General features: G+C 44.1%; 5 protein-coding genes across 9 annotated transcripts in view; 1 reads left to right on the top strand and 4 right to left on the bottom strand.

Annotated features, from left to right (window-relative positions):
* LOC311131601 (sodium/bile acid cotransporter 4-like) overlaps positions 1-2,022 on the bottom strand; it is a gene marked incomplete at both ends in the record, with an annotated part of 2,554 nt that extends 532 nt beyond the window's left edge. The window contains 2 exons of the mRNA XM_084164670.1: positions 738-948; positions 1,475-2,022. Of these exons, the coding sequence (XP_084020796.1) occupies positions 738-948; positions 1,475-2,022 (759 nt within the window). The remainder of the gene's footprint in view (positions 1-737; positions 949-1,474) is intronic.
* A 14,925-nt stretch (positions 2,023-16,947) lies between these two features.
* Positions 16,948-33,172, bottom strand: LOC311130283 (SLAIN motif-containing protein 2-like). Of its 3 annotated transcripts, none has more exons than XM_084163012.1 (10): positions 32,475-33,172; positions 28,685-28,827; positions 23,163-23,336; positions 22,791-22,976; positions 22,314-22,664; positions 21,922-22,071; positions 20,497-20,631; positions 19,765-19,803; positions 19,062-19,278; positions 16,948-18,925 (listed from the first exon to the last, which is right to left on the bottom strand). In XM_084163012.1, exons 1-10 carry the CDS (start codon positions 32,945-32,947, stop codon positions 18,856-18,858), a joined length of 1,938 nt encoding a protein of 645 aa, XP_084019138.1. In that variant the 5' UTR covers positions 32,948-33,172; the 3' UTR covers positions 16,948-18,855. The 3 variants fall into 3 exon arrangements, with proteins under 3 accessions (XP_084019138.1, XP_084019139.1, XP_084019140.1); XM_084163013.1 differs by having other exon boundaries at positions 20,497-20,628; XM_084163014.1 differs by lacking the exon at positions 19,765-19,803.
* Positions 33,173-36,772: 3,600 nt separating this feature from the next.
* Positions 36,773-53,360, bottom strand: anapc4 (anaphase promoting complex subunit 4). Of its 2 annotated transcripts, none has more exons than XM_084163489.1 (29): positions 53,203-53,360; positions 52,535-52,651; positions 50,708-50,813; positions 50,281-50,413; positions 50,119-50,193; positions 49,918-49,944; positions 49,767-49,811; positions 49,581-49,665; positions 49,385-49,492; positions 49,183-49,266; positions 48,941-49,027; positions 46,728-46,792; positions 45,533-45,575; positions 45,359-45,435; positions 45,116-45,216; positions 44,949-45,000; positions 44,765-44,820; positions 44,590-44,636; positions 44,421-44,477; positions 44,274-44,330; positions 44,091-44,184; positions 41,269-41,366; positions 38,831-38,892; positions 38,683-38,721; positions 38,446-38,547; positions 38,231-38,311; positions 37,872-38,021; positions 37,454-37,577; positions 36,773-37,296 (listed from the first exon to the last, which is right to left on the bottom strand). In XM_084163489.1, exons 2-29 carry the CDS (start codon positions 52,640-52,642, stop codon positions 37,081-37,083), a joined length of 2,379 nt encoding a protein of 792 aa, XP_084019615.1. In that variant the 5' UTR covers positions 52,643-52,651; positions 53,203-53,360; the 3' UTR covers positions 36,773-37,080. The 2 variants fall into 2 exon arrangements, with proteins under 2 accessions (XP_084019615.1, XP_084019614.1); XM_084163488.1 differs by having other exon boundaries at positions 37,872-38,039; positions 53,203-53,354.
* A 4,322-nt stretch (positions 53,361-57,682) lies between these two features.
* Positions 57,683-140,883, top strand: LOC311130588 (palladin-like; the record flags this gene model as incomplete). Of its 2 annotated transcripts, XM_084163361.1 has the most annotated exons (23): positions 57,683-58,591; positions 59,453-59,619; positions 99,605-99,780; positions 99,895-99,961; positions 100,759-100,870; positions 101,057-101,125; positions 102,506-102,647; positions 103,298-103,321; positions 105,681-105,821; positions 106,696-107,083; positions 109,920-109,955; positions 128,785-129,468; positions 131,073-131,214; positions 131,568-131,669; positions 132,349-132,387; positions 134,000-134,221; positions 134,649-134,798; positions 135,376-135,464; positions 136,417-136,549; positions 137,824-138,031; positions 138,259-138,424; positions 138,618-138,751; positions 138,878-140,883. In XM_084163361.1, 23 exons carry the CDS (start codon positions 57,683-57,685, stop codon positions 139,036-139,038), a joined length of 4,461 nt encoding a protein of 1,486 aa, XP_084019487.1. In that variant the 3' UTR covers positions 139,039-140,883. The 2 variants fall into 2 exon arrangements, with proteins under 2 accessions (XP_084019487.1, XP_084019488.1); XM_084163362.1 differs by lacking the exons at positions 57,683-58,591; positions 59,453-59,619; positions 99,605-99,780; ... (7 more) ...; positions 109,920-109,955; positions 132,349-132,387 and adding an exon at positions 117,043-117,142.
* Positions 140,884-143,739: 2,856 nt separating this feature from the next.
* cbr4 (carbonyl reductase 4) overlaps positions 143,740-144,179 on the bottom strand; it is a gene marked incomplete at both ends in the record, with an annotated part of 3,528 nt that continues 3,088 nt past the window's right edge. Inside the window, 2 exons of the mRNA XM_084163874.1 lie at positions 143,740-143,780; positions 144,027-144,161. Coding sequence (XP_084020000.1) covers positions 143,740-143,780; positions 144,027-144,161 — 176 coding nt within the window. The remainder of the gene's footprint in view (positions 143,781-144,026; positions 144,162-144,179) is intronic.

Below are 144,179 nucleotides of genomic sequence, written 5' to 3'. Positions count from 1 at the left end.
GGAAACATACAGCACAGGGTCAACAGGTTTTATGACAGGCCTTCTCTATACCCAGATTGTATTAGGTGGGTGGAAAGGGAAGGAACAATGGACTAATTTTCAGGATATTCAAACAGAACCAATATTATAAAGGACCAAGGGAAAGCCACAAGTGAGCATGGGCCACTTAAATCTATCTGATTTCATGTTTCCCTTCCCCTCTGTGGATTTCTCATCCAGTTCTATGATTCTGTCACACATTTCGTGCCTCTCCCTCTCCTGGCTGAGCTGCCTTTAGATACGTTCAACTGAAGGGGAAGGGCTGTCCCTGACAGTACAGTGCATCTCTGCCTCTGATGTCACCTTGCCCTATGGGGCTTGTCTCAACAGAAAGCTAGACATAAAAAAGTATGCAATATGCACAATGTCACAGTCAAAAGGTCCACAACTGACTATTATAAAAATGTTAATTTATTTTACTAGCAGAACTACCCTGTTATTGTTTTTTTTAAACTATTTGTATCTTGTATTTCATTCTTAAAGTGAGAATTAGAATCAGCTCTGTAATCCTAAATTGCCCTTTCCCTTTTTAGAGTTTAGTTTTGAAATATGACATTACACAGTTCATCAATAAAACGTACTAAAGGAATGTAATTTTTTTTTAATAATAATACTTCAATGACACATTGAACCAGTCAACCCGTCTCCAAACATCCTTCTATACCCTACCATTATTTGAGAAGGCCCTCTGTAGTTACCTTTAAAACGATGTCGGCCGCCCGGTTGTAGCGGTACCGGAGCACGACCCCCAGGCCGATGGGTATGAGGGTGCTACAGAGGGTGAGGATGATCGCGCCGAACGGCATCAGGTTGACCACGGGGGTGTTGATCCAGGCGCGGCTGTATATCCACAGACACAGCGGCATCAGCACCAGTGCTAGGACCGTGGAGGAGATGGTCATGATAATGCTGAAGAGAGGAAGATGAAAGACAACATCACATTAACTTAATTAGAGTCCCAAAAATAAAAAGCAGAGTGACCAGTAGCACACACGAATATTCTTTTAGAATGGTTGACGTTTAACGAATAGGCTAGTATAGGCCTAAGTGATGGATCCTAATTTCCCCAAACAATGACACTATTTTCTGTATAATAAAGAGGTGTTTATGTCAAATCAAGATGTGCTGCTAAAGCAATTTGGACCATGAGTCCCAACAGTATGCTGGAGATTGTGGAGATATGACCATGCGTAAAATTACATTCTAATTCTCTTGTGTAAAATTCAACCAAAAGGCCTATGCAGAAGATCCAAGTAATAGCGTGCTTATTGTACCTAAACTTCGAGTTATAGGTATCTTGAATAAATTATTTTAGATTTAGTTTTCCATCTAAAAGTAGTTATAAATTGTGATCGTTTTAGTTGAAGTTAATTTTATAGTCCACATGAAAAGGTGTGATACATTAGTTTTGTTAGGTTGTGATTTCTTGAGTTACCTCAGATTCATCTCCCCGTTCACTAATAAGGACATGATGTTGGATAGGTTTCCTCCTGGACAGCAGCCACACAGTAGAACGGCCATAGCCGCCACATCGTCGAGCGAGAATGCCAAAGCTAGCAGGAAGGCGACCAGGGGCATGATGACGAACTGACACACCAGCGCCAGCAGCACCCCGATGGGTCTGCGGATATGCTCCCCAAGCTGGCTAACGTCTACCGTACACCCTAGCCCCAGCATGGTGAAGCACAGGACAATCCCCACAAACACATTGATTCCGTGACTTAGTGGGGAATCCCAAAAGGCAATCACCAGGTGAGCGGGTTCCGTCGGCGGCAGTTTAGCCCGAAGCCCAGCAGCAAAGGCAGTCCTGAGAGTGTTGGCTTTCAGAGATACCTGGTCGTTCGTTACGCGTAATCCTGCCATGGCGAGTTCCTCCGAGAAGCTTTCTGAGAGTCGGGAGATGGTGTCATTTATGGTGAAGTTGAGGAATTCTGTTTGGCCAGCAGTCGGAACAACCGTGACCACCACGCTTGAGTTATCCATCGCGTTACCAGGGGACATAAGCTCTCCACAGTCGGTGTCCCCCTGAAGGTGCCAGTGCGTAAACTGTGGTCCCCTACCGGTGCATTGTCATCGCGCGCTGTCACCAATGACAGCGGAATAAACTCGAGACTCAAGTGGTTAGAGAATGCGTTGGCATCAGGGCATTGCGTTGTGTTTTAAACACAGACCCACCTAGTGATGGTCAGGGGCCACGGATTGGCTCCCATCAGCTGACAGGCACGCCAGGATTCCAGAAAGACGCACGTTGTTCGAGGGGAGTCTGCTCATCGTCTGTGGGGAATTCATATCAGGGTTGAGGGGCTCGATCACTCGTGCAGGCTTTTATCTTGAGCTCGTGCAACGGAGAAACCACATATATTTATATTATGGGCAACTATAGCCGGCACAGGCTATTTGTATTACTCAAAAATATTTTATTTCAAATATTTAAATAAAAATGTATTATCGGGTTGAAAGACCTTATTTGGGTAATTTTACTTTGAACAATAAATCCATTATTTGAATAAGTGAGACTTGTAGTTTGCTGTGACAAGCGCATAGCAGAGTAACTGTTAAAATGTTGAGGTTGAGTAGGACAACAAAGTGAAACTGTGATGCTCTTTATATTCGTTTGCTGACTGTAAGAATGCGCGGGCACGTTTATTTTCTTCTCTGTGGGTGCTATTTCTATCTTTCATGAGTTGGGTTGCCAGCTTTGAAGTAATCACCATGAATCTCTGGACATGTGCATGGCGTGTGCACGTATCACTATTTCTATGGCGTTATTTCACAGATCATTCTTAATCTGACCTGTATTCATAATGGCCACATCCACGCAGGGCAGCCGGAAAACGTGTGCCAACGCGGCATTTGCCACAGCACTTTTCATTCAAGTGTGGCAGCACCACAACACTTTTTCGTATTAATGTCAGAGATCCTTTGAACGCGTTGGGGGAGATGAAACAACGGAGCATCATTCATTTTCAATGGAGGGAAACGAAGTGGCGGGGAGCATTGGGCGATGTGAGGATGGACAGGGCAGGACCAAAATTGGGGAAAGCTGAACTTTTGCAATAGTGTGCAACTGCAGCCCGCAATTCGGGCCGTTCCTGCGGGAAGACAGTGTCCGACAGGCAGGGGCGAAAGCCACTATCAGTGTATAGCTATAGCTAGCTACTGTTGTCGTCTCGCCTCTTCTTTTGCGAGGTTTATCGGTGGTTGGCATCCAATGTTATGGTGCATTACCGCCATCTACTGTAGTGGAGCGCCCCTGTCTCCCGCCTATGTACTGGAGTCATAGTTTAAGAATTGGCCAATAGAATTATAAAGAGGGGTTCCTGCAGATGCAGGAATGGCAACATTCAGGAACGCCGTGAATTGTGGGCTGCAGTTGCACCCTTCTCAACTTTTGATGCGCACTCCGCCACATTGCGTTGCTATTGAACAATCGAAACGCTATAGTTTCCAGCCCCTACTGGATTGACAGTTGATACTTGGGAGGGAATGTTATTTACACTGAACAAAAATATAAATGCAACATGTAAAGTGTTGGTCCCATGTTTTATGAGCTGAAATAAAAGATCCCAGAAAATGTACATATGCACAGAAAGCTTATTTCTCTCAAGTTTTGTGCAGAAATATGTTTACATCCCTGTTAGTGAGCATTTCTCCTTTGCCAAGATAATCCATCCACCTGACAGGTGTGGCATATCAATAAGCCGATTAAACAGCATGATCATTACACAGGTGCACCTTGTGCTTGGGACAATAAAAGGCCACTCTAAAATGTGCAGTTTTGTCACACAACACAGATGTCAAATATTTTGAGGGAGCATGCAATTGGCATGCTGGCTGCAGCTGGCTGCAGGAATGTCCACCGGAGCTGTTGCCAGATAATTGAATGTTCATTTCTCTACCATAAGCTGCCTCCAACCTCATTTTAGATAATTTGCCAGTATATCTAACCCTCCTCACAATTGCAGATCACATGTAACCACACCAGCCCAGGACCTTCACATCTGGCTTCTTCACCTGTCGGATCGTCTGAGACCAGCCACCCGGACAGCCGATTAAACTGTGGGTTTGCACAGCCAAAGGTTTTCTGCACAAACTGTCAGAAACCGTCTCAGGGAAGCTAATCTGCGTGCTCGTTGACCTCGCCAGGGTCTTGACCTGACTGCAGTTCGGCGTCGTAACAGACTTCAGTGGGAAAATGCTCACCTTCGATGGCCACCGGCACGATGGAGAAGTGTCCTCTTCATGGATGAATCCCGTTTTCAACTATCCGGTCAAATGGCAGACAGTGTGTATGGTGTCATGTGGGCGAGTGGTTTGCTGATGTCAATGTTGTGAACAGAGTGCCCCATGATGGCTGTGGGGTTTATGGTATGGGCACACCAAACATTTCGCTTTCTGCTTTTACATGACCATCCATTCTGGTCTGGATTGTATTACCGTTCTAGTTAACGATTGTATCACCGGCCACCGTCATGGTTTTGTTTTCGCCCGACGATTATTTTATCATCTATTGTTGCCCTGGATGTCTGCCTAGTTGAGGGCCTCTCTTCGGCCTCCTCCTGTTACCTGCTGCCCTGCTCCCTGCCTGCCCTGGTCTGTCTCGCCCAGTCTGGTACAGGTGCCCCCGCCACTCTCTCTCTCCCCCCGGAGCCATAGTCGCCTACGTCATACGCACTTTTTACTGATCTGCTGTTGGATTATTTGATTAGTGATTCTTGCTATGTTTGTGTTATTATTTAGGAACGCTTTTATTTTAAGTCGTAGCTCATTTAATATTAGTGTTTAGCGTTGTGTTGGCTACATATCTTAGATTGTTCTGTTAACTTTGTTTGTGCTTAGCGCTGTTTTCTCTCATGTTAATTGATAGGGCAATAAACGAACATGCTGCTGTTGCTCATTTTGCTGTTGTCCACCCTTGGCATTTACAATGTTGGCTATACTTTTAGAGCCCGTTGCTCTGTGAATTAGGAAATATATGACTGTTTCTCCACCGAGTCTTGGGAGAAACCACACGCTTGCTCTGTAAATGCATGCAAGAACTCTGCACATTTCTCCCAAACAACATGGGAGACATCGGACGCTTGTGCTTACATGTCAGGACTGTTCTCTTGGTACTTAACCATGTCTCTGGACTTTACACATCTCCTGAAATATATGTGGCGTTAAAGACTCAGGTGACTGTGGATGGTTGTTCAAGTGCTGTCTGTAAAGCCAAATGTTGCAACCCTCGATCTAGACTTACCATTATCTTGCTGCTTCTACTGTCTGGAAATGTGCAATCTAACCCAGGTCCTGACATTTTTACCACTGCCGTATTAAATAGTCAGAGTGGCCTGAAGTTTCTGCGTATGAATGTAAGAAGTCTTCTGCCGAAGCTTGATTTTGTCTATACAGTGGGGAAAAAAAGTATTTAGTCAGCCACCAATTGTGCAAGTTCTCCCACTTAAAAAGATGAGAGAGGCCTGTAATTTTCAAAATAGGTACAAGTCAACTATGACAGACATATTGAGAGAAAAAATCCAGAAAATCACATTGTAGGATTTTTAATTTATTTATTTGCAAATTATGGTGGAAAATAAGTATTTGGTCACCTACAAACAAGCAAGATTTCTGCCTCTCACAGACCTGTAACAACTTCTTTAAGAGGCTCCTCTGTCCTCCACTCGTTACCTGTATTAATGGCACCTGTTTGAACTTGTTATCAGTATAAAAGACACCTGTCCACAACCTCAAACAGTCACACTCCAAACTCCACTATGGCCAAGACCAAAGAGCTGTCAAAGGACACCAGAAACAAAATTGTAGACCTGCACCAGGCTGGGAAGACTGAATCTGCAATAGGTAAGCAGCTTGGTTTGAAGAAATCAACTGTGGGAGCAATTATTAGGAAATGGAAGACATACAAGACCACTGATAATCTCCCTCGATCTGGGGCTCCATGCAAGATCTCACCCCGTGGGGTCAAAATGATCACAAGAACGGTGAGCAAAAATCCCAGAACCACACAGGGGGACCTAGTGAATGACCTGCAGAGAGCTGGGACCAAAGTATCAAAGCCTACCATCAGTAACAAACTACGTCGCCAGGGACTCAAATCCTGCAGTGCCAGACGTGCCCCCTGCTTAAGCCAGTACATGTCCAGGCCCGTCTGAAGTTTGCTAGAGTGCATTTGGATGATCCAGAAGAGGATTGGGAGAATGTCATATGGTCAGATGAAACCAAAATAGAACTTTTTGGTAAAAACTCAACTCGTCGTGTTTGGAGGACAAAGAATGCTGAGTTGCATCCAAAGAACACCATACCTACTGTGAAGCATGGGGGTGGAAACATCATGCTTTGGGGCTGTTTTTCTGCAAAGGGACCAGGACGACTGATCCGTGTAAAGGAAAGAATGAATGGGGCCATGTATCGTGAGATTTTGAGTGAAAACCTCCTTCCATCAGCAAGGGCATTGAAGATGAAACGTGGCTGGGTCTTTCAGCATGACAATGATCCCAAACACACCGCCCGGGCAACGAAGGAGTGGCTTCGTAAGAAGCATTTCAAGGTCCTGGAGTGGCCTAGCCAGTCTCCAGATCTCAACCCCATAGAAAATCTTTGGAGGGAGTTGAAAGTCCGTGTTGCCCAGCGACAGCCCCAAAACATCACTGCTCTAGAGGAGATCTGCATGGAGGAATGGGCCAAAATACCAGCAACAGTGTGTGAACCTTGTGAAGACTTACAGAAAACGTTTGACCTGTGTCATTGCCAACAAAGGGTATATAACAAAGTATTGAGAAACTTTTGTTATTGACCAAATACTTATTTTCCACCATAATTTGCAAATAAATTCATTAAAAATACTACAATGTGATTTTCTGGAGGAAAAAAATCTCATTTTGTCTGTCATAGTTGACGTGTACCTATGATGAAAATTACAGGCCTCTCTCATATTTTTAAGTGGGAGAACTTGCACAATTGGTGGCTGACTAAATACTTTTTTTCCCCACTGTATATGGATAAAAACTGCCGACCCTGATGTATTTATTATTTCTGAAACCTGGCTCAAAAAATCTATTACAGACAAAAATATTGGCATAAATGGTTAAATGTTTTTCGTGCAGATCGTTTATCTAAGGGTGGTGGTGTTGCTGTATATGTAAAAGACAAGTTCTCGGCTGTCGTTCTGACTTATGATACTAAACCTAACAATTTGAATATCTGTCTTTGAACCTAAACCTCGTCTCATCTTTAAATATTGTTGTATCTTGTTGTTATACAGTGGGGGGAAAAAGTATTTAGTCAGCCACCAATTGTGCAAGTTCTCCCACTTAAAAAGATGAGAGAGGCCTGTAATTTTCATCATAGGTACACGTCAACTATGACAGACAAAATGAGAAAAGAAAATCCAGAAAATCACATTGTAGGATTTTTAATGAATTTATTTGCAAATTATGGTGGAAAATAAGTATTTGGTCAATAACAAAAGTTTCTCAATACTTTGTTATATACCCTTTGTTGGCAATGACACAGGTCAAACGTTTTCTGTAAGTCTTCACAAGGTTTTCACACACTGTTGCTGGTATTTTGGCCCATTCCTCCATGCAGATCTCCTCTAGAGCAGTGATGTTTTGGGGCTGTCGCTGGGCAACATGGACTTTCAACTCCCTCCAAAGATTTTCTATGGGGTTGAGATCTGGAGACTGGCTAGGCCACTCCAGGACCTTGAAATGCTTCTTACGAAGCAACTCCTTCGTTGCCCGGGCGTTGTGTTTGGGATCATTGTCATGCTGAAAGACCCAGCCACGTTTCATCTTCAATGCCCTTGCTGATGGAAGGAGGTTTTCACTCAAAATCTCACGATACATGGCCCCATTCATTCTTTCCTTTACACGGATCAGTCGTCCTGGTCCCTTTGCAGAAAAACAGCCCCAAAACATGATGTTTCCACCCCCATGCTTCACAGTAGGTATGGTGTTCTTTGGATGCAACTCAGCATTCTTTATCCTCCAAACACGACGAGTTGAGTTTTTACCAAAAAGTTCTATTTTGGTTTCATCTGACCATATGACATTCTCCCAATCCTCTTCTGGATCATCCAAATGCACTCTAGCAAACTTCAGACGGGCCTGGACATGTACTGGCTTAAGCAGGGGGACACGTCTGGCACTGCAGGATTTGAGTCCCTGGCGGCGTAGTGTGTTACTGATGGTAGGCTTTGTTACTTTGGTCCCAGCTCTCTGCAGGTCATTCACTAGGTCCCCCCGTGTGGTTCTGGGATTTTTGCTCACCGTTCTTGTGATCATTTTGACCCCACAGGGTGAGATCTTGCGTGAAGCCCCAGATCGAGGGAGATTATCAGTGGTCTTGTATGTCTTCCATTTCCTAATAATTGCTCCCACAGTTGATTTCTTCAAACCAAGCTGCTTACCTATTGCAGATTCAGTCTTCCCAGCCTGGTGCAGGTCTACAATTTTGTTTCTGGTGTCCTTTGACAGCTCTTTGGTCTTGGCCATAGTGGAGTTTGGAGTGTGACTGTTTGAGGTTGTGGACAGGTGTCTTTTATACTGATAACAAGTACAAACAGGTGCCATTAATACAGGTAACGAGTGGAGGACAGAGGAGCCTCTTAAAGAAGAAGTTACAGGTCTGTGAGAGCCAGAAATCTTGCTTGTTTGTAGGTGACCAAATATTTATTTTCCACCATAATTTGCAAATAAATTCATAAAAAATCCTAAAATGTGATTTTCTGGATTTTTTTTCTCAATTTGTCTGTCATAGTTGACGTGTACCTATGATGAAAATTACAGGCCTCTCTCATCTTTTTAAGTGGGAGAACTTGCACAATTGGTGGCTGACTAAATACTTATTTTCCCCACTGTATACCTCCATCTGCTACTGCTGGCTCTCTGGATTGTATTTTCGAATTGTTGTCACAGCATGTCAACTCTGAGTTTGTCTTGATGGGTGATCTGAATCAGCTCTAATATCTAGCTCTGATTAACTCAAAATTCAATGCAATACCTATAATCTCACTCAGATTGTCAACAGTGTAACTAGGTTGAATATAAATTATCCTCTGAAATCCTCTTTGATTGATATGATCTTAACCAATACTCCACATCGTTTTAATGCTTCTGGTATTTTTGCAAATAACATAAGTGATCACTGTGCTATTGCCTGTGTGAGAGATGGTGAAATTCCTAAGCGATCTCCACGTGTCATTACGAAAAGAAACTAGAAGCAGTTTGATATTCAAGGTTTGTTACATGATGTATTTAACATTGAATGGAATGGAATGGAATATAATTAATCCCTGATGTTGAATTAGCCTTTTCTTATTTCCACAACGCATTCCAGGATGTAGCAATAGATTAAGGGCAGAGAGAACGAAATGCTATGTGGGCTAAAGCAAGAGGGTCTGGTTCGGCGGATGATTGGATGGCTTTTAAACATCTTCGAAATCTGTCTATGACCCGAAAACTGAAAGCTGACCACTACATTAAATCTACTTAGGATAATTTAAATAATCCCTCCAAATTTTGGCAAGTAGTGAAAGGTTTGGAGTGCAAAAAAGATACACATCTTCCCAAACAATTGTTGGTAGACACACAGATTGTAACTGAGAGAACCTCTATTCTGAAAGCCTTTAATTAGCATTTTCTAGATGCAGGCAGTTTATTTGAGATGGTTAAAGGTCTAAATGAGCCACCTGTGAATTTACCTGACATGCCTGTGCACTCCTTTCTCGCCAGGTTCTGCTTCTCATCCTTCTATGTTTCAGAAGTGCGTAAAGCCCTGAAATAAATTGATAGAAAGAAATCCCCTGGCTCTGATGATGTAGACCCCCGCCTCCTACACCTAGCTGCAGACATCATTGCTCCCCCTTAACATGTATGTTTAACCTCACACTTGACGTTAAGGAAATCCAGAAGTTATGGAAATCTGCTTTTGTACTGCCTCTCCTGAAAGGTGGAGATCCTTCCCTACTTGACAACTATCGACCCATATCAAAATTGTCTGTACTGTCTAAGGTACTGGAGTCCTTAGTTAGTAGGCAGCTGAAGGCCTACCTCCTAGAAAACAACATCTTAAATGGAATGAAATCAAGTCTTAGGTCTGGCCACAGCACTGTTTCTGCAACATTGAAGGTTTTAAATGACATCCACTGTGCTCTTGACAAGAAGTTACATTGTGTGTCTATTGATTTGTTGAAGGCATTTGACACTGGACAATGCTGTGTTGGTGCAAAGGTTAAAATGTTGTGTAATTACTGGTCATGCTCTAGATTGGTTTATAAGTTACATCATCACATCATACACAATGTGAAATGCTGGATGGTTGTAAATCAGAAAGGTTCTATTTTGGGCTCACTGTTGTTCATTTTGAAGCTCAACAACATTGGGGATCATATTGAAACAGCGGATGTTCATTTTTATGCAGATGATACTGTTCTTTATTCAAGTGGTAGTAGTTTATCTTTAGTTTTTGAAAACGCCCAAAGAGCATTTAACACCTGGTTCTGAATTCAGGTAAATCAAAATTCATGGTATTTTCAAATGCCAGGCATGTTACTAATCATGTCATTGCTACATTGGATGGACATTCTATAGAGCAAGTCAAAGTGGACAAATATTTGGGAGTGTGGGTGGATGACAAGCTGTGCTTCACTGTTCATGTGGAGAACTTGATAAGGAAGCTCAAACTGAAAATAGGTTTTTATTACCGGCATAAGGCTTATTTTTCTCTGGAGGCCAGGAAGGAGCTGGTACGATGTACATTATTGGCGGCTTTAGATTTGAGTGATGTTTTATATATATATATATATATATATATGCAGGCCTCAACCACTACCCTGAGAGCACTTGATTCAGTATATCATGCGCCCCTCAGGTTCATTAACAATCAAAAACGTCTAACACATCATTGTGATCTCTACAGCGCTGTTGGCTGGTCGTCATTCACCTTGCGTAGGCTTAAACACTGGTATACACTGGTTTATAAGGCCATATTGGGTAAAATGCCACTATCTGTTCTTTTTTAATCAGGTCAGTAAATAAATATAAATTACGGTCCCATTCTCATTTGCTTTTAACAGTACCAAGAATTAGAACAGGTCATGGTAGAAATAGTTTTAGCTACTCAGCTCCTTGGTCCTGGAATTCTCTCCTGAACATTTTAAAATTTGATGATCTAGTCACATTGGTGTAGTTTAAACACTTGGTCGATGTAAATATCATAGAAGAGTGTAATTGTCTTTAGGACAGCTGTTTTTTAGTTATGACATTTGTGTTTCTTTATGTAATTGTTGTATTGTATGTGTGTCTATAGTTTTGTTCAATGTTGTGTTAGTGTATGTTTAAATAAAAAAATAAGCTAAGGACAATGAACACAATTGCATTTTATCAATGGCAATTTGAATGCACTGAGATACCATGACGAGATCCTGAGGCCCATTGTCGGACCATTCATCCCCCGCCATCACCTCATGTTTCAGCATGATAATGCACGGTCCCATGTTGCAAGGATCTGTACACAATTCCTGGAAGCTGAAAATGTCCCAGTTCTTCCATCGCCTGCATACTCACCAGACATGTCAGCCATTGAGCCTGTTTGGGATGCTCTGGATCGACATGTATGACAGCGTGTTCCAGTTCCCGCCAATATCCAGCAACTTCGCACAGCCATTGAAGAGGAGTGGGAGAACATTCCACTGCATGAGGCAAATGGTGGTCACACCAAATACTGACAGGTTTTCTGATCCACGCCCATACAAAAAAATAAAAATAAGGTATCTGTTACCAACCGATGCATATCTCTATTCCCAGTAATGCGAAATCCATAAATGTGGCCTAAGGAATTTATTTCAATTGACTGATTTCCTTATATGAACTGTAACTCAGTAAAATCTTTGAAAAATGTTGCGTGTTGCGTTTATATTTTTGTTCAGTGTATATTGAGGGATACCTGGAGGTAGTCGGACCTCTTTGAAATGAAAATGGATGGCCTTCCCCCCGAGGAAAATATATTTTTACCTGGCCCTCCCTGAGCATATGAAATCCCTTTTTAGTAGGCTATCGTGATTTCTATCTAATCGATAACAAGATAGATTAATTATACATAAATATAATACGTTGGTGAGCATCCACACTAGAGGAAAATGCATCGTTCTACAGTAGCCTACACTGTCAATCAACTGATCAAAGCATCCTATTGCACGCTATATTCCTATTAATAAGGTGGTAACACAGACCAGTCAGTGCTTCAGGGTGTGTTCATTGTCATAGTGACAACTGCAAATAATACTTCAATGTAGCCTAATGAAAACAATTATATAGAAACTCATATATTTAAATTAAAAGTAGAAATTCAACAACAAACAGTTTAGCCTGCACATATTTTACATCATGTCATTGCTTGCCTTATTGCTCAAGTGGTTTGCAAGTGATTTGCATTTTTCAAATGGATGTCAATTCATTTGGATCTTCTTTTTCACTGTTCTTTTCTGTCTATCCTGTGTAACCATTTTAATATATCTGTGCAACAATGTTATCATCACTGGCCAGTGATTCACTCTCTCTCTGCAACTTTCCCTGACAGTTCATTTGGCCTAGGCCTATTTTACATTCAGCTATTAGCAAGAGCAAGCCTGCTTCTCTCCACGAAAAGCCAATTAGGCCTAGTATAAAAAATACATCTCCTATAGCTTTTGTAGCCTATAACTTTTGGGAATTCACAAGAAGAGGAATAGTGGAGAGGCTTACGTCCGTAGCCTAGGCCTATTGCGCACGGGAACAGCTGGAAGAGAGGTGTTAGAGTTGAATAGCCGAAGAAGCTAAATATTAGCTAGATATTAGAACACTCATTAGCTAAATATTAGGACTATAAATATTTACCTGTCAAAGTGCAAAAAAATAAAAGTTATGGATTATGAAATGGCAGATCTGTGCGTTCCTCCAGGCTGCGCTCTGCAGTCCCCTGGCAGTCGGGCACGCAAAGCTCCACTATTGATTAGGCATACATTTTTAGACAACATGATTCTACCTATAGCCTACAACACCACCACACGCTCTCTTTCTCTCCTTTAAAACTCACAGCCAGTTATTTCGGTGTCTGTACTTTACATTCAGCAAGCAAGCGCAAGCTGAATTCTCTCCTCGATAGGTTAGTTGTAGAAAATACAATGCTTGAAATGTGTAGCCTACAAGCTATTCTAGGCCTAGTCTTGCTTTACCTGGGACCCCAAGAGCTAAAGAGGAATTATTAGGAAAAATAATGCAGTGAATAGCCTATAGGCCTACCCCAATGAATTTACACAGTGAAATATTTTTTACAAATGTGATTATGAAATTACAGGCAGCCTAGGATAAACATATCGCTAGAAAAAGCAGAACAACTCGTAGACATACAGACAGTCCAGCTATCCACATGGACTGTTGTCCTCCCCATTCGATAGTAGCAACCCTTACAACACCCGATTTAATCCATTAAAAATGTCCTGCATTGAGGAACCATTTCCTTTTGACAAAAAAATAGTGGACAGAGACTGCAAAGAAACCCTTAAATTATTGTGAATAACTTTTTTCCAAGCTGTGGTTCTTGCATAATTGTGCAATGCCACGTTTGTTGTTGTTTACTGGTGCTTTCACGACAACTGGGAACTCTGGAAAAAAACAAGGTCAAATCATGATGTCAGTGATCGTCAGGTCGGAAAGTCGGAGCTCTAGAAAGTTGCCAGAGTTTCCGGCTTGGAATTCCAAGTTGTATGACTGTTCAAAACTATTTTTGCCAGTCGGTGCTCGTGTTCCCAGTTGTCTTGAACGCACTGAAGTCGGAAGTCTGCGAGTTCAGAGTTCCCAGTTGTTTTGAACGCAGCAATAAACCACAGATTTCTACCACTGTTCTTGTCACTCGCTAACGCCCTATGTCATCACTACAAGCGCTATTTGATTAGCTAGATACTCTACACGCCCATGTTCTGGATACGCAAAGCACAAAGAGGGACTGATCAAACAGCCAATGGAAAGGTGAAAGCAAATGCCTATCCAGCAGGGCTCAGTGAGGACAAGGAGAGCAAGAGAGATGGTTAGTACACCAAAGTTACACAGTCGAATTCCAAAATGCTGACAAATACTGACATTTAATCGATTACAAATTACACGACCCTCCCCTGGACTAAATAAAAAAAAATACTAAACCCTCCCCTTGACTGAAATTGAAAAAGTATGACCCTCCCCAATTCCCCTCTGGGTAACAACTATGTACATTTCGAACACTCCCCTTGCACTACCTAGCCTGCTTGCTAGCACCAACATGAGGGCAATATACTATTTTTAATAATTATGGAACGCAGACCATACATAGCAGTTTAAACCTGGGCCTGGTTTCCCGATAGCGATGGAAAGTCATAATTATGGCTAAACTCCACCTATTTCTACAATTTCTCTTCTTAAAATCTTGATTTTAAACCTAACCGTAACCACACTGCTAACATTATGCCTAAGCTTAAATTAAGACCAAAAAGCACATTTTTGTTTTCAATAATTTTTATGATATAGCCAATTTTGACTTTGTGGCTGTAACTGGTGACAACCAACTGACATCTTGCCCAGTGGGGGATAAACCATGTGATTCTATGTTTAGCAGAGATCTTCGGTGTATAAAGTGATACGGCAGGTCAAAAAAGCATCCAGCGACGCACTTAGCTGTTCTACGAGTGTTCTGATGCTGCATTCACATGCTACTACAAAACTCTGACATTTCCGACTTGCTGATTCGTTGAACGCGTATAACTACAACCAGTTAGCAAGTCGGAAATGTCAGAGTTTCCTAGTTCCGACTAGTACGTGAACGCGGCATGAGGCAAGCGTTATGCCCCGTTCACATTGTGACGTATTTGTTTACGCCGTACCTCATCCTCATTTTCATTCATTTTTTTTTCAGGTGATAATAAAACGTGTTGTTTAGTTACCCTTTCCTCAACTTGTTTCTCTAACTTTATTGCAAGTCAAGCTAGCTTGCGCTGCAGAGCAGCTATCTAGCTAAAAGCTAGGCTAGGTTGAATATACCTTTGTAGCTAGCTTCCTCCACCTAACAATTATCATCAAAAACAAATATAATTACCATCACAATAAACTTAAACGGGAGGCAACAGTCATATAATATAATTGTCTTAACAGCCAATGTGAATTATTGAACATTACTATTAAAGTAGTACTAAATTATAGGAATGGGTAATTGTTTACAAGTTGCTAGCTATCCCATTAAGCCATCACCCGAAAATTTTCATCAATGAGAAAATGTGCAGAATGTTGGCCTAGTTCCATCATCTTCCTCTACCCACGACTGGACTTCCTCTCACTACCATATTTGGTGGTGAGAAAACGTTCTAAATGGATGCTTCAGCTTTATAGCCCATGTGACATGACTGGGGTTATCCCTTCTGTCTGTGATGGCCCTCTCAAATCAAATCAAATCAAATTTTATTGGTCACATGCGCCGAATACAACAGGTGTAGACATTGCAGTGAAATGCTTACTTACAGCCCTTAACCAACAGTGCATTTATTTTAAACAAAAAAAGTAAGAATAAAACAACAACAAAAAAGTGTTGAGAAAAAAAGAGCAGAAGTAAAATAAAGTGACAGTAGGGAGGCTATATATACAGTAAAATAAAGTGACAGTAGGGAGGCTATATATACAGGGGGGTACCGTTGCAGAGTCAATGTGCGGGGGCACCGGCTAGTTGAGGTAGTTGAGGTAATATGTACATGTGGGTAGAGTTAAAGTGACTATGCATAAATACTTAACAGAGTAGCAGCAGCGTAAAAAGGAGGATGGGGTGGGGGGGCAGTGCAAATAGTCCGGGTAGCCATGATTAGCTGTTCAGGAGTCTTATGGCTTGGGGGTAGAAGCTGTTGAGAAGTCTTTTGGACCTAGACTTGGCACTCCGGTACCGCTTGCCGTGCGGTAGCAGAGAGAACAGTCTATGACTAGGGTGGCTGGAGTCTTTGACAATTTTGAGGGCCTTCCTCTGACACCGCCTGGTATAGAGGTCCTGGATGGCAGGGAGCTTTGCCCCAGTGATGTACTGGGCCGTACGCACTACCCTCTGTAGTGCCTTGCGGTCAGAGGCCAAGCAGTTGCCATACCAGGCGGTGATGCAACCAGTCAGGATGCTCTCGATGGTGCAGCTGTAGAATTTTTTGAGGATCTGAGGACCCATGCCAAATCTTTTTAGTCTCCTGAGGGGGAATAGGCTTTGTCGTGCCCTCTTCACGACTGTCTTGGTGTGTTTGGACCATGATAGTTCGTTGGTGATGTGGACACCCGGGAAAGCTGTAATTTAGGGCCCGATTCAGACTTCACCACTCTACTCAGAGTGCAAGGGAACCATACCTGCAAAGCCTGTTACGCACATGCATAAGGTAAGTCTAAATACCAACTACTGAGACATGCTTAAGAAAGGCGTACATTTCCTAAATCTGAATCGGGCCCTAAATGACAGCTTTCCAGGTTGGAGAGGACCATCTTTCCTGGCCAAATCAATCCCTAAAACCCATCAAAAGCTGTCAAGCTGTCAGACAGGAGCACTTTCTCCCCAAGCCTAATTGATTGGTATAGCAACAAGATGCCTTATGAGGGGGGGGACAATGGATTATTTGGCGCCACAACAGCTGATAAATCACACATCATTGAGAGAAGCAGCATCTTTTACGCATTTATTTATATGGTGCTGGTGCATCAATGCAGGACCCGTCTTGAGCAGGAAATGAACTGAAACACTATGGAAGACTTGGAACGTTGCCAGTAAAGCTCCAGTCTTTCTATTTATGGATTGCATTTCAAGGAATGCCCTGAATTGACAAGAGTTTGAATGAAATTTGCCCCAACCATAATAAAATGGCCCCATTCATGACAGTAGACAAGAACAGTTTCTCAACTTCTTTACTTGAAATGTGAGTTTACACAGGGAAACTGAATGTCATTTAGGTGGATATATAAAAAAAAATCATTAAGAAAAACTAATCACACAAAATGGTGTGGCATGTCTTCGCAACAATAGCCCAAGCTTTCCACTAAATCCAAACCTTGACATACAGAGGCACCTCTCTCTTAAATAAATAGTTTCATTTAAAGAATGAGAGTAATTAGTTATATCAAGGGGCATATACTTTTTCCAAAATCAATTATAAATGTATTGTTGATACAATTACAAAATTAACAAAAGTATATTAGCCCAAACAAAATCAAGCAGAAATGCAAAGACAACTTATATTAGCAAACCATGACATTGGCACATAATGATAAATGAACAAATAAAAAGCACATTCAAAATAAAGTGAAACTTGAAATTAATAGGCACTAGTTCATTAATTTATGGCACACTAATACCATCCCTATGAATCTCGGCACTCCTCTTTGATTTATTTTAAAGCACAAGTGGCAATGGCCACTGACCTATTGAACTTTTCCATTATAATCTTATTTGTCAGGATCATTTATTCCCTGTCTTGACATAACATACACTGACAATATTGTTGCAGGTTTTAAATTAACTACATCAAGCCTTTGCTGCATGCTCGTATCTCATGGCTACAAGGGCTGGATTTTACATATGTTTTAGAGGGATTACATGTCTCTGACTATACTGTCTGGATGTTGCAACTGCATATTAATCTAATGGTGGAAAGCAGATGGAACTAACTAACCAAACCAGAAGTAGATCTGGATTGAGATTGTGACGACTGCGCAGCTCAACATGAATAGCCAGCACAACATGACTAGCCAGCCCAACATGAATAGCCAGCCCAACATGACTAGCCAGCCAAACATGACTAGCCAGCCCAACATGAATAGCCAGCCCAACATGAATAGCCAGCCCAACATGACTAGCCAGCCCAACATGACTAGCCAGCCCAACATGAATAGCCAGCCCAACGTGAATAGCCAGCCCAACATGAATAGCCAGCCCTGGAACAGATGTGATAGTCGATACAGGTTAAACCATAGTTATGGTTAGGTCTGGGGTGGGGCTTTAGCCTGTTTCTACCAGTTACATGTGTGTTCTCAACATAAAAACATCAACACTCAAATGTCCTGTTATGAAACCATCTAAAAATACTTTGGAGAATTAGCTTTGCAGTAGAGGTTCAAAATAAAATAAACATTTTTTTTATGATTCAAATCAATAGAAAACAAATACTGAATATGGATATTTGGAAAATGAACTCTTTAAATAATGATTTGAATAAATAATGTCACAAACCTTTCAATACATTCTAGTTGATTCACAAGAGGAAAAAACTATGATTTTTGACAACACTTCGTAAAACGTTCACAATTCTTTAACATTAAGGGAACATTTTACCTGCACAGCATCATCATAGAGATCTCTGACAAAGGCATCTGTTGAGAACAGACTGCAAAAAGAGAAATGTGTACAAACACTTCAACCTGAGGGAGGTGAAAAAATAGAGGGAGACGAGGGAAGGAGAGGAGAAGGAGAGAAGCATTGTGTGAAGATTTATTGACTGATTGCTGAACAGACACACTGAGGCAGATAAAAGTGCCCTCTGGTGGCGCCGGGATGCTGGAGCTTGGCTGGTTTCTTTGGCATTCTCTATAGGCTTCTGCCTGGCCACTTCAGATCCTCTCCGCACAGACACACACCATGTTCAGATCATGTTCCTCATGATAGTAAGACGAATTTGACTTTGTGTCTTTTGATATAGTTTCTTCCTTGATTCATGGTAAAAGTAATCTTGGTTGATAAAGTGCCGCATTGTAATGTTTGTCTGCCTCTTTGTGCTGATCCCCCCTGCTGACCAGGCCAGCCTCAGTAGCAGCCCTCTCTCCAGTTCTCCCCTTCCCTTCCACCATTGTAGGTCCGAGGGGCAGGTAGAGACCTGAGGAAGAGAAGAGCCAGAGAAACAGATTAGTTCTGTGAGGCATTAGGCAAGACTAAAAAGGTCTGATACACCTGTAATCAACTGACATGACAACTAAACTTGCTTTGAAGCTGTGTGTAATGTGCGTACCTACCTGCGTACTGGCTGGGCCAGTTTGCTGCGAGGCACGGGGATGCTGCCTCCTCCTCCACCCCCTCCTGCACTGGGCCGGGGAAGGCCGCTGCGTGCTGGGCCCAGGGAGCGTGTGGGGGTAGAGGCTCCAGAGCCAGGGGTAGATGTGGCCTTCACAGGCTGCCTCAGGGCCAGGGGAGACGGAGTGGCCGGGGTTCGCAGCTTACTGGGAGAAGGGACTGGACGGGTAGAAGACGGGTCAGTAAAGTACACTATATAATGAACAGATGGAATAGAGAATGACACTTCACTATACCCACAACAGAGATCTACATCATTCTCAGTGTTTCACCACTGAGCAATTAACAACAACAATGATCTGAGGCACATATGATACAAAAACAATATGTATGAGAAATAACATGTGTATAGACCATTATCTAATATGCATTCAGAAGAAGTCTTTAAATAATCTGATATAATGGAATTTTGCATGAAATCACAAGACCCATGAAACCAAGGAAACAATGAATGAAGATAAGAGGCCTTGTATTAAGTCTTTACACAAACGACAAAGTCCCACTATAATAGTTCATGTGTAGGATGGATGAGGCACACATGCCCTCTAGTGATGGGGAGGGCACAGATAATGCCACAACATTAACACATCATGAAACCACAATCACAATATATAAAAGTTGGGAGCATGAGCAGTGAATACTCACTGAAATCACCTTCTTCTCCAAAGCAACAGGAAAGATGGACTAAACAAAGACAGGAGAGATTTGACTTCATTCAGAACAGCAGGAGAAAGTGCAATAGATGACATGGATGGAAAAAGAACTCTAGACTAAGAAGTCTTCTAGAGCCTATAGGTTCCCATAACAGTAAATAGCATACTAACTAGCTACTAATACAAACCAATCCGCAACCATTACCAAGAAGAGGTCAGGAGTAGTGAGTGCAGTGTGGTCAACCACATCAGCAGTGCTATCAGAAACTGATATTATCTGAAACAGCCTTGAGGTCTGTGAGCCCAAAGGCATTCCAGAACCACAGGGTTTCTCAGCAGGTTCTCCCCATCACCACTAGGGGAGATAAATGACTTCTCTGTTCCAGACAAAACCCAGCAGGTGCACCCAACAGGAACCCATGGAGACACTTCAACTTTCAGTTCCAGACTGCCAACCATCCCAGAAGATGCCTACCTTGACCATCCCAGAAAACCATTACTTGGCTTGTAAATCTGGAGACCAAATTTTCTGGCACTTTATAATTGGTGGAGTGCATGCAGGTACGTCACACAGGCAGGCACACAGCCAACCAATCACAGTAAAACACAAAACGCTTTAGGTTTGGTAAAGAATGTGGTCATGTGTGTATGACTGAGGATGTGTGTGTATGTAGGGACCCTTAACTCGTAAGGTGGATGATCCCAGGCACCGGCAGGCTGTTACCTCGGAGGGAAGAAGGGCTTTGGAGGTGCTGTTTGGGTTTCGGGGACTGTAAGGATCGAGGGGGAATTCCTGTTTGGGAGGAGCGAGGGGGAGTCGAGTACCGAGAGTGGAGTGGAGTGGAGGAGTGCTGGGCTACTGGGAGAAATGGAGATGACAGTTGGGGAGAGACAGAGTCAGCCCTTACTCGGACCTGCTGTACTGTTACGGTTACTAGACCAGGGAGAGGAGATGATAGGGCTGAGCCAGGCAGCCGAAGGGGAAGGATGGGTGTGCCAGTGAGGCAGTTCAGCCACTGTAAAATCACTGAGTGTCATTCTCAGGCAAAGGTAAAAGAGCAGCCTGAAACACTAGGGGGTGCTGCAGTGCAGCCAGACATTCATAGTCCAGAGAAAGAAAGAGAGAGAGAGACTGCCAGGGGTAAAGTACTGCCAGAGTCAAGCTAGGCCAACACTAGGCCAAACCCCAGCCAGTGCCTTAGCAGAAAGAGAGGGTTGGGTGAAAGGCAGCACATGCTCTGCAGTCAGATAGAGAGAGGCAGGGATAGTGATGTCATACATGCTCTGCAGTCAGATAAAGAGAGGCAGGGATAGTGATGTCATAATGCACACCACAGCCAGAAGAAGCCCTGAGAAGTAAAGGAGACGACCCCTATTATCAGCCAGTGTCAAGAGCGAAACAATACAACAGTGATTATAGTACAGGATAGTACAGAACATATGTATATTGCACATACACACAACAACAAAAAAGTGTTCCTATTCAAGCTCATTCATGCCCGCTTCACTTATACACACTCGATTATCAGTGTATAAAGCTGTTTAACTAACAGATTAACTGATACAGATTACACGTTCTTTGATCAGCAGCCTTGTCTCCTTCAGGTGTCTGAGTGGGGATTAGTTGTATGGATTAAAACTAGTATCACTGATTCACTGTGGGTTTCTCTCTTATTCTAGGGTTATAGTAAACGGCCACTCTGTGATTAGACAGGGGTTTTAACTATGAGAATGTAGTGTTTTATTCAGTTCTCTCTGCATTCTAAATCCTCACAATAAACTACTTTTAAATCTGGATTCTAATTGATTTGGATAATAAGGAGAAGAGTGCACGGAAGGAGAAATGATTCAAATAGTGAAATAAATCAAACAGAATCCCAAACCATCAAAGCCAAGACATACAAAGCAATAGAGGTTTAATAAGGAGGAGCCTGAGATGGATGCATGGTATACCCACTACACTGACTAGCTAGAACATCACTAAACTAGAACATTACTCCTTTCAGAACATTACTGATGTTGAATATGTTTGAGAAACAAAAATGGTTTTTGTCAATATACAAGAGAGAATAATCTGAAAATGACAGAGTGTCTCGGATTGCTATTACTGAGTGAACACGCGATATGATGAACATTGTGTAGTACTCACTGGCAGACTGACTGACTGCCTGGTGTCTGGGTGAGCCTCCGTTTGGCACTTGCAGGTTGGACTCAAAGCTCCTGCTGTTCTTGACGGGCTCTGGGCCCTGCTGGGCTATGTTGGAGCGGGTCAGGTTAGGAAGACTACGCCTCAGCTTCTCTACAAACACCACAACAAAGGAAAACAACTGAAAACAGGACTGAACAACAACACAATGGCCCAGAATTACACATGACCTTTGACCAGCAGTGGTCCTAATTTGAATCAGAATAAATCATTTAATCATACAATTCGTCCTTCAGATAACTATGAACTAACCCCAACCCAAAACCATTTCCCCTCTAGTCTCTCAATCGTCAGGAGGTAGTCCTGAGGTGTAGTGAGCCAGTATATCTGCTTACCTTCGTTCTTCACCACGTTGGTCTGCAGGTCTTGGGGGGCGTGGTTTTGCAGGGAGTGACGTGGTGCCTGCAGCCGGCTGATGATTGGCTGCGGGGAGCCTCGGCTGTACTCCAGGGAGCGTGCGGGGGATCGGGAGCGGGGAGAGTTTCTGGGGGAGGCGTGAGGGGAGTGTCTGGGGGAGGGGGAGAAGCGGTTTGAGGGGAGGTGAAAGGCATGGTGTACAGCCTCTTCATCGTCCTCTAGACTGTGGGCGTCCAGCTCCTGGTCACTGAAGGTGCTGCGTCTCAGAGAGTGGCAGGACGAACCAGAGCTACGTCTGGACGCTGTGGCTGCATAGTCCTGCCGAAGACCTGGAAACAAACACACAGACGGTCAGAACATACACCGCTTGTACAGTATAAACACTCAGCATCTCTGACAGGTGGGTAAATGGTTTCTGTGGACAAACAGACAACGAGTTAGAAGATGGTACGTACTCTCCTCCTGCATGCGAGCCAGGATTTGTACATCAGTGACATCGTTGAGTTTGTATGTGGTGGAGGATCCTACAGAGTCCTCGTCCATCTCTGAGGTGCTCAGCTCACTGTCTATTGAAGACTGAGGGCTGACCGCCGGCGGGTTCCTTTCTCTCTCTACTGAGCCACCACGCTGCTGCGGGTGAGCTGCTGGGACACACACATAGTCTTCATACTGGTCCAACACACACACACACACACATATATAGAAAACAAACAAGCACAACCCTGTATATCTAAACCAAATTGAAGTTTATGTTTTAACATAAAGAGAAAGAGAGAGGGCCCCGGAAGGAGAGTTAAAGACAGGCTTTATATGCCAGTGTACAGTACCTTGGTTGACGGGGGGCATCAGCTGCTGTCTGACGAGGGGAACCCTGCTGGGGGTGGAGGAGGGGGAGTTGAAGCCACTACTGTAGGGGCTGTTAGCTGTGTTTGTGCAGTATGGGCTTCCGTAGTTCACCTGGGGACTGTAGGGACTTCCATACAGGCTCCTACGCTTGTTTGCTGTGGAGAGAAGAGAATTCAAATCAAAGTTTATTGGTCGCGTACACAGATTTGCAGGTGTTATGGCTGGTGCAGCAAAATGCTTATGTTACTAGCTCCAACAGTGCAGTAGAATGTCTCGCAAATACAATACAAATAATACATAAATAAGAATAGCCATAAACATACTGTGATAAAGCCTATATCTACATCACTTAAGGGATTGTTGTACAGCCAGCAAGCTACATCGTAATAACCAATCATTCACTGAGATAATGTCTTACATGGGAAGTCATTGCAGGCATTACCGGTTGCCCCCTCACAAGCTGCATTATACCAACCACTGACACAAACACTAATGTGCACAGTACACAGTCACACACATGTTCTCTCTGAGTCCTCTTCTCTGTAGTGTGTTGGCAGTGGTCCACATTCTAGAGTCACTTAAAGCATATGGCAGGCGTGGGTGTCTTTATCATGGACTGGAGAAAGAGTTAACAATACGGCCTATTCACTCACTAGTACACAGTGAGAGCAGCACAATGCAGCACTGTGATATCCATCCAGCTCTCCACAGAGACTCAGTCAGCCAGCCAGCCAGTCAGTCCCAGGGAGGCAGACTCACCATGGACCCTCCCTTAGCTGAGTCATTAGACCAGGCCTGGCTGGCTGCTCTGACAGGTATATAACGCATTAGCCAGTAGCCATTACTGTTGAACTGCAGCCCCGTTCGGCTCAGCTCAGCCTGCAGTGCTGCATACACTCCGATCTCCAGGGCCACTCGTTTGCTCATCCCTCTCTCCCTGTCTAGATGTGTTTACACAGCTGGGTGGTGACTGGAAAGTAGCCTTTTTATGATCAACTCGCTCTCCTTTCCGCCTCCCTTTCTGAGTTTATTTTTATTTTTACAGGGACAGTGCACATTAATCAACGTTTCAGTAAAAGTGCCGGTTTTAGCCAGCCGGCTAATTTTCAACCACAGTCCCTGGGCAGGTTATTAAAAACTATTCCAATAACAATAGAGACAAACAATGAGCAGTGAACACATGCAGAGCAACATAGAACAAGCAACACGTAGCACGCAGACAGAGCAATGGCACAAAAAGCAACAAATCCCCTCCTTTCCTCTCACTCTCTCCCTTCCTCCCTCCATCTCCTCCGCTTCTCATGCTCTGCACTCTGTCCTACTGCATTATTTAGGAAATAACATGTCCACTCAACTCACTTCCTTAGAGATCAGCCACTGTCATCTGTAGATTCCCAGATAAGCTCATGATAAGTGTCTAACCTATCTAAAACAGTGACCTAACCAGAGACAAAGGTGTCTGTAGTACAGATTATGTCCAAAGTCCTAGTGCTGGTAGAGCAATTTATAGCTCAGATATGTCCAACAGTTGTGTTGTGTTATGGAATGATCAACAGTATACGTATAGTCCTACAGGATATAGGTCCTCACACTCAGAGACAGCTGATAGGGATCTAACACAGTGAGCTACTAGCCTCTGAGTTGCACCTCCATGGGTCTGTGTCAGCGCTGACCCAGAACATAACCCCTAGCAACGCATTGTTGGGGTCAACCTCTGGAGACAGACATACCTGAGTGGTCCCAATAGGGAGATTGCAGTTACAAACCACAAGGAAAGGACAGAGTTTCAGAGGGTGCATTCAGAGATGTTCCCCCATGTATCCAATGGTGCCAGGCTAACCAGGGGTGAATAATTTAAGGGCTAGGAGGTGATTAGATGGAACAGTAAATCAGTAGGAGTAACAGACAGCCTACAGTCAGACTGCTGGGTCTCCTCAGCAGGGATCTGCAGCACAGGGACCAATTCAAATAGTGTTGTTCTAAAATGCGGTGTAGTAAAACAAACCATACAAAAAAAAACTCCCAGAAATCTGCATTAGGCCTAAATAATGGCGTACATTTATATTGCGTTCATTCGGAGGTGCTTACTCATATGGAGGTGCTTACTCAACATTTTACACTTGCTCCCTCCATGCTAAAACCCCTTAACATTACGAAGTTGAGGAAATCCAGGAAAGCTATTCAAGAGTATAACCACTAGTGATGGGGGGGGGGGAATCGATAGTTACAGATCGGGATATTATTTTGCGCTAGTTGGCTGTACTTGCACCAAAACTCCGTATTTTTCCTTCTTAGATTGTTCTTCATCTTTTTAAATAGGGAGCCAATTTTTTGTTTTCAGCACTTTTATTTCCCTGACTGATCAAAACTCGTTTTCTCATAGCTCTCTTCTTGTCCATCTGCAACAGACACATGGTGAGTAATATGTGTGGAACATCGAATAGCAATTGGTACCTAAGCATCGTGATAATATCGTATCGCGAGGTCCCTGGCAATTCCCAGCCCTAATAACCACTATTTCCATTCATTTTTAGCCAAGAGACTAGCGGTAATAAAAGCTCTTTCCCAGCTGATGGTTTGACTGCAGAACCTCCAGTTTCCACTGGAATTAGCTTAGACAGCATAAAGTCTGTGACCAACAGACAGACAAAAAGGAAAGGCAGACGCAAGGATTGTTTGGTCTAATTAAACAGCTAAGATGGACAAAGAAAATGTAAACAAGACTTGGCATTGAAGCCTCCTTAAAGTGAAAAAGAAAAAGGTTCTTGAGACAGACTGGAACAACTACACTACATGGCCAAAAGTAGGTGGACAAGCTCTGAGCATTTCACATGAGGAGCGGGCAACAGAATTGTGTGGTTTAGGGAGAGAAATAAATAAATCAGGGGAGGGATTAACAAGTGAAAGAACATGACCTAGAGAAGGCGGGAATATCCAATCCATTATATCTTAAGTACTGAAACAGTAGATACATGTTAGGGTTGAGCATGGTTGGATAGGCCAGCTATCAGCCTCGGGTTAGGGACTGACTTTCTGCTATAGAGAAGAACTGGATGGAATCTGTGGACAGTTGTCAAAGCACTGTTCAGAAGACTACATTCATAATCTAGCCCAGCATTACAGGTCTGGTACTGGCCGGAGAGTCCCTTCCTGGTCCATGCTTCATTTCCTGCTATGCTTTCAGTTGTATAATGTTATAACAATGACCAGAATGTAGTTTTGCTGAATATCACTCATTAATGAAACTAGAGAGTGTCTAATACATTTATTTAAATCGACTATCCCGGAGAAGAAGAAAAAAGACTCTTCCTCCCTGCTTCCAGTTTGTTATATAACTGGGGCATGGCATTTTAGGGATCGCATTGTTTACATTTAACAGGGAGTCTAAAAACACAGGCTTGGTTACCATGGACAAACTAAAACAAAAACACATTCACATTTCAGAAAGCCAGCGATCGCCCTGGGCCTTCCAACCAACAGTTTGGTTGTTTCGCAGGGACATTGAAGGCTCAAACCTTGGAAAGGATTTTCCATAAAGCATTTCAAAGCATTGAATATAATCTTATGATGTGGTCCAAATCTATGACCAAGCTGTGTGTTCCATTAGTCATGAGCCAGACGCGATGCCCTGCTCTGTGAAATTCCTTCACCAGAACAAACACAATCCTCACAGGACGCCATGGTAGAGAGAGAGGCGTGTGACAGAAAGGGTGTCACTGAGGAGCCCACATACAGTACAACCACACAAGAAGAATAGTACACGCCTAGGCCCGCTCTGCTTGTCATGTGGTTGACGTGCAGTCATGTCTGACAGCTGCCTACCTCTCCTCCCCTCAGGTATAGGCAGTTAGAAGCCAGTCACCAGGTGGGTCCTTGAACCCTTTGTTAAAGGTAGAAAATGATGTTGCCACGAGCAGCACTGCAGAGATTGAGATGAGAGAGGTGCAAAACTTCGCTCTCACACAGTATTTGCGCATGTGCACGGGTTTGCTTCACGCTGTTCAGTGTGGTAGCCAGGGCACCAAAACAGAGGAGAAGTTGAGCCTTGCGGCACATCATGTGTTCGCTAACAGATCATGTGACTTGTACCTGCTCTTTGATTGGACAATACAGACTGCAAGGCCCATGGTTAGTGTAGGTTTTGGTGCTCTTTGAAACAGAAACTGACGGTAAAAACACGATTTCTCAACACAGAGGTTGAAACATTCATAACTAATGGGCACTACATCAACATACAAATTGTTTTGCAATCTCGGTAGAAAATAGAGCGTCTACGTTGCACAGTAATTACGCTAATATTTGATATCACCACGAGTTACAAGGATTGAGAATCCACTTCCGGAACCCTTAGTTGCAGCCCTATAGCCTGCACTACTGTTTTCTGCTTGTTAACGCACACCTAAATAATATATCAACCAGTTGATCTGTAGAACTTCCCTTTGTCCTTAGAGTGAGGTAGAGATGGGGAGGCACAGTAGTGACTTGAAGCATTAGGTCATGTCCATATTTTATGGATGACATAATCCTCTCCTAACCTAGTACAATGATATCACCACCACCCATTCTCCCCCTCCCTCCATTGCTCCTGTGAATAGTAATACCCATTTAGTATGTTGTCACCCACCAGAGCCCAGTCTCTTCCAATATAGTCTGAATTTAACTTCAGTGTGTGATGCACATAAATCCACAGGAAGGGATGTGAGGAGAACACGTCAGGTGTTGACTCTGGATGACAGGACAGGTACCCCATGAGGGTGCAGTCTGTCTGTCTGTCTGTCCGCCCAGGGGTATGTGACTGGAGTGTTGCTAGGGCTGTAACGATTATGGAATTTTGGGTAATTATTCATTGTAATTTTTGTATAATATTTTTTTGAGCTTGTAATGCATCTTTGTAAATTAGCTACGACATAATGAATACAATACAGTTTTGGTGAACCCTGTGACCCCCCTGTGACCGCTGACAACCTTTGGAAATGAAGCTTCTCCTCCCGACCGTGCCGTTCTGCTCGTACCATGATTACCAACTTTACCCACATCATGTAAAAATGAAAAACTGCTATTGAAGTTGAATACGATAATTGTGCCAGCCTTATGTGTTGCGTAACTTCTAGTGCCACGTGATCAGTGACCGTTACTGAGAACACACCGGTTTAGGGATAGCGACCTTCAGCAAAATGTTGCTCAATACGATATGGGCGTCACATGAGCATACCTCTTTAAAAATGGAACTGGACTATCTCACTTTAGCCGGGAAGATTTGGAGCCTTGGTGTCCTGATTGAGGGGATTGTCTGTTATTATCTGTCATAATACGCAGAGGGAAACAGATAGACACACACTCATACAGGCCATGATAATGCAGAAAATACTTTCATACAGCACATATGCCTACTACAAAACAAAAGCATATTTGTCCTAGATGTGTGTATGCTTGTGTAGAGAAAAGAGGAGACAGAGGGGAGAAGAGAGGAGGAGAAGAGAGTAGAGAAGCGTGGTGACAGTACCTGACATGGTGACGTCCAGTCTGTGGATGAGGGAGCGCTTGGCTGACTCCATGTCAGGACTGGGATTGTCCAGGGCCTGGCGACACCACACAATGGGACTCAAGGCTTTCTGCAATGGGCTGTTGAGCTTCGCCTCATACAGCCTGAAGAAACACAACACATTCATTTAACACACACACACACACATCAATGGGCATGGCACAGGTGGAGAATCGCATCTCTGCATGTCTGGCAGACATATCAGTGTGGATGTCGGATCACCACCTCAAGCTGAACCTCGGCAAGACGGAGCTGCTCTTCCTCCCGGGGAAGGACTGCCCGCTCCATGATCTCACCATCACGGTTGACAACTCCATTGTGTCCTCCTCCCAGAGTGCAAAGAACCTTGGCATGACCCTGGACAACACCGTCGTTCTCCGCTAACATCAAAGCAGTGACCTGATCCTGCAGGTTCATGCTCTACAACATTCGCAGAGTACGACCCTACCTCACACAGAAAGCGGCACAGGTCCTAATCCAGGCACTTGTCATCTCCCGTCTGGATTACTGCAACTCGCTGTTGGCTGGGCTCCCTGCTTGTGCCATTAAACCCCTACAACTTATCCAGAACGCTGCAGCCCGTCTGGTGTTCAACCTTCCCAAGTTCTCTCATGTCACCCGCTCCTCCGCACACTCCACTGGCTTCCAGTTGAGGCTCGCATCTACTACAAGACCATGGTGCTTGCCTACGGAGCTGTGAGGGGAACAGCACCTCCTTACCTTCAGACTCTGATCAGTCCCTACACCCAAACGAGAGCAATACGTTCATCCACCTCTGGCCTGCTAGCTCCCCTACCTCTACGGAAGCATAGTTTCCGCTCAGCCGAGTCAAAGCTATTCGCTGCTCTGGCACCCCAATGGTGGAACAAGCTCCCCCACGACACCAGGACAGCGGAGTCACTAACCACCTTCCAGAGACACTTGAAACCCTACCTCTTTAAGGAATACCTGGAATAGTATAAAAGTAATCTTTCTACCCCTCCCCCCCAAAAATTAAAGTGGTTGTCCCACTGGCTATCATAAGGTGAATACACCAATTTGTAAGTCGCTCTGGATAAGAGCGTCTGCTAAATGATGTAAATGTAAAAATACAACATCCTCTTATCTTATCTGATGATACATGGTTGATGGTTGATGATACAGGTTTGGTGAGTGTTATAACCTGCTTAGGCCTATATCTCATCACAGCTGCTATGGCTGATACTTAGGCCTTATACTTTGAGAAAGTGCCTATAACAGGAAGAGGAATTTGAGTCAGCAACTGTCAGCTCTGTCTCAGCCACAGAGAACATCTCACATGAGAGCCCTCAGATATCCACTGGACACTAACACCAAGGCCTACTATTAGAAAGATGTAGGCCTAGTCTACATATTGTGTACATTCTTTAGGCAACTAAAAGTATGCCACAGAGGTTTTCACCATAACATTTCAAGAATCAAAGTTCAACCAGATTTGTAGGCCTATTGGGCCTACTCTAGGCATTAGGCCTAAATAAGGCTGTGGATCCACATGGCTATGCTTTTACATAGAGCTTATAAGCCTAATTATCCTGTAAACATGCATGGATGGATCATCCTAACTGTATTTTAGAATCAAACCCTAAAAGCAGGATGGTGCTGTGCGGTCGTCAAACCGACCAGATGGCCCTGCAAAAGCAGTCTGATGCTAATTCAGGGATTATGGGAGTCAGTCTATGACCAGGACTGGCAAGCCCTTAGTTAGTAGTACTATGGGTAATCCTGTGTGTGTGTATATCACCAGCCAGAGAAACAGCCAGAGGAGAGGTGTGTGTGGGGATTCGGTTAGAGCGGCAATAGGGAACTGGTACAGAGAGGCCATAGTAAACTTCTCGGTCCTTCTTCCTCGGCTCTCTCATCCAAATATAGAAGAGTTTCTTGAACTGTAGTCAAAGACGTTTCTGTATCCAATGCATTCACATAGCAAACTCACACACTGAGCCAGGCTTGGGAAAGGCTCCTTTGCTCTGATCACGTGTTTAGGGGCTGCCAGGGCCCATTCACTATTACTATCCAGACCAGTGGTGGCTGCTGAGGGCTGGAATGAACGGCTCATAATAATGGCTGGAATGGAGTAAATGGAATGGTATCAAAAACATGGTTTTCATTTGTTTGATACCATTCCATTCCCTCCATTTCACCCCATTCCAGCCATTATTATGAGCCGTCCTCCTCTCAGCAGTCTCTACTGATCCAGACAGTCTGGCCATCATTAGTGATGTTCCTTTCTATAGCTGGCCTCCTCTGACCCTTGACCTAAAGCACAACCCATTACCATTACATTACCATCAAGAGGCCAATTATATGCCAATAAATAACATTCTTGTAACCGTACCATGGCAGACAAGGGCCTATCTCTCAGAGAATGAGAGGAGGAGAGAGCTGGGCACTGACTGTCCTCATTATAGGCTAAAGCTTACTACTGCTCTAATAACAAGACTACATCTCATTTATAAACAGGGCTTATTTCACATTAGCTCTACAGTGAGGTCTCATCTCCCTGTAACTCTCTAAAACCGTTTCAGGGATTTCCTCGAGTTGGGATCGTTGGGATCAGCAGTGAGATTTGTGCTGCCTCACAAATCCAATCAAACATCTCCAGTTTCAAGGATTAGGCTACACTTCTAAAAGTGAATCTGTGTAAGCATCCTTACCCTATAACCCACAAATGCACAGTGCACAACAAACAATACATGATCCTGAAATTCAGTGTGGCTGGGCCTGGCTGTCACAACAATTTGGATACTATAACATTGTCATAATCACATTGGGTCTAGTAGGCAATTACTTTCTCTCAACCTCTTTTCATACAATTGTGGCTGGTGTGTGTCAGTATTGGGAATCCTTCTAACAAAGAAGGTAACCATGGTTGTGGCTCTTGCACTGTCCCAATAGGCTTTAGCTGGGTAAACAACTTTCAATTTCACTGTGCACACTGCCCTCTTCCCATTACCATGACAGTTGTCTAACATATATTACCAAAATAGTGCAACTGGCCGCCACATGAACTGAACTTCCCTTACCCTGAAGACACACTATATACTGTAGACTTATGTAGAGATAACGGATGACCACTAGTGTTTGTGGGTGATAATTTGACAGTAAACAAGACAGCTAAAATGCAAATGTTATGATTAAGGCCTAATAATAAAGGGATGTGATTAATTAAAGCACAGCAACAACAACCACAGTACAATGAATGCCAAGTTCCACTGATACAATATTGATGAGTATGTAATGTGCAGGGGGGCCAGTATGAAAAATGTATGCACTCACTAATTGTAAGTCGCTCTGGATAAGAGCGTCTGCTAAATGACTAAAATGTCAATTGGGTGGTTTGACAGTTCCCACACGTGATCCCCTTTCCATTTGGTTTCCATTCCAACCACCACCCCTCACTAATCAACAATGAACGACAGACAATCTGTCTGCGGTGTGTGTGATGACCTCAGTGTCTGTGGCCGGCTATTGTATTGAGAACATGACCGTGCGGTGCATTCCTATGCCGCAATTTCAGCGAGGATTATTTCCCTCCCCAAGCGATTGTCATCGTAGATAGCTAATGTCTGGAACAGCTGCGCTCGGCTGTTGATGTGTAACATATATGGGCGCACAGGCACACTGGTTGACTGGTAGCCAAATGCATTAGGGCGTGTTGTTGTTATCTCACTGCTGTGCGAGACCCCTCAAGCTACTTGAATTACAGATGGTGTAATCGTGTTGTATCACTCACCAGCTGTCTTCATCTTCGTTAAGACAATCCATGTCTTCGAGATCGAGGATTTCTACTTCATCCAAGATAGAAGTTTCCCCTTCATCCATAAAACCCAGTGTTTCCCCTGCGTCTGTAAAATAGGAATTGGTGCCAGTGAAAGAGGTGGCAGCCGATACCCCCTCGCCATCATATGCTTTCCTGAAACTGATGCCATCATATGACAGTCTGGGGCTCAAACAACGGGAGTTTTCCAAAAGCCCTCCATAGCCCGTTCTGCCGAACCCCACCCCAGAGAAACCGGCCAACCCCGCCGCTGAGGCGGCTGATAAGCGCGAGTCGTACCCTGCACTAAGGGGTCTATGGTTCCCTGATACTGCTCCAGCCGAAGACCGACTACGGAGCTGCTCGTTTTGTTGTTCGAGTTTCTTTACCAAGTCCTGCAGCTTCCGCACCTCCAAGTCCGCGTTGATGTTTGAGTTGATATCCTCCATAGCTAACGTTAGTTAGCGCCACCACCAGCCACACAAAATGAAAATGCCGATGCTGTGTGGTCTTTCGTTTCCTCTTTTTCGCTGGTAGTCACAATTTGTTAGTCACTCCAAACAATATTTACGTGTTTACTGAAGACACTTTGGTGTTCAAATAAGTTATAGGGCACATCGTCGTCATCTTCTCCAAATATTCATACACACCGGCAGGGTCGAGGCCATTTTCGCTGTTCCCGTCGCCAACTGTGAAAGACCAACAGGCAAGGCTAGACTACGTCATCACGTGAAACATCGGTAATGAGCACGTAACCAAGCCCGCGCTTACAGTATCGATAATGCCACACACTGTACTGCATGGAAATACAGTACTATGTGAGCTAAAATACAGTACAATGAAAGTATGGTGGTTTCAGCTAACTGCTACTAAGTTAAGGATCAGCTAACTTCTGCTAACACGTTGCTTATCAAGGATCTATAATGTACTTTCAGGAGTTTTACTTTGCTCTCCAGAACCCAAGGCATTAACAAAGGCATTAAGCATTATCCCAAGGGTTCTCAGCTAGAAGCACCGCTAACTGGTGGGACCATGTGATCTCCAATCCCGACGCTCGTTTAGAAAAGTCAATAATCATTGCTTGCTATATGGTTTTCAAAAACATATGATACTTATCTTTCATATCAGTGAGTATTCAAATAAAAAAAATACACTTACTGTATGTAGCAGGACCAACTACACTTCCGCTACATTAGTCCCCTCCTGTACTCCCTGTTCACCCACGACTGCGTGGCCAAGCACGACTCCAACACCATCATTAAGTTTGCTGATGATACAATGGTGGTAGGCCAGATCACCGACAACGATGAGACAGCCTATAGGGAGGAGGTCAGAGACCTGGCAGTGTGGTGCCAGGACAACAACCTCTCCCTCAACATGAGCAAGACAAAGGAGATGAGCATGGATTACAGGAAAAGGAGGGCCGAACACGCCCCCATTCACATCGACAGGGCTGTAGTGGAGCGGGTCGAGAGTTTCAATTTCCTTGCTGTCCACATCACCAACAAGTGTGTCCCCAGATCCTCAAAAAGTTATACAGCTGCACCATCAAGAGCATCCTGACCGGTTGCATCACCGCCTGGTATGGCAACTGCTCGGCATCTGACTGTAAGGCGCTACAGAGGGTAGTGCGTACAGCCCAATACATCACTGGGGCCAAACTTCCAGGACCTACAGTACCAGTCAAAAGTTTGGACACACCTACTCATTCAAGGGTTTTTCTTTATTTTTTACTATTTTCTACATTGTAGAATAATAGTGAAGACATCAAAACTATGAAATAACACATATGGAATAATGTAGTAACCAAAAAAGTGTTCAACAAATCAAAATATATTTATTTGAGATTCTTCAAAAGTAGCCACCCTTTGCCTTGATGACAGCTTTGCACACCCTTGGCATTCTCTCAATCAGCTTCATGATGAATGCTTTTCCAACAGTCTTGAAGGAGTTCCCACATATACTGAAAACTTGTTGGCTGCTTTTCCTTCACTCTGCGGTCCAACTCATCCCAAACCATCTCAATTGGGTTGAGGTCCGGTGATTGTGGAGGCCAGGTCATCTGATGCAGCACTCCATCACTCTCCTTCTTGGTCAAATAGCCCTTACACAGCCTGGAGGTGTGTTTTGGGTCATTGTCCTGTCCTGTTCTTGACATTTTCCGCATTGACTGACCTTCATTTCTTAAAGTAATGATGGACTGTCATTTCTCTTTGCTTATTTGAGCTGTTCTTGCCATAATATGGACTTGGTCTTTTACCAAATAGGGCTATCTTCTGTATACCACCCCTACCTTGTCACAACACAACTGATTGTCTCAAACGCATTAAGAAGGAAAGAAATTCCACAAATGTACTTTTAAGAAGTCACACCTGTTAATTGAAATGTATTTCAGGTGACTACCTCATGAAGCTGGTTGAGAGAATGCCAAGAGTGTGCAAAACTGTCAAAGGCAAAGGGTGGCTACTTTGAAGAATCTCAAATCTCAAATATATTTTGATTTGTTGAAATTCTTTTTGGTTACTACATGATTCCATATGTGTTATTTCATAGGTTTGATGTCTTCACTATTATTCTACAATGTAGAAAATGGTAAAAATAAAGAAAAACCATTGAATGAGTAGGTGTGTCCAAACTTTTGACTGGTACTCAGAGGAAGGCCCAAAATATTGTCAAAAACTCCAGTCACAGACTGCTCTCTCTGCTACCGCACAGCAAGCGGTACCAGAGCACCAAGTCTAGGTCCAAAAGGCTCCTTAACAGCTTCTACCCCCAAGCCATAAGGGGGTGCTTACTACTAGCTGTTTATTATCTATGCATAGATCACTTTACCCCTACCTACATGTACAAATTACCTCGACTAACCTGTACCCCTGACTCGGTACCGGTACCCCCTGTATATAGCCTCATTATTGTTATTTTGTGTTACTTAAAAAAAAAAAAAAACTATATTTTCTTAAAACTGAATTGTTGGTTAAGGGCTTGTAAGTAAGCATTTCACAGTAAGGGCTGCACATGTTGTATTCGGCGCATGTGACAAATAAAATCTGCATGTGACAAATAAAATCTGATTTGATTTCCTCCCAAGTTATGCATACACAGGTGTTCGAGCACGTTAGACAGCTAATTAGCACAAGTGGTCGCCTCTGTCTTCCGTAAACAACACCCTAACATGGAGAGATGGCTGTGTGGGAACATTAACCCTATAAAGATGGCTGGTAATTTAACCTTTTGTTTAAAAAAAAAAAAGTTTCCAAAACCGTACCGCAAGCGTTGCGTGTTAACGTACAGAACGAGGGTCGAGGCTCTTAACAAAACTCCCCCAGCCAGAAGATACCTTCATGAATAGACGCGTAAGGTAGTTCGCGTCTATGAATGGGCTAAATAAACGTATTGCAGATCATCTGGCTGTATAGACGGCAGAGCTGATGGCCATACTGTTGGCCTTGTAGTGGGTGGAGGAAGTCAAGCCAGACAGAGTGGTTATTTGCTCTAATTCAGGTGCAGTGTTGATGAGTCTCCAGTCCTTTAGCTCACGTAGCAGACAAGACCTGCTTTATGAGGTGCTACAAACCCATGGCAGGATTAGACAGATAAGATTTGCTTGGGCCCCAGCCCATGTGGAGGGGAACGAGGCAGTTGATGTACTGGCTAAACAAGCACTTAGTAGTGGGGATGTTGATGTTGTAGATTCAATGAGCAAGGCAGAGGCAAAAAGCCTGATATGGACAGTGATGGTGCAGAGATGGCAGGAGCAGTGGAATAGAGATACTAAGGGCAGGCATTTATTTCAAGTACAGAGGAAAGTTGGGGAGGGGAGGACGGCAGGAAGGGACAGAAGAGAGGAGGCAATTTTTACAAGATTAAGGGTGGGACACAGAAGGTTGAATGTGTGATTATTGCCGGGAAACAGAGACTGTGGAGCATGTATTGCTACAGTATGGGCAGTATCAGAGGGAAAGAGAGAGGCTGAGATCTAGTATGAGGGAGAAGGGGATACAGGAAATTAGTTTAAAGAGTATATTGAGTAGAACGTCATTAGATATAATCTCAAATATTTTATCTTTGTACTGTATTCTAGGAATTTGTGTTAAACTCTCATCTTAAAATACTACATTTATGACTGAAGCATTAGTTGATCAAAACAGAATTCTTGACTCTTATCTGTGAGGATCAGATCCATGTTACATTATCTATCTAGAGACCAATCTACACTTGCCTTACAGACATAGGGAACAACCACATCAAAACATAAACCAGAAGCCTGTTTTCTTATCAAAACATTTATTTCTTACTTTGTGAGAGATAAAAGTGCTGGGAGGGGGACGACGGCTTTGCAATGATGGCATTGATTATGATTACTGCAAAAGTACAGGGTGGGGGGTTGTTGAGTTGTTATTCTAGCCTAGATAAGGTGCGCGTTCAGCAGGACGCAACGTTTTAGAACGTTCAGATAGAAATTGCCTATGTAGAAGAAACACGCCTCTGACATGTAGAATAAGGAATCACATCAGCTCTATTCATGGCATTTCTATCTGCAACGTTCGAGAACATTTGGCAACTGAACGTGGCCAAGGTTTTGCTATGAGAGCTCCAGTGCTTCCCCAGACTCCAGTTGCTCCTTGGCACTTTGTACCCCTCCCTCGGTCTCTCCTCCCTCTGCCTCCCCCTGGATGGCTGGCATCTCCTCCAGGCCGTCCTGGTCAGAGCTGGCGTTCTGCGACTCAGGCCGCTCTTCATCCTCCTCATCTTCCACGTCCATCTCATACACACGGACGTGCCGCAGGTTGGAGCTCAGCTGAGAGAGGGAAAAGACAGAGGGACCTCAGACAGAGATTCTGAACCACTGTTAGGCCAAACTGTTTTGGTGTTCAATACATGGTCATTGAGGTGCATCGCTGCTTAGTGAAGCCAGATAAAACCTTAGTAAGGGAATACCCTTTCCATTGTCTTACCACACAGGCCACTTTCCGGATCCCATTCACAGCCACAAACTGGGCCTTCATGTTCTCCAAGTCTCGCCACTGGTTCTCTAGCACCAGCCCCTTGACAGGGATGGTGCCGCTCTGCTGGTCCAATCTGAGAATACAGATACCACAGGTGACCCATGGTGACTAGTACAGTGGAGATAACTAAAGTAGACACACAGCAAATACCTACAGTAAATCTCTAGTGTAGAACAGGTGAATTACAGGTTAGGGTTATAGTTGGTGTTTACGTGCAAGTCTTGAGTTTCAGCTTGTAATCAGGTAGATCATAATTGAGGGTTTGAGGTGACTTGTAGGTTACAGTTACGAGTAGGTCACTACTTGGGTTTAGGAATATAGGACTAGGTTTGCATGTTAGGGAGACAGGTGTTTCAATCACACACACCTAAGACTGGGGTCCCAGTTGAACTCCTGCTCACAGCTGAGGGCAGAGCCAAGAGGGAGCTGGGCAAGGACACGCCCCCTGTTTTCCTCTTCTGATGCTCGCAGCACCACTGTCAATGTCTCGTCATCATAGAAACGAGCATCCTGGCAACTGTACACACAGTCAGAACTGAAACACAGACAACGTGGTTCTATAACAATCATTAACACTAATAAAAACGCACAGGGAATCAATTGCAGATCATCATAAGAGCAAAGTAATATGCAATACATGAGCCCATAATTTGCCTGTATAGTAGAGGTTGCAGTAATTGAGTTTTAGGATTCTAGCAAAGAGAGGAAGACAAGAGAGGCACTCACCTGACTCCAGCAGCAGCATCATCATTACTGTGACAGAGAACTTTACTCAGATCTATCGCCATGAGACCATTGGGAACAGGCCTGTGACAACAGACATAAAAATATATAACAGTCAGACAAACAAAAAAAGCATAGACATTGAGCTATTTGGGGATCAACGACAAAGCAAATCTGGATTGAACCAGATTAAAATAGGGTGCAGTGTTGTATTGTACCTGCATGGGTCAGTACACTTCCGCAGTAGGTAAAGCTTGCAGGGTGAAATCTCTGGCATGCAGAACACTCCATAGTGCATATTGGTCTTCTTATCATTGTACCTGGACAGCAATAAAAAATGTGCATCAATGTTAACATAATAATAACCTTGGTAATATACATGATCTTCATTACCATTATGAGGAGAGTGTTTTGGTGATATGAGAAAAATGACAATATGTTTTTTTGTTACTTACAATGATGGAAGTTCAAAAAGCCTTGGAGTGTTTTCTGAGCTGCAAAGACAGAAACAATAAAATGAAACAAATAAACATACCACAAATTAATAAACACAATTGATTAAATACAACTGTTATTGTGAAGAGAAGATAAATATGTCCTTACCTCTCTGGCACAGTGTAGAGAGGTAAACAAACAGCCTGTTTCACAGACCTTCCAATGACCTCCTACAAACAGAGAACAAATCAGTATCAACACAACTAGTGTCATGTCATGACTCAAATTCATATGACTTCTTTTGGATTTATGTAATCTCTCAACACTGCTATCTAGTCATGGAAAACTAATTGAATTAGAAAGATAACCGTTTCATGAACCTGTAACATGCTAACAGTGTTCCTTGGGTACAGTGGGGGGGAAAAAAGTATTTAGTCAGCCACCAATTGTGCAAGTTCTCCCACTTAAAAAGATGAGAGAGGCCTGTAATTTTCATCATAGGTACACGTCAACTATGAAAAAAAATCCAGAAAATCACATTGTAGGATTTGTAATGAATTTATTTGCAAATTATGGTGGAAAATAAGTATTTGGTCACCTACAAACAAGCAAGATTTCTGGCTCTCACAGACCTGTAACTTCTTCTGTAAGAGGCTCCTCTGTCCTCCACTCGTTACCTGTATTAATGGCACCTGTTTGAACTTGTTATCATTATAAAAGACACCTGTCCACAACCTCAAACAGTCACACTCCAAACTCCACTATGGCCAAGACCAAAGAGCTGTCAAAGGACACCAGAAACAAAATTGTAGACCTGCACCAGGCTGGGAAGACTGAATCTGCAATAGGTAAGCAGCTTGGTTTGAAGAAATCAACTGTGGGAGCAATTATTAGGAAATGGAAGACATACAAGACCACTGATAATCTCCCTCGATCTGGGGCTCCACGCAAGATCTCACCCCGTGGGGTCAAAATGATCACATGAACGGTGAGCAAAAATCCCAGAACCACACGGGGGGACCTAGTGAATGACCTGCAGAGAGCTGGGACCAAAGTAACAAAGCCTACCATCAGTAACACACTACGCCGCCAGGGACTCAAATCCTGCAGTGCCAGACGTGTCCCCCTGCTTAAGCCAGTACATGTCCAGGCCCGTCTAAAGTTTGCTAGAGTGCATTTGGATGATCCAGAAGAGGATTGGGAGAATGTCATATGGTCAGATGAAACCAAAATAGAACTTTTTGGTAAAAACTCAACTCGTCGTGTTTGGAGGACAAAGAATGCTGAGTTGCATCCAAAGAACACCATACCTACTGTGAAGCATGGGGGTGGAAACATCATGCTTTGGGGCTGTTTTTCTGCAAAGGGACCAGGACGACTGATCCGTGTAAAGGAAAGAATGAATGGGGCCATGTATCGTGAGATTTTGAGTGAAAACCTCCTTCCATCAGCAAGGGCATTGAAGATGAAACGTGGCTGGGTCTTTCAGCATGACAATGATCCCAAACACACCGCCCAGGCAACGAAGGAGTGGCTTCGTAAGAAGCATTTCAAGGTCCTGGAGTGGCCTAGCCAGTCTCCAGATCTCAACCCCAAAGAACATCTTTGGAGGGAGTTGAACGTCTGTGTTGCCCAGCGACAGCCCCAAAACATCACTGCTCTAGAGATCTGCATGGAGGAATGGGCCAAAATACCAGCAACAGTGTGTGAAAACCTTGTGAAGACTTACAGAAAACATTTGACCTGTGTCATTGCCAACAAAGGGTATATAACAAAGTATTGAGAAACCTTTGTTATTGACCAAATACTTATTTTCCACCATAATTTGCAAATAAATTCATAAAAAATCCTACTATGTGATTTTCTGGATTTTATTTTCTAATTTTGTCTGTCATAGTTGACGTGTACCTATGATGAAAATTACAGGCCTCTCATATTTTTAAGTGGGAGAACTTGCACAATTGGTGGCTGACTAAATACTTTTTTTCCCCACTGTATGTGGCGATCACAGGAGGCTGCTGAAGGGAGAACGGCTCATAATAAACAGACGGAACGGAACAAATGGAATGGCATCAAACACCTGGAAACCATGGAAACCATGTGTTTGATACCATTCAACTAATTCTGCTTCAGTCATTACCACAAGCCCTTTCTCCCCAATTAAGGTCCCAACAACCTCCTGTGGTGGCGATGTGTGGCTTGTTACTGCAGTGAAATCCTATTACCACCGGAAAACAAAACAAAAGTTGAGAAGGAGGATAGAGAAGTGATGGACAAGGTAACTAAACTAGTGTGTGAGAAGGAGGAGGGAGAGAGAGATATACTGCAAGATGAAAACTCTGTTGTGGAGAGTTAGATTTATAGCTTCCTGGAACTTCTGGCAGTCTTATGAATGCATGACTCAGCAGATTCTGAGCCAAGTTTCACACAGCAGTGTGGGCCAAATTACTTTCTTATTTGTAAGAAAAACTTTGGCAAAGTGCTTCTTATTCCAGGGACCAAATTAAGTGGTCTACACTTCAGTTCTAAAGGCAAATGAATATGGGTTTCATTGTGTGTGTGTGTGTGTGTGTGTGTGTGTGTGTGTGTTTGTGTTTTAGACTTACAGCAGGTTTCTGTAGACACAACTCAATCACCCCCTCCATCATCCTCTTCACAAAGTGTAGGGACTTCTGAGGGTACGAAGGGAAGAGGAGCGGGCTCTCTGGATAAACCAATCAATTAGGTACAATGTCAGTTCAGTAAGGCAATCAGTCACAACAATTGAGAAAAACAATGCCAAACCAATCTTCCTCCATCTTCAACCAGGATCTCAGCGATCACTGCCTCATTGCCTGCGTCCGTAATGGGTCCGTGGTCAAACGACCACCCCTCATCACTGTCAAACACTCCCTAAAACACTTCAGCGAGCAGGCTTTTCTAATTGACCTGGCCCGGGTATCCTGGATGGATATTGACCTCATTCCGTCAGTAGAGGATACCTGGTTGTTCTTTAAAAGTGCTTTCCTCTCCATCTTAAATAAGCATGCCCCATTCAAAAAGAACAGATATAGCCCCTGGTTCACCCCAGACTTGACTGCCCTTGACCAGCACAAAAACATCCTGTGGCGTACTGCATTAGCATCGAACAGCCCCCGCGATATGCAACTTTTCAGGGAAGTCAGGAACCAATATCAGTTAGGAAAGCAAAGGCTAGCTTTTTCAAACAGAAATTTGCATCCTGTAGCACTAACTCCAAAAAGTTTTGGGACACTGTAAAGTCCATGGAGAATAAGAGCACCTCCTCCCAGCTGCCCACTGCACTGAGGCTAGGAAAAACTGTCACCACCGATAAATCTACGATAATCGAGAATTTCAACAAGCATTTTGCTACGGCTGGCCATGCTTTCCACCTGGCTACCCCTACCCTGGCCACCAGCTCTGCAACTTGCCCATGCCCCTCCCCCCTTCTCCTTCACCCAAATTCAGATAGCTGATGTTCTCAAAGAGCTGCAAAATCTGGACCCCTACAAATCAGCTGGGCTAGACAATCTTTCGGAAAAAAAATTGTCGCAACCCCTATTACTAGCCTGTTCAACCTCTCTTTCGTATCGTCTGAGATCCCCAGAGATTGGAAAGCTGCCGCGGTCATCCCCCTCTTCAAAAGGGGGTGACACTCTAGATCCAAACTGTTACAGACCTATATCCACCCTGCCCTGCTTTTCGAAAGTATGTGAAAGCCAAGTTAACAAACAGATCACCGACCATTTCGAATCCCACCGTACCTTCTCCGCTATGCAATCTGGTTTCCGAGCTGGTCATGGGTGCACCTCAGCCACGCTCAAGGTCCTAAACGATATAGTAACAGTGATCGATAAAAGACAGTACTGTGCAGCCGTCTTCATCGACCTGGCCAAGGCTTTCGACTCTGTCAATCACCGCATTCTTATTGGCAGACTAAATAGCCTTGGTTTCTCAAATGACTGTCTCGCCTGGTTCACCAACTACTTCTCAGATAGAGTTCAATGTGTCAAATCGGAGGGCCTGTTGTCTGGACCTCTGGCAGTCTCTATGGGGGTGCCACAGGGTTCAATTCTCGGGCCGACTCTATTCTCTGTGTATATCAATGATGTCGCTCTTGCTGCTGGTGACTCTCAGATCCACCTCTACGCAGACGACACATCTGGCCCTTCATTGGACACTGTGTTAACAAACCTCCAAACGAGCTTCAATGCCATACAACACTCCTTCCGTAGCCTCCAATTGCTCTTAAATGCTAGTAAAACTAAATGCATGCTCTTCAATCGAACGTTGCCTGCACCCGCCCGCCCGACTAGAATCACTACTCTCGGCGGGTCTGACTTAGAATATGTGGACAACTACAAATACCTAGGTGTCTGGTTAGACCGTAAACTCTCCTTCCAGACTCACATTAAGCATCTCCAATCCAAAGTTCAATCTAGAATCGGCTTCTTTATTTCGCAACAAAGCCTCCTTCACTCATGCTGCCAAACATGCCCTCGTAAATCTGACTATCCTACCGATCCTTGACTTCGGCGATGTCATTTACAAAATAGCCTCCAACACTCTACTCAGCAAATTGGATATAGTCTATCACAGTGCCATCCATTTTGTCACCAAAGCCCCATATACTACCCACCACTGTGACCTGTACTCTTGTTGGCTGGCCCTCACTACATATTCGTCGCCAAACCCACTGGCTCCAGGCCATCTATAAATCCCTGCTAGGCAAATCCCTGCTTTATCTTAGCTCATTGGTCACCATAGCAACACCCACCCATAGTCTGCGCTCCAGCAGGTATATCTCACTGGTCATCCCCAAAGCCAACACTTCCTTTGGCTGCCATTCCTTCCAGTTCTCTGCTGCCAATGACTGGAACGAACTGCAAAAATCTCTGAAGCTGGAGACTCTTATCTCCCTCACTAATTTTAAGCATCAGTTGTCAGAGCACCTTACCGATCACTGCACCTGTACACAGCCCCATCTGAAATTAGCCCACCCAACTACCTCATCCCCATATTGTTATTTATTTTGCTCATTTTCACCCCAGTATCTCTATTTGCACATCATATTTTGCACATCTATCACTCCAGTGTTAATACTAAATTGTAATTATTTTGCACTATGGCCTATTTATTGCCTTACCTCCATAACTTACTACATTTGCACACACTGTATATAGATTTTCTATTGTGTTATTGACTGTACGATTTTGTTTATCCCATATGTAACTGTGTTGTTGTTGTTTTTAATCGCACTGCTTTGCTTTATCTTGGCCAGGTCGCAGTTGTAAATGAGAACTTGTTCTCAACTGGCCTACCTGGTTAAATAAAGGTGATTTTTTTAAATAAACAAATCTAATTAGAATGATAATAACCACACACTTCCTGCATAGTTGTCTCTTCTGAGATAAAGGTTATAATTCACCTTTCAAGTGTGTGCTCTCCTGCAGAAACTTCAGCCATTGGTTCCCCTTGGTGTTGGGCGGAGACACTAGATCCTCATCCTCATCCTTCAGGTACTGCAAAGAAAGGACAAAAAGTGTGTCATTGTACACTGATCACACACACACACTAAAATACACACAGTCAGACTACACTTGTCCCTCACCTGACCGACCCGCTCCACATTAAAGTACTTCCCTTTCCGGTCAAACAGCTCTTCGTTCTGTCAGAGCAGAGGAGAGGGCATGTAATTGGCTAGTTTGTGAAAAGCTGTGGAAATTAAGTGCTATTCTATTTATCCAATAAATCTTACCTCACTGAAGTGCTCAGACAGGAAGTCTGCCACAAAGGCAATGTCCTTCTGGGTCATCTGAGGTCAATGGGATAGATTGACATTATACCAACGGTTTACATATGGAACAGTTTATCACACTACTTTCATCAACTCTTCCTCTGTCTCACGTTCACAACCTGAATCTCACCTTATTGAGTTCTGGAGGGACGTGGTCCTCTGACATCCTTAGCATAGCTGCAGGAAAATAAAAATGTATTAAAACACTTGCATTTAATAATCAATGATATTTTAAATATACCAAATGTTCCATCAGTCGCTAAAAGGTGCTATATCTCAAGCTCCCAAAAAAGGTGAGGTCTTACCTACATACAGCCACCGGAAAAAGGCTTTGAAGTTCTTCATGCTCTTGTCAATCACTCTGAGTAAGAGACAGACAGTGAGAAATGACATGAGGGGGAGAGGTTTAACAAACACCAGGGTTGAAAATGTGATATTAAAATAACAAAATACTAATCTAATAGCATATCAATAAGCATGCAAACTCACTGTAGAAGTTCGTTGGCTTTCAAAGTGAATGAACCCACAGCTGTAATGGCATCTATAACAAAACAGAAATATTCACATAACTTTAATTTGAGGTAAAATGCTGCGAGCAGTCAAGCCCTGATCTCATCACAGACTAATTAATTAATTGCATGATCTAAGCACTATACCTTCTATAGCTGCTGAGTCCAGGCCTAGAGGCTGGAACTTCTGTTTCCATAGAGACATCCCCTTCACCTCACTGAGGTGGTACAACAGAGCCTCTGAACCACTGGAGAGAGGAGAGGAAAAGAGGGGATTGGTATCACAATCAAGATGCAATTTCTTGACATTTGCATTGTATGGTCCCGAAAAAGGGCATTATGGGTCACGATAAGAGAAGAGATAATTATTCATGTCAGTTGAGTTGCTACCTCTGCAGGTGGCTGATCACCAGCTTCTGAATGCTGGAGTAAGAGGTTTCTATAGACTGGCCCAGCTTCTTCAGCCCCTATGAAACACAAAAAAATCACATCACTCTTACAATGCTACAAAATGACCACCCACAATCATACTCAATCTTTGAACAACTTTATTATTCAGCTCACCTTGACGGTCAGCTGATTCATGAGGAGAGCCTGTAGTTCAGGGCTGGTTAAAAATAGAGAATTCGGTTAAAGACTTTTGACATCTCAAAATCAGTTTTTTCCATGTCAGATTAGGTTTATGTCCTGTAGTGCCACCTACAGGACCCTTTGAAGCACTACATCACAAATGAAAGGCCTGTTGAACATCTTTTTGCATTAAATCAAATCAAATCAAATCAAATTTTATTGGTCACATGCGCCGAATACAACAGGTGCAGACATTACAGTGAAATGCTTACTTACAGCCCTTAACCAACAGTGCATTTATTTTAAACAAAAAAAGTAAGAATAAAACAACAACAAAAAAGTGTTGAGAAAAAAAAGAGCAGAAGTAAAAAATAAAGTGACAGTAGGGAGGCTATATATACAATAGAATAAAGTGACAGTAGGGAGGCTATATATACAGGGGGGTACCGTTGCATAGTCAATGTGCGGGGGCACCGGCTAGTTGAGGTAATATGTACATGTGGGTAGAGTTAAAGTGACTATGCATAAATACTTAACAGAGTAGCAGCAGCGTAAAAAGGATGGGGTGGGGGGGCAGTGCAAATAGTCCGGGTAGCCATGATTAGCTGTTCAGGAGTCTTATGGCTTGGGGGTAGAAGCTGTTGAGAAGTCTTTTGGACCTAGACTTGGCACTCCGGTACCGCTTGCCGTGCGGTAGCAGAGAGAACAGTCTATGACTAGGGTGACTGGAGTCTTTGACAATTTTGAGGGCCTTCCTCTGACACCGCCTGGTATAGAGGTCCTGGATGGCAGGGAGCTTTGCCCCAGTGATGTACTGGGCCGTACGCACTACCCTCTGTAGTGCCTTGCGGTCAGAGGCCAAGCAGTTGCCATACCAGGCGGTGATGCAACCAGTCAGGATGCTCTCGATGGTGCAGCTGTAGAATTTTTTGAGGATCTGAGGACCCATGCCAAATCTTTTTAGTCTCCTGAGGGGGAATAGGCTTTGTCGTGCCCTCTTCACGACTGTCTTGGTGTGTTTGGACCATGATAGTTCGTTGGTGATGTGGACACCAAGGAAGTGCTCACAACTACATTAGTGCTACATTAGTGCTCACAACTACATACTCTATTACTTATTAGAAAGCACGTTCTGTGGAGGACATGGTAGCGTACAAGTGTCATTGGATCACAGTAACACTTTTCTCACCTCGACTGTCCCCATAGTAGAAGCTCCAGAAACTCATCCTGGACTTGTGTGCTGGTGTTCTTCTCCTAAAAACAGGAATTGGTTCAGATCAAGTCTTTTAGGTGTGCTGTCATTATTGGAAAATGGGCTGGAGGCAGACTGAACGGGGCCCGGTTTCCTGATAGAACTTAGGCTTACGAGTGTTTTAATGATGCATCTTTCCTACAACGGCCGAAGATGTAATGCGTTTCCAAAAAGACCACGCAGAGAGAACCTTCGCTAAGTGCGTCGTTGAGGCATGTGTCGATACTGATAGGATCGAAAGAAAGGCTGCGCTGCTCTGGGATCAGCGTTCAGCGCTCCCTTTCAAATATTACCTTAACATTAGAATGATTCCACAATACTGACGACGGATCAGCTCCTATGAGAGATTAACACCTATGGCTACAAATATTGAGGAGGCTTATTCTAATGTTTACCCTATAATAATGCACTAAATCTTTGGCACATCAGTGCGCACGTTACACATCATGAAATATATTGAGGCAAAAATTACAGACAGTAGCCTACAATTAGCAAAATAGAACTCAATTGAATGAACATGAAATGTATTTCTATATCATTGACATACAGTGCGGAGAACAAGTATTTGATACACTGCCGATTTTGCAGGTTTTCCTACTTACAAAGCATGTAGAGGTCTGTAATTTTTATCATAGGTACATTTCAACTTTGAGAGACGGAATCTAAAACAAAAATGGAAGAAGTTCAAGATGACGGTCAATCACCCTCGGTCTGGGGCTCCATGCAAGATCTCACCTCGTGGGGCATCAATGATCATGAGGAAGGTGAGGGATCAGCCCAGAACTACACGGCAGGACCTGGTCAATGACCTGAAGAGAGCTGGGACTACAGTCTCAAAGAAAACCATTAGTAACACACTACGCCGTCATGGATTAAAATCCTGCAGCGCACGCAAGGTCCCCCTGCTCAAGCCAGCGCATGTCCAGGCCCTTCTGAAGTTTGCCAATGACCATCTGGATGATCCAGAGGAGGAATGGGAGAAGGTCATGTGGTCTGATGAGACAAAAATTGAGCTTTTTGGTCTAAACTCCACTCGCCGTGTTTGGAGGAAGAAGAAGGATGAGTACAACCCCAAGAACACCATCCCAACCGTGAAGCATGGAGGTGGAAACATCATTATTTTGGGATGCTTTTCTGCAAAGGGGACAGGACGACTGCACCGTATTGAGGGGAGGATGGATGGGGCCATGTATCGCGAGATCTTGGCCAACAACCTCCTTCCCTCAGTAAGAGCATTGAAGATGGGTCGTGGCTGGGTCTTCCAGCATGACAACGACCCCAAACACACAGCCAGGGCAACTAAGGAGTGGCTCCGTAAGAAGCATCTCAAGGTCCTGGAGTGGCCTAGCCAGTCTCCAGACCTGAACCCAATAGAAACTCTTTGGAGGGAGCTGAAAGCCCGTATTGCCCAGCGACAGCCCCGAAACCTGAAGGATCTGGAGAAGGTCTGTATGGAGGACTGGGCCAAAATCCCTGCTGCAGTGTGTGCAAACCTGGTCAAGACCTACAGGAAACGTATGATCTCTGTAATTGCAAACAAAGGTTTCTGTACCAAATATTAAGTTCTGCTTTTCTGATGTATCAAATACTTATGTCATGCAATAAAATGCAAATCAATTACTTAAAAATCATACAATGTGATTTTCCGTCTCTCACAGTTGAAGTGTACCTATGATAAAAATTACAGACCTCTACATGCTTTGTAAGTAGGAAAACCTGCAAAATCGGCAGTGTATCAAATACTTGTTCTCTATAGCCTATACTGTATGTATCTTTTAATTCAGTCATCTCGGTTTTCATTTGAAACATCTTTATATGCTTCGCTTGTTTGTAACAATTGCAAAAACATTGGCACCTTTGTATTTGTGTTCACATTCATTCTGAAGTTATTGGCGATAAACATCTTGATTTTGTATTTAGAGGAGATCTCGTCTGTATAAAGTGACGCGGAAGCGCCAAAAAATATCTAACAACGCATTTAGCTATTCTACGAGTGGTCTGAGGTAGCCGTTCATTTACATGCGCAACTTTAATATCGATGGTTTTGGGAAACAGCTCGGAGATTTATCGATGCTCCTACGAAGGTTCTAACGATGAACTTAGCCTTAAGATGCTTTTGGGAAACCGGGCCCTAAACAGTGACCACTGACCTGAACGAACTTAGTGAGCCGAAGGTCCATCTGCATGAGGATATCCTCCCAAGCCTCACACATACAGGTGAGAGAGAGACGCAGGTACTGAAGGAAAGATACAGAGAGAGACAGAATAAGTTGGAGAGAGAAAGAAAGACCAATAGCCAGACTAGTCTGATGAATGCCCTCAAATACCTCCATGGAAATATGAACTATGAGGAGACTTCTAGTCATATTAGTTACATAAGGAGGGCACTGACCTGCAGCAGAGTGGAGATGTGGGTGAACTTGCGTGCCATCCTGGTGACCTCAGGGAGACATTCGGACAGCAGCCCTGTGTCGAGCTGGAGGAGACAAAAAACATACACAGAGAAAGACCTCAAATAAGTGAAGAACATAGAAGATGACATGATGGGTCAGAAACATGCTTCATTTCACTTAAATGTGGGCATAACTGATTACCTGGATGTAGCAGATCTCTGGGTCGTTGTCAGCTGACCTGATCTCTGTGATGATAGACAAGGACTTCAGGTCACTGGACAGACACAGGCTGCGACATGTCCCAGGAACCTGACGAAGATAATCTGTTGGTTACATCATAGTCACTGCAGAGAGTGGGTGAGTGAACCAGTGCATAAGTGTGTGAGTGCAATCTTACCCCTGGTAAAGTGGCGATCTTATACATCCCATAGGCATACAGCTCCACAAAGCCGGAACCTCCACCAAGAACCAGGATGTTTAGTCTGCAGACAATTGACGGATGTGTAAGTATTTGTATGTGTAAATGAGATTGTGCTTTAACAAAATGTTCAATAATAAAGCATGTGAAACTTTCAGCACACACCTCACTTCTCCTAACAGGTTCAGGATCTCGTCTGACTTCTCCTCACTACGAGACAGTGAGTTGGTTATGAAAAAACATGTATTCTAATGCAGACAGATTGTCTGAAATATCATTTAAATGAATCACTGTCGCTGAAGATATATAAACATACCTGAATATCTTTGATGTAGTACTGTAGCTGAGAAGAAACAAAACATTCCTTTAGTAGGGGGCAGATGGCACAAAACAAGAAACATGCTGTACTGTTTGTGTCAACACAAGAACCAAGAACCAAGTTTTCCAAAATGTATTTTACTTGAATAAATGTCAAATGATTGATGTGTTGTCAGTGACATTATACAGACATGTTTACCTCTTGGGAAGAGTTGGCAACTTGGGAAGAAAAAGGTTGGACTCGTCTTCAGAGGTGTAGAATGAGTTGAGGACGCTAAAAGACAGGAGGTTAATATTTGAGTACACCGTTCACACACACTTAAATAGAAGTCTAGTGTAACCACTCCTCCCCCCTGCAGACCTGCTCTCCTCCAGCACCTCCATCCAGTGCATGCAGGACACAGGGTTCTCCACTGAAAACAGGTGAAGGATCTCTGCCTTCTCTGCATCACATAGCACCACCAGCTTAGTGTCCCCAAGGCTAAAGGCCAGGACTGAACACAGCACAGAGGACACACATTAGATAGGCAGTGAAACAAATGCAGAGGCTGACACACTGTAGTTCCCACGGGGGGCCAGTATGAAAAATAAATAATGTATGCACGCACTAACTGTAAGTCGCTCTGGATAAGAGCGTCTGCTAAAAATGTAAATGTAAATGTAGTAAATAATGTTGTGTTGAGTGTATGGTTTATTGCTGCAACAGTGGTAAAGTAACGTAACTATGCAAGGCTTCCAATGTGATTAGTAATTTAAGATAATCAGGTCCATCTCTTGCCATCTCTTACTTTTGCCATCAGGTCTCCAAGCAAGCGCAGTGATCTCCTTTCCCGTATTCTCATTGGGTGGCAAGCTCCAAACACGCTGGAAATTGGCAAGGCGATGCAGTAGCAGCTACAACACAAACATCGATTGACACACAGATGAATGAAATTACTCCCAATATAAGCAAATGTGATCTGGCATTAATCTGGGTATGAAACATACAGTGGGGAGAACAAGTATTTGATACACTGCCGATTTTGCAGGTTTTCCTACTTACAAAGCATGTAGAGGTCTGTAATTTTTATCATAGGTACACTTCAACTTTGAGAGACGGAATCTAAAACAAAAATCCAGAAAATCACATTGTATGATTTTTAAGTAATTAATTTGCATTTTATTGCATGACATAAGTATTTGATCACCTACCAACCAGTAAGAATTCCGGCTCTCACAGACCTGTTAGTTTTTCTTTAAGAAGCCCTCCTGTTCTCCACTCATTACCTGTATTAACTGCACCTGTTTGAACTCGTTACCTGTATAAAAGACACCTGTCCACACACTCAATCAAACAGACTCCAACCTCTCCACAATGGCCAAGACCAGAGAGCTGTGTAAGGACATCAGGGATACAATTGTAGACCTGCACAAGGCTGGGATGGGCTACAGGACAATAGGCAAGCAGCTTGGTGAGAAGGCAACAACTGTTGGCGCAATTATTAGAAAATGGAAGAAGTTCAAGATGACAGTCAATCACCCTCGGTCTGGGGCTCCATGCAAGATCTCACCTCGTGGGGCATCAATGATCATGAGGAAGGTGAGGGATCAGCCCAGAACTACACGGCAGGACCTGGTCAATGACCTGAAGAAAGCTGGGACCACAGTCTCAAAGAAAACCATTAGTAACACACTACGCCGTCATGGATTAAAATCCTGCAGCACACGCAAGGTCCCCCTGCTCAAGCCAGCGCATGTCCAGGCCCATCTGAAGTTTGCCAATGACCATCTGGATGATCCAGAGGAATGGGAGAAGGTCATGTGGTCTGATGAGACAAAAATAGAGCTTTTTGGTCTAAACTCCACTCGCCGTGTTTGGAGGAAGAAGAAGGATGAGTACAACCCCAAGAACACCATCCCAACCGTGAAGCATGGAGGTGGAAACATCATTCTTTGGGGATGCTTTTCTGCAAAGGGGACAGGACGACTGCACCTTATTGAGGGGAGGATGGATGGGGCCATGTATCGCGAGATCTTGGCCAACAACCTCCTTCCCTCAGTAAGAGCATTGAAGATGGGTCGTGGCTGGGTCTTCCAGCATGACAACGACCCGAAACACACAGCCAGGGCAACTAAGGAGTGGCTCCGTAAGAAGCATCTCAAGGTCCTGGAGTGGCCTAGCCAGTCTCCAGACCTGAACCCAATAGAAAATCTTTGGAGGGAGCTGAAAGTCCGTATTGCCCAGCGACAGCCACGAAACCTGAAGGATCTGGAGAAGGTCTGTATGGAGGAGTGGGCCAAAATCCCTGCTGCAGTGTGTGCAAACCTGGTCAAGACCTACAAGAAACGTATGATCTCTGTAACTGCAAACAAAGGTTTCTGTACCAAATATTAAGTTCTGCTTTTCTGATGTATCAAATACTTATGTCATGCAATAAAATGCTAATTAATTACTTAAAAATCATACAATGTGATTTTCTGGATTTTTGTTTTAGATTCCGTCTCTCACAGTTGAAGTGTACCTATGATAAAAATTACAGACCTCTACATGCTTTGTAAGTAGGGAAACCTGCAAAATCGGCAGTGTATCAAATACTTGTTCTCCCCACTGTATGTGGGTGTGTTTCTTTCCCTACCTCGCCAGCAGTGTTCGCGAGGGCAATGAGATCCCTCTTTGGAGACCATGCCATACACAGAACAGGGTTGGGGAGCTGCTTCTCCCCCACTTGACGGAAGGCAGGCATTTCTGTGGGCTGAAAATAGAACACAGAAGTATTAACAAGGGAATAAGGGGCAGTCAGTTTTGCTGCACTTGTCAGTGAAGAAAAAGCTAAATTTGTCAATGACAGTGCCTGAGTGAGCTTGGGAATAATCTATAATAGACAAGACCAGGCCGGCAGTATCCAAAATGTTTTACAACAGACGAAACGTTTTGCAGCGGAATTCGACTAATGAATACACCCCAGGTAAACTCGTTCACCATACACTTCCGCATATACGCAGATGAAATGGGTTAGTTATCATAATATTAACGAATACACCCCTTTCCTATACAATGCAGAATAAAAATACAAGACACCTTTATCAGTTAGTTAGCTAGCTTGCTAACGTTTGCAATGCTATACTATCTAGTGCCAAAGGCAACATTGTAATAATTATTAAAATATTAGCTAGTTAGTTGAAGCTAGATTTATCAACAATTAAAAAATGGGTTGTAAAGTTTACTTGTCAATAGGTAACTAGCTAGTCAACTTGCTAACAACAACTGCGAGGTAAAAAGAAATAGCCAGTTATGGTATCTTACTGTACTGGGATGTCTGAGGACCAACTTTGTTACTGTTACTTTGAAACTAGCAATAAACAATAAGCTAATGTTTACTTCTTTGCAGGATACTGTTAGTGTGATCTAGCTAACTAGCTCCATATTCGCCACGGCCAGCGCCATTGAATAAAGTCTTACCCAATCATTTTCAAGTCTGAATAGCCAATGAAATGGACGCAACGGGGAACCTGAAAGGACAAACTGAACTACTGTGCTGCTGCAGTGCAAAGATTGCCTCTTCCTATCTGGCTCACTGATCTTGCTGCTACATAGAGATAGATAGAGGACTATCTCTAAACGGTTCACCTGATATAGATTAAAATACCCTCAAATTAAAGCTGACAGTCTGCACTTTAACATCATAGTCATCGTATAATTTCAAATCCAAAGTGCTGGAGTACAGAGCCAAAACAAAAAAAACAATGTCACTGTCCCAATACTTTTGGAGCTCACTGTATCTCATGAATGGCTGGCCATTTTGTGGATGTGGATTGTGGCCTCTTGGATGATTGGGACACCAACCCACCTAGAATCTAGTACAGGGGTGGCAAATAACTTTGTCTTGAGTGCCACATCGTGATTAAAAAAATTGAGTGGAGAGCCGCATATATTTTTTTCGGACCGATTTGTTTGTAAAAAGCAATTTGCGGGCCAGAAAAAGGGCAGTCATTTAAAATGTGTAGGTCAATTATAATTTCAACATACTTTCTATCTAGTTTAAGACATTGAAAAGTGGCCTTCAGTGTTTTTTAACTCAAATTATATATATTTTTAACTCAAACCTACGGGGACCCGATTGAATGGGCTCGCATGTTTGGAAGTTTGTATGTTTTCTTCCACCCCTGGTCTAGTAGTTCATCACTCAATGGGTGAGGTAAAGTTTTTTAATACAAGAAGAAATCTGAAGTAAGTGATAAATGGCCATAAGTGTTAACTGACAGGATGTAAGGTCTGTAAACTCTAGCTGAAAGGATGATCAGATTGGAAAAGCTCAATTTCTATTCTTGCCAGACCATGAGCAAGGCTATTCGAAGTCACCACCAATTAATGCAGTTATTTTTAAATGACACCCTCAACAAGGTACACTTAAGCTATTTCCATATATGAATTGGATAGTGTGAGTGCATGGGGCTTTGGAAAGATGAGTGGGGGGTTGGTTCTGGGGCAGTGAATGAAGGGTCGGTGCTGAAGGACAGTCAATGGTAAAGTGGTGTTGGGGTCAGTTGCTTGGCAGTCTGTGTGTGTTTGTGTGTGAGGGGGGTTGATGGTTTGAGAGAGTTGTCCCAATGGACATTCCTCCCTGCCCTGTCACTAGCACTTAACTGTAATCAATAGATAGTTGGAGAACCGGAATAGCTCTGCGCTGTTAGGACCAACCGTCTGCGATAGCGGCCCACAAATAGACCAAGTGAGGCTGCAGAGCCAGAATGTGTCTGTGCCCTCTTAACCCAACCATGAGATGCGTCAGCCAACCACTTTTCCAAGCGAAGTGGGTAAATCGAGCTCAAGCAGAAAACTGGTTTACTACCAGTCACTTAGGGTATAAAATTCCAAGGCATCAGTGAGACACAGCCTGAAGAGAGAGGCCAGAGAGTATTTCAAGGCTACTGGAGAGGATGGGGGCTCAGAGAAGGTAATGAACTTTGACCATAAATTACCCTGGACCCCAACCTCCATTGTGCAGAAAACGCTCATACACTGAAGAGTCTAATACTAATAACATTGAAGAGTCTATACTAATAACACTGAAGAGTCTATACTAATAACACTGAAGAGTCTATACTAATAACACTGAAGAGTCTATACTAATAACACTGAAGAGTCTATACTAATAACACTGAAGAGTCTATACTAATAACAGCTTGTTCAGAGGCTCAGTGGCAGGTCTCAGGTCGAGGAGTGAACTCAACTGGCCACAGTAGAGCAGAGTTACAGTTCAGAGAGAAGGGCTTCAGTTCCTACCCTAACCCAGCCTGTGACTGAGAGAACCTGAACTTCCTCCTTCCCTATATTTATCCCACTGGGCACACACTGGTTGAATCAACATTGTTTCCAAGTCATTTCATTGAAATTACATTGAACCAACGTGGAATAGACGTTGAATTGACACCTGTGCCCAGTGGGATGGTACTGACAGATGCATACTGTGCAGGTAGCAGAGTACATACATTTTTCATGTGTGGGTTTGATAGTGCAACATGGTAAGGTACAAAGTGAAAAGCCCCTCAGTTCCATGTGTCAGATGGTGTGTGTATGTGTGAGTATTTTGTTCTGCGTGTTGAAGTACTGTATTTATTGTCATCAGTAGAAAACATTGTACCCCTGTGATATTCTCAAATGCCCCCCACCTCTCTCTCTCTGTCTCGCTCTCTCTCTCTCTCTTCTTCTCTCTCTCACCAGCATTCTGGCTGTGAAACCTGAGTCCGGGGCCAAATATAGCCAGACACAGTGAGCGGTCAGACGCTGGGACAGATGGGACAGCAGGCCATGCTAGAGGAACCACTCAAGTAGACCTCGACCCGCTCACAGTGCTCGCACTCACTGCCCGAAAAATACGCTTCTGTCTATGCTCACAAACATATAATCTTAATAGGAAACTGGAACTACTAGACTGGGACAATACCTTTGGACAAAAACTTGAAGGTAAGGCTGTCCTTTCTCATTTCTTGTTGACATTATTAGCAGAATGTCCTGGAGGCACTGTTGTTTCCTTTGTTTTATAATTTTGGATATTAGAAAAACGCTTAGAAAAATCTATAGCTATCAATTTACTGTCAGTGTATGTGGGGATATTCACTTTTGCATTTGAGACACGGTTAGTGTAGACTGCAGTCTATTCTTGTTCTGAGAAATGAAGGCTATTCCATGCGAGAAATTGCCAAGAAACGGAAGATCTCGTACAACGCTGTGTACTACTCCCTTCACAGAACAGCGCAAACTGGCTCTAACCAGAATAGAAAGAGGAGTGGGAGGCCCCGGTGCACAACTGAGCAAGAGGACAAATACATTAGAGTGTCTAGTTTGAGAAACAGACGCCTCACAGGTCCTCAACTGGCAGCTTCATTAAATAGTACCCGCAAAACACCAGTCTCAACGTCAACAGGGAAGAGGCGACTCCGGGATGCTGACCTTCTAGGCAGAGTTTCAAAAATATATATATATCTCAGACTGCCCATCTTAATCTTAATCAACTCTGCCTAGAAGGTCAGCATCCCAGAGTCGCCTCTTCACTGTGCACCGGGGCCTCCCACTCCTCTTTCTATTCTGGTTAAAGTCAGTTTGTGCTGTTCTGTGAAGGGAGTAATACACAGCGTTGTACGAGATCTTCAGTTTTTTGGCAATTTCTCGCATGGAATAGCCTTAATTTCTCAGAACAAGAATAGACTGACGAGTTTCAGAAGAAAGAACCCACAATTGCTGATGCTCCAGATACTCAACTAGTCTCAAGAAGGCCAGTTTTATTGCTTCTTTAATCAGCACAAAAGTTTTCAACTGTGATAACATAATTGCAAAAGGGTTTTCTAATGATCAATTAGCCTTTTAAAATGATAAACTTGGATTAGCAAACACAACGTGCCATTGGAACACAGGACTGATGGTTGCTGATAATGGGCCTCTGTACGCCTATGTAGATATTCCATAAAGAATCAGCCGTTTCCAGCTACAATATCCATTTACAACATTAACAATGTATTTCTGATAAGTTTGATGTTATTTGAATGGACCAAAAAAAATAAAAATCTTTCGAAAACAAGGACATTTCTAAGTGACCCCAAACTTTTGAACGGTAGTGTATGTTCCAAAGTGCATTCTACATATGCATATACACGCTTCTACTTCCATCTGACGTGTGTTCCAGACCACCTGTTTAGGAAGTGACAGAGCTATGCTTGAGCTATTGATCACTGTCAGTGGAGAGTTTCATAAATGTGTGGTATGACCAAAACAAACACTTTCCCTCTGTGAAGGTGCGCACACATGTGTTTGTGTGACTGCCGCTGTAGCTGATCTAGTCTTTTGCAGTGTATGGACAATACAACTCTAATTATAACATAATTATCATGGTTAAAACTTTGATTGTTTTATGCTTGTAGTAAATTGTTGCTGAGACAGAGAAAGAGAGAGAGAGAAAGAGAGAGAGAGAGAGAGAGAAGAATAAGGAAGCGAGAGGAGAGTGAGGGAAATAGAAAATTAGGGAGAGAATAGAGGGAGGGATGGTGACAAATGCCAGTCATGCACACCTTGACCTCCCGAAAGCCTTTGTTAATACCCACCAGCTGTGCCCAAAGAATGCCAGCCTAAATCATCCTCAACTGTAGGTTGAGGAGGGAGGGTGTGTTTCTGTTCACTGTGAGGTCTGTTTTTATTTATTCAGATGACTATGTGTATGTTGTTTATAATTAGTGTCTTGCTGTATCTACTGTGTTAACTGAATGTCATATTTGTGTGTGTGTGTTTCAGGATGCAGGACGGGAGCTGGAATCAGTCCCTACCCCTCTCTCTGCTTATGAAGGATGGGGGCGGGGTACTAGAGAGAGACGGGGGGGTGTTCTCGGAGGCGTCGTCTGATGGGGATCTGTACCTGGACTCTATGGCGGATCTGGACGCCGGAGTCGGGGACTTTTCAGACCTTACCGCCTTCCTCAGCCAAGACGAAATCAACCGCAGCCTGGACCTGGCTCGGGAGGCCTTCAGTGACGCCGAAGACCAGGGAGGTCCTGTCTCCCCTATTCCTAGAACCCAGGAGCCGGCTCTCTACTTCCCCTCCCCCCTCAACACCACAGAATACCTGACCAAAAGCCCCAGTTTCCCCCACCAGTCCAAAGCCCCCTCCCCAGATGACAGCCACTCAGTCAAAGTCACCTCCAGCCAGAGTTTCCACCTCAGCAGGCCCATACAGGCCACATGCGAAGCCACTGCCTTGCCTGAGAAGTTTGTCTGCCACAAGAACATCACCCCAGTCTACAAGCAGGACAAGCCCCGACTGGTCCATGAGGGCTTGGAGCTGAATGAACGGGCTGCCTCCGCCACTGAGTTCTGTAGCCGTGCTGCCACCTTCATCGAGGAGCTGTCCTCCATCTTTAAAGGCTCCTCCCGGCTGGAGCAAAAGGGGGAGGAAGACTCCTCCTCTCCCGACAGCGGGTACCTGTCTCCTAAGAGCCACTGGCTGCCCCCCCAAGGCTCTGCCTCTGTTCCCTCACAGCCTCTCAGCCAACAGGGGGCACCACAGCAGGGCGAGCCAGGCCTGGGTACCCAGCCAGCAAGCATGATGGGCGGAATGGGTGTGATGGGTGTCCCTCCTCTGAGTGTGACGGGGGAGCCAGTTGTCTCTGGTTTGATGAGTGTGAATGAATTGATGGGGGAGCAGCACATTGGAGCCCAGTTGATGGGGGAGCAGTACAGTGGAGCCCAGTTGATGGGGATGCAGCACAATGGAGCCCAGTTGATGGGGGAGCAACACAGTGGAGCCCAGTTGATGGCGAAGCAGCAGCACAGTGGAGCCCAGTTGATGGGGGAGCAGCACAGTGGAGCCCTGTTGATGGGGGAGCAGATGCACAGGGGAGCCCAGTTGATGGGGAAGCAGCAGCACAGTGGAGCCCAGTTGATAGGGAAGCAGCAGCACAGTGGAGCCCAGTTGATAAGGAAGCTGCAGCACAGTGGAGCCCAGTTGATGGGGGAGCAGCACAGTGGAGCCCAGTTGATGGGGGAGCAGCAGCACAGTGGAGCCCAGTTGATGGGGAAGCAGCAGCACAGTGGGGCCCAGTTGATAGGGAAGCAGCAGCACAGTGCAGCCCAGTTGATAGGGAAGCCGCAGCACAGTGGAGCCCAATTGATGGGGGAGCAGCACAGTGGAGCCCAGTTGATAGGGAAGCAGCATAATTGTGGAGCCCAGTTGATGGGGGAGGAGCACAGTGGAGCCCAGTTGATAGGGAAGCAGCAGCACAGTGGAGCCCAGTTGATGGGGGAGCAGCACAGTGGAGCCCAGTTGATGGGGGAGCAGCAGCACAGTGGAGCCCAGTTGATGGGGAAGCAGCAGCACAGTGGAGCCCAGTTGATAAGAAAGCAACAGCACAGTGGAGCCCAGTTGATAGGGAAGCAGCAGCACAGTGGAGCCCAGTTGATGGGGGAGCAGCAGCACAGTGGAGCCCAGTTGATAGGGAAGCAGCAGCACAGTGGAGCCCAGTTGATAGGGAAGCCGCAGCACAGTGGAGCCCAGTTGATGGGGGAGCAGCACAGTGGAGCCCAGTTGATGGGGGAGCAGCACAGTGGAGCCCAGAGCGTTGCTGGAGACCTGTCACTGCCACATTTCACCCAGAGGCTGAAGAGCCAGGAGGTGGCAGAGGGACACCCCATCCGACTGGAGTGCAGGGTAGCAGGAAACCCTCAGCCGCTGGTCAGGTAAGGAGAATGGTGCTTGATGGAAGTCTGCTTTGGTTGTGATCATATTGGTGATGAGTATCAGTAGAATGAGACAGTTAACACCAGTGGTAGAGCACAAGAGTTGGTTCATTCATTGTGTGCATTATCAGTATAGTAAATATGACTGCTGCATGTTCCTCAACATACAGTGAGGGAAAAAAGTATTTGATCCCCTGCTGATTTTGTACCACTGTTTGCCCACTGATAAAGAAATGATCATATAATTTTAATGGTAGGTTTATTTGAACAGTGAGAGACAGAATAACAACAAAACAATCCAGAAAAAAACGCATGTCAAAAATGTTATAAATTGATTTGCATTTTAATGAGGGAAATAAGTATTTGACCCCCTCTCAATCAGAAAGATTTCTGGCTCCCAGGTGTCTTTTATACAGGTAACGAGCTGAGATTAGGAGCACACTCTTAAAGGGAGTGCTCCTAATCTCAGTTTGTTACCTGTATAAAAGACACCTGTCCACAGAAGCAATCAATTCAATCAGATTCCAAACTCTCCACCATGGCCAAGACCATCATATAATTGGCATATACATTACTCTTACTGAATTTCCACGTGTGCGAGGATATTGGAAATGTAATCAAAGCCTATTGGATGATAATTTATTTATAATTAGAACAAAGGAATTTATAACTGACTTTTTCCAACATAACATAGGTACAGCAAATCCCCTTATTGTATGGGACACCTTTAAATGTGCCTTTAGAGGCCATGCAATTCAGTACTCATCTCGAAAACAAAAGCAATTTAGGTCAAAAGAGTTTATACTAACAAAGGAAATAGAAAGTCTAACAGAACAGATAGATAAATAAAAACTGTAACATAGAGGCTCAGAATAAATTAGAGGAAAAACTAAAATAAATTGAGAACTTATTCAAGAAAGATCAAGTGTAATATATTATAAAAATAAAGCAAACTGGATGGAATATGGGGGAAAATGTACTTTACAACAAAGTACTTTAAGCATATGTTTTCTTTTCAGTCGCCTCCATCTCCTCTAACTGAAGCTAATTGTAGAGATTTTTTTTCTATTGATAATGTAAAATTAACAGCCATACAGAAAGACTCATGTGAAGGTGAAATTACAGAGGAGGAACTTCTGGATGCAATTAAAGAATTTAAGTCTGTGAAAACTCCAGGGTTGGATGGCATACCAGTCGAGGTATACCAAACCTTTTTTGATATACTAAGAGGACCGTTATTAGCATGTTTTAACCACTCCTATGTAAATGGTAGATTATCTGACACTCAAGAAGAAGATCTCATTATTACTGAAACAGGATACAAGTGGAAAATATAAAGATCCAGTCCATTAAAAAAATTGGAGGCCCCCTTACACTTCAGTGTTGTGATGTACAGTGGGGAAAAAAGTATTTAGTCAGCCACCAATTGTGCAAGTTCTCCCACTTAAAAAGATGAGAGAGGCCTGTAATTTTCATCATAGGTACACGTCAACTATGACAGACAAAATTAGAGAAAAAAAATCAAGAAAATCAAATTGTAGGATTTTTTATGAATTTATTTGCAAATTATGGTGGAAAATAAGTATTTGGTCAATAACAAAAGTTCCTCAATACTTTGTTATATACCCTTTGTTGGCAATGACACAGGTCAAACGTTTTCTGTAAGTCTTCACAAGGTTTTCACACACTGTTGCTGGTATTTTGGCCCATTCCTCCATGCAGATCTCCTCTAGAGCAGTGATGTTTTGGGGCTGTCGCTGGGCAACACGGACTTTCAACTCCCTCCAAATATTTTCTATGGGGTTGAGAGCTGGAGACTGGCTAGGCCACTCCAGGACCTTGAAATGCTTCTTACGAAGCCACTCCTTCGTTGCCCGGGCGGTGTGTTTGGGATCATTGTCATGCTGAAAGACCCAGCCACGTTTCATCTTCAATGCCCTTGCTGATGGAAGGTGGTTTTCACTCAAAATCTCACGATACATGGCCCCATTCATTCTTTCCTTTACGCGGATCAGTCGTCCTGGTCCCTTTGCAGAAAAACAGCCCCAAAGCATGATGTTTCCACCCCCATGCTTCACAGTAGGTATGGTGTTCTTTGGAAATAATCTCCCAAATATCACTATTTCTAAAACAAGCCATAGAAAGTTGGTTGCAATTTCATTTTAATCCTCCAGAAACGACAGAACAAATAATGCAACAAATATTGTGGTTACATTTAAATATACTAATTGACAAAAAACCTTTATTTTTTGACAAAATGTTTAAAAAAGGTATAGTCTTCGTAAATTATATCATCGGTAGGACTGGTGGAGTTATGTCGCACATGCAGCTAACAAAAACATATGGAAATGTCTGCTCTATCCAAAATTACAACCAAATAATTGCAGCTTTACCGCAAAAATGGAAGAGGAAAGTGGAAGGGGGAGAAAGTAAGGAACTTGTCTGTCGGCCTTGCATTAAAGAACATAATTGGTTAAGGAAAACTGTGATAAATAAAAAAGTATATCAGTTTCATTTAAAAATGTAAAATGTAAATTTAAGGACCAAAGGATTGACAGCCGTCTCATATAGATTGCAAAATAGTTGGGAAGAGATTTTTGACGTACCGATCTCATGGCATAGTGTTTATGAACTGACATGCAAAACGACACCGGATTCAAAAATTAGAATCTTTCAATTTAAATTATTATATAAAATTCTTGCTACCAATAGAATGTTATTTATATGGGGGATACAATCTCCCAGCTCTGCAGATGTTGCTGTGAAGAGACAGAATCATTAGATCATTTGTTTTAGTTCTGTCCATTTGTAGCTTGTTTTTGGACACAGGTCCAGGAATGGCTAAAGGATTGCAATATTTACATGGAGCTAACCTTGCAGATAGCATTACTGGGAGATCTGAAAAGTCATAGTCAATCGATCAATAATATAATAATACTTTTAGCAAAAATGTTTATTTTTAATTCACAATCTGTAGAAGCAATGAGAATAGAAAGGTAAAACATCAGAACTTTTGTAAAACATCACAGTACAGTTGAAATATATATGGCAAATAGAAATCCTATATGGATGGTGTTAAGAGATAGATGGGAGGTGTTGAATGGAGTTGAAGGATGGGACTAATAACAAATAACAACAAATAATAACAAGATAACTAATAATGTAAGCATACTGTGTCCAGAATAAGTATATAGGTTGTATGTTGGGAGCTTTTGGGAAAGAGCACAGTTAGAAAGATATGGCATATAGAAGCAAACCGGATGGACATCAAATGAAAATGATCGGAGAGGTTGAGAGTAGAAGAAGTTCAGGAGCAAAAACAAATAAAATATAATTATTGTAAAATTGACTGTGTCCATAAAATGTAGATAGTAAGTATAAGCTGGAAGTAGAGGCCTAAGCATTGTTGTTCACTAATTTACCCCAAGTAGGGAAAGGATGGCGGGGTTGAAAAGTAATAAAGGGGAGTATATATATAAAAAAATATGGGGGATTGGAAGTGATGCAGACAATTACATTGATGGAAGTTACAATCTATCTGCAATATTAAGCTGATCTACCCCCCCCCCAAAAAATAATAATCATAATAATAAAAAAAAAAAAAAAAAAAAAAACAAGAACAAAGAGCTCTCCAAGGATGTCAGGGACAAGATTGTAGACCTACACAAGGCTGGAATGGGCTACAAGAACATCGGCAAGCAGCTTGGTGAGAAGGTGACAACAGTTGGTGTGATTATTCACAAATAGAACAAACACAAACGAACTGTCAATCTCCCTCGGCCTGGGGCTCCATGCAAGATCTCACCTCGTGGAGTTGCAATGATCATGAGAACGGTGAGGAATCAGCCCAGAACTACACGGGAGGATCTTGTCAATGATCTCAAGGCAGCTGGGACCATAGTCACCAAGAAAACAATTGGTAACACACTACGCCGTGAAGGACTGAAATCCTGCAGCACCCGCAAGGTCCCCATGCTCAAGAAAGCACATATATACAGGGCCTTCTGAAGTTTGCCAATTAACATCTGAATGATTCAGAGGAGAACTGGGTGAAAGTGTTGTGGTCAGATGAGACCAAAATGGAGCTCTTTGGCATCAACTCAACTCGCCGTGTTTGGAGGAGGAGGAATGCTGCCAATGACCCCAAGAACACCATCCCCACCGTCAAACATGGAGGTGGAAACATTATGCTTTGGGGGTGTTTTTCTGCTAAGGGGACAGGACAACTTCACCGCATCAAAGGGACGATGGACGGGGCCATGTACCGTCAAATCTTGGGTGAGAACCTCCTTCCCTCAGCCAGGGCATTGAAAATGGGTCGTGGATGGGTATTCCAGCATGACAATGACCCAAAACACACGGCCAAGGCAACAAAGGAGTGGCTCAAGAAGAAGCACATTAAGGTCCTGGAGTGGCCTAGCCGGTCTCCAGACCTTAATTCCATAGAAAATCTGTGGAGGGAGCTGAAGGTTCGAGTTGCCAAATGTCAGCCTTGGAACCTTAATGACTTGGAGAAGATCTGCAAAGAGGAGTGGAACAAAATCCCTCCTGAGATGTGTGCAAACCTGGTGGCCAACTACAAGAAACGTCTGACCTCTGTGATTTCCAACAAGGGTTTTGCCACCAAGTACTAAGTCATGTTTTGCAGAGGGGTCAAATACTTATTTCCCTCATTAAAATGCAAATCAATTTATAACATTTTTGACATGCGTTTTTCTGGATTTTGTTGTTGTTATTCTGTCTCTCACTGTTCAAATAAACCTACCATTAAAAGTATAGACTGATCATGTCTGTCAGTGGGCAAACGTACAAAATCAGCAGGGGATCAAATACCTTTTTCCCTCACTGTAAACTCATATTTATTTATACGCTACTGTATATCTGTTTATCCTTTTATTAAGATCTCCAATGGTATGTGTTACCCATTTGATGTAGTTGGTAAAGATCAGAACTCTGGCATCCTTCCTTCTTATACTGGAAAATACAGACACAGATACTATATTTAGTGCTATCGTTGCAAGGCAGTTGATCCTCTTGTTGGTCCGACACCAATTTCCTTCTCCTCTAAGGGAAGTGGATCCCCATGGTGGAGACGGTTGAAACGATCCCCCTCTGGAAGGGAGTCAAATCAAACACACTGACTCCAGTGGAGGCTGCTGAGGGCAGGACGGCTCATAATAATGGATGGAACGGAGCAAATGGAATGGCATCAAACATGTGGAAACCATTCCACTAATTCCTCACCAGCCATTACCACAAGCCCGTCCTCCCCAATTAAGTTACCACCAACCTCCTGTGACTGACTCCCCATTTGGAGACACACACGTGGTAACTTTTGAGGATATTTGGATATTTTGTGAAAAATATCCAACTGAACAACTTGGGTACATACTTATATAGAGTGGTGTCTGTGGTAGGAAGCAGAGCCTTCAGTCAGAGATAGGGTTGCTTGATGGGTGTGGGAGTGGTATGTTGAGGGAGCGGGAGGAGGTGAGAGCTGTTGGGTCGACAAGGCCTCCTTGGAACACCTGCTGTGTGGTTGGGACAGTTCCACTGTGTGTAACCACAGTAACCGATAAGCCTTGCGACCAGGTGATAGTGGACAACACCGTCAGGTCAGGGAGTTTCTGCCTGCTTGGTCATTCTGTTCTTTATTTAAATATACCACCCCCTGGATATAGGGATTTGGACCAGTCCACCCGTAAACTAAAATTACCCTTCTCTTCTTGTTTCTGGAAGTAGCAGTCTCTAAGCTGTGAAACTTCTCAAACATAAATTAAATTAGTGTGCCCAATGGACTTATTTGTTACTGTCTAGTTGTGGCCGGGTGTGGGGTTCATTTTGAGGAGAAGAACTTCATCCTGCCTGGTTGAGGTTGACTAACCCTGGAGGGTGGAGGTGAGAGGAGGCCAGGGTGTTCTGGGGAGTTTTGGACCCCCTGAGGTTTGTGTAATCCTGGGTACAGAGGGTGAGAGGCCTGGGGGCCGTGGTTCTGATATGGTTCTCTCCTGTCCTGCTGGGCTATAAGGGGCCTCTTCCTCTGCTGTATAAATAGTCTCCAAGCCAACAGGAGCCAGGCCCTGAAATGTAAGCAATGTCATGACACAGCATATGTCATGACACAGCGTTTTCCATCACTCTCCACCTCTTCACCTCTCCACACCTTCTTGAGAAATATGAAGGTAGTAGTGTAGTGTTGTATTTGACCACTAGGAGACAGCGTCCGTTTCTGAATATCCATACTAGCATACTGTACCACATACTTAAACTGCATACTAATTTCGGCGTTTGATGTAGTAGAATTCACTCATCTTTTCAGAGTCGATCAATTTACGCGCTGTACCAAAATGAAGAAATGGTGGGAGTCAACGCAATCGTGCATTAGATGACGCATTCAGAGTACTATTTTCGAAATTTCACATACTATTAAAAGTTATTTTTTCACATACTATTTAGTACGCTAGTATGGGTATTCGGACACGGCCAGTGCAGCAATGCAGACATAGAGAGAGAGAGAGTGAAAGAGAGAGGAAGAGGGGGAGAGGTTAATATGGTCTGAGACTGGAATATTTTTGTTTGTTTTGTGTAACCTATATATACACTGAACAAAAATATAAATGCAACATGCAACAATTTAAAAGATTTTACTGAGTTACAGTTCATATAAGGAAATCAGTCAATTGAATAAATTAATTAGGCCCTAATCTATGGATTTCACATGACTGGGAATACAGATATGTATCTGTTGGTCACAGATCCCTTAACAAAAAAGGTAGGGGCGTGGATCAGAAAACCAGTCAGTACCTGGTGTGACCACCATTTGCCTCATGCAGCGCGACACATCTCCTTCGCATAGAGTTGATCAGGCTGTTGATTGTGACCTGTGGAATGTTGTTCCATTCCTCTTCAATGGCTGTGTGAAGTTGCTGGGTATTGGCGGTAACTGGAACACGCTGTCGTACACCTCAATCCAGAGCATCCCAAACATGCTCAATGGGTGACATGTCCGGTGAGTATGCATGCCATGGAAGAACTGGGAAATGTTCAGCTTCCAGGAATTGTGTACAGATCCTTGCAAAATGGGGCTGTGCATTATCATGCTGAAACATGAGGTGATGGCGGTGGATGAATGGCACGACAATGGGCCTCAGGATCTCATCATGGTATCTCTGTGCATTCAAATTGTCATTGATAGAATGCAATTGTGTTCATTGTGCGTAGCTTATGCCTGCCCATACCATAACCCCACCGCCACCATGGGGCACTCTGTTCACAACGTTGACATCAGCAAACTGCTCGCCCACACAACGCCATCTGCCGGTACAGTTGAAACCGGGATTCATCTGTGAAGAGCACACTGCTCCAGCATGCCAGTGGCCATCGAAGGTGAGCATTTGCACACTGAAGTCGGTTACAACGCCAAACTGCAGTGAGGTCAAGACCTTGGTAAGGACAATGAGCACGCAGATGGGCTTCCCTGAGACTGTTTCTGACAGTTTGTGCAGAAATTCTTCAGTTGTGTAACCCCACAGTTTCATCAGCTGTCCGGGTGGCTGGTCTCAGACGATCCCGCAGGTGAAGAAGCCAGATGTGGAGGTCCTGGGCTGGCGTGGTTACACGTGGTCTGCAGTTGTGAGGCCGGTTGGACGTACTGCAAATTCTCTAAAATGACGTTGGAGGCGGCTTATAGTAGAGAAATGAACATTCAGTTCTCTGGCAACAGCTCTGGTGGACATTCATGCAGTCAGCATGCCAATTGCACACTCCCTCAAAACTTGAGACATCTGTGGCATTGTGTTATGTGACAAAACTGCACATTTTAGTGTGGCCTTTTATTGTAACCCGCACAAGGTGCACCTGTGTAATGATCATGCTGTTTAATCCGCTGCTTGATATGCCACACCTGTCAGGTGGATGGATTATCTTGGCAAAGGAGAAATGCTCACTAACAGGGCTGTAAACATTTTTGAGAAAAATAAGCTTTTTGTGCGTATGGAACATTTCTGAGATATTTTATTTCAGCTCATGAAACATGGGACCAACACTTTACATGTTGCATTTATATTTTTGTTCAGTATAGTTGATTTATGTGTGAATGTTGCTTGTATAATCAGTCTGGAATTGTGATTTGGATTTTTATAAGTCTTGAATTGTCTATGCATTGTTCATGTGAAACTGAGGTCTTGTTTACTTCCAGTCATGGAGATCTGGATAGAACTTCACACAGATGTTTTGTGACTTATTTTATCCTGCAGATACCCACTTTTAAGGCTTGACTTGTTTTCTGTCTATTGACACTAGGTGGCACTATGGTATTTATAATTCAGAAAGATGTTGCACAATGTCTTCACAGTCCCCAATGGAATTTGCAACATCTAGGAAGTCCAAATGACATCCCAGTATTAAATGAATATGTTGACAACATGTTGACATAGATGTGTAAGAACATCTACTGGTGTTGGTTTCACAGGTATGAACAAATGTCAGAGGTTTTCCACCTCAACCAGTCAACTGCTTCAGTTGTGTATATTTTGTGTGTTCTCTAGGTAAATGGATGGTGTATCAGGGTAAATACATTGGGGTTAAAAGGCTGAGCTATGGCGTTTCATAAACACACTGTTCCTCTGCCCTTCATCCATCTCACTCACCAGGACAGACACACAATAACATTCAGACTGCCCTGGGACTGAGTGGTATAAAGAGAACATGCCTCTTCTCCTGGTGAAGACTATTCGACAGTGTTGTAAGGGAAATGTTGAGTACCAGAGAATCCATGTAAAAGGAAACACACTTTCCCTGTAAAATTCTACACAATATTTTTGGTTCTGGACTGGCCCTAGTTATGTAATACACCATGAGAGGTCATATCTCCTCCTACATTGCAGACAAGGAATAAGTAACATCTTAATTTGAGCTGTACAGGGATCTTATACTGCTACGATACACCCAAACAGTTCCAGGTGTGGCGAGGCATGCCAGTATGTAAACATTGGGTTTGGCATAGCAGACAGTGTAAATTGCACCCATACCTTGTAGGCGCTGTATATATTTATGCATGCTGGGTTTGTTTATACAGGCCAAGTGGGGTCTGCATGTGTGTGAGGATTTTAAGGATGAAGATACCTCCCTGCGTGTGTGTGTGTGTGTCACAGTCACATCTGTTCCCTGCGGTTGTACCCCAGGAGTTGCAGAGGGGCTGTGTTTTGGGAATTACCCTGTAATGTGATATCAGGGGTGATTTACTGCAGAAAAGTACCACATGGATGCAGTGAACAACGGCTACCTCCCTGCCTAGGCGCTAAAGGTTATGTTGTTTTAGCAACATTTTACAGAATGTTTTGCATTTAGCCTACATATTAATTGCTATTTAATTATAATATTTTAAGAATGACATACAAATAAAAATCTTATGTATTGTGTATTTTTCAGTTACGCTTTATCTCCATGGAAGCTATCCATAGATACCAGGCCGTAGAGATAGCCTGGGTAATATGGACATGGTTTATTATCTGTCATAACAACTTCTTAGGAAGGGTCATGATTCTAACTCCTTGGTCAAGCACATCAACTGCTAATCTAATCAAATGAGATACCAGGACAGATACTAGATAGATAGCTTTGCCTTCCTTCCTTCCTGCCCCCCCATGGCACGCTTGTCTCAAAAGGCATTCTCACGCACACACATGTTTTCTATGTGCATCTATGTACCCTTTGTTCCTCGTTACTCTAATTTCAATAGCTAGTACATGATTGTATGTGTATGTGTGGTGTGTTTGCATAGGTGTTAGTATTTGTATCTCCCTTTACTTCCCACCAATCTGTCTTTAATGGTTCTTCCTCATTTTAACACTCATTTCCCTTGGGCAGGGGCTTTGATGGGGTTGCCAGGTCTTGGCAAGAGGTCCCCCGTCCTCACCTCTAAAAATGCCTTTTGCACATTCACTCTCAGGGTAACGAGTTGGTGATGAGCTAGTAGTGCCAACATTTTACATGCCCAGTGGGAGAGGCATTCCTGGTGGCAGGGCGCGGTCCCGTGGTCATGGGCGACTGCAGTTGTCTGTGGTCTTGGTGCGAGAGACCTACGGTCGCTGAGCGCCTGGTATTCCTCAGTGTACACTCCGGCTCCTCAAACACACTGAGAGAGAGGCCTGTTTGGCATTAGGACGGTGTGTGTGTGTGTCTGTGTGCGTGTGTGCATGTGGGTGTGTCGGGGACACCTCCTCTAAAGGTCTGGTTATATTAGCAGCGGGGTTGTTTTATAATGCCTTGCCCAGAGAGAGATGATGCCATAACTATACATACAGAAGAGTGGAAGATAATCCATCTTTGCTGTGGGTTGAAGGATGTACATGTGTACGTGAATATGTGTGTGTGGTTGGCTGCAGAAGTATTTAAATTGTATTTAGTATTTCAAATTGCTACTAACCATCTTCTGCATCTCTCCAAATATTTTATGTGAAATTTGGTGGTTTCTTCATTTGATTTCCTGTATAAAGTGCAGCCAGGGACGAACACCAGCTTTCTCTCACCAGCTTTATCTATTTTTTCCACTTTGAGTAACTAACTTTACCTGCAATATGCTTAACTCAATCAACTTTTGCACCCGTTTTTGCAGCTGTTTCAGTACAGCATTACAGAGAGAGTGAGGGGGAGAGGGCAAACTCCACTGAACTAGTTTCAGTGTATGGAATCACTTGGGAGTTTCTGGATTTTGGGTAAACTTCTCCTTTAATGATTCCAGCTTTAATTGTTGTGTGTTTGATGTGTTATAAAAAGGCTTTCTGTTTAATGTTCTTTCTTGTCATCACCATAACTGCTTGTCGTGCAAACAAAGCATTTTCTAAACTGGTCTTGGAGTAGAGAGTTGGTAGTGAGACCTAGAAGGAGACGGCTGTGGGGAAGCAGCCTTGGCTGCACGGGATAAACCAAACACACACAACCACAGAGGAAACTACAGGAAGATGAGAAGCTAGAGAGGAATTTTGCGATGAAATCCAAACAAGGCTGCGTTTCCATCACCAGGAGCACACGGCATTCCCTACGCTGGTGTTGGAATTTGTCATCAAATATAGGATTTTTGTTTAAATTAAAAGCTCCTATTTGCACAGCCTAAGTTTACTATTTATTCCCTCCTAGTGTAACAGATAACTCAGCTATAGCTGTTATCCACATCAGTTATATAATATGGTACCATAGGGCTTCGGTCCTCATCCTCATATATTGAAAAAACTGGACAGACATGGGTAGATGTGAGATTCGAATGAGAAAAGAGAGAGTGAGAGTGATGGGGGAGGGGGGGGTAAAGGAGATGTTGGCAGATTGTGATGTTGCTGTTGTAGTAAAGAGATACATTAGCTCTTCCTCTTTATTTCCATTTAACAACAGCTATAGTATGAGGTCATAGCAGCCAGCCAACCAACCCACTACTGACCTATGACGCAGTGGGACTGTAATGCTGCTGCTAACTGTTTGGCCTATTTTAGGATGGCTGTCATTTTTATATCTGCCTCATGGGCCCGTTTCATCTCCCTGGGTGGAGCACTAGCTGGCATTTTCATACCTTTTGTTAGCAGTGCATGAGAATGATGTCAAATCATAGTTCTCAATAATGACAAAGCTTAGGATAGGGATCATCAACTAGATTCAGCCGCGGGCCGATTTTTTCTTGAGCGGATGGTCAGGGGGCCGGAACATAATTACAAATCATTTGTAGACTTGATGCTTTTTATTGTTTGCAGACAGATGCGAAAGTTTCAGTTTGACGCACAGATAGTTCTCACTATGCTGTGTGTGTAAATACATGAGTAGATGTGTGCTGGTAGTTCGCACCATGCTGTTTGGGAATGTAGTGTGGTAACGGTGTAAGAGCAATCGTCAGTCAGTCCATATGCTCATTAAAGGTTACAGTGCCTTTGGAAAGTATTCAGACCCCTTGACTTTTTCCACATCTTGTTACGTTACAGTCTTATTCTACACACAATACCCCATAATGACAAAGCGAAAACAGGTTTGTAGACATTTCTGAAAATGTATTAAAAATCAAAAACAGAAATACCTTATTTACGTTAGTATTCATACCCTTTGCTATGAGACTCGAAATTGAGCTCAGGTGCATCCTTTTTCCATTGATCATCCTTGAAATGTTTCTACAACTTGATTGGAGTCCCTCTGTGGTAAATTCAATTGATTGGGCATGATTTGTCTATATAAGGTCCCACAGTTGACAGTGCATGTCAGAGCAAAAACCAAGCCATGAGGTCGAAGGAATTGTCTGTAGAGCTCAGAGTGAGGATTGTACAGATCTGGGGAAGGGTACCATAACATTTCTTAAATGGAAGAAGTTTGGAACCACCAAGACTCTTCCTAGAGCTGGCCGCCCAGCCAAACTGAACAATTGGGGGAGAAGGGCCTTAGTCAGGGAGGTGATCAAGAACCCGACGGTCACTCTGACAGAGCTCTAGAATTCCTCTGTGGAGATGGGAGAACCTTCCAGAAGCACAACCATCTATGCAGCACTCCACCAATCAGGCCTTTATGGTAGAGTGGCCAGACAGAAGCCACTCCTCAGTAAAAGGCACATGACAGCCCACTTGGAGTTTGCCAAAAGGCACCTAAAGACTCTCAGACCATGAGAAACAAGATTCTCTGGTCTGATGAAACCAATATTGAACTCTTTGGCCTGAATGCCAATCGTCACATCTGGAGGAAACCTGGCACCATCCCTATGGTGAAGCATGGTGGTGGCAGCATCATGCTGTGGGGATGTTTTTCAGCAGCAGGGACTGGGAGACTAGTCAGGATCGTGGCAAAGATGAATGGAGCAAAGTAAAGAGAGATCCTTGATGAAAACCTGCTCCAGAGCGCTCAGGACCTCAGACTGGGGGAAGGTTCACCTTCCAACAGGACAACAACCCTAAGCACACAGACAAGACAATGCAGGAGTGGCTTCGGGACAAGTCTCTGAATGTCCTTGAGTGGCCCAGCCAGAGCCCGGACTTGAACCCGATCGAACATCTCTGGAGAGACCTGAAAATAGCTGTGCAGCAACGCTCCCCATCCAACCTGACAGAGCTTGAGAGGATCTGCAGAGAAGAATGAGAGAAACTCCCCAAATTCAGGTGTGCCAAGCTTGTAGCGTCATACCTATGAAGATTCAAGGTTGTAATCGCTGCCAAAGGTGCTTCAACAAAGTACTGAGTAAAGGGTCAGAATACTTATGTAAATGTGATATTTCCATTTTTTAGATCAGTTCTACAAACCTGTTTTTGCTTTGTCATTATGGGGTATTGAGTGTAGGAAAAAAAGCAATTTAATAAATTTTAGAATAAGGCTGTAACGTAATAAAAGTTGGAAAAAGTCACTGTATGGCGTCATTACTGCCACTTTTGTACAGATGTACAGTATGTTTAATGTGCAGAGCTGTGGTGTAGTGGTAATACTCCCTGTCACCAATCACATATAGACTCCCCACTGGAGACTGGGGTTCAATCCCTGCGTCCACCCTTCCCACTGTTGATCCCACCTACCTGTATCCCCCTCTGATTTCTAAACTGTGTCAATAAAAGTGTGAAATACCCATTTAAAAAATATATACATTATGCATTGCACACATATAAACACGCACATGCACCCTTGAACAGAGGGGTGCACACACAAATACAGTAAGCTAGCTCATATGCAGTAAAGCCTTCAGATGGACACGTGTCACTGCTGTTCATCACCGGAGTGTGTTAATAACAGGCACGAAGATGGGAGCCGTTGGTTCTCAGCCTTCCTTCTGGCCCCAGACCCTGGACCCGGACCCTCCTGGGCTGGAGACAGGATGTGAAGTTTCCCCGCTGGAGGTGAGACTTTTCCAGTTCCACTGTCTCACAGTCTGGCAGCCTGGAGCATCAAGGACAAGGAGGGTCCTCCTGTGCTCTGGCTCTTATCATCACACTTCAGCTAGGAGAAGATTTTGTGAAGAATAAATGTTTTTTGTGTGTATGATTGATTGTTCGAGGGAAGTAACAGCATTGCCTGTAATTATAAGCCTACGTCATGACCATGCATGCTGTCTATCTGTGCTAGCATTAGAACACAAAAAACTGTGAATGGTTTGGTTTTGCTGATATTCAGGGTATTCTTGATGCCTGTGGTATATGGTCAACTCAGGGTCTGTACACAAAATGACTAACTTACCAAACCAGAGAGAGATAAAGGAGGAGTGAGGAGAGACAGGGGTAAAGAGAGAATGCAAAGGGAGGTAGATAGGGAGAGGAGGAGAGAGAGAGGGGGATTAAGAGTTAGATTTATATAAGTGCATTAGTGAGAGACGGTTTGGAGAGTTGAAAGTAAAATACCAGACTTGATATAAAGTGTGTCGGTGCCAGACAAAGGCAGCAGTCATGCGACCTCAGAGGCGGGTAATGCTATAGACTACCTACAGACAGGACAGAAGGACAGGACAATACATCTCCCACAGCTTCGTCAGATACTCTTAGTGTCCTCCGTTCCAGTTCAGCTCTTAGGGTAAACACTCAGACATGCACTTACCCCCTATCATCTGGAAACCCTGATCGCATCTCACCCCACACTCACTTACATACACACTAGTGTAGTGCAGCGTTCATCAGCTCACATACAGTATGTCCAAAGTACCCCTAAAGCACACAGATAATACCTCAAGCACATACAAACTACACCTTAAACACAAAGCAGGTTTCTGGAACACACTTGGTTATAGAACCATGATAGATCTTATGAACTTGGATGAAAGGAGACTGGGATATACTTGAAAATCTCCTAATCTTGATTCGAACAGAAGAGTTACAGTTCTGAGATCAGTTCACTGTGTGTTGTGAGTCAGAGGTGAGGGCCTGTTCTACAACTGGGCCTGGTACAGTACAGCACAGAACTACATTCCTGGGCTCACCTGCATAATGACTCCCTCCAGCCATTCATCATGCTTGATAAGGCACAACCATTAGATTCAGCTTACAGTGAGATGCCTTTTGATGTGTGATATTTTAGACTGTTTGTCTTGGGTTAGATTCTTCTGTGGATCCCAGGACCCAGTGTTTGAGGGCTTATAAGGCTTGATCCAATTATCTATGTCTGATATTTAAAAAGGAAGAATTCTTAATGGAATTACGGTGTGTAGACTGTGTGCCTGCCTGTGTGTGTAACTGATTGTTTGTAGATTGATGGTTTGTAAATGGTGTGTGTGTGAGGGTATCTATTTTAACATACCGTGTGTATTTATGTGCATTGTGTGTTTGTCTATGTGTTCATTTGAATGTGAATGTGCAAGTGTGTGTCAGTCTGTGTGAGTGTACAAGCCTGTTTTATGACCAGATGAGGGTCATATTGGACTCATAAGACCAAGGTTGGGTTTTCCCTCCCAGATCCATGTCCATGTGACAGAATTACAGCTGTATACGTTAAACTGTCTCACTCAGACTCAGGAGAGGTATTTCTATCTCTTTCTCCATCTCTCTTTACTCACTTTGTCTCTTCTCTCCACCAATGTCATTATCTTCGTTCCTCGTTTTCTCCTCCTCTCCTCGCGCCTCCTCCTCCAGCTCTCTGTCCCTGTTTCCCTCTCCCCCGTCTCCTCCCTCTCTCCCTCTCTGCACGCACAGCCAGAGTTTTTCTGTGACCCAGCCCCACAGGTCAGTGATAAGGCACTATGTTGTGCTTTGGTGATGATGTCATAGAGACAGTTGTATTCGGGGGGTCCGTGTGGGGGTATTCAGTTTCATGTAAAGGGTAGGACGAGACGTCTCATGTGTATGTGCATTAAGAGATGAGTTTGGAGGTTGGGGGTTTACAGAGTCCAAATGCTGCGGAGACAGATGAAATCCAATTTTTCCTGCTGCTCCATGTCTTCTATGTCAACTAGGAGATAACAACAACAAACAGTATCACTTCATAGTTATTTATAGAGGGCCCATTTATTATTTTTCAGCATTTTATTGGTGTTCATCCTTTTTGAGCATCTACTGTATATCAAGCTTTTTTGGCAGCAGATAGACAGTAGTTTTAAACAAGAACTTCAGATGACTCAGAGTTATAGCTGTTTAGATGTAGGCTATAGCTCCTCTTAGGCAACATGTTTCTCAGAGTTCGGAGTGAGGATCACGTATTACATGGCGCCTGTTTTCTGAGACAGTCTGTCATTGAAGGTGGGTTTCTTAAAGGGGCAGTGCAGTCAAAAACGTGATTTTCCAGTTTTTTAAATATATTTCCACACTATGTGGTTGGAATAATTCTGTGAAATGTTGAAATGTATACTTTAAGAAATGTCATTTTAGTGTAAGAGCTGTTTGAAAAGACCGCCTGAAATGTCTGCTTGTTTTGCATGGTTTTGGACTGCCTGGCGACATCACCAGGCAGTAAAAGTTAGTTGATCATATTTATTTTACAGTTATAAGAAAGGTGAAATCTTATAGTAAGTAGTTTATAATCTGATTGTTATTATATTTAGAAAGCATTTCAGTCATTTCAAGGCATATTCCCCCACTTAAAAAAATAAATAATAGAAATAATATATATTTGTACTATGTACTTGAGCTTGTGTCCTCAATAGGTGAGTTCCAGACCTTTCTAGAACTGTGCAGCATTACTAGTTATTGTTTATTGCCATCTCATGAATTTTCAATTTTTTGGGGTATGTCTATTTAGGCGGAAATCTACATTTTGCCATAACGTTCATTAATAGACCAAATAAGAGAGTTTGCCCTCCTCTCTGCCAATAACAGCTAGTTTTCAGGTTACATGTCCCTCCCATTAGGCTCCTCCAATTAGGCCATCAGACCACTCCCAGACACTCCTAGCAAAATTCTTGCTTGAGAAATTGCTTTTTGCTAAGAAGCTATTTTTGTTTCTGTTTGAACATAATAATTGAAAACAATCTCAGTAAGATACTTAATTGTTACCCTGAAATGATTTGATATTGAGATAAAAACATATGCTTTGGACTTTTAATTTGTGAGGGCACATCTGAGAGATAGATAAAGAGAAAGATAAAAATAGATAGAAATTCGAATCATGCTGAGGCCAGGGATCAATGCAGACACAGAGTGCTACTTTTTCTGTATTTTCCTGGATAGTCACCTGTTGAAGTGTCCTGGTGTTAAGGAATGCTTTGGATACGCTTTCTCAGACTCACTGCTCCAATTACTGGGTGTTTTAAACCTGTGTTTCAAATCTGTTCAGGAAGTTTCAATGGTCTTTAACCCCATTCTCCTGGATTCCTGTGTTTCCTTTCTTACAGAGGTGATCTATCAAACACTATATACCACCACCATCAGGAAGCAGAGGAGGTTGGGCTATGGGTGCAGATGTGTGTAGTTGTGTGTGTATGTGTGTGTGTGTGTGTGTGTGTGTGTGTGTGTGTGTGTGTGTGTGTGTGTGGGTGTGTGTGTGTGTGTGTGTGTGTGTAAGCATTTGTGCGTGCATGTGTTTGTGTGTGTGTGTGTTTGGGGAGGTTTTTGCTGTCATGGGCTCCAGATGGCCCTAAGTGTATGTCAGTTCCTCCTTGTTAAAAGTCTACCCCACTCTTCACTAACAGGCAGTAGTCAAAGTAGACATTTGATTGAGCCAGAAACATCTAAGGGGGTTGGAGGAATAAGACATTGAATGGAATAACAGCAGACAGAGGTCAAGGGTCACATTCATTGGTCTAAGGATAGTTTTACAGGAGACCCAGAGCCTAAAGCATGTGACCTGGTCATGGATCAGGCTACTCTTTGTTGCTGTGGTCCATGTACTGTATGTCAGCAGAACTTATGTTGCTGCTACGGCAGAAACCGTAGTTAAGATGAAGTCCACCTCATGGTCTGAAAGCCTGCTATGAACTTTCCCTCTCTCTTATCCTTTGCTGGCCTGGTAGATGGAAACATAAGGATGTTCTAGAAATCTCTTTACATTTTCAGGCATTTTTACGACAACCACTTGTTTGTTTCGCCTCAGCTGAAAACGTTGCATCCTCTCCTCTCCATGTTGAGCTCATAAGTCAGTTTAGAGGTTAGAAAATGTTTAAACGTGTTCTCCTAGATGTCTGTTTTGTTGTATTACATTTGCAATTCATTGCATATTTGTTGTAATTTATGTTCCCATCGAAGTGGACTTCATGAGTGGTCCAACTTTTCTTTGTTTGTGTCATTTGGTTTCCTTGGGGAATGTGAATACCTTGTATGATATCATGTGACCCTGACTTGACTGTTTAAAAAAATGAAGTAGCCTATTCTGTGTAAGTGGGTTTGCCTACATTTAAGCAAGAGTGTACATGTTTGTTTATGCGTGTTTCCATATGAAGTGGATGTGTAATGTGATAGTGCTTATGTTGGACAATGTGGATATTGTACTGTAATTGTGTTTTCCATAAGGCAATGGCTGTTCATAGGGAGGAGGCTCTTCATGCTCAGTCAGTTGACTAACATCTTGGAAAGTCCTGATGCTCTCAGCCAGAACCATCTCTTCCAGTTCCAAACGATCTCTCTCTTCCTGAACCAAGCCTCCCTGAACATTGTGTTATAGCCCCAATGATTACAAAGAGGGCAGGGCAGGCCAGGTTCTATACAGACCAGATAGCACTCAGCAACAGTAGGCCTGAGGTTGAACTACTGTGGGCCAGCCTGTTATTAGTAATGGGAACATCCAGAAACAGTAAAACTCATCGTCTCATTTACCTGGTTGCTTAAGCCGGAGGATACACACACAGTTATTGTCATGTCTTTATTATAGTAGCGTAGCTCCAATGGAATGGCTATGAAACCAAACCCTTTCTAGAGAAACCAAACCCTAGCTAGAGAAACCAAACCCTTTCTAAAGAAACAAAACCCTTCCTAGAGAAACAAAACCCTTCCTAGAGAAACCAAACCCTTTCTAGAGAAACCAAACCCTTTCTAGAGAAACCAAACCCTTTCTAGAGAAACCAAACCCTTTCTAGAGAAATCAAACCCTAGCTGGAGAAACCAAACCCTTTCTAGAGAAACCAAACCCTTTCTAGAGAAACCAAACCCTAGCTGGAGAAACCAAACCCTTTCTAGAGAAACCAAACCCTTTCTAGAGAAACCAAACCCTAGCTGGAGAAACCAAACCCTTTCTAAAGAAACAAAACCCTTCCTAGAGAAACAAAACCCTTCCTAGAGAAACCAAACCCTTTCTAGAGAAACCAAACCCTTTCTAGAGAAACCAAACCCTTTCTAGAGAAACCAAACCCTAGCTGGAGAAACCAAACCCTTTCTAGAGAAACCAAACCCTTTCTAGAGAAACCAAACCCTAGCTGGAGAAACCAAACCCTTTCTAGAGAAACCAAACCCTTTCTAGAGAAACCAAACCCTTTCTAGAGAAATCAAACCCTAGCTGGAGAAACCAAACCCTTTCTAGAGAAACCAAACCCTTTCTAGAGAAACCAAACCCTAGCTGGAGAAACCAAACCCTTTCTAGAGAAACCAAACCCTTTCTATAGAAACCAAACCCTTTCTAGAGAAACCAACCCCTTTCTAGAGAAACCAAACCCTAGCTGGAGAAACCAAACCCTTTCTAGAGAAACCAAACCCTTTCTAGAGAAACCAAACCCTAGCTAGATAACCCAAACCCTAGCAATAGAACCCAACCCCTAGCTATAGAAACCAAACCCTAGCTAGAGAACCCAAACCCTAGCAATAGAATCCAAACCCTAGCTAGAGAACCCAAACCCTAGCAATAGAACCCAAACCCTAGCTATAGGAACCAAACACTAGCTAGAGAACCCAAACCCTAGCAATAGAACCCAAACCCTGGCTAGAGAAACCAAACCCTAGCTAGAGAATAAACAAACTGGGAGTGAGCAGCAGGAACCAGCCCACCATTGGTCTATGTATGTGGGTGTGTGTATTCATCTTAGTGGGTTACACACTCTTGCCCACGCCCTCACCCATGTACACACTTACACACTTACACACTTACACACACACACACACACACACACACACACAAACACCAGGGTTGGGCTCAATTCAGAATTTCAGTAATTCTATGAAATTCAAATGCCTCTTCTATTCTGTTTTAGGTAACGGTATAGTCTATACACATATACATATTGTACATAAAACATCAAACATGTCATTATATATGAAAATTTATGCACTCACTAACTGTAAGTCGCTCTGGATAAGAGCGTCTGCTAAATGACTAAAATGTAAATGTAAATATCAAATATTGTTGAAACAATCGATTTTCAGGACAAACTCTTAAAATGAATGATTATGGAAAATAAAATCTGTATGCGAATATTCCAAGTTATTATATTTCATTCATCACTTAAACTTAGTTCAATATGAGGAAGTACCCCCCCCCCCCCCCAGTGTTTTTACACTGCTGCTACTCGCTGTTTATTATCTATGCATAGTCACTTTACCCCTACCTACATGTACAAATTACCTCAATTACCTTGACTAACCTGTACACCCACACATTGACTCGGTATCGGTACTCCCCCGTATATAGCCTCGTTATTGTTATTTTATTGTGTTACTTTTTTAAACTTGAGTTTATTTAGTCAATATTTTCTTAACTCTATTTCTTAAAACTGCATTGTTGGTTAAGGGCTTGTAAGTAAGCATTTCACGGTAAGGTATACACATGTTGTATTCGGCGCATGTGACAAATACAAATTGATTTGATTTGACTACATTTCCCAGAATGCACTAGTTTAACCCTCAAGTTGACCCTGATGCCTTCAAAAAGAAGCCAAACAAATGGTTGGTGGAAATATACAGTACATTTTACATTTTAGTCATTTAGCAGACGCTCTTATCCAGAGCGACTTACAGTTAGTGAATACATATTTTTTTTATACTGGCCCCCCGTGGGAATCGAACCCACAACCCTGGCGTTGCAAACGCCATGCTCTATCAACTGAGCTACATCCCTGCCAGCCATTCCCTCCCCTACCCTGGGCCAATTGTGCACCGCCCATGAGTCTCCCGGTCGCGACAGAGCCTGGATTCAAACCAGGATCTCTAGTGGCACAGTAAGCACTGCGATGCAGTGCCTTAGACCACTGCGCCACTCAGGAGTACAGTAACTGGCTATTCTAAGCACGAAGGTTAAAAGAGTATATGAACATTGTTTACAGAGAAAAGTTAGATATTTTGGGGTATTTGGAAGTGTGACCTGTCAGATTGAATGGCACTCTCATGTTCTATGACTGAGTGGAATTTCTTTGAATTGCACTGAATTTAATTCTACTTCCTGTCACTCAAACTCAAATTCTAATTATACAACATGTGAGGTGTGGCCAATTTAATTAGAATTTCAACTCATGAATAGAAGTCAATTCCAAAATTCTGAATTGAGCCCAATCCTGACACACACACACACACACACACACACACACACACACACACACACACACACACACACACACACACACACACACACACACACACACACACACACACACACACATACACACACACACACACTCACACACACACACTCACACACACACTCACACACACACACACACACACACACACACACACACACACACACACACACACACACACACACACACAGTCTTTAGTATGAACCCCTCCTAGCAACAAGTACCATAAATAATTCCACCTGCTGCTTCGTCCCAGTGGCAGCCACTCAGACGGAGCCTCCACTGACACACACAGACCAAAATATCACTGGGCAGTTCACCCAACGTTGTAAACCCCAAAACCTGAACCCCTGCTGAGCATTTCACTGAGTGAAAAACTATACCCTTTCATTCTGCATTTGATGTTAGCTCTTGTATCAGGCCTTGCCCCAGTGCACTAGAGAAACCTCAACCACTTTATTCACATGTTTAGCTCTACTGTATGTTAACTGTACAGTCAGGGATGGGCAAAAATTACAAAATACAATTACAAAATACCATAAAGATCAATGTATCAAAAATAAAGTACAAAATACTTATATTTAATTTAAATACATGTATTTTGTCTTTTTAAATACTATGATATGTTGTGATACGTTGTTGTTTATCTACCTTAGTGACTGTAAGTCAGTCTTGATAAGTGTGTCTGCTAAATGACCAATACTTCGGAAAGTATTCAGACCCCTTGACTTTTTCCACATTTTGTTACGTTACAGCCTTATTCTAAAATATATTAAATTGTTTTTTTCCCTCATCAATTTACACAGAATACCCCATAATGATAAAGCAAAAACTGTTTTTTAGAAATGTTTGCTAATTTATATAATAATAAAAAAACTGAAATATCACATTTATATAAGTGTTCAGACCCTTTACTCAGTACTTTGTTGAAGCACCTTTGGCGGCGATTACAGCCTTGAGTCTTGTGAATATGAAATATGTGAAAATGAACATACCAAAATGAACTGAAAGCACACTGGGTATTATTATTGGCCTTTTTTTTTTAGGGCTGAGCTCATTAGAATAATACTCAGTATGCTTTGTAATTGTTCATTTTTACATATACATTTATATTGAGTTCATTTAGCTCTTATTACACCATAGTGCCATCAGACTTCTGATACCATGCAGGGTGAAAGGGGGCCACAAAATGGTGAACCGCTATAAAAATGGTATAGAAAATGTTAATGTACTTTGAAAATACACATTACAGCTCTCAAAAGTATCTTGTTACAAAATACATTGGAGTGTAGTTCAGCCCATTGTAATACAAATTACAAAATACTCAGAAGTAATTGAAATACTGTATTTAAAAAAAATCTAAAAACCTATTTTCGCTTTGTCATTATGGAGTATTGTGTGTAGATTGATGAGAAAAACAATTAATTTAATCCATTTTAGAATAAAGCTGTAATGTAACAAAATGCGGAAAAAGTCATGGGGTCTGAATACTTTCCGAATGCACTGTACATATTTCAAATACACGTAACAGAAAAATGCTGCCCATCTCTGTGTACAGTAAGCGTTTGGAGTGTAAGGGCTGTAGCCAGTCTCAGGGCAGGGTGTGTGTGCTGTGCAGGACATGATCAGGCAGGGTTCACAGCCATCTGTCCCATACTGACCATGTGCTGTATGCTCGAAATGGGTCTAGTTCCATCCTAACTAGGCTATTTTAGACCAGGCCAAAGTGGGCTATATAAGTGGCCTATTTCAATTTGGCACGCAAAACAAAATGTCTGATGTCACATAGCACTGTCATTTTTCATTTCTCATCATTCTACCACACACAGAATTAAGCCCCAAAGGCCTCCTTTTCCTCAAGTTGTCTGGCCCTGTGTCAGTCCTAGAACTGAGGGGCATTGTGGGGCTTTTAGATGACCAGTAGACTATGACCCAGCCTGATAAACAGACAGAATACAGGGGACGGCTTTGTTTCAGTATAGGAAACAAACTTGACAAAGAAGCCGCTAGGATAACATTTGGCTTCTGCTGCTTTGCTCATTAAACTGCCACCCACAAATAGAATGGCATCCGAGGGAAACATACTACTGCCACTGTTGTTTCAACCCACCTGGATATTTTTTTTTTTTGGATGTACAGTACCAGGACCATCCTGATTCAGTATGGGGTTTTCATATTCACCAGTGTTATTGACCCAGAGAGAGTCATTGGGATGGATGGTGTGGAGTTGGGGTGTTTAAAGCCTTGTGTGTCCCAGCCTGGGAGGCTCTGGACAGATGGGATCCAGCTTTTGTCAAATTAACGTCAGACTTGACTTCTCATGGTAGGTTAGGAGAACTTACGCAGCAGGTTAGAATAATTAACGTAGCAGGTTCGAATAATTCGGTTAAGGTTAGGAAAAGGTTTAGTGTTAGCAAAATGCAAAAAAAAAAGTGAACAGGGTGTCACCGTCTCTCCTACCCACTTCCTCCATCGGTCCCTGATCCAGCCACAGTGGGCTCTAATGGGGATGGATGTGTTATTTACTGGGACTGACTGCAAGAGAGTGGGAGAACAAGTGAGACACAGTGATACAAAGAGAGTTCAACTGGAGTTATGCCAAGAGATCAGAGTCCGACTCGCATCTCACAAGAATCTTTGTTGCTTAAAAAAATCGTACTGTCTCTCTCTCGTTCTGTCTCTCTCCATTTGTGTGGAATTTGGCAGCTCTTTCCACTGCTCCCTCCCACTCTTCTCTCTCTGTGCCTCGTGTGTGCGTCTCAGTATTACTCGCAGTGGCAGAGTGGGTGAGTGTGTCAGTGTTTCTGGCAGTGGCTTAGTGAGGGTCACTCTCTCAGAAGTTAAGACTTTCTATCAATCTTCAATCACTTAACTAGGAGATAAAGGAAATCAGAAGGGACATCTTTCTGATATTCAATACCTCGGGAAGTACTTCAGCACAGGTAAGGAACTCTGAACTTTGAACCTTGCTGTTGTTGTTGATGTAGCCTACTGTAGTTTTCAGTTTTAAGTTGACTTACTTGTTGGTGTCATTGTTTGATGAATCTGTCATTTTATTAACTTGTTAATGCGTTTACTTGGTTTTTATAGCTGTTTAATTTCGGGCTGGAGTGAGTGACTATCCCAGGGCTGGACTTTATTAATCACATCAAATCCAGTTGTGGTTCCAGTGCCTAGATGTGGTCCTGGTGTTACAGAGTGTGGATCTCAAATTAAATGATGGTGCGAGCTGATGGTTATACTGTTAATTTGTGGTGTTTGATAGAGAGTTTTACCAGGTCATGGTATAAGTTGTTTTGATGCTGAACATGGTTTCGTTCAGTGTTGGGTCACTCATTAACAAAAAAGCTACGCCTGTTTGTATTTCACCACCTCAGGGCAACCTTGGCCCCTTGCCTCTAACACTATTTTCCTACCCTTATCACACTATTTTCCTAGCCTTTCACATTGGACTATATCAGCTTATTTTATTGTGTGTGTATGTGTGTTCATCCACATTCATCATTTACAGTTCAGCTGCTGCACATGCGTCTGTCACTGTCTCCGTGGAGCTTGGTTCCCTTTCTCTCTCACACTACATTATCTTCTCCAGCTGTCCTCTGTTCAGAATAATCCCTCTGAACCCTGACCCATGACCCCTAACCCTGCCTCATTTAAGTGGCGACTCAAGTATCAAATAGCTTTTTCCTTTAATTTAGTTAGATGGGTTGTAGCATTTATCATTATTTCCCTCCCTTTTACACACAAACACACACACACACACACACACACACACACCCTAGCTTCAGATATCTGATGCCAACCAAGACTTTCCATATTTCCTGGTGACATTATTCCTCCCCCAGAGAGAGAAAACAGATAGAGAAAAAGGATCTAAGACATGGCCTTCCTTTGCTGCTGTCAGCACTTCTGTCAGTGCGGTGTCCCAGATGATACATATACAGTGCGTTCGGAAAGTGTTCAGACCCCTTGACTTTTTCCACATTTTGTTACAGCCTTATTCTAAAATGGATTAGATACAGACAATTCCTTCGACCTCATGGCTTGGTTTTTGCTCTGACATGCAGTCAACTGTGGGACCTTATATAGACAGTTGTGTGCCTTTCCAAATCATGTCCAATCAATTGAATTTACCACAGGTGGATTCCAATTAAGTTGTAGAAAAATCTCAAGGATGATCAATGGAAACAGGATGCACCTGAGCTCAATTTTGAGTCTCATAGCAAAGGGTCTGAATACTTATGTAAATATGATATTTCCGTTTTAATTTTTTTATAAATGTGCAAACATTACTAAAAACCTATTTTTGCTTTGTCATTATGGGGTATTGTGTGTAGATTGATGAAGGAAAAAAACAATTTATTCAATTTTAGAATAAGGCTGTAACGTAACAAAATGTGGAAAAAGTCAAGGTGTCTGAATACTTTCCGAATGCACTGTATGGACGAGATTAATCTGTAAACCATTAGTGCCCCTTTTTCTAATCAGTTTTCAGATGAACTCGTTATGTTTCTGAGTGTATCTATATTTTATATAAAATACAAAAATATATTTAACCTTTATTTTGACAGGGAGTCAATGCTGATACCACATAAGCCCTGTTTAGAATAACAATACACATCAAAATACAATAAACACATGAAACTACACATTCATATACACATTCAAATACATGTAATTATACACACAACAATACACGAAAAGCAAAACACAATCATAAAAAACAGACACATTCTTCAGTAAAAAGGTCCCTAACAACAATATGGAATAATGCTGCCTGTTTCATTTCCTAAAATGAATGGGTTAAATCAGTGCATTATGTGGTTACTTTAGTGGGTGCATAGGTAACCGCAATAGGGAGAGATGATTTATCTGTTTAGTGTTGAGACCCGACCATATGTGTACACACTGTTCCAAAGCCTTTATGTGTCATCGCGCTTTTAGATCTATTCACAGTGATGTTTGCACTAGTTCTACAAAGTTCCTAAACCAAAGAGCCCTAGATTTTGCATTGCATGTCACAGTCGGGTGACTGTGTATTGATTTTTAGTGAGGAGATTGATATACTGCTCCCCAACTGGTGTGTGTGTATTAGTGAAAGAGTTTCCTTATGTCTGTGAGTGTAGATGGGTCTGTGAGTGTAGGTGGGTCTGTGAGTGTAGGTGGGTCTGTGAGTGTAGGTGGGTCTTTGAGTGTAGGTGGGTCTGAGTGTAGGTGGGTCTTTGAGTGTAGGTGGGTCTGAGTGTAGGTGGGTCTGAGTGTAGGTGGGTCTGTGAGTGTAGGTGGGTCTGTGAGTGTAGGTGGGTCTGTGAGTGTAGGTGGGTCTGTGAGTGTAGGTGGGTCTTTGAGTGTAGGTGGGTCTGAGTGTAGGTGGGTCTTTGAGTGTAGGTGGGTCTGAGTGTAGGTGGGTCTGAGTGTAGGTGGGTCTGTGAGTGTAGGTGGGTCTGTGAGTGTAGGTGGGTCTGTGAGTGAAGGTTGGTCTTTGAGTGTAGGTGGGTCTGTGAGTGTAGGTGGGTCTGTGAGTGTAGGTGGGTCTTTGAGTGTAGGTGGGTCTGTGATTGTAGGTGGGTCTTTGAGTGTAGGTGGGTCTGAGTGTAGGTGGGTCTGAGTGTAGGTGGGTCTGTGAGTGTAGGTGGGTCTGTGAGTGTAGGTGGGTCTGTGAGTGTAGGTGGGTCTGTGAGTGTAGGTGGGTCTTTGAGTGTAGGTGGGTCTGAGTGTAGGTGGGTCTGAGTGTAGGTGGGTCTGTGAGTGTAGGTGGGTCTGTGAGTGTAGGTGGGTCTTTGAGTGTAGGTGGGTCTGAGTGTAGGTGGGTCTGAGTGTAGGTGGGTCTGTGAGTGTAGGTGGGTCTTTGAGTGTAGGTGGGTCTGTGAGTGTAGGTGGGTCTTTGAGTGTAGGTGGGTCTGAGTGTAGGTGGGTCTGTGAGTGTAGGTGGGTCTGTGAGTATAGGTGGGTCTGTGAGTGTAGGTGGGTCTGTGAGTGTAGGTGGGTATGTGAGTGTAGGTGGGTCTGTGAGTGTAGGTGGGTCTTTGAGTGTAGGTGGGTCTTTGAGTGTAGGTGGGTCTGTGAGTGTAGGTGGGTCTTTGAGTGTAGGTGGGTCTTTGAGTGTAGGTGGGTCTGTGAGTGTAGGTGGGTCTGTGAGTGTAGGTGGGTCTGTGAGAGTAGGTTGGTCTTTGAGTGTAGGTGGGTCTGTGAGTGTAGGTGGGTCTGTGAGTGTAGGTGGGTCTGTGAGTGTAGGTGGGTCTGTGAGTGTAGGTTGGTCTTTGAGTAGGTGGGTCTGTGAGTGTAGGTGGGTCTGTGAGTGTAGGTGGGTCTGTGAGTGTAGGTGGGTCTGTGAGTGAAGGTTGGTCTTTGAGTGTAGGTGGGTCTGTGAGTGTAGGTGGGTCTGTGAGTGTAGGTGGGTCTGTGAGAGTAGGTTGGTCTTTGAGTAGGTGGGTCTGTGAGTGTAGGTGGGTCTGTGAGTGTAGGTGGGTCTGTGAGTGTAGGTGGGTCTGTGAGTGTAGGTGGGTCTGTGAGTGAAGGTTGGTCTTTGAGTGTAGGTGGGTCTGTGAGTGTAGGTGGGTCTGTGAGTGTAAGTGGGTCTTTGAGTGTAGGTGGGTCTGTGAGTGTAGGTGGGTATGTGAGTGTAGGTGGGTCTGTGAGTGTAGGTGGGTATGTGAGTGTAGGTGGGTATGTGAGTGTAGGTGGGTCTGTGAGTGTAGGTGGGTCTGTGAGTGTAGGTGGGTCTGTGAGTGTAGGTGGGTCTGTGAGTGTACGTGGGTCTGTGAGTGTAGGTGGGTCTGAGTGTAGGTGGGTCTTTGAGTGTAGGTGGGTCTGAGTGTAGGTGGGTCTGAGTGTAGGTGGGTCTGTGAGTGTAGGTGGGTCTGTGAGTGTAGGTGGGTCTGTGAGTGAAGGTTGGTATTTGAGTGTAGGTGGGTCTGTGAGTGTAGGTGGGTCTGTGAGTGTAGGTGGGTCTTTGAGTGTAGGTGGGTCTGTGAGTGTAGGTGGGTCTGAGTGTAGGTGGGTCTGAGTGTAGGTGGGTCTGTGAGTGTAGGTGGGTCTGTGAGTGTAGGTGGATCGGGTGACTGTGTATTGATTTTTAGTGAGGAGATTGATATACTGCTCCCCAACTGGTGTGTGTGTATTAGTGAAAGAGTTTCCTTATGTCTGTGAGTGTAGATGGGTCTGTGAGTGTAGGTGGGTCTGAGTGTAGGGGGGTCTTTGAGTGTAGGTGGGTCTGAGTGTAGGTGGGTCTGAGTGTAGGTGGGTCTGTGAGTGTAGGTGGGTCTTTGAGTGTAGGTGGGTCTGTGAGTGTAGGTGGGTCTTTGAGTGTAGGTGGGTCTGAGTGTAGGTGGGTCTGTGAGTGTAGGTGGGTCTGTGAGTATAGGTGGGTCTGTGAGTGTAGGTGGGTCTGTGAGTGTAGGTGGGTATGTGAGTGTAGGTGGGTCTGTGAGTGTAGGTGGGTCTTTGAGTGTAGGTGGGTCTTTGAGTGTAGGTGGGTCTGTGAGTGTAGGTGGGTCTTTGAGTGTAGGTGGGTCTTTGAGTGTAGGTGGGTCTGTGAGTGTAGGTGGGTCTGTGAGAGTAGGTTGGTCTTTGAGTGTAGGTGGGTCTGTGAGTGTAGGTGGGTCTGTGAGTGTAGGTGGGTCTGTGAGTGTAGGTGGGTCTGTGAGTGTAGGTTGGTCTTTGAGTAGGTGGGTCTGTGAGTGTAGGTGGGTCTGTGAGTGTAGGTGGGTCTGTGAGTGTAGGTGGGTCTGTGAGTGTAGGTGGGTCTGTGAGTGAAGGTTGGTCTTTGAGTGTAGGTGGGTCTGTGAGTGTAGGTGGGTCTGTGAGTGTAGGTTGGTCTTTGAGTAGGTGGGTCTGTGAGTGTAGGTGGGTCTGTGAGTGTAGGTGGGTCTGTGAGTGTAGGTGGGTCTGTGAGTGAAGGTTGGTCTTTGAGTGTAGGTGGGTCTGTGAGTGTAGGTGGGTCTGTGAGTGTAGGTGGGTCTTTGAGTGTAGGTGGGTCTGTGAGTGTAGGTGGGTATGTGAGTGTAGGTGGGTCTGTGAGTGTAGGTGGGTCTGTGAGTGTAGGTGGGTCTGTGAGTGTAGGTGGGTCTGTGAGTGTAGGTGGGTCTGTGAGTGTAGGTGGGTCTGTGAGTGTAGGTGGGTCTGTGAGTGTAGGTGGGTCTGTGAGTGTGCATGTATACTCTACTGTATGTGTGTGTTTGGAGAGTTTTTGAAACAAAAAAACAATCTGACTCGAGAACCGTGGTCTCAGCCTGTCTTTGAAACTCTACCAAGGGCATTATTGAATACTTTTTTATATAAAAAAATGTTGGTCTAAAATTCACTGTAGGACGGTTTTATTTCAACTTCATGGTGCAGTTTGTAATTATGAATAAATACTTAAGTGTTGCCCTTTAACTCTAGTCCAGTTTTTTTCTTTGCTTGATTCCTGTGGTCACTATTTGAGGAGAGACTGAGCATTAGAGGCAGAGAAGACTAAGAGACAGTGATGTATGCATGTTGTACATGCTCTATCCTCATATACACTTTTGGGGGGTGGGTATGTGTTCTGGCCTCTAACCGTCTGTGCCTCTGTCCTGATGGAATCAATTCCAGGGCATCTCTCTCCCTCTCCCTCTCCCTCTCCCCAAATGACTTTGTATTGTTCTGTGATTTCAAGAGTCTGAATCAGCTGTTTACAACACCAAACACTCTATCTCTTTCTCTCTCTCTCTCTCTCTCTCTCTCTCTCTCTCTCTCTCTCTCTCTCTCTCTCTCTCTCTCTCTCTCTCTCTCTCTCTCTCTCTCTCTCTCTCTCTCTCTCTCTCTCTCTCTCTCTCTCTCTCTCTCTCTCTCTCTCTCTCTCTCTCTGTTTCTCTCTCTCTCTCTCTCTCTCTCTCTCTCTGTTTCTCTCTCTCTCTCTCTCTCTCTCTCTCTCTCTCTCTCTCTCTCTCTCTCTCTCTCTCTCTCTCTCTCTCTCTCTCTCTGTCTTTCTTTCTCTCTGCTCTTTCCGCTCTTTGGTCTTGTGGTGAAACTGAGCTTCGCTCTGTAAATCTTTCCATCAACAGCAGCGATTAACAACTGGGTCAGATGAGGTGACTGTGGCCCTCAGCACGTGAGAAGGAACAGTGAGAAGGAACACTGAGAACAGTAAGAAGGAACAGTGAGAAGGAACAGTGAGAAGGAACAGTGAGAACAGTAAGAAGGAACAGTGAGAACAGTGAGGAGGAACAGTGAGAAGGAACAGAGAAGGAACAGTGAGAAGGAACAGTGAGAACAGTGAGGAGGAACAGTGAGAAGGAACAGTGAGAAGGAACAGTGAGAACAGTGAGGAGGAACAGTGAAAAGGAACAGTGAGAACAGTAAGAAGGAACAGTGAGAAGAAACAATGAGAAGGAACAGTGAGAACAGAAAGAAGGAACAGCGAGAAGGAACAGTGAGAACAGTAAGAAGGAAGTGTAAGAAGGAACAGTGAGAAGGAACAGTGAGGAGGAACAGCGAGACGGAACAGTGAGAACAGTGAGGAGGAACAGTGAGAAGGAACAGTGAGAACAGTGAGGAGGAACAGTGAGAAGGAACAGTGAGAAGGAACAGTGAGAACAGTAAGAAGGAACAGTGAGAAGGTACAGTGAGAACAGTAAGAAGGAACAGTGAGAAGGAACAGTGAGAAGGAACAGTGAGAACAGTAAGGAGGAACAGTGAGAAGTTAATGTGAGAACAGTGAGGAGGAACAGTGAGAAGGAACAGTGAGAACAGTAAGAAGCAACAGTGAGAAGGAACAATGAGAACAGTAAGAAGCAACAGTGAGAAGGAACAGTGAGAACAGTAAGAAGGAACAGTGAGAAGGAACAGTGAGAACAGCGAGGAGGAACAGTGAGAAGGGACAGTGAGAACAGTGAGAAGGAACAGTGAGTACAGTAAGAAGGAACAGTGAGAAGAAACAGTGAGAAGGAACAATGACAACAGTGAGGAGGAACAGTGAGGAGGAACAGTGAGAAGGAACACTGAGAACAGTAAGAAGGAACAGTGAGAAGGAACAGTGAGAAAAGTGATAAGGAACAGTGATAAGGAACAGTGAGAACAGTAAGAAAGAACAGTGAGAAGGAACACTGAGAACAGTAAGAAGGAACAATGAGAAGGAACAGTGAGAAGGAACAGTGAGAAGGAACACTGAGAACAGCAAGAAGGAACAGTAAGAAGGAACAGTGAGAACAGTACGAAGGAACAGTGAGAACAGTAAGACAGAACAGTGAGAAGGAACAGTGAGAACAGTGAGAAGGAACAGTGAGAAGGAACAGCTATGAGGAACAGTGAGAACAGTAAGAAGGAACAGTGAGAAGGAACAGCGAGAACAGTAAGAAGGAACAGTGAGAAGGAACAGTGAGAACAGTAATTAGGAACCGTGAGAAGGAATAGTGAGAACAGTAAGACGGAACAGTGAGAAGGAACAGTGAGAACAGCGAGGAGGAACAGCGAGAAGGAACAGTGGGAAGAGTAAGAAGGAACAGTAAGAAGGAACAGTAAGAAGGAACAGTGAGAAGGAACAGTGAGGAGGAACAGCGAGACGGAACAGTGAGAACAGTGAGGAGGAACAGTGAGAAGGAACAGTGAGAACAGTAAGAAGGAACAGTGAGACGTTACAGTGAGAACAGTGAGGATGAACAGTGAGAAGGAACAGTGAGAACAGTAAGAAGCAAGAGTTAGAAGGAACAATGAGAACAGTAAGAAGCAACAGTGAGAAGGAACAGTGAGAACAGTGAGGAGGAACAGTGAGAAGGAACAGTGAGAACAGTGAGGAGGAACAGTGAGAAGGAACAGTGAGAACAGTGAGAAGGAACAGTGAGAAGGAACAGTGAGAAAAGTGATAAGGAACAATGAGAACAGTAAGAAGGAACAGTGAGAAGGAACAGTGGGAACAGTAAGAAGGAACAGTGAGAAGGAACAGTGATAACAGTAAGAAGGAATAGTGAGAAGGAACAGCGATAAGGAACAGTGAGAACAGTAAGAAGGAACAGTGAGAAGGAACAGCGAGAACAGTAAGAAGGAACAGTGAGAAGGAACAGTGAGAACAGTAAGAAGGAACAGTGATAAGGAACAGTGAGAACAGTAAGAAGGAACAGTGATAAGGAACAGTGAGAAGGAAAAGTGAGAACAGTGAGAACAGTGAGAACAGTAAGAAGGAACAGTGAGAAGGATCAGCGAGAACAGCAAGAAGGAACAGTGAGAAGGAACAGTGAGAACAGTAAGAAGGAACAGTGAGAAAGAACAGTGAGAACAGTAAGAAGGAACAGTGAGAAGGAACAGTGAGAACAGTAAGAAGGAACAGTGAGAAGGAACAGTGAGAAGAGTAAGAAGGAACAGTGAGAAGGAACAGCGAGAACAGCAAGAAGGAACAGTGAGAAGGAACAGTGAGAACAGTAAGAAGGAACAGTGAGAAGGAACAGTGAGAACAGTAAGAAGGAACAGCGAGAAGGAACAGTGAGAACAGTAAGAAGGAACAGTGAGAAGGAACAGTGAGAACAGTAAGAAGGAACAGTGAGAAGGAACAGCGAGAACAGTAAGAAGGAACAGCGAGAAGGAAAAGTGAGAACCGTGAGAAGGAACAGTGAGAACAGTAAGAAGGAACAGTGAGAAGGAACAGCGAGAACAGTAAGAAGGAACAGTGAGAAGGAACAGTGAGAACAGTAAGAAGGAACAGTGAGAAGGAACAGTGAGAACAGTAAGAAGGAACAGTGAGAAGGAACAGTGAGAACAGTAAGAAGGAATAGTGAGAAGGAACAGCGATAAGGAACAGTGAGAACAGTAAGAAGGAACAGTGAGAAGGAACAGCGAGAACAGTAAGAAGGAACAGTGGGAAGGAACAGTGAGAACAGTAAGAAGGAACAGTGATAAGGAACAGTGAGAACAGTAAGAAGGAACAGTGATAAGGAACAGTGAGAAGGAAAAGTGAGAACAGTGAGAACAGTGAGAACAGTAAGAAGGAACAGTGAGAAGGATCAGCGAGAACAGCAAGAAGGAACAGTGAGAAGGAACAGTGAGAACACTAAGAAGGAACAGTGAGAAAGAACAGTGAGAACAGTAAGAAGGAACAGTGAGAAGGAACAGTGAGAACAGTAAGAAGGAACAGTGAGAAGGAACAGTGAGAAGGAACAGCGAGAACAGCAAGAAGGAACAGTGAGAAGGAACAGTGAGAACAGTAAGAAGGAACAGTGAGAAGGAACAGTGAGAACAGTAAGAAGGAACAGCGAGAAGGAACAGTGAGAACAGTAAGAAGGAACAGTGAGAAGGAACAGTGAGAACAGTAAGAAGGAACAGTGAGAAGGAACAGCGAGAACAGTAAGAAGGAACAGCGAGAAGGAAAAGTGAGAACCGTGAGAAGGAACAGTGAGAACAGTAAGAAGGAACAGTGAGAAGGAACAGCGAGAACAGTAAGAAGGAACAGTGAGAAGGAACAGTGAGAACAGTAAGAAGGAACAGTGAGAAGGAACAGTGAGAACAGTAAGAAGGAACAGTGAGAAGGAACAGTGAGAACAGTGAGAAGGAACAGTGAGAAGGAACAGTGGAAACAGTAAGAAGGAACAGTGAGAAGGAACAGTGAGAACAGTAAGAAGGAACAGTGATAAGGAACAGCTATAAGGAACAGTGAGAACAGTAAGAAGGAACGGTGAGAAGGAACAGCAAGAACAGTAAGACAGAACAGTGAGAAGGAACAGTGAGAACAGTGAGGAGGAATAGCGAGAAGGAACAGTGGGAAGAGTAAGAAGGAACAGTAAGAAGGAACAGTAAGAAGGAACAGTGAGAAGGAACAGTGAGGAGGAACAGCGAGACGGAACAGTGAGAACAGTGAGGAGGAACAGTGAGAAGGAACAGTGAGAACAGTGAGGAGGAACAGTGAGAAGGAACAGTGAGAAGGAACAGTGAGAACAGTAAGAAGGAACAGTGAGAAGTTACAGTGAGAACAGTGAGGATGAACAGTGAGAGGGAACAGTGAGAATAGTAAGAAGCAAGAGTTAGAAGGAACAATGAGAACAGTAAGAAGCAACAGTGAGAAGGAACAGTGAGAACAGTAAGAAGGAACAGTGAGAAGGAACAGTGAGAACAGTGAGGAGGAACAGTGAGAAGGAACAGTGAGAACAGTGAGAAGGAACAGTGAGTACAGTAAGAAGGAACAGTGAGAAGAAACAGTGAGAAGGAACAATGACAACAGTGAGGAGGAACAGTGAGAAGGAACAGTGAGAAGGAACACTGAGAACAGTAAGAAGGAACAGTGAGAAGGAACAGTGAGAACAGTAAGAAGGAACAGCGAGAAGGAACAGTGAGAACAGTAAGAAGGAACAGTGAGAAGGAACAGTGAGAACAGTAAGAAGGAACAGTGAGAAGGAACAGCGAGAACAGTAAGAAGGAACAGCGAGAAGGAAAAGTGAGAACCGTGAGAAGGAACAGTGAGAACAGTAAGAAGGAACAGTGAGAAGGAACAGCGAGAACAGTAAGAAGGAACAGTGAGAAGGAACAGTGAGAACAGTAAGAAGGAACAGTGAGAAGGAACAGTGAGAACAGTAAGAAGGAACAGTGAGAAGGAACAGTGAGAACAGTAAGAATGAATAGTGAGAAGGAACAGCGATAAGGAACAGTGAGAACAGTAAGAAGGAACAGTGAGAAGGAACAGCGAGAACAGTAAGAAGGAACAGTGGGAAGGAACAGTGAGAACAGTAAGAAGGAACAGTGATAAGGAACAGTGAGAACAGTAAGAAGGAACAGTGATAAGGAACAGTGAGAAGGAAAAGTGAGAACAGTGAGAACAGTGAGAACAGTAAGAAGGAACAGTGAGAAGGATCAGCGAGAACAGCAAGAAGGAACAGTGAGAAGGAACAGTGAGAACACTAAGAAGGAACAGTGAGAAAGAACAGTGAGAACAGTAAGAAGGAACAGTGAGAAGGAACAGTGAGAACAGTAAGAAGGAACAGTGAGAAGGAACAGTGAGAAGGAACAGCGAGAACAGCAAGAAGGAACAGTGAGAAGGAACAGTGAGAACAGTAAGAAGGAACAGTGAGAAGGAACAGTGAGAACAGTAAGAAGGAACAGCGAGATGGAACAGTGAGAACAGTAAGAAGGAACAGTGAGAAGGAACAGTGAGAACAGTAAGAAGGAACAGTGAGAAGGAACAGCGAGAACAGTAAGAAGGAACAGCGAGAAGGAAAAGTGAGAACCGTGAGAAGGAACAGTGAGAACAGTAAGAAGGAACAGTGAGAAGGAACAGCGAGAACAGTAAGAAGGAACAGTGAGAAGGAACAGTGAGAACAGTAAGAAGGAACAGTGAGAAGGAACAGTGAGAACAGTAAGAAGGAACAGTGAGAAGGAACAGTGAGAACAGTGAGAAGGAACAGTGAGAAGGAACAGTGGAAACAGTAAGAAGGAACAGTGAGAAGGAACAGTGAGAACAGTAAGAAGGAACAGTGATAAGGAACAGCTATAAGGAACAGTGAGAACAGTAAGAAGGAACGGTGAGAAGGAACAGCAAGAACAGTAAGACAGAACAGTGAGAAGGAACAGTGAGAACAGTGAGGAGGAATAGCGAGAAGGAACAGTGGGAAGAGTAAGAAGGAACAGTAAGAAGGAACAGTAAGAAGGAACAGTGAGAAGGAACAGTGAGGAGGAACAGCGAGACGGAACAGTGAGAACAGTGAGGAGGAACAGTGAGAAGGAACAGTGAGAACAGTGAGGAGGAACAGTGAGAAGGAACAGTGAGAAGGAACAGTGAGAACAGTAAGAAGGAACAGTGAGAAGTTACAGTGAGAACAGTGAGGATGAACAGTGAGAGGGAACAGTGAGAATAGTAAGAAGCAAGAGTTAGAAGGAACAATGAGAACAGTAAGAAGCAACAGTGAGAAGGAACAGTGAGAACAGTAAGAAGGAACAGTGAGAAGGAACAGTGAGAACAGTGAGAAGGAACAGTGAGTACAGTAAGAAGGAACAGTGAGAAGAAACAGTGAGAAGGAACAATGACAACAGTGAGGAGGAACAGTGAGAAGGAACAGTGAGAAGGAACACTGAGAACAGTAAGAAGGAACAGTGAGAAGGAACAGTCAGAAAAGTGATAAGGAACAGTGATAAGGAACAGTGAGAACAGTAAGAAGGAACAGTGAGAATGAACAGTGGGAACAGTAAGAAGGAACAGTGAGAAGGAACAGTGAGAACAGTAAGAAGGAATAGTGAGAAGGAACAGCGATAAGGAACAGTGAGAACAGTAAGAAGGATCAGTGAGAAGGAACAGCGAGAACAGTAAGAAGGAACAGTGAGAAGGAACAGTGAGAACAGTAAGAAGGAACAGTGATAAGGAACAGTGAGAACAGTAAGAAGGAACAGTGATAAGGAACAGTGAGAAGGAAAAGTGAGGACAGTGAGAACAGTGAGAACAGTAAGAAGGAACAGTGAGAAGGATCAGCGAGAACAGCAAGAAGGAACAGTGAGAAAGAACAGTGAGAACAGTAAGAAGGAACAGTGAGAAAGAACAGTGAGAACAGTAAGAAGGAACAGTGAGAAGGAACAGTGAGAACAGTAAGAAGGAACAGTGAGAAGGAACAGTGAGAACAGTAAGAAGGAACAGTGAGAAGGAACAGTGAGAACTGTAAGAAGGAACAGTGAGAAGGAACAGTGAGAACAGTAAGAAGGAACAGTGAGAAGGAACAGTGAGAAGGAACAGTGAGAAGGAACAGTAAGAAGGAACAGTGGGAAGGAACAGCGAGAACAGTAAGAAGGAACAGTAAGAAGGAACAGTGAGAACAGTAAGAAGGAACAGTAAGAAGGAACAGTGAGAACAGTAAGAAGGAACAGTAAGAAGGAACAGTGAGAAGGAACAGTGAGAATAGTAAGAAGGAACAGTGATAAGGAACAGTGAGAACAGTAAGAAGGAACAATGAGAAGGAACAGTGAGAAGGAACAGTGAGTCATATTCAGCACATTCCACAATGCCTGGCTAAACAGAGTGGGGTTTAAACAAGGAACATTGCAGATCGTCTGTCTCTAAATGAGTTTACTCAGTAATTACACATAATAGCAGATAATTAGGGATTGATTAATATGAGGTTTTATTGTGGTGTTCATTGGGAGTGGGTTAAGTTTACTCTGCAATTCTGGCTGCCTGTTAGGTTGAACATGAGCTCCTGGCTGTCCTACTCTACTCTACTCTCTTTCCCTCTATCTATATTAACTGTACCCTCTAGTGAATGTATTATGTTGCCATAATGTGAAAAATGGATCCCCAACCACGCAGACATATTGCTTTGCTCAAACAATCAAGACATTCAATTGCCTGCTGCTGTCAGCTCAGTGCACTGTAACCCTGTAATTGTTTCAGTGCCTCAACACAAGCCTTTGATATTACTGAGCATTATAAAACAGGTCAAACAGCAAACCCACATTCTGGGGTAGAAGGAAGAGCGCTTTACAAAGGCTTGGCATGTTTGTCACAGTCTGTCTTATCAGTACAGTGGAGATAGCTGTGGATGTTTGGAGCATGGCTGACTCTTGGCCTCCAGCTGCCTGTGTGGATGACATGCTGCTGCTGCTGGATAACACAGGGCCTCCCTGCCTCCCTGCCTCCCTGCCTCCCTGCCTCCCTGCCTCCCTGCCTCCCTGCCTCCCTGCCTCCCTGCTTGAGGCCTCGTGTCACTAACAGCCCTGATATGTTTCATATCATTTAACACACAACCAACTGTCTTCCTGGACGATAGGCTGTGGCATGCCAACTTTCCCTCATTTCACTTCATCAAGCAATAAGGAAGAGAACCTAGGTTGGAGAGGTTCAAATTAGAGCTGTGGCAGTAGCAGCAGTTCAGTGCCGCCACAATACAGGGTTATGACTAGCCTCGCTAACCATGCTAAGACACACAACCGGTATCGAGACTAGGTCATTACTAAGGGTAGAGCAGTGGTTGTAGCCACAGTTCAGAGCCGTCCCAGTTATAGTACACTCTTAGAAAAAAGGCGCTATCTAGGACCTAAAAGGGTTCTTCGGCTGTCCCCAAAGGACAGCCGAATGTCCCCAAATGTACGCTTATGACTAGCCTTGCTTAGCATGCTAAGACATAGCTATGACAGGGAATAACCCTTCTGCTCATCCAGTTCAGTGCAGTCTGACAGTCAGAATATGATGACTAGGTCCCCTGTAGCTCAGTTGGTAGAGCATGACGCTTGCAACGCCAGGGTTGTGGGTTCGTTTCCCACGGGGGGCCAGTATGAAAATGTATGCACTCACTAACTGTAAGTCGCTCTGGATAAGAGCGTCTGCTAAATGACTCAAATGTCAAATGTAAACCCCTTTGGCTCATCCACCTGCCAGTGGTGCTAATGAATTGCATTGTGCAATCCAGTTTCGATAATGACAGAGTGTCGTGTATGCAGTCCTGTCTGAGCCTGCCTGACACACCTCTCATTCTACCTAGCACTCTCATTCACTTTCTCCATCCCTTTCTTCTCTCAGCCTCTCTGACACCCACACCAGCAGTTGTAAATCATAGGGGATGAAGTGATGTCTGTCTGTCTGGTTAGCTGTCCTGGCATCTGACTGGCAGGGTGGAGTGAGTGTATAATGTAAAGTATATAATAGCCCGGCAGAGGTATGCAGGGCATTTTTGTATAGCATTCCAAAAGGGATGGAATCTCCTGAGGTCTGCCACCGGCGGAACAGAACAGCTGTGCTTCCTCCATTCTGCTGAATTACTGCTCCTCCTCCTGCTCCTCTCACTGCTGGGGTTAATGGGCGGGCAATACAGTTACAGCTGTATAGGAGCATGTGCTCTCATTTTATAGGAGGAGCAAGAGCATGGAGAAGAAGGAGTGAGATGGTTATGGGAGTACTGTGGCCGTGTTTGAAGTGGTGACGTGGTATCATGTAGTGGTTGGTTTGATCGTTAGCTCTTTGAACAGAGATGAGACAGATTGGGTCTGGTAGACTGTTTCATTTATGTTTAGTGTGGTAGACGGTCTCATGCCTGTTTAGTGTGGTAGACTGTCTGTAGACTGTCTTATGCCTCCTGGGACCCAGAGAGGGGTGGAGTGAGTGAAGCCCTGCGAAGGGGTACCGAGCCAGGCAGGTCCCACCAGGCCACGCTCTAGCTCAGGCAGAAACTCAGACGTCTGGGGGGAGAGAAGGAGGGGGTGTGCCTGTTTCCTGTAACTCTGTGTTTTGTCATTGCCCCAGGGCTGAGTTTGAGCAGGTACGGAAACACTCTCTCAGACATGCCCAGAGGGTAGAGGTGTGTGTGAAGGCACATGTGTGAGAAAAAGTCTGATACGACTTTGTCTCTACACTGCACAGTGGACATGGTGTTGAGAGAAGTGAAACATGAATACACAGTAAACATAGTAGCCACACATTGACTGAGGTTGGCCACAATGTTTATGAAAACCATGAAAGATCTCAATGATCCCAAAACTAATGTATCACAGATGAGTGGCGGTGTCTGTCTGGCAGTGCTCAGGTGTGTGGGTGTGTGTGGAGGGGGGTTTACAGTAATCCGATTAATGACTCTGATTGGCAGACCACATTCTTCACAGTCATGATTATAACCACTAATCTGAAATGAATTCAATTGTTTTATCTTGAGTAATGGCTCTTACTTGTATCAACACAATGGTATTTAAGTGAAAATTCCCTCTGTGTGTGTCCAGGTGGTTCTGTGAGGGGTGGGAGCTGCACCACTGTCCTGACATCCAGATCTGGAGGGATGGTGACCTTCACACGCTGGTGATCGCTGAGGCCTTCGAGGACGACACGGGACGCTACACCTGTGTGGCCTCCAACAGCCTGGGAGCTGACAACACCTCGGCAGAGGTCTACATCCAGGGTAACTGCTACTATCTCTGGGCTCACTGTTATTAAATGAATGTCATTTGAATGAATGTATAGTAAACTCTCACTAAAAGGCCTCTATTTCACATCCCTCTGCACCTCTGTTTAGGTGCTTCATCCTCAGACTCAGAAGGAGAAGGATCTGTGTCAAAGTCCAGATCAGGAGCCATGCCTCAGTATGTGTGTGTGTGTTAGTGTGCGTGCCTGTGTCTCAGCATGACCCTCTCACCACCCCTCACTTTGTGAGCCTTAACCCCTTCCTAACCCTGTCGTTGGGTCCAGGTTAACTGGGCCCTCCAGGTGGTAATCAGGCTAGCTGCCTGCTCTAATTTAACTAGCCCTGCAAACCTCTATAATTACCTTATAACCCTGGCCAGTGAAACTCTGGGTCATTTAGATAATGAGAGGTCTCTAAGGGGCTGCCTGTCCTGGCTATGAACACTTATAAAGGCCTCCTCCCTCTCTCTCTCTCGCTCTCTCTCTCTCTCTCCTCTCTCTCTCTCTCTCTCTCTCTCTCTCTCTCTCTCTCTCTCTCTCACTCTCTCTCTTTCTCACTCACTTACTCACTCACTCACTCCCTCACTTTCTTTACCATAATCTCTTTCGCCATCTCATGTTATTTTGCTTTCTTATCTGTCTCTGTCATTATCTCTCTGTGTATCTCCCACCTGTCCCTCCCTGTCTTCACTCTGCCTTCACTACTCCTTCATTCACTCTTCTGTTTATACATTAACATCTTGGTTCTCATTCTCAGTGACATCATCTTAGTCCATTTTCACAGGGTCCAAAATAATTTATAAGGTGCAAACTGCCGGCTTTGTGTGTTTATAGAATTAGACGTGTGTGAGAGCAGACAATTATTGCAGAGTAGTAATTATACATTTACTGCACAGTTTTTTTCTCTCTCTCTAAATGGCTACTCTGTGAATGTGTTGACATCTCTGATGAACGGACCTAATGCTGTCTGTTTTAGGGTCCAGAAGAAGACGACTTCAATCTCCCTGTCCATTCGTTCACCTTCACCCAAGAGCCCTGAGGCCGTACCTCACCGCTCCACACTGGTCCTATCTGCACCCACACACCGGGTAAGAGACACGCACGCACACACACACACACGCACGCACGCACACACACACACACACACACACACACACACACACACACACACACACACACACACACACACACACACACACACACACACACACACACACACACAGCAGTATACGATCTGGAATGGTCAGATTACATCTCTCTATCTTGTCCTCCAGATGCAGAGTCCAGTTTCTTCACTGTATGGAGGTGATGGTCCTCTTACAGCGCCCCCTATCTTTACCAAGGTAAGACTGCATTTGGAGTTATGGAAAAGTTGCATCACACACACATAAATACAGACACTCGCACGCTCCATTTCCCTGTAATAACACAGCATAGGACAGGTGGGGGCCAGATAAAACATTACATTTGAAGGGGTGCAGCCAGAAAGCTCCTGTCTCCTGCTCTAACCGTTCTGGAACCCACAACTGCTCCTCCCCTCCTCCCCCAGCCCACCTCAGGCCATGCGTCATGGTGTGTGTGCTGGTGAGATGTGAGCGGGCTGAGGCAGAGCATCAAACAGGCCTGCCAAACCGACATGGGTCAGGAGGGTTTCACTCCCATCCAGCCCTGCAGACTACAAATCATTTTTCAGCTCGTTACAGAAAGACATTTGTTTGTCTTCATCCCTTCCTCCAGGAGCTGTAGGGCTTTAATCATCTCAATGAGATGTGCTCTTTTTGGGTGAAGTCAGGGGTGTGATGTCCCGTGTAGCTCAGTTGGTAGAGCATGGCGCTTGCAACGCCAGGGTTGTGGTTTTGATTCCCACGGGGGACCAGTATGAAAAAATGTATGCACTCACTAACTGTAAGTCGCTCTGGATAAGAGCGTCTGCTAAATGACTAAAATGTAATGTCACCCTGGCCGTCACACACACACTGAAACACACACACATACGCATTCCACCCAGGCCGTCCCAAAGTATGCTGTCACATTCCCAAACACAGTTCAAATAGAGGCGTTGATTCACACACAGTACACACACAATGAGAAACTTTCAGTTGCTGATAGATATGATGAGTCCTTTCACTGTGAGACCTATTGACTGGTTTGAGAGGTAGCACAATGCTGCCCTTGGCCTCTGCCTTGGCCTCTCAACGGATGGCTTCCTGTCTCTCTGACTGCAACACTAGAAGCTGTCACAGGATTGTCTGGACAGCCCTGCTCTGTCCTGTCCTTTTGTGAAACAGAGTGCTGTAAATGGGGTCAGTGTCTGCTGGCCTCCCACTCCCCCGTGTAGTGTTCTGTTCTGCTCTGCTTACTGACACTGTGTTGTCATCTTCCTCTCTGTCTATATCTTCATTCATTTCCTCCTCTCCCACTTTTTTTTCTTAACCTTCCTTTCTTCCTTTCTTTTCGTCTCTTTCTCCTCCTCTCTTTCGCTCTCTCTCCGTTTGTCTACCCCTGACCCTCTCTCTGCCTTTCTTTCTCTTCTTTACCTTGCCTCTCTCTGCCACACTCTCTCTCTCTCTCTCTCTCTCTCTCTCTCTCTCTCTCTCTCTCTTCCTCTTCCTCTCTCTCTCTCTCTCTCTCTCTCTCTCTGCCTTTCTGCTTCTCTCTCTCCCTCCCTTTCGCTCTCTCCGTCTCTCTCACTCTCTTTCAACTCTGTCTCTCTCCCCCTCCAGCTCTTACAGGATGCCCAGGCGTCAGAGGGTCAGGTGGTTGTGTTGGAGTGCAGGGTTCGAGGCAGCTTTCCTCTGCAGGTCCAGTGGTTCAGACAGGGACAGGTCATCCAGGACTCTCCAGACTTCCGCATCCTGCAGAAAAGTGAGACATTCTCAGTAGAGTCAGAATACTTATTTGTGTTAGAGGTCCTTGACAAGTTAAAAAAGGATTTAATTATTTATGAGTCTTACTCCCTCCCTCTCTCTCTTCTTTACCTCCTCTCCCTCTCTCTCTTCTTTACCTCCTCTCCCTCTCTCTCTTCTTTACCTCCTCTCCCTCTCTCTCTTATTTACCTCCTCTCCCTCTCTCTCTTCTTTATCTCCTCTCCCGCTCTCTCTTATTTACCTCCTCTCCCTCTCTCTCTTATTTACCTCCTCTCCCTCTCTCTCTTCTTTACCTCCTCTCCCTCTCTCTCTTCTTTACCTCCTCTCCCTCTCTCTCTTCTTTACCTCCTCTCCCTCTCTCTCTTCTTTACCTCCTCTCCCTCTCTCTCTTCTTCTTCACCTCCTCTCCCTCTCTCTCTTCTTTACCTCCTCTCCCTCTCTCTCTTCTTTACCTCCTCTCCCGCTCTCTCTTCTTTACCTCCTCTCCCTCTCTCTCTTCTTTACCTCCTCTCCCTCTCTCTCTTCTTTACTTCCTTTCCCTCTCTCTCTTCTTTACCTCCTCTCCCTCACTCTCTTCTTTACCTCCTCTCCCTCTCTCTCTTCTTTACCTCCTCTCCCTCTCTCCCTTTGATGTCATGTGAAACACAGAGCCACGGTCTGCAGCAGAGCCAGGTAAGTTACTTCACTTCCTCCTATGTCATTCTCAGGCATGTTGTTATCAACAAAGTCACTGCTATATGTCTACTCCTGTCAGCTCCATCATCCATCAAAACCGGCCTCAATCTGTCTGTTGTGTCAGTCTGTGCTGTCACTTTGGCACTGTGATGATGTCATCTACCGTTAACCTGGATATGACGAAGGCCTCAAAACAACAGTCTGGGACAATAAGAAGGAATCTAATAAACTCTGACAGGCGTACACAAACTCTTACACACACATATTTACACACAGACTTTTCCAGTCTGAGACGTTGTGACTAGAGCGGTACATCAGGTGTTACCGTCAAGCTCTCACAGAAACCCTGTGAGTCACACTGCAGACATTACATTTACATTTACATTTACGTCATTTGACATCTCTCAACACTTGTGTTCTCTCCCTCTTTCTCTCGCTCTCACTTTTTTTTTACTGTCAGTCTCCTGTCTAACATGTACATACCATACAGTGGGGAAAAAAAGTATTTAGTCAGCCACCAATTGTGCAAGTTCTCCCACTTAAAAAGATGAGAGAGGCCTGTAATTTTCATCATAGGTACACGTCAACTATGACAGACAAAATGAGAAAAAAAATCCAGAAGATCACATTGTAGGATTTTTAATGAATTGATTTGCAAATTATGGTGGAAAATAAGTATTTGGTCACCTACAAACAAGCAAGATTTCTGGCTCTCACAGACCTGTAACTTCTTCTTTAAGAGGCTCCTCTGTCCTCCAGTCGTTACCTGTATTAATGGCACCTGTTTGAACTTGTTATCAGTATAAAAGACACCTGTCCACAACCTCAAACAGTCACACTCCAAACTCCACTATGGCCAAGACCAAAGAGCTGTCAAAGGACACCAGGAACAAAATTGTAGACCTGCACCAGGCTGGGAAGACAGAATCTGCAATAGGTAAGCAGCTTGGTTTGAAGAAATCAACTATGGGAGCAAATATTAGGAAATGGAAGACATACAAGACCACTGATAATCTCCCTCGATCTGGGGCTCCACGCAAAATCTCACCCCGTGGGGTCAAAATGATCACAAGAACGGTGAGCAAAAATCCCAGAACCACACGGGGGGACCTAGTGAATGACCTGCAGAGAGCTGGGACCAAAGTAACAAAGCCTACCATCAGTAACACACTACGCCGCCAGGGACTCAAATCCTGCAATGCCAGACGTGTCCCCCTGCTTAAGCCAGTACATGTCCAGGCCCGTCTGAAGTTTGCTAGAGTACATCCAGAAGAGGATTGGGAGAATGTCATATGGTCAGATGAAACCAAAATATAACTTTTTGGTAAAAACTCAACTCGTCGTGTTTGGAGGACATAGAATGCTGAGTTGCATCCAAAGAACACCATACCTACTGTGAAGCATGGGGGTGGAAACATCATGCTTTGGGGCTGTTTTTCTGCAAAGGGACCAGGACGACTGATCCGTGTAAAGGAAAGAATGAATGGGGCCATGTATCGTGAGATTTTGAGTGAAAACCTCCTTCCATCAGTAAGGGCATTGAAGATGAAACGTGGCTGGGTCTTTCAGCATGACAATGATCCCAAACACACCGCCCGGGCAACGAAGGAGTGGCTTCGTAAGAAGCATTTCAAGGTCCTGGAGTGGCCTAGCCAGTCTCCAGATCTCAACCCCATAGAAAATCTTTGGAGGGAGTTGAAAGTCCGTGTTGCCCAGTGACAGCCCCAAAACATCACTGCTCTAGAGGAGATCTGCATGGAGGAATGGGCCAAAATACCAGCAACAGTGTGTGAAAACCTTGTGAAGACTTACAGAAAACGTTTGACCTGTGTCATTGCCAACAAAGGGTATATAACAAAGTATTGAGAAACTTTTGTTATTGACCAAATACTTATTTTCCACCATAATATGCAAATAAATTCATACAAAATCCTACAATGTGATTTTCTGGATTTTTTTTCCTGATTCTGTCTGTCATATTTGACGTGTACCTATGATGAAAATTACAGGCCTCTCTCATCTTTTTAAGTGGGAGAACTTGCACAATTGGTGGCTGACTAAATACTTTTTTTCCCCACTGTATGTCTACCTGTCTATCATATGTCTGTCTTACCTCCAACTACAAACATATAGATAGTAAACCTGTCACTCTTTTCTATGGCTGTGTAAACGTCTATTAAACCAGTCTGACAGGGTCAGTATCTGTCTCATTCAGCTGTTACAAACTTTCCCTAACCTGTTTATACTGACCACCAGAAACATACATTTTTCTTGCTGTTAGTTTCAACACTGTGTCACTGCTAGTTGTTTAATTCACCACAGTGTATGTGATGAGAGTTGTGATTGGTTGTTCCAGAGGAGATATGTACACTGGTGATAGCAGAGGCCTTCCCAGAGGATGGAGGACAGTTCTGCTGCACTGCAACCAACCTTTACGGCTCCGTCAGCAGCACAGCCCAACTCGCTGTCACCGGAGAGGCCTTCAACACTCCCACAGGTGAGTTACCATCATTATTGTATTAACTTGAGTTGAATACATTACAGTAAATGTACCATCAGGACAGTTTGTATAACTTGTAGCAACTTGTAGAGGAATTTTCCTAAAGTGTAATTGAGTGTAACTTTAGTGCATGTGAGTTTGTAGTTTGCACAGTGTTTGTGCAGAGTTTTGGTACATCTGGGTCAAGAACGAGGGCCTGTCTGGCTCTGGATCATATCAATGATTACCAATAGACAGTCAGCCTGGGAGGTCTAGTGGTTTTGACTCCGTCATGGATCCCTGTGTGCTTTCCTCTGGTTCAGATGACTGTCCTGGTCCTGTTTATTATCCTGGATAATCATGGATCTATATGAGGATGAGAAGAGGAGGAGGAGAAGGAGAGGGGGAGGAGGAGGAGGAGGAGGAGGAGGAGGGGGAGGCGGAGGAGGAGTAGAGGAGGAGGAGAAGGAGAGTGGGAGGAGGAAAGGGAGGAGAAGGAGGAGGAGGAGGAGGAGGAGGAGGAGGAGGAGGAGGAGGAGGAGGAGGAGGAGGAGAGAGGTTAGTTAGGTGATGATCAGCTATCTCTATGTGGGAGAAGGGAGACGTGTTTATTCTCTCTGATGACTCTGTGTACTCTCAGTTCACCATGCAATCAGAGGAACTCCAAGTACCAAGTAAAGGGGTTACATCAAGACCTCCTCCAGACAAACAGACTGACTGAACACAGCTGCTACTTTAGATCACATCACATTCCACACTAAATATAGAACTGCCATGTTTAGTGGGCTATATGAGGAGGATGGGGGTCAGGCTGGGCTCTGCTGCAGGTTATGTTAGTGCACTGTGTGAGGAGATGTCTGTAGTGTGACTCTTCTGGTCTCTCTCCCTCTAGCGGTGTACGACTCGGTCAGGAATGGTGTGGCGTCCAGGGACGACTCTGTCTTTGAGGACACCCAGGCCTTCCCCCCTCCCCCACCCACAGAGATCAGCCTATTGGAGGTGCCACCCAAGATCCCACCCAGTACCAGCGCCGAGGGTTTCCACGTCAACGAGCTGGAGATCTGGCCCAGCATGTCGGGCCTACAGCCTGTCAACATGTACCACGACGTGGAGGGTCAGGACCGGGCCAACTGGGACCTGCAGAATGGCAGGCCCGCCAGCCCACCTCAGCCCTCCTTCAGCATGCCTCCATCAGAGGCCCAGCCAGACTTCCCAGGCCCAACCAAGATGTCGCCGCTCCTGGTGAAGGAAGGTCCTCCGCTGCCCACCAAGCCCAAACTGTGAGTATACCCTCCATCCTGCCATGCTGCCACCCTGCCACTCTCCTTTCCCTTGCCTCCCTGCTCATCTCATCTCATCCCCTACCCTGCTGCTCCTTTGCCCCCTGCCCCCTGCCCTCCCCCACCCCCACCCCTCATCTCACCGCATCCCACTGCACCAGAGGAGGGCTGTCATAAGTGATGTCTGATTGAGCTGGCGCCATGACTCCCATAATAAGTGATTGTATTGTGGATCAGTGATCTGGGTGTATTCAGCTTTGAAAGGGTTACAAAGGGAATCCCAGTATTTACAGAACAAAAGCATTCCGGTCTCTTTATGATGGTGTCAGTGGCATGTCAGTGCTGTGTTCTGTTGTGTGCCAGAGAGATGGCCTGGCTGGCAGCTGTTCTGTGGCTGAAAACAGATTGGCTTCTGTTCTGTTGGATGGCTCCTATTGTCTCTGTCTGACTCCTGTATGCACGACCAGGGCCCCTGCTCTCTTTGTATGGCCTCCCCCTGTGGCCTCCCTGTGTTTTATTATAGGCAGTGAGTATGATGTCTGTGTTGTTGCAGTAGAGCGTTGATTGTCCTTGTATGGTTTGTGTATGTCTTGATGTGTGACTGTGAATGGACTTGACTGCACAGTCTTGTTATGGATGGCCTCTGTTCATGTTGCAGGGCTTGCTGTTGCTCAGTCAGGAGGTTTGTCTGGCTATAGATGGAGTTGTATAGCCTAGCTTCTGATCTTTGTTAATTTAATGTTGTGGTTCAGACATGATATACAGTACCAGTCAAAGGTTTGGACATACCTACTAATTCAAGGGTTTTTACATTTACATTTAAGTCATTTAGCAGACGCTCTTATCCAGAGCGACTTACAAATTGGTGCATTCAACTTAGGATAGCCAGTGGGACAACCACATCTTGATCACAGTAAGTACACTTCTTCAAACAAGCAGCTGTGAGCAAAGTCAGTGCAATCAGGGACAACTACATCTCAATCACAATAAGTACATTTCTTTAAACAAGTCAGTGCTAGCAGGTGAAATAAGTCAGGTGTTAGTTTAGACAAAAGACAGTGGTAGTAAAGGGGGGTAGAAGGATTACTATTATACTATTCCAGGTATTCCTTAAAGAGGTAGGGTTTCAAGTGTCTCCGGAAGGTGGTCAGTGACTCCGCTGTCCTGGCGTCGTGGGGGAGCTTGTTCCACCATTGGGATGCCAGAGCACATTGTAGAATAATAGTGAAGACATCAAAACTATGAAATAACACATATGGAATCATGTAGTAACCAAAAAAGTGTTAAACAAATCAAAATATATTTTATATTGGAGATTCTTCAAAGTAGCCACCTTTTGCCTTGATGACAGCTTTGCACACTCTTGGCATTCTCTCAACCAGCTTCATCTGGAATGCTTTTCCAACAGTCTTGAGTTCCCACATAGGCTGCTTTTCCTTCACTCTGTGGTTCAACTCATCCCAAACCATCTCAATTGGGTTGAGGTTGGGGGACTGTGGAGGCCAGGTCATCTGATGCAGCACTCCATCACTCTCCTTCTTGGTCAAATAGCCCTTACACAGCCTGGAGGTGTGTTGGGTCATTGTCCTGTTGAAAAACAAATGATTGTCCCACTAAGCCCAAACCAGATAGGATGGCGTATCGCTGCAGAATGCTGTGGTAGCCATGCTGGTTAAGTGTGCCTTGACTTCTAAATAAATCACAGACAGTGTAACCAGCAAAGCACCCCCACACCATCACACCTCCTCCTCCATGCTTCACGGTGGGAACTACACATCCGTTCACCTACACTGTGTCTCACAAAGACACAGCGGTTGGAACCAAAAATCTCCAATTTGGACTCCAGACCAAAGAACAGATTTCTACCGGTCTAATGTCCATTACTCGTGTTTCTTGGCCCAAGCAAGTCTCTTCTTATTATTGGTGTCCTTTAGTAGTGGTTTCTTTGCAGCAATTCGACCATGAAGGCCTGAAGCACTTATTTGGGCTGCAATTTCTGAGGCTGGTAACTCTAATGAACTTATCCTCTGCAGTAGCTCTGGGTCTTCCATTCCTGTGGCGGTCCTCATGAGAGCCAGTTTCATCATAGCGCTTGATGGTTTTTGCGACTGCACTTGAAGAAACTTTCAAAGTTCTTCACATTTTCCGGATTGACTGACCTTCATGTCTTAAAGTAATGATGGACTGTCGTTTTTCTTTGATTATTTGAGCTGTTCTATGGACTTGGTCTTTTACCAAATAGGGCTATCTTCTGTATATTCCCCCCCCCCCCCCCCCCCCCACACACACACACCTTGTCACAACACAACTGATTGGCTCAAATGCATTAAGAAGGAAAGAAATTCCACAAATTAACCTTTAACAAGGCACACCTGTTAATTGAAATGCATTCCAGTTGATTACCTCATTAATCTCGTTGAGAGAATGCCAATAGTGTGCAAAGCTGTCATCAAGGCAAATAATCTCCAATATAAAATATATATTAATTTGTTTAACACTTTTTTGGTTACTACATGATTCCATATGTGTTATTTCATAGTTTTGATGTCTTCACTATTATTCTACAATGTAAAAAAAATTGTAAAAATAAAGAAAAACCCTGGAATGAGTAGGCGTGTCCAAACCTTTGACTGGTACTGTATGTCTTATGCATTAGTGAGGGGGGATGTTATAGACATGATGTGTTCTGAGACTGACATATTTATGATGTGGTCTGAGACAGGGCGCATGTGGAGCATGGAGGTTGTGTAGGGCTCATGCTCTGTGCTTTGTATACCGAATATGCATTTTGTGTAACTCTTGCTAAATGTTGACATTGTATCCTCTCTGCTTCCAGAGCGGAGGGTATAGAGGAGGAGACAGAATGTGACAGGTAAATAACTGAAGGGTTGGTCTGGTCTGGGTCTGGTCTGGGTCTGGGTCTGGGTCTGGTCTGGGTCTGGCCTGGGTCTGGGTCTGGGTCTGGTCTGGGTCTGGTCTGGGTCTGGGTCTGGTCTGGGTCTGGATCTGGGTCTGGTCTGGGTCTGGATCTGGTCTGGGTCTGGGTCTGGTCTTGGTCTTGGTCTGGGTGAGGCTCTCTGGGTGTGATGTGAATGGAGCCCTGTTGTTTAGCAGTGGATTTGGAGGAATGCTGGGATCATAACGGCGTGTTGGCACATTCACATTGTTTTGCTGTATTTCTTTCTGTGTCTCGGCTTGAGTTTCTGCAAATAGCAGGATCACCGTAAAGCTGCTTCCTTGAGTGAGTTTTTCCACAATAATGACACAAACGTACTGCCAAAAAAAATCAGATCCCCGCGGTGAAGCGTGCGGAGGGACGGTGCACTACCCCCCTCCCCTCCCCTCCCCTCCCCTCCCCTACATACACTCATTAATTACACAGTAAAAACAGCAGCCCTGTCATTACCCAGGGGTCAGTGCGTTGTGCCATGCCGTGCTGGAGTTTAGCTCCCTCTCTGTCCCCTGGTGACCTGTAGAAGTGTTGGCTGACAAACTAAAGCCTCAGGCACCGGCCACTCTTGACTTTCAACCTCTGACCTCACTGCAGGAGTCACTGCCTCTCATTTGTTCTCCTGAACACGTCCTGAAAACAATAACGTTTTTTAAATGGCATGCTGTTGCACGATGTTGAAGCCGCGGTTCTACAGTGTCTATGTATGTGGTCTTTGAAAGGTGATCCTGTTGTGTGACTTTTACAGCCACTGATGTAAAAGTCTGTTTTTGTCTTATCTGGATTTGATTTGAGGCCTCCAATGTAACTTTAATTGAGTTTCTGATCGAGTCGTTTTTCAAAATTTCCGTGAATCCAGTAGGGACTGAATGGAAACTATGACCCCACTGTCTTGTTTCTCTGTCTCCTTAAATGTGAAACGAAGCACTATAATGCGACGGCTACCATTTCACTGCAGCCAATAAGGTGACTGTGAATCAGTGTCTGTTTTGACGGATGTTTTTAATAGATAAATCACAGTCACAGTTATTGCTTTAACTGATATATTCTATTCACAGGGAAAGAAAGTCATTTTAGTGTGATGGTCTAAGAGGACGTACTATTGCAGCCATACAAAGGCTTACACCTGTTATTAATGCCTCACATTGCCTTCACCTGTGAACTGTGGAGCTGTGGGCTGGTATATTGATGAAAGCCCCCCTGTCGATGCTATCTCAGAGCTGCATTAACAGATCTAGGCTGTGGAGTAGAGCTCTCCTCCTACCCGACCCGTGACCGATATCATACATCGGTTAGGGCCGGGTAGGGACTGTTTTTTCATCAAAAACTAGGGTACTGGCAGGGCTCAGGTATCACTAAATTGATCACTAACATTTTAAAGCTGAGCCATTTGCGCGTGCTCTGCTGCGCAGTACAGTCATATCTGACTAAGATCATAACATGGTGTCAGAAGTGCTTCAACCTCGTCAAATATAAGACAGGAGAGATTCTTTCACAAAGAAATATAGTTTTGTCGGAGTTTAGAGTGATGAAAGTAGCTAACAGATAACTGCTCTCTCATGTCTCTTTATTGAGCAGAGCAGCCCAAGCAGAGCCATTGCTATGGATAATCACAGACTCAGAGCGCATGCAGAGCAAGCTGTGCGTTGGGAGCGAGTGACAGGCAGAGAGGAGCAGCGAATGTATTTATTAATGGAGGGCCTTAAATTTGGCAGAAGCAATCGGGCATGGGTAGGGTAGGGCCTGAACGTCATGGGCATGGGTAGGGCTCGGCCTTAAAATTCATGCCCGTGCAGGGCTCTGCTGTGGAGAGGAAGTGGCTGTATGACTTGGCAGTCTGAGGTGACTGCACAAGACCTGATCAGGGAAAACACGCCTGCTGTCCGTCTGCACTGTGACTGTTCTGTACTGGAGGAAGATGGAGCTGGGCCAGTTAGCCAGTCAGTCAGTGTGTGTTTCTGATGGCTGGTGTTACTGGTGGAAGAATCAGAGGAAGCTCTCAGGGGAGAGGCCATAGGTTGGCTGTTAGGATCAGAACACTCAGGGGAGAGAGGGAGAGGGGGAGAGAGAGAGAGAGAGACAGAGAGAGGGAGAGAGAGAGAGAGAGAGAGAGAGAGAGAGAGAGAGAGAGAGAGAGAGAGAGAGAGAGAGAGAGAGAGAGAGAGAGAGAGAGAGAGAGAGAGAGAGAGAGAGAGAGAGAGAGAGAGAGAGAGAGAGAGAGGCAGGTTAAGTCTGTTTTGGGGGTTAAGGCCCTGCAGCAGTTTATAAGGGTCTGTATTAAGCTGTAAAAGGTTGTTGGGTCTATAGCCATGCCTTGAGGCAGGTCATAAATCACTTAGATGGGAGCTATCGTATCCTTGTGAGGTCACTGGGCTGCCAATTTGGAGAGAGTTTGTATGCTCTGTCCTGATTTATGATTCAGACTCACCAGGGGTCGAAGGCGACACCCGTGACCACGTATAAAGCCATATCACACTGGACTGAGAAGACCTGGAATTTGTCAATCTGCTCTCCCTGTGTGTGTGTGGGAGGGTGTGTGTGTGGGTTTGTGTGTTTGTGTGTGTGTGTGTGTGTGTGTGTGTGTGTGTGTGTGTGTGTGTGTGTGTGTGTGTGTGTGTGTGTGTGTGTGTGTGCGTGCATGTGTGCGAACCTCCACATGTGTACGTTGTGATGGATGGAGTGTAAGCGGCAATTGTATTCAGTATCAGCTTTCTAGTATTGGACATGCTTGCCCAGTGTGACATTTCACAGGAACTGTTTGCATTTTAAATGGTTAAGACATATCCTTGCTAGTAAGAGCTAAAAACAATGCATGTGTGCATGTTTGCGCATGTGTGAGCATTTTTAAATTTTTGAGGAGAGGATCATAGAGAAGTGCCAAGTGAATGAGGCATAGTGAGGTGTGACTGTAGGATTGACTGTGATCACGGTGGCACAACATTAGATTATGGGTTGGGATATAATCTGTGGGTGGGCGTTGTCAAACACACAAGCAGCAATTATCCTGCCAACATTTTATATCTTAATCACTGTTTCATAAGACAAGGAATCAAAACCTAACAGTTGAAATAGTTATCTTGCACGTATCCATTTTATAAACAGCCTACTGTTGAACCTTCTCTGGCAAACCCTCTGTGAGAATCTCCACCATGCTTCATCTTCCTGTTTGCTTTAGATGATTTGAGGATTACGGATTGTGAAAAGCAGAGGAGTCAAGCACATATCAGCAGTTTAAACAACCTCAACTCTGCCTTGTCATAACCCGCTCACAATCTAAACATTACACAATAACCATAACCTTCATAACGCCATCCTTGATTTAGGACTACTTGAAATGTGCTTGAGTTCTGGTTCAAGTTGAGTTCTGGTCAGTCTAAAAACAGGTTGTGGATCATGAGATCATAATGTGGCACTGTGGGCCTGTCGTCACAGTGAGGAGGAAGTGATGCTGTAGTGCCTCTCAGAACCCCTGCAGGGTTAGGGTGAGAGGTTCATGGTGATCAGACAGCTGTGTTAATCTTCACTGTTCCAGACTGATCTGTCACAGCCTCCACCCTGAGAGACCTAACACCAACACACAGTCACAATGAGAGAGAGAGAGAGAGAGAGAGAGAGAGAGAGAGAGAGAGAGAGCGAGCGAGAGAGAGAGAGAGAGAGAGAGAGCGAGCGAGAGAGAGTGAGTGAGTGAGTGTTCGTTTGGTTTTGTAAACGGCTGATTCAGACTCTTGAAATCACAGAACAATACAAAGTAATGTTCTGACCTTGTGTGTCCAGAGAGGAGGAAGTGGAAGGTGTGGGCTCTGCTGGAGCCACACGGCAGACGAGGTTCAACAATTATCTTTCAGGGGTCAGAGGTCAAATGTGACTTTTATGTGTTAAAATGCTGCTAGCAAATGGCTGCGTATGGGGTCACAACCTCACCATGTGGCGTCTCTCCCCCTCATGGCATCTGGGAACTCCCATTACTGACTAAGTTGTGTGTCATACACGCACACACACACACACACACACACACACACACACACACACACACACACACACACACACACACACACACTCACACACACACACACACACACACACACACACACACACACACACACACACACACACACGTATATATGAACCGGGCTAACAATCCCAAACATGGAGGAGCTTAGAACAACAGCTTGCTTGCCTGTAAGTGACACCATGTGTGTATGTGTGTGAAGCATGCATACGTCCAGAGTGGTAAAGATGAGGAAGCTACTAATCCCCTTTAATGCTATATATCGCATGTGGATTGACCCAGTGCTATTCAAACCCATGCCGTCTGCATAATTGTCATACCACAGAGATTAAATGATTGTGGTCCGCTCCAAACCTCTTTAATCTCCTCTGAGGTCGTCGTCAGGGTAACAGTGGACAACTGGAACAAACTGAAGGCCACGTTCCATACCATTCTACCCTGCTCTATCTCTCTCACTCATACACAGATACAGAGATACACATAAACTGTTTACAGAGGCGCCCGGATACTGTTTGTTTTTTTGTACTAAGAGTTCATCTCAAATGTGATTTTGATGCTTTGGAATGTTAATTCATTCTCAAATCGAGCCTATACAGTATACCTAAACAACATGTTTAATATAAATATGCGGTCTTGTTGAAACTATGCCTGTTGGATTCAGAGCTTTGTGTTGATCTTGCAAACTCTTGTGTTCAGGGTTTTGTTTGTGTGCTGTGTTGCTCTTTGTCTTTCGTCTGTCATTGTGCTGAGTTCAGGGTCATGTTTGTGGACCGTAGTGCTCTTGTGGTTGTGTTGTGTTCAGAGCCGTGTTGCTCTGGCTGCCAGGCTTTGTCACGTATCTGTGCTGTGACTCAGAGCTGTACCCACAGCAGAGGCCTTGTGTTTATGAGGTGTAGCTCGTAAACTCTCTAATGGTGTATTAACAATCACTTTCTTACGTGTGATTTTATGGAAAAATGTATGTTAAAGAGACACATATGGTACTGAGTTTATACACAGAGAACTCTTGTTTCTTCATTATCAGCTGCCTGGCAAGCTCAGGACAGTCCTGAAGTTCATGTGCAACTTGAGGTATTTCATTAGTCATGCCAATTATGTTAAAAAAATAACCTGAGTGAGAATGTTTTTGTTTATCAGCTATCTGATTGGTTACATTTGTTGCCCTAAATGTGGACCTGGAGTGTAAATGAATGCGTACAGAGAGAACTAGCCAGAGAAAGAGAAAGACAGAGAAGCTAAAACGCTTGAGAGATAAAGGATGAGGAAAAGTAGAAGAGACCCAGGAGGCATAGATAACAGGAAGGCAGATCATTCCTCAACAACCCCCAGACTGACCCTGTGGGCAGTCCTCAAAAGGACATGGCGAGCAGCAGGATTGGCTGAGAAAGCTGTGGCTAGACGCTGGATTGACTGGTTAGGTTGAGTAACCTGCAGGCAATGGAGCAGGTTCTCAAATAAGGAAGAGAGTTGTTAGAGCTGACCTTCACAATACAAGAGGGAAGTGGAAGAGAGTGGTGAGAGAGATAGAGAGAGAGAAAGAGAGAGAGAGGGAGAGAGAGAGATGAGCGTGTGCTTATTAGTTGACAGCATGGAAACAGAGGTCTTAGTTATCCCCCATGTTCCCCTGGAGAGAGGGAATGGAATGTTAAACGCAGGGAAGCCCTAGCAGCTACACACACTGTTGGGAATCACAAGTTAATCAACCTCTCTGATTGAACCTGTCTTCCATAAGCAGCAGAGTGAGATACACAGACACTGACTTGGCCGTAAGTGGTGTGACTCGACACTCCGGAGATGACTGAGTCCTCATGAGAGAGGAGCTGAACCTGACCTCGCCCCCCTGGTCCCCACCCGCCCCCCCGGCCCCCGGCCCCCGGCCCCCGCCCCCTCGCCCCCTCGCCCCTGTGTCACTCCTCTGTGACTCATCCTCAACCACTGAGAGACAGGAACAGAGCAGATGAGCTGGAGAATTGACTGGCCAACCTAAAAATAGACATTATACACCAAAACAGAATGATAAATGTACCAAAAGTTTATGTCTGCCTCGAAAAATGCCTAAAAAGTGAAGGCCACAATCTCTATAGAAAACAAACACATTTTTTATTTACAGACAACATGTTCCAGATCTGTGGGGGTGGTGGTCGGTGAATATTGTTAGTCAGTAATGGATTGTGTGGCCTTTTAAGTGTGGTACACTTTTCTAACTATTATAAAGTTCCTAGATAGACTATGGCTCACGTTCCATGTTTGTCAGTTATATAAAGCACAGACTACTAGGTTCAGTGTTATGTGGCTGGCATGTAGATAATGGTAACTCTGTAAACATATGAAAAGTACAGCATATACTGTTTCTGTGTGCCACCCATGATAGCTACAGTACAGAGAACCTAATATGGAATATGTTTCCTGGCAGTATAAAGTCACAATAGAGACTTTACAAAAGAGATCCCCTTCCTACTGTATCTTATCTGAGGTAGAGCGAATAAGGTGGTTGATGAATTTCTTCTGTGATTGATGAATTTCATTTTCTACATGGATCAGTGGGAACATAATACATCAGATCTTAGTCCAGAATAAGCATACTTTGTGTCTGCATTCTGTTTGTACATTGTCTATTGCTGGCAGCGCATATTCACTAAGTCAAATTCTAGGTATGTGCAAATGTACTTTGTGAATAAAGTGATTCTGATTGTGACAATAAGCATACAGCAGGTACAGTAATGTAAGATCTGTGTATCTCCTATCTGTCACATTCTTTCACAATCTCTCTCTCGCTCTTACTTTCAATCTTTTGTCCATGGATCAAAAATAGCTGGCTGTTGTTATTCTAACAGCCTGGTTCTGAAAGGGAAGTCTCTATATCAGTGGCCAGTGTTGCAGAGCTTTTATTGTGAAAGAGAGGCTTTTATTGTGAAGAAGGCTCAGGCTGACTCATGCAGAGAGAGAGGGAGGCTGAGTCTGGCTGCTGACTGCTCTATATATGCTGCTCTGCTACCTGGCAGACCAGCAGAAACAACCACACACACACACACACTCCTCCTCCACCTGGGGAATACCTGAGCCGCTGACAGACACACTCACCTGGGCCGCATCATTGAAGGTACTACTCCTTTCTTACAACTTTCTTACAAAATCAAATACAACTTTTGTCAATTGTAACACACTTCAGTGGAAGTGAGAGTTTATGAAGAGAGGGAGAGGGGGAGAGAGGGAAGGCAGAGGGGAAGCCGGGAGAGGGTGAGAAGCAAGCAGCAAGATGCTTTTCATTAACTCTCAGTCAAGTTCAGTTCATTAGAGAGAGAGAACACAATGTGAACACACCACATTAGCACAGCCACTGTTGCTTTATGCTGACCTCACTGCTTCAAGGAAATACAGTGTTGCCCTTGTTCTTTCTTCTGTGGTAAAACTTTGTGAGCTAAAAATGATCTCAAAATCAGTTAAAATCACAATCTGTCATTTATGCTTCTGAAGAACTAAAAAGGGTTGAATTGAGAGAGGGAATGAAGGAGTACAGAATAAGGAGAGACACAAATGATAGAGAAGGAGAACCAGGAATGCTTTTTCTTCATTTCTGTCTGCTTTGCTAGCCGCTCAGACAGTTAATGTTAAAAGCATGTGTTGGAGTATGGATGTGTGGTTTATAGGACAGAGAGAGGCAGAGATAGAAACCATTAATTTACTGGAGGCTCTGGGAAGTGGTTAGTCTGGAGAGGAGAAGCTGGAGGCAACTGGCTGCTTTACTGAGGGTGATATGGTCTGTGAGGTTGGTAAAGCCTAGTAGTGTGATGTAGCGATGACAGTAGTGCAGTGTCTGTTGCTTTATTCTGGGTTGTGTCAGTGTTGTGTTAGTGGTGAAGGACCAGTTGTGTTTTTATATAGGTCAGTTGTGTGGTGCCACTTTGGGGTCTGATGGATTAGTCTGTCAGGTAATAACAGTAGTGTCAGGTTTGGCTGTAGTCCTTCACTGGGTTCTCTTGTTTCTACCCCCTCCCTTCCCCTCTCTTTCTCTGGCTCTCCTCCACTTTCTCCTTCTCCCTCTCCACTCTTGCTGCTAATCCCATTTGATGGCGATGTCTTTCCCATTCCAATCCCAAGAAGAATGTCTTGAGCATTCCTGCAATACAAAAAAACACTCTCTGTCTCACTGGACAGAGGGAGGGGAAAAGGGGGGAGGGAGGGAGGGAGGGAGGGAGGGAGGAAGAGACAGAGCTCACTGTTAATTCTCTGCACTCCTCACCTATTATTTTATTTTATATAAAATGGCTCCTAAGATGATAGACTGATTAAATAGAGAGAGTGAGAGAGAGAGAGACGGAGGGAGGGAGAGACATAACTTAAGGGGTTGATGGGAGCTGGAGCAGCCCTGAACTGTTAGTCTGGTCAGAATGAGCCACACGCTCTGTGCAGTTGTTAAAGCGGGGAAAATAAACAGTCTGGTTCTGTTTTATGTGATGTGTGTGCAATTAAAGCCAGAGAGAGCGGGAGGGGATGGGTGGGGTACAGATGGAGCAAGGGAGGAGGTGAAAGAGAGAAACATGGAGAGGTTGAAAATAAGTTTGGAAGTCTAGGAGAACAAAGACAGAGAAATTGAGTGGGACAAGGAGAGAGAGAGAGGGAATGGGAGTTGATAACAAAAAGTGATATATTTTACTTTATGCTTTTCTGGTTTCCTTTGTTGTCTATATGAAAAATGTCAGGGACTACTCTTGCCAATACAGCACCTCAAGTTGCACTGATCTAGGAGCTGAGTCTAGGGGGGTATGAAATGTCCATGGAAAGTTGGACAGCTCCTCTGTCTCCTCTCTCTCTCCTGAGGAGGAGCACTCAGCCAAGCCAGGGGAGGAGGGATTATGGAGAGCAGTATGACTCACTGTGAGTGAGGAGTCTGGGCCTGCATGGTGGTAAATCAGCCTGTGATGTGGGTCAGGTCAATGGGTTAACTCTGGTTCTAAACCTGACTGGACTGGAGGTTTGGCCAACATGCTCCTCCATGTGGAAAGGTTAGGATTTAGACTCTTAAATCTGTACTTTCATTCAAAATATCCAACACAAATTGTGTGTGTACTGGTAGGCCTACTTGTGTATGTACTGTCTCTGTGTGTGTTTGTTTTTGTGCGGGTTTATGTTTGTGTGCGCACAGCCCACACCTGTTTGAGGGCTTCACTTGAATTTGTTGATGGAAGTTTCTCATGTCCACCAGTTGGTCTCATCCGGTGATCTAAAGTGATGATGTCAAACATAAACATTCAGCTATCTTGCTGGGGGTGTTTGTATACTGGATTCCTGTAAACTGTTATTGCAGCCCCTTACCGTAAACTTAACAAAGGACTTGAGTGGAAGTCTCCCCCTCCCCAAATAGAACTCCAAATGGTTGCCTAAAAAATAGCTTTGTTGTTATTAGAGACCCTTGGTGACCAAAGTGTGTATAATGACCAGCTACTTTGCTAGTGTAAATACAGATGTCATAGGGTAAACATTATTCTGCAGCGATAGGACAAATCATTAAGAACTGTATTATGGTGATTTTGGCCCATAGCTATAGGATTCCTGTTTCTTGCTACAGCCACCTGTGTTATGTGTCTCCACAACAGGAGAAAACACCCATTAATGGCACATCGATCAATCAGTATTTCCTTAAAGTCAACCAATCAAGTAGTAGCTAGTAGTCAGTCAGGCAGATAACCAGCCAGTTAGTCAGAGTCTGTTAGTCTCAGTCAGTTCAGTCAGTCAATATGTCAGACAGTGTGACAGACTAGACTGTTTCTGTCATGGATCAGTCAAGTGTAGGTTGACGCACTGTAACAATGATGTAATGGGGGTGTGTTAATACAGGTGAGGGAAGTGTGAAACATGCTGTCAGGCACAGCGAGACAACATGTACCACTGATCATACTGTCCTGTCTGTCTGCTCATGCCTGTGGAGGTGTGTTTGACAGAGCAAGGTGTATTTGCCTACATGATTGCAGTGGGAGTCAGACTCAGGAGTCTCTGGTATTTTCCCATGCTCCTATTGATTTCACCCTGCGTTCTTGGATCTGGTCTGATAAACTCTTTGCTCGGAGCATGGTTTGGGGCCAGCATGTTGTTGTGTCACCACCTTGGTGTGTTTCCACTGTAGCACACACACACACACACACACACACACACACACACACACACACACACACACACACACACACACACACAGATTAACATGCATCACTTACACCTCTAGCTAACTGCTTACCCTTTAACCCATCCTCCTTAACACACACACACACACACACACACACACACACAGATTAACATGCATCACTTACACCTCTAGCTAACTGCTTACCCTTTAACCCGTACTCCTTAACACACACACACACACACACACACACACACAGAGAGGCTGTATTTGTTTTGGAGGTGTAATGCCAGAGCTCCAATCTGTTGTTTAGGCATGTATCATTCATGTTTGACAAGGCCACACTTTTTAAAAGCTGTAGACTGGCATGGTGACGTGTGGTTAAACAATGACACACACACTCATAAACACACATTAATATGTAGGTACAAGTCTCATTGTGGGAAAATGTACAACTGTTGTTCAGACATTTGAGTGGATCAACAGCGTTTTACTTACACATAGCTGGCTTGTATGTACACACAGTGCAGCAGGAAGCTTAGCCTCTTGTTGTTGTTTACAGAAAAAAAAACCTCAATATTGGCTATTTACACTCAACTACTTCCTGTCCTCCCATGGTCGCTTCCTGTCATCAGTGAGTGCTGCTGGTGGAATCCCATAAACCCTTTCCCTCCTCTACTCCTAGTCAGCCAGCGGCCAACCAAAGACATACATGCTCCCCTTCCCAGTACCCAAACAAGTGAGGTTGTAAAACCCAGCGATGGCTCACAGCTTGCATGGTGGCATGTCAGTCAGTCTAACTGTAGAACCGTATGTCTGTATAGACCAGAGGCCATCATTGTCCAGGAAGCACAAACAACTGACTGTGTGTGTAAACATGACTATTATAGACAAGTTGATTAGAGAGAGCATTGATTAAAGACTGCATGATTAGAGTCTAAGGAGGAGAGGCAGCTGGTGGCGATCACAGACTGGAAACCATCTGTGGCTGGCATGTTCTGTTTCAGCTTGCTTTCTCTGACTGCTACAACATGGTCTGTTTCAGCTTTCTCTGACTGCTACAACATGGTCTGTTTCAGCTTTCTCTGACTGCTACAACATGGTCTGTTTCAGCTTACTCTGACTGCTACAACATGGCAGTAGCAGTGCGTGGGTAAAATCACTGCAGAAGCCAAGCCAGAAGAAAAAGCCATATTACAACCTATGTGTTGTGATAATTGTGTTGTTTGCTCTATAAACTGTTAGTTCATATGCCTTGCCACCGTTATATATAGGCCTAAGGCCAAGACAATAGGAAGACACAGAGGCAGAATAAATTCAACCACACCTTTGTTTCATCACAAAACCAGAGAGCAACCTCTGTCCGGTGAAGTCCACAAAGCATATTGCATGTAACAAACAGTTACATGACCTACAGCATGGTCAAGCAAGTTACTGTTTCCGACATTTTCCGACTACTAAACAACTATTGATTTAGAACCACGGAGAGTTACCGCAAGTCGCAAAGAAAACAGGAGCTGCCTCCAGTATTCCAGCACCATTTCAACTTCAACATCATTTCAACATCCTCAAATCACCTATGTTTAGTCTAATACAGTGACAACAAAAAGATACCAAAAACAATTTAGTCGGTAACACTTTACTTGACACCCAGCGTCCTAACACGTTATGACACGGTCATAACCAGGTCATAATATGTCATAACAGCTGACATAACCTGTCATAACCTGTTATAATATGGTCTTAACACTGTCATGACCCATATATTCACACCTGTTGTGACATATATAGCGTTATTTTATGGCTGGTTATGACACCTACATAAGAGTGTCAAAACCCACATTTATAAAAATTTGTTTTTTCCCTGCCAAGAAGTTTCCCTTCGTTTGAAAGTTTGTTTCTTATGTCCTTTGTTGTAATTAATTATTTACAGTCATGTTTTTTTTATCGCCATTATAATCATTGGCCAGTACAGAGAATTTAAGTAAAACCACAAGTCCAAATCCCTATCTCCATCCATGGCTAATTTAGGAAAGGGACAATTTTAGCTAGCTAGCTAGCCACCGGAGGACAACAACACAACGAGATGCAACAATTCAAGTTGTTTCTGTCAATTACATATTTCTCTTGATGCGATGTGATAGGAATGAGGCCAAATCCAAACTGGCCTCCCTTGACACTTTCTTTGGTGCGCCAGGACCATTCACAGTTGAGCTCAACGCTGATTGGCAATTATTTTATACTTTTTTATCAAGGGAGGCCAGATGCTCGCTGGCTTCCCTTGCATTCAATGCTATGGGTGGCAACAATGTCATACTCTTTTTGGCCAGACAGCATCAGATAGATGGCCTACACAGAGGGGCGTTGCTTCGCTCTCTCAGATGCTTTCTCAGGTGAGATACTGTACATTCAGCCTCTTGCGAATTGAAGGAAAATTATGAAAACACAGCGAGACGAAAGATAAATTATTTCATATGCTTTTAAATTTTTTCTTGGGAAATGTTTTGGGAAAGCCTGGCTTCCCTTGGCACCATGAATACACACCACTGCAACATGGTCTGTTTCAGCTCGCTCTGACTGCTACAACATGGTCTGTTTCAGCTTGCTTTGACTACTACAACATGGTCTGTTTCAGCTTGCTTGGACTGCTACAACATTGTCTGTTTCAGCTTGCTACATGGTGCTGTAAAAGACAGATTCAATTAACTCTTACTCAGACAAGCGGTGCCTGACTCCGTTAAGCTCAGTGATGCTGCTAATGTTTGCATGTAGGAACTGGAAAGTAAAACCACCACCAGAATAATTGTATAATTGACGTTTTACTACGAGTGTAATTGAATGCTGAATGGTAAGTCAATCAAAACGTTTCTCCTGAAGTGCTCTCTCATTGTGTTCCATGTTAAAGAATTTACACCCAGGAACCAGGCCAACTGAATGTCCTTTTCAAGATGAGAGAGAAAGAGAGAAATAACTTTGAACAGCCTAGCCTATTTCTACCTCCAAATGGAGGGTGAGGGAGAAGGATAAAGAAAGAGAGAGATGTAACTGTAATGCAGCGTTACAGTCTGGAATGACAGAGCTGAGCTCTACAGTTTTTTCACACTGTAACTGGGTGTTGTGTGGGCCAGTTGGCTCAGCTCGGTACAGCACAACACTGGGTCGTTGGCATGGAGACAGAGAGCAGGACACCTCCCTCCCTCCAAGGCCCTACTGCACCGCAAGACAGAGGAACAGACTGTCAGAGGAACCAAGGAAATAAATGAATTAACGTCAGGCTTTTCAGCAGTTTCTGTCATTTATTAGATGCTCACAAGAGAGATAAAACGTTTTTACCAAGTATCAACTCAGAGCTTTGTACCTTGTAGAAATTCTGTTTACATACAGTTGGTGTATACCTACATATTTGTTTCTTGTACCCCAGAGAATCAGACTGGTATCTATAAAACACGCGGTTCAGAACAGCTATAGGACAAGGTCCTTTCAGACTAAACAAGGGATGTGGAGAGTTGAATGTGAAAGTGATGTAAATTAATAGGCTGTATGGTTATAAGTGAATGAACCTCCATCTCTTTTAAATATATTTTTAAGAGGGGTTGATTGGGTGGAAGGCTCCTCTCTTTGTTCCCAGAGTTGGTGACTAAATTAAGTCAAATGACCATGAGGAGAAATTCATGGTGTTGTTGGCTCATTCAAGACTAATAGATCCATCCTGTTCGGTTATCAGTAGAGAAAGAGCTTGACTGAGAGAGATGGAATAGTTCTCTGAGTAATTTCATAGGTTTATTTATTTATTTTTATTTCACCTTTATTTAACCAGGTAGGCCAGTTGAGAACAAGTTCTCATTTACAACTGCGACCTGGCCAAGATAAAGCAAAGCAGTGCGATAAAAACAACACAGAGTTACATATGGGGTAAAAAAAACATAAAGTCAAAAAATACAACAGAAAATATATATACAGTGTGTGCAAATGTAGCAAGTTATGGAGGTAAGGCAATAAATAGGCAATAGTGCAAAATAATTACAATTAGTATTAAGGGTGGTTGTTGGCTGGGCAGAACTGGCTGAAGGCTGGGTCACAGGGTCAGGCTGGCCCACACCTGCTATCCTGGAGGCAGACAGACCTTTTAAAGGACAATAAAATGACTGATGAAGCTGAACAATTACACTGTCTGACTTTCTCACTGACAATATGATAGTATCTGACAAATGCTAATTCAATTGAGTGGAAACATAGAAATGAAAGTAAAATGTCAGAGTTCATGACGTAGAATACAATTGGAAAGTTAGTCATATGCGGAAAGTGGGACAAATAAATCTTAATCATGTGATTGCCCTTTACTAAAATAAGAAAGTGGAATTGGACTGTACTAAAGGAGGAATTGATTGACCATGCTGCGAGAGAGAGACGTACATTAGAGTTGTTGTGGTGTCTAATGAATGGTGATGTTTGTTTGGAAGTAGCTGTTCTATATAAAGAAAGAACACCTTTTAAGGCAAGTAGATGATGTCAGTCAGTCATAGCTGGCCAACATCCACTCTGCCTCCCCATATACTCAGGAATATTCCAGAGACTGGAGAAAAAACACTAAGACAACGTTTTGGATATATTTGTAAACTCAAACTGGACTCCTAGCAATAAGATGCTCTAAGATATTCTAGGCAGGTTGGAAACCATCAGGTGGGTTATTAAAAAATGCAGGCACGTGGACAAACTGTTTTAAAGGCTCTCCAAATGATTTAATGCACAACACAGGCAGGCTGGCAGTGAAGGAGTCTGTCGAAGAGAGAAAGAGGGAAAGACAAGGCGCTGAGGAAATGAAGCGCGTTTCCCCTCTGTTTGAGAGGGCGGGCGAGTCGAGGAGAGGAGAGGCGCTTCTGCCTCACTCGCTGAGAACATAGCCAAAAAAGGAATGAAAACGGCACAGAGGACGCCGAGGCTGGCTCTCTCAGGAGATGCCAAACTATTCCTGTAAAAGTGCTCTTTTGGTGGAGGCTTTAATGTCCGACATTGCTGGGATTTTAAGGAAAACACATGATGAAAAGAGGGCACTGCACTATGTGCTAATTCTTATAAGCTGTAGCCTACAACACCACACAGGTTATGACAGGTTGGAGTGATTGAAATAATGAGTGTTTATTTGGGCCTGAAGTTCCACTGTTGCGCTGATACACTCTTAGAAAAAAGGGTTCCAAAGGGTTCTTTGGCTGTCCCTATAGGAAAACCCTTTTTGGTTCCAGGTAGAACCCTTTTTGGTTTCAGGTAGAACCCTTTTGGGTTACATGCAGAACTCTCTGTGGAAAGGGTTCTTTATGGAACCCAAAAGGGTTATTCCTGGAACCAAAAAGGATTATTCAACGGGTTCTCCTATGGGGACAGCCAAATAACCATTTTAGGTTCTAGATAGCACCTTTTTTTCTAAGAGTATACTAATGATGGGAGCATGTGACTGATCTGGAAGCATGTCGAATATCTGTCTCATGATGTTTTCACTGTCAGTTCTGTCATTTTATTGTAAAATGTTCGCTACCTTTGTTTGGTTCTTCACATGTTTATTATTATTTTTTATTATTATTTATTTATTCGGGAAAAACCCATTGAGACCTAGGTCTCATTCTCAAGGGTGCCCTGATCACAGTAATACAACCATCAAATACAATGTGAAACAAAACAGCAATCAAAACAATGTAAAATAAAAATTTAAAAAATACAGCAGAAAGAGGGAGAGGAGGCTTCCCCCATGGACCCTCAGACAGAAATGAAAAATAGCAGAAAAAACTATTTCTGATTATTCAGCATCTGGAACAGATTGGGAGAATGCAGGTCTAGTGGAGTCCTGATGACAAGGCATGTTGCTGTAGCTATAGTCTTCTACCAACGCTTTGTGATGGACGCACTACTAGTCACACTAAGACTGGGCCATTAACATGAAGGTCTCTGACACATTGGGGTTTTATAGCTTTCCCAAAGACCCCTCTCTCCTTCTGATACCCTGAGAAGATAACTCTTCCATTTCATGTGTGTCCTGGGGTTCCCACTCTACAGTCCTGTTACAAGCCCCTAGACGCAAATAAAATATGTCCCCGTTATTTAGCCCTTCAAAGCATAGAGTGGACATAGGATGGGTAGGTTACTCACTCCCCTTTCTTCATTCCAGTCCACAGTCATGTCAATCCTACCAAAACAGGCTGAAATTTCAGGCAATCTTTTCAAACAACTCTTACACTAAAAGGGCATTATCATCATGTTCACAATTTCAAAGTATTATTCCAACCTCATAGTGTGGTAATACACTCACCGGACAGTTTATTAGGTACACCCATCTAGTACTGGGTCGGACCCCCCTTTGCCTCCAGAACAGCCGGAATTCTTCGGGGCATAGATTCTACAAGGTGTTGGAAACGTTCGTTGCTCAATTGGTATCAAGGGACCTAATATGTTCCAGGAAAACATTCCCCACACCAGCCTGTACCAGGCAGGATGGGTCCATAGACCAAATCCTGACTCTATCATCAGCATGACACAACAGGAACCGGGATTCGACAGACCAGGCAATGTTTTTCCACTCCTCAATTGTCCAGTGTTGGGGATCGCGTGCCCACTGGAGCCGCTTCTTCTTGTTTTTAGCTGATAGGAGTTGAACCTGGTGTGGTCGTCTGCTGCAATAGCACTTCTGTGACAAGGATCGACGAGTTGTGCATTCCGAGATGCCGTTCTGCACACCACTGTTGTACTACGCCATTATTTGTCTGTTTGTGGCCAGCCTGTTAGCTTGCATGATTATTTTCATTCTCCTTCGACCTCTCTCATCAATGAGCTTTTTTCTCCCACAGGACTGCCGCAGACTGGATGTTTTTTGTTTGTCGCACCATTCTCAGTAAATCGTAGACACTGTCATGCGGGAAAAGCCCAGGAGAACAGACGTTTCTGGGATACTGGATCTGGCGCTCCTGGCACCGACGATCATACCACACTCAAAGTCACTTAGGTCATTCGTTTTGCCCATTTCTAACATTTAATTGAACAGTAACTGAATGCCTCTATGCCTGTCTGCCTGCTTTATATAGCAAGCCACGGCCACGTGACTCATTGTCTGTAGGAACGATACATTTTCGTGAACGGGGGGGTGTACCTAATAAACTGAGCGGTGAGTTTGACTGCACTGGGCCTTTAAAACGGCAACAATTTCTTTACGCCCCATGGCAAAATGTGTAGAAATACAGGATATCAGTAGGATCAGTAACCTCCTGAAAGCCTTAGTTTCCCCAGCCACTGATCCCAGACCAGGCCAGGCCAGAAGTCCACAGTGTCGACAGTGTAGTGTCGACTACACTGTGTCGACAGTGTAGTAGGGCTCAGTGTATGAAATCCTCAGGCAGCCATACCGCTGTGACAGAATACAATACTCCATCATTAGGACTCACCCCTGAGAACAAGATGCAACAGAGACGTGTATTTGTTTTTGTTGTTTCATTACATTGCCCTTTAAGAGATGTGAGCCACACCTTGTCCTTAGTACAGTACTTGTCTTGGTATGTCTCTCTCCTGTCTGTACCAAAATCAATTACATTATTACAATGTTATTATCACGTATTATATGACCATGCCTAGTCTTGTCCTTGACCCCGCAGAGGTCATCACACTCTTGAGCATTTGTCATAATGGAAGACAACATTGGGAAAACTTCCTCACATTTCCCTTATTTTTTTATTGTTTGACGTGGCTGTTGACAGGCTGGCTTTTTAACAAGTCTGTATGGAGCAGCTGATAGGCTATCAGTCCCTGCTCCCTGTGCAGTGGTTTCCTTCCCAAAACAGCACTAATCAGCACTTTACACACACACCACGCACACACACACACACACACACACGGATGGTAGCTTGGTTGGCTAGCTGAATTAACCACACCCCACGGTCCCCCTGAACCCTCTAACCTCAGGGCTGACAAGCTATCAATTCCAGGCTGGTGAAAAACGTATTTCCTGATCGAGGCCCCCTGGACGGTCAAGTGCTGATGTCATTCCCACAACTCTGTGTGTGGTTTTCAACTACTCACAGTAACAGCCTGTAACATTAGCGCAATGTCTCAGCATGACTGGGATGCTCATTCTATATGATTGGCATTTTAACAATCACAATCGTCTATGTAATTTGCGTAACCAGAGAGAGACGGGGAACAGGGTATTGTGTCAGTCACGGCAAAATGGATGACAGCCGCATGCTTTCGTAACATTTCTACAACGTGCCTGAAACCTTGTAGCAGTGTTAACTCATCCCCTCCAGCGTTCTAGTGGGGTTGAGAGGATGTTGAGTGTTAGCGAGGTATGTGTGCTATGTGCTGATTGGTGACCTGGGTGAAGAAACTACTGCGGCCTGGCTCTCTGGGCATTTCTACTGACTCTGACACAAAAGATGTGGATATACAGAATGGAGTCTATGCCTTTACTGTGTGGATTCCATTGGTCTAAAAAAAATGGCTTTACTTTATGGTATGCTTCTGATCTACCGGTGTGTGTGTTCCTGCTTTCATTTAGCTGACAAGCTTTGTCAATTTTTTTACTGTTTGACATGATCATTCAAAGTGATCCCACTGTCCAGTAGATGATGCCCTTGTGTCCTTCCTTCCAGGAATGCAGAACAGTTGAAGCAGCTGCAGGATCAGATTCTATTGGAACAGCAGGAAGCAGCCAATTGGATCCAACATCAGGAGCAAGAGCTGGAAGTCCCACCTCTGCCACAGCAACCCCAGGAAGTGCCCTCTCCGCCCTCTCCTCCTCTTCCCCCTCCTCCCTCCTTCCAGGAGCTGGAGAGCAGCGCCATGCAGACCAGCACTTTCAACTACGCCCGGCCAAAGCAGTTCATTGCTGCCCAGAGCCCTGGGGGGACTGGCCCCGTGGGGGGCTATGTCACCCAGTCCTCGGGGTCCTCTGGTTCCAGCCTGCCCTCACCCCTCTCCCCACCCACCTCACAAAAACCCTTCACCAGGGTTGTCCTGCCTCCCTTCAGTAAGGGCAGCAGCATTGCATCTCAGTCCCCTTCCTCTCCCTCCTTCCCACCTCCACCTCCTCCCTTCCTCAGCAGCAGCATTTCATCCTCGTCAGGCCCCGCCAAAGACTTCCCTCCCCCCCCTCCCCCCCCTCCTCCACCCGTCTCTTCGGCTCCCCCCTTCTCCCCCGCCCACTCCAACAGCTCCTCCCCCTTCACCTCCATGCCCCAATCACCTGCTGGCTTCCTGGCCTCTGTCCTTCCAGCCACACCCACTAGCCCGTCCTTCAACGCCGCCCTGGGCCTGTCTAAAGCGAATGGGACTATGTGAGTATATCCTCAATGTTACGCATCTATACACTGACTGTGCACACACTTACACTGGCTCTCTATGGGGCAGTACCCTATACTTTCAGACTCTTTCATTCAGTCAAATGGTAGTGTAATGTGTGCATATCAGTCAGTGAGTGACAGCCTGTAGCAGGTCTGTCTCTGTGGAGCCAGGCTGGCTCTCCCTCTCCCTCCAAACCCATCAGGACAGCCTGCCACCTTGCAGCAGCTGGAGGCTGGATGTCTGCTGCTAGATGGAAGATGACGTGTTTACATTCTTATACAGCATGTTTACAGCGCAGAGACCAGTCAGGGCTATTACAGACACACACTCCACCTCAGTCTCTCTCAGTATCCTGAGGGGTGTGTGTGTGTGTACATGTGTGTACGTGTGTGTAGGTGTGTACGTGTGTGTACACGTGTGCGCGCACGCATGTGTATGTTAGAATGTTTTGCCCATATGGAAAATATGCACAATGACTTGTGTAAAGGGAGTGACAAAGTCAAAGTCAAATAAACAGATATCTGAAGGGTTTACGCATAGCTGAGATTTCAACTCACACTGCTGCACTCCAAAAGGGTTCTGCAACTGTCCCCATAGGATAACCCTTTTTGGTTCCAGGTAGAACCTTTTTGGTTCTAGGTACACCTATTTTAGGTTCCATGTAGAACCCTCTGTGGAAAGGGTTATACATGGAACCCAAAAGGGTTCTACCTGGAACCAAAAGGGGTTCTTCAAAGTGTTCTCCTATGGGGACAACCGAAGAACCCTTTTCGGTTCTAGATGGCACCTTTTTTTCTAAGAGTGTGGGCACTTTCCAAAATACAATCATATTTCTCAAGTCAAGAAAGCCCCTCCATCTCAGGCCAGTCCTGACTATGAGACGGCTGCACCCAGAGTGAGCTTGGTCATGTTTATGTTTAGTTAACTGATAGAGATCTGGTTTGTTTGATAATGCCTGGCTGGCTGGAGAAAATGTCCACTCTGATCTGGTCCTCTGTAGCTCAGCTGGTAGAGCACGGCGCTTGTAACGCCAAGGTAGTGGGTTCGATCCCCGGGACCACCCATACACAAAAAAAAAATGCATGCACGCATGACTGTAAGTCGCTTTGGATAAAAGCGTCTGCTAAATGGCATATTATTATTATCTGCTGTCAAACACACTCCCCTCCTCCTATAAGGCCATTCCACATCTCCCTCCCTCCATCCCCCTCTTTTTCATCAAGCCCTTTCCTCTGTCTGTTTTTCCCCTCACGCTGGCATTCCTGCAGCAGGGGAGAGAGATAAGAGGACCCTGTGTGGAATGCTTGAGTTGGACAGATAAGGGAGATGGGGGAGAGAGAGAAAAAGAGAGAGAGAGAGAGAGAGAGAGAGAGAGAGAGAGAGAGAGAGAGAGAGAGAGAGAGAGAACGAGAGAGGAGAAGGGGCTTATTCTGACTCTATCACAGGTTCAAATAAATCACAGTCAGTCTAACACACACACAAACAACAGATTGTATATCATGATCTACTGTAGAAAGACACAGCAGCCACTATTGAGTAGTTTAAAGGTCTGGGATGCCATGTTCTAAACCCATGGTCTGTTGTTGTGTTCTGTCAGCAGTGCATTCCCCCGGAAGCAGTCCAGAGGAACCCCACGCCTGGCCTCAGACTCTGACATCCAGGGAACCAAGGATGCTGTCATTCAGGACCTGGAGAGGAAGCTACGATTCAAGGAGGAGCGCATGAGCAACGGACAACAGGTATGTGTGTGTTTCCAGAGTGCCTTCACAACACTGTAGATGACTGTGTGTTTGTAGGTAACTAGGGAATTAAGGTGTTTTGTAACATTCATTAATACGCATTAACAAGCGCTCCATTAAGTCAAATGTCAACCCTATATAATTTCCAACCATTCATAGTACATAGCATAACTATACCACAGACAAGCTTTTTTGAGTCCAAAATATCCTTTTGAAGTCTTTTTCCATGTGTTAATAGTTTCATTCACAACCATTTATCTCAGGAAGACTGTGTCTTAACATTTGTAATGAGTGTGTGTTAATGTTGCGACTGACACACTAACCTCAGCTGACCCATTAATCGGTGCTTTCAGAGGTTAACCTATGAGGAGAAGATGGCTCGCAGGCTGCTGGGGGCAGACAACGCCGCCACAGTGCTAAACACACAGCAGCAGGACGAGGAGCCAGCTACACAGGTTTGATTTGAGTTGTAAATAACATTGTTTGAAGGCCTATGGAGCTATCTGTTCGCCTCTGAAACATTAAAAAGCTCTATAAAAATGTGATGAAGTGTCAAATATAGGCTTTAACTGCAAATATTAACTTACAAATTTAGTCTTAAAGATTTACTAAACACAAAACCTCAGTACAGAACACACACAGATGTGTTGCATTGACTAAAGCCAAGTCTCACTGCAAATTAAACAGACTCTAGAAGTGAGCCGCACAGGGTTTGTCCTCTCATAACTGCAGACAGTGGCGGTGGTCTTTAGTGGAGGTCAGGGCTGTTCTGTGCTGCTGTACTGTAGTGATGTTGGGCTCTGGCTGCCTGGAGGCCCATGGGACTGAGCCTGGTTCCCTGTCTGATCGAGATTGGCTCTGGCCACTACTCTGCCTGAGGCTGTGAGAATTAAAGCACCAATTGCCCGTTCCAATTCAGAGGAAATTATATGGAAATGTGGTGTTTTGTGGAAATGTGGAAATGGTGGATACAGTCATAATGTTAATATATTGTATAAGACTGATCGTGATGTTACACACCCTTTGTGAATGCAGGTAAGTACATACATCTTTTGGTGTGAGGTTGGACCTCAGGACGTGACATCATACAGTAACACAGAGACCACACCTCTCTGTTCTTTTATCTCTTCACAGGATTCCAGTTCATCTGATATAGAATCTGTCCCTCAAAAGGTTATTCAAGCCTCTTTCTCTCCTTCCTTCCCTCCCTCACTGTGTGTGTTCACTCTCCATGCTTTATCCATTCAACAAAGCCACACTGATAATAATTATATTAGATGTGTTCACACACACACCCTCTAACCGTAACAGGATCTGACCTTGAAACCTGGGAATGAACTGATAAGGATAACTAAGACAAACATACATTTGACAAAAAACAGATTAAACAGGTTAATTCATGGTTCTGTTATGGTCATTGTGGTGGTTACATATATTTTGACCACCTGTAGTCTTCAGCCAGACCTGACTGTACCCAATTACTGACCAATACTCTTTATGAGAAACTGAGTAAGCATGTCCAAGGCTTTGTCACTGTACATGTCCGTCACTTTTAAAGGTCCAATGCAGCAGTTTTTATCTAAATTTCAAGTTATTTCTGGGTAACAATGAAATACCTTATGTGATTGTTTTCTATCAAAATGGTCAAAAAGAAACAAAAGTAGCTTCTTAGCAAAGAGTAATTTCTCAAGCAAGAATTTTGCTTGGACTGTCTGGGAGTGGTCTGAGTGGGGAGGGGAAAACTGAAAACTAGCTGTTATTGGCAGAGAGGTTTGGTTTATTAACTGTAACAGTATTATTCCAACCTCATAGTGTGGAAATATATATAAAACACAGGAAATTCACGTTTTTGACTGCACTGGGCCTTTAATGTATGTGTTGATTAATTTAGTGTATGTTAATTGGTCACTTTTGATGTGTTAATCAGATATCGGCGCATGCATGAGTTTGTTTCCAACACCACCCTGACATGAGATACTAAAGTGAACATGGTTCACTGTCATTATAACTATGAGATAAACCTGTAGCTGTGTGTGTGCGTTACGTGTCACATGTCCGATATATTTGTCCCATGTTCATGTACGTACGTGAGCGAGCGAACAAAAAATTGAGAAAAACATAGAAAACAATAACAAGAATTCAAGGGAGGGGGAGAGAGAGGAAGAGAGAGAGATATAGACTTTTCAGACAGAGGGAGGGAAAACAGGGATTGAGGTAGAGGCAGAGAAAGAGATTTACACTTTGGTGAGCTTTGGCAACAGAACCCTGTCCTCGCACTACCAAAGCTTTGCCTCCCCTTGAGATGTCAGACTCCTGCAGCTGTGTCTTGGGCATGTAATTATCTGTCAGTCAGTCAGTCAGTTCACACTACCCTCCAGATGTTGCTTCTGCCTCAACAGCCCGAGCCAGGGTGGTGAGAGATTGAGATTGAAGGAGAGAGAAGGAGAAATTGAGAGCGAGAGAGAGAGAGAGGGGAATAGACAGAAAGAGAGGAGGAATAGAGAGAGTTGAGAGGGAATAGGGGGAAACTGGGTATAGGCGAGCTGATGGGAAAAAATGAATTTAGGTTTTCCTTAAGTCATTGTGCTTGAATTAATGAAATAATTAATAAATCAATGAATTCATGCATGAGTGACACAAAATGCTCGTGGCGGAGTGTGCTTCTTGTTCATCAGATTTTTCTGTGATCCTTTCCTCTGTGATTCCAGTCTCTCCCTGTAGTTGTGATGCTCTTTGAGCTCCATCACTCAGCGTTAACCCTGCTTCCTCTCTGTGTGCTCTGCAGGAGTACAAGGTGTCCAGCTTCGAGCAGCGCCTGATCAGTGAGATCGAGTTCCGTCTGGAGCGCTCTCCAGTGGAGGAGTCTGACGACGATGTGCAGCATGACGAGGATGCCACCGGCACCGGGGTGGTGCCCTTCTTCGACAGCAAGCTCAAACACTACAAGGTGTTCGAGGGCATGCCCGTCACCTTCTCCTGCAAGATCATCGGAGACCCCAAGCCAAAGGTCAGAGGTCACACTGATCAGCCGTTCTTAATGTCAATATTATTGTCACTTTATTCAGGTGTATTGTTGTATGGTGTAAATGTTTAATGCACCGACATACAGTATTGTTCTGATAATTGGGAGTTGATGATGTGTAGTGTTGTTAGTAGGAGGTTGAGGTACATGAACAGTGAGTTGTTATAAGGGCCAGGCTTGGTGTACCAACATCTGTGAGTCCACCACTGCCTATCCCTCGCTCACAGGGCTTCTGTTATGACTGGGTGATGACAGGCATCAGATGAACGGAAGAGAGAGAAAATGAGAGGACAGATAGAGGGGGGAGCATAGAATAATATAATATAATGTAATACTCTCTTCCCTCTCTACTCCTATCCACTTCTATAGGTCATTGTGTAACTCTGTGTTGTGTCTATCCTGTCCACTATAGATCTACTGGTTTAAGGATGGGAAGCAGATCTCTAAGAGGAGTGAACACTACAGGATCAGCCGCGACGCTGACGGAACCTGCAACCTCCACACTGCCGCTGCCTCATTGGACGATGACGGCAACTACACCATTATGGCTGGTAACCCCGAGGTGAGAACACCTGACCCACCCAACACACACAGGACCTGACTGATTCCCGTATAGAAAACCCTGCACAGACGTTCACACCAAGTCGTTTCACACCAAACTACTATACACAGGGGACATACTGTATCTATGGATACGCATACACACACATTATCAGGACCAATCCGTTTGGCAGCCAGTGGTGCTGGTGCTGTTAGCAGTCATTAGTTCTAGAATAATGGAGCCGTGGAGAAGATAAGGGTCTCCAGCCAGCCGGGGAAGCGGGTGTCGAGTGAGACAGGAAATCACTAAAGCCTTCATGAGGGTCGAGAGTTCATGTACCGCTGCCTTTCCAATAGCCTGGCCAACTTTAACACACTGTACTTCCTCTCTGACATGGGTTTTAGTTGAATTTGAGTATGACCAGTCATAAACGTCAAACAAACGTCTCTCTCTCTATCGCCCTCTCTCCACTCTCTCTCTCTCTCCATCTCTCTCTCATCTCTTTCTCCCTCTCTCCGCATCTCTCTCTCCATACATCTCTCCCTTGCTCTCGCTCTCTCTCGCTCTCTCGCGCTCTCTCTCTCTCTCTCTCTCTCAGGGGAGGGTGAGCTGTACTGGCAGGATGATGGTCCAGGCAGTGAACCAGAGGGGGAGGAGCCAGCGCTCTACACCTGGACACATCCGCAGGTAAGGCCACAATGACTGACAGACAATGACTGACATACACAATGACTGACATACACAATGACTGAGACACATAATGACTGGCAGACATAATGACTGACAGAGATAATGACTGACAGACACAATGACTGACTGACACAATGACTGACAGCCACACAGGGAGAGGAAGGAGAAACAAGCACTGTTCGCTATTATTCATAATGGGCTTTAGAAATGTGTTGTCAATGTTCTTGTTGGCTATTATTCACCATCTGGACTGCCTTTATGCATCAGTACTGTACAAGTACAGACTCGCACTCATTCACAATAAGTGGTCAATACACCAGGTGTATGAACATCTGTCCTAAGATACCGCTATTATGAACTGTGAAAAGAGGACATATAATTCTGTTGATATTAATGTGTATTAAATCAAACCTTTTGTGTTGTTGACATTTTTATATGAGGTGAAGAGTGCAGTGTGAGTGGGCGGAAACACCTGTTGGTTCTTGATCTGTTAGATTGAAAGGTGCAATGATCTTTCAATATCATACCTGTCACACACACACACACACACACACACACACACACACACACACACACACACACACACACACACACACACACACACACACACACACACACACACACACACACACACACACACACACACACACACACACACACACACACACACACACACACACACACACACACACACACACACACACACACACACACACACAATCACAATCACAATCCAATAACCGGATCTGTTCACAGACACTCCCAGTTAAGGCTTTCATATCCGATCTGTCTGAGTGAAGCTTTTTAAGATATCCATCAGTGCCTCCCTCTCTTTATCTTTCTCCTTTTTACCCTCTGTCTTCCCTCTGCTCTTTCTCTTCTTCTCCCTCCCTCCCTCCCTGCCTCTCTCTCCTCCCCCCTCTCTCACTACCTCGCTCTCTCCCCTCAGACCTAGGTCTCGGTCCAGAGACAGTGGTGATGAGAACGAGAACATCCAGGAGCGTCACTTCCGCCCCCACTTCCTGCAGGCGCCCGGTGACCTCATCGTCCAGGAGGGCAGGCTCTGCCGGATGGACTGCAAGGTGAGTCCATGCCTCCTGAACACTGAACACACCCCTTCTTGACCTCAAACTACAGCTACACCTTTAGGATTCTACCATTATAGGCCTGTTGTTTAGGGAGGAGTGTGAGGCTTTTAATTACTGGAAACATGACAGATTCTAAGAATAAAAAAAAGGAATATTCCGACTTTCCAAAATGAATGCGGGTGTTGAGCACATAGTAAATCATAGAAAAATTTAGGAAAAGATTGCATCTCCACCCTCTAATTCTCTCTGTGTCAGTGATGAGGAGTGTCTGTGGGCCTGAGAAAGGCATCCTCCTCATGCATTCCATATACTGGAGAATAAATAATTGCGGCTATATATTTTATCTCCTTTTCCATGATGAATGGCTCAGAGCGAGTGAGGAGAGGAAATGCTGGTGTCATTTTGCCAGGATTAAGAGGGTTCACTCTCTCACTCTTTCTGCAATTATTTCTCCCTCTGTTTTCCCTTTCTCTGTTTTCTCTTTCTCTGTGCTTCGCTTTTCTCTCTTTCTCCCTCTGTCACTAATCCTTCCTCTGCAGCCTGTGGCAGTCATACACAGTTAGAAAACTGTAATAAAACCAAACAGCACCATACACGGAATTCACACTCTATAACAAGACTCTCTTTTTATACTCGTCAAAAAATAAACAGAGTGAGTCTCCAATGTCTTGGGGCTCTTAATGTCAATGATATTTATAGACAATATTTATTTCCAAATCGTTTGTGGTTTTCAAACTTTCCATGCCCAAAATGGACTACAGGAAGTGTACTACATGGAGGCTGAACCATGTTCAACAACAAATTACTTAATTCTACTTCCAGCACTTAATACACTCAAGGTCGGATACAGACGCACACACACACACGCACACATACACAAACACACACAAACACGCACTCGCGCACATTCACACACACAGGTGGGCTCTACCAGGCACAACTGAGGGAGGGGCAGGTGTAGGGTTTCTCTGGCATGCAGCGGGTGCTGAAAAGAGAAGTGGGTCCTTTCACAGGCCAGGCAGTTCCCATGAGAAAACATGCAGGTGACCGGGAGACTCCAGACAAATGACAATAAAACACTTGCTCTCACACTGCAGACAGAGACACACCATAATACTGTACTCACAATGCAAATAAATAACAGCACATTTACCCTGCAAATAAACACTGTCATGCTCCAGCTACAGATTCAAGACATTACACTGACTGTATAAATAAACACAATGTGATGAATGAGTTATTGAGTGTTTGTTGTGTTCCCCCTCTAGGTGAGTGGCTTGCCCACACCAGACCTGATCTGGCAGCTGAATGGTCAGACCATCCGTCCTGACTCTGCCCACAAGATGCTGGTGAGGGAGAATGGCGTCCACTCGCTGGTCATCGAGCCCGTGTCCAGCCGTGATGCAGGCATCTACACCTGCATCGCTAGCAACCGCGCCGGACAGAACTCCTTCAACCTGGAACTCATTGTAGCAGGTAGACGCCCTGTAGTACAGTCACAGTACATCATTTATACAAATAGGCAGAGACAGATTAACAACATTGAAACATTGTCACAGGAAAGTACCGATAATATTTTAGATGTCTTCTCAGATATAAAGACCCTTTGTCTACTTTTTGTTGTTGATGCAAATAATGTATTACTAATCACAATACATCATGGTTTGATATATGATTGACCTTGGTGTCTCTCTTGTCTCCAGCCAAAGAGATGCACAAGGCCCCTTCGTTCATCGAGAAGCTGCAGAACACTGGCGTTGCTGAGGGTTATCCGGTGCGTCTGGAATGCCGTGTGTCGGCTGTTCCCTACCCACAGATCTTCTGGAAGAAAGAGAATGAGTCTTTCACGCACAACACAGACAGGATAAGGTAAGACAGCACTACCATTCACCATCTATGGCTTGTATTACATAAATCCAATAAAATTCAAATAAAATAGTAATATTATTGGTAAGCAGCCTCTCTAAACTGGAGATACTAAATGATAAAGATATTGATGATTTTACAACATTCTGTGAAACTCGGTCCTACGGGTGTGTGTTGAACTCTTTTTTCCCCCCAGCATGCACCAGGACAACTGTGGCTACCTGTGTATGATCATCCAGCCAGCCATGAAGGAGGACGCTGGCTGGTACACCGTGTCAGCCAAGAACGAGGCTGGCATTGTGTCCAGCACTGCACGACTCGATGTCCACAGTAAGTCCCCCAGACACACACACAGGACCAAATGTAAACGGCAAACAAATTTAAATCTATATATACACTTTATTTACCCTCTATAATCTATATTTACCCTCACTTCCCCCTCTTTCCTCTCCTCAGCTCAGTGGCAGCAGCCCAACACTCCCAAGCCTAAGAAGGTGCGTCCGTCGACGAGTCGTTACGCAGCACTGACAGAGAGAGGACTGGACGTGAAGGCAGCCTTCTTCCCTGACTCCAGCCCCCTGCAGCCGGGAGGCCTGGTGGAGAGTGATGACCTGTAGAGACCAGTGGGGGCACCACATGCCCAAAAAACTCCCTAATGTAATGCCTTAAAACTGACCCCTGACCCCAGTACCACCAGCACCAGCTGAGGTGTTTTACGACAAGGCCACAGATACGATTCTGGAAGATGGATGATGGGCAATGTGACACCCCATAATGTCTCAGTGTCAATCAAACATGGATCCCAACTTAGGATCAGATGGTTCCATTTTATCAACCATATAAGCAGAGGAATCTACCCTGAGCGGCCATTGAAGTTTATTTTCGATCCTAACACTGCCATAACCACACAAAAGTGGGTTCACCTCTTAAGTGTCTGAGATGTCTCACATGATCACTTTGTAAAAATTATAATTGAAGGTTTAAAATTAAAGTTGAAAGTAGCATTATTATGCATGTTACAATGGTGGCATTGGTAATACTCTATCTAAATGGAGGACGTTTTATGAAATACTCCCCCAACAAAGGCACCAAATTGTAGGGGCAGAGATACTTTGGACGCAATGGATTTGCAATGGAAAGTGATGGAAAGTCCAAAGCATTGGAGCAGCACGTCATGTTTCCCTGGACTGTTGAGTGACAATGGAGAGACCCCAAAACACACAGTTGTTATGTTATATGGGTATCACAGCATAGTCTGAGTAATATAGCACAATATGGATATCAGCAGTGTCTGTTTCTTTTGTTATAAGTAGCACAATACCCTAGATATCAGCATTGTCGAGTTCAACATTTAGCATAATTACCATAGATAATGCACAAGGCCGGGCCTTACATACTTTTCACTTCTGTTTTTTTGTCAGGTCAAATGATGTTGGACGTTAAATCTGTTTAGTAACTTTAGATGAGTTGTGAAAAAGAGAATGTTGGCTGAATGATGCAGACTCCGTTGAGAGCTTTGTGTTACCATAGTAACTTCAGTGATTGATTGATGGAAAGAGAGGTCCGTGACATGCTAGGAGGTACTGGCATGTGAAGGTTGACTGTAACAGGGACAGGATGAGGGGTTATCCTGGGCCAGGAGGCCCACAAGATCTGCCTCAGCCCAGTGACAACAGTCACTTCAACGCTTGTGAACTGTGTGATCCGTGAGTAGGAGTCGTCAAGGACAGAAGAAAGCACGTTTTTCAGAATGGAATTCAGTTTGAGAAGATGACAAAGCAATGGATTATGTTGATGATGATGAAATGATGATGGTGTTGATGATTATGAAAATGATGGTTATGACAGATTCTGGAGATCATTTATTTCCTTTGATGGTTTAAGTTTAAAATCTTCACAAACACACGAGACAGTCCTAAAAATGGCTTCAGTGGATTGATCACACACTACAGATGGTCTGCTTTATTTTTGTATGAGAAAAAAAAACTCTGTATTTACTTTCCCAAGAAACTTTACATAAATTATATTAGTGATTTATTTTCTCAAATGTTCAATGAAAAAACATAATCCTGTCTGTATTAAAATATCATACTTTTTGAAACTATATATTGCCTTAAAAGATCACTTGGGCCTATTTCAATCACAATATCTGTTCATATTTTTCTGAGGCACTTATACCAAACGACAAGTATTCTTGACAATTATAAACTGTTTAGAAGGGGGAATATTTGCACAGAATTGTATTGAAATAAGTAATTATATATTTTCTCTCACTACTGTATTACCAAATGGGCATCTTTTGCTGTATCTGTTCAGATCATGTTTCATCCTGCCATTACTGTGGTCACTCACACAAACATATAGGACACCTTTTTGATTTATATGCCAATCTGTGCCTGTATATGGAATGTTCTCCTGATATTATCTTAGTTTTTGAAAGATAATAAAAATCAAAGTCTGGAGTTACCGTGTTTATGTTGAGTAAGGAGACCCTGCACAAATCAATTCCATACCAAAATGTACTCAGCAGCCATATTATCCATTACAGGGGAAATGCCATTATTTATTGAAAAAGCTTACTGGATTACCTTGATCCCAGGTTTACATTGTCTCCACCTTGATCTTAGGTTAAATAACATCACCATGATTACAGTTCACATGGCAGACAGCAGCTGAGCACAGATGCACCAGATCCATGAAGGCTTCTAATGGCACCTAAATGTATGTGACTGGTAAGCACCAGCTGTGTGAGGGGACTGGGGAGCACTCTGTGAGGGGACTGGGGAGCACTCTGTGAGGGGACTGGGGAGCACTCTGTGAGGGGACTGGGGAGCACTCTCCAGTGAGGTACAATGTTTCTCCACTGGAGGAAATAACAGATGAGATCACATTTCAAATCTCTACAATGAGCATGACAGTCATCTCTGACCCCATCCATCCGCACCACCGGTCCTGAGCTGTAACTAAACCCAAAAAATATCCCCCCACCCCGCTAATCCCCTCCAGCTGTAGGCACAAGGCAGGGAGGCAGCAGACCCCCTCTCTCTGGGCCCCTCCAGGGGTGGGCTGCTGGGCTCAGGGGGTGGTGGTGGTGGGGACCTGCGCTGCGCCAGCCTTGTTGGGTTCCCCCAGGGGAGCGGGAGAGTGAAACATGAGAGCTTGGGTCAGCACTGGATGCCCCTAAGTCATGGAAAGAGTAACACCATGAAATCTGCTGATCAAAGTTAAGGCCTCAGGGGTGTGAAGGACCAGACTGAGTCAGACACTGTGGAGTCAGCAGTGTTGGTCATGAAAGACTATCACTCACACAAAGACACGTACACTCTGAACTATGACTGGAGCAGGACCCTGTGACTCAGCACTGTGTACAGTGGGACAACAGTATTATCTGAACTATACACACATATACACAGTGTACAAAACATTATGAACACCTGCTCTTCCCATGACATAGACTTACCAGGTGAATCCAGGTGAAAGCTATGATCCCTTATTGATGTCACTTGTTAAATCCACTTCAAATCGGTGTAGATGAAGGGGAGGAGACAGGTTAAAGAAGAATTTTCAAGCCTTTTTTTTAATTTTTTTATTTCACCTTTATTTAACCAGGTAAGCCAGTTGAGAACAGGTTCTCATTTACAACTGCGACCTGGCCAAGATAAAGCAAAGCAGTGCAATAAAAACAACACAGAGTTACATATGGGGTAAAAAACATAAAGTCAAAAATACAACAGCCTTGAGACAATGGAGACATGGATTGTGTATGTGTGCCATTCAGAGGGTGAATGGGCAAGACAAAAGATTGAAGTGCCTTTGAACAGGGTTTGTGTCAAGAACTGCAATGCTGCTGGGGTTTTCACACTCAACAGTTTCCCGTTGTATCAAGAATGGTCCACCACCCAAAGGACATCCAGCCAACTTGGCACAACTGTGGGAAGCATTGGAGACAACATGGGCTAGCATCCCTGTGAAATGCATTCGACACCTTGTAGAATCCATGCCTGCAACTCAATATTAGGAAGGTGTTCTTAATGTTTTGTACACTCAGTGTATATCCATGGCTCTAAAGTCAAGCCCACAGAGCTTACAAAGGCAATACAGCCTGAATATCAATACCTGTAGTGCATTGCCTCTAGTGCTGAGCGATTTTGATTATTAAAAAAAAAAACATTACATGCATTATGAATAGTGACATTCAAATTATTTTAGAGCTTTTTGATGGAAATTCCAAAGCCAAAAATAGTGAACATTCAATTGCCAAAACATTGAAAATATTCCATTGTCTCTGTCAGGTCCACAATAGAAAAATAGGAAATTACTATGAAATAATAAAATATTTAAGTTGTGTATATTACTTTCTATTTGATGACTATTCTTTTTCATTCCTCTCATCTCAGGCAGTAGCAGCCAGCCAGCCAGACAACCATCTAACATTATCTCTGTGCTCCCCATACTGTACTGTCTTTAGTCATCCTATTTAGCTAGGCTAGTCTGCCAAAGTATGCTGCAGAGCTGTCTGATTAAATAATTTAACTAGTTCTTCAAAGTAGATAAGGCATACTTTGACAAACTGCCTCTATCCCTCTCATCGTTGTGCATATTCCTCTCTCGTGCGGTCTGTGTGCATCTAACCTAACTGCAGTAGCAGGCGTAAAAGTATATCCGTCTCTATCCGAGCCGGAAAGAACAGGTGAAATGGATTATGGTCATTGTAGTTAATTACCACATTTCTGCGCTGAACTACGTTGAATATTTGCTTAATGAAACCTACAACTCCCTTCAGCCCAGCCTCCCACATAGCTCTTGACTTGATTTCTCGAGTGAATGATTTGATTTCTCTCTAGAGAAACAGAGGTTTGGGCTCACACGTCGGTCAATTAGTTGTTTCATTTTTTTTTTTATGTTGCTCAGCACTAATTTCCTCACATTCAAAGGCAAGAGCCTGTAGGTCAGCTGGTAGAGCACGGCGCTTGTAACGCCAGGGTAGTGGGTTCGATCCCCGGGACCACCCAAATGTATGTACGCATGACTGTAAGTCACTTTGGATAAAAGCGTCTGCTAAATGGCTTATTATTATTATTATTAAAAAGTACACTCCAAAATCTGTTGAAAAGACATGAGCTTGAGTAGATAAAAAACGGATTAAAAGGCAAATATTTGTCACGTTCCTATGCATGAACCCAGCTCATCTTCAGTGTGAACACACACACATACTGGCATACACAACAGCGAACTCTCCATTGTAATTCTCATCTGAGAGAGAGAGAGGCTGAGAGAATCTCTTTACTACCCAGAAGTTTTGTGGCTGGGCCACCTCTTCAGGCTCCCAGCCCCGCTGTCATGTCTGTCAGGATGAAACCTAGCGAAGAGAAGAGAAGGGAGGGACAGGATCAGGAGAGAACTGAATTCGAGCTGAGAGGACAGTGGAAACCAATATGCTAGGTGCAGTACAAGTCTGTTTCTATTTTAGCACGCCAATGACGGAGATTACAAAATCATAAACAAACTAGGACAAAGGCTAGGACAAGGGCTAGGAGTTGAGGTGAATAAGCAGACAGATGAAAGAGAGGAGCTGTAAAGAAAGGAGGAAGAGACAGTTCCCTACCTGGAGCCAGCAAGTTAACCCTGACGTTGCGTGAGGCCACCTCCTTGGCCAGGGAGCGAGTGAAGCCCTCCAGACCTGTTTTACTGTCACTGTACACACACTGACCTGCGTTCCCCTTCAACCCCACCACAGATCACAACCATGAACACATTA

This window comes from Coregonus lavaretus (assembly GCF_964263955.1).
Source record: "Coregonus lavaretus genome assembly, chromosome: 6".
In the NCBI taxonomy this organism is placed as follows: Eukaryota; Metazoa; Chordata; class Actinopteri; order Salmoniformes; family Salmonidae; genus Coregonus; species Coregonus lavaretus.
This window is presented reverse-complemented; position numbering and strand designations above follow the sequence as displayed.

What these genes read in the sequence shown, in the direction of transcription:
- LOC311130283 (XM_084163012.1), bottom strand. Translation starts at nt 32,947, where the DNA reads ATGGAGGATATCAACTCAAACATCAACGCGGACTTGGAGGTGCGGAAG. An exon ending in GATGCCCCCCGTCAACCAAG is followed by an intron (nt 22,977 to 23,162) that starts GTACTGTACACT and finishes GTGTCCCAGCAG; the next exon opens with CTCACCCGCAGCAGCGTGGT. An exon ending in CAACGTGGTGAAGAACGAAG is followed by an intron (nt 22,072 to 22,313) that starts GTAAGCAGATAT and finishes TGGTGTTTGTAG; the next exon opens with AGAAGCTGAGGCGTAGTCTT.
- anapc4 (XM_084163488.1), bottom strand. Translation starts at nt 52,642, where the DNA reads ATGCCTGCCTTCCGTCAAGTGGGGGAGAAGCAGCTCCCCAACCCTGTT. An exon ending in GGCTCACTAAGTTCGTTCAG is followed by an intron (nt 46,793 to 48,940) that starts GTCAGTGGTCAC and finishes TCCTGTTTTTAG; the next exon opens with GAGAAGAACACCAGCACACA. An exon ending in CTCTACACTGTGCCAGAGAG is followed by an intron (nt 38,722 to 38,830) that starts GTAAGGACATAT and finishes CTGTCTTTGCAG; the next exon opens with CTCAGAAAACACTCCAAGGC.